At 39.6% G+C, this 144,179-nt stretch overlaps 2 protein-coding genes and 1 pseudogene across 5 annotated transcripts in view; 1 reads left to right on the plus strand and 2 right to left on the minus strand.

Annotated features, from left to right (window-relative positions):
• Window positions 1-11,899: 11,899 nt before the first annotated feature.
• On the minus strand, window positions 11,900-73,075 carry OTC (ornithine transcarbamylase). Its single transcript, XM_045775731.2, has 10 exons — window positions 72,849-73,075; window positions 60,228-60,366; window positions 58,691-58,772; window positions 49,658-49,745; window positions 30,748-30,901; window positions 28,710-28,832; window positions 22,879-22,932; window positions 22,649-22,798; window positions 19,776-19,913; window positions 11,900-13,227 (listed from the first exon to the last, which is right to left on the minus strand). Exons 1-10 carry the CDS (start codon window positions 72,923-72,925, stop codon window positions 13,168-13,170), a joined length of 1,065 nt encoding a protein of 354 aa, XP_045631687.1. The 5' UTR covers window positions 72,926-73,075; the 3' UTR covers window positions 11,900-13,167.
• LOC123778419 (thymosin beta-4-like) lies at window positions 45,439-45,892 on the minus strand (annotated as a pseudogene).
• Window positions 73,076-94,155: 21,080 nt separating the features above from the next.
• RPGR (retinitis pigmentosa GTPase regulator) overlaps window positions 94,156-144,179 on the plus strand; it is a 55,866-nt gene continuing 5,842 nt past the window's right edge. Inside the window, exons 1-17 of one of the 4 annotated variants that reach the window (XM_045775703.2) lie at window positions 97,334-97,581; window positions 99,584-99,709; window positions 100,192-100,284; window positions 101,591-101,653; window positions 103,830-103,988; window positions 105,411-105,560; window positions 108,687-108,845; window positions 113,173-113,328; window positions 116,583-116,707; window positions 117,717-117,902; window positions 118,877-119,048; window positions 124,240-124,337; window positions 124,670-124,735; window positions 127,031-127,981; window positions 137,909-138,025; window positions 139,460-139,517; window positions 140,808-140,899. In XM_045775703.2, the coding sequence (XP_045631659.2) occupies window positions 97,419-97,581; window positions 99,584-99,709; window positions 100,192-100,284; window positions 101,591-101,653; window positions 103,830-103,988; window positions 105,411-105,560; window positions 108,687-108,845; window positions 113,173-113,328; window positions 116,583-116,707; window positions 117,717-117,902; window positions 118,877-119,048; window positions 124,240-124,337; window positions 124,670-124,735; window positions 127,031-127,981; window positions 137,909-138,025; window positions 139,460-139,517; window positions 140,808-140,899 (2,934 nt within the window). In that variant the 5' untranslated portion in view covers window positions 97,334-97,418. Of the gene's footprint in view, window positions 94,313-97,327; window positions 97,582-99,583; window positions 99,710-100,191; window positions 100,285-101,590; window positions 101,654-103,829; window positions 103,989-105,410; window positions 105,561-108,686; window positions 108,846-113,172; window positions 113,329-116,582; window positions 116,708-117,716; window positions 117,903-118,876; window positions 119,049-124,239; window positions 124,338-124,669; window positions 124,736-127,030; window positions 138,026-139,459; window positions 139,518-140,807; window positions 140,900-144,179 lie in introns of those variants that run through there. The other 3 variants (XM_045775694.2, XR_015723405.1, XR_015723404.1) reach the window with 3 other exon arrangements.

Consider the following 144,179-nt stretch of genomic DNA (forward strand, 5'->3'; position numbering starts at 1 on the left):
ACTAATTACAGATAAAATCAGAGTACAGTCAGCTGCTGTGATTTAATCAGGAATGAGTGTTCCAGAGTTCTTCCCACGTGGCCTCTCTTGGATCCCTGAAGGCAGTATGGGACCTTGCTTCACAATGGTTGGTCTCTGGACCAGCACCATTAATGGATGGTACAAAAGGAATGGTGGGTAAAACTGCTGACACCTTAGCACAAATCAAAGCAGTAGAATCAAAAGTCATTTTATGCTTCACTAGCACATTCAGGCAGTGTTCTTAAAAGCCAGATTCACTTATGAATATCCTTGATGAAGCAGTAAATATCATTAATATTAAATTTCAACCCTTGAATACATGTCTCTTTAATATTCTGTGTAATGACATGAGATATAAGCATTACAAAATATTGTAATTGTCTTGAAGAAAAGCACCTGTGCAATTCTTTGAGTCGTGTGTTCAACTAGCTGCCTTTTGTATGGTACACCAGTTTTAATTGGGAAAAAAAAAAAAAACAACTGACAAACTATGGTCATTAGGTCTTGGGTATTTGGCAGATATCTTGAAAATGAACGAGATAGACCTGTCACTTCAAGGAAACTAACTGACAGTATTTATTGCCAAAGATAAAATTTGAGCTTCCAAGAGAAAATTAGGTTTGTGTAAAACTTGTATCTGCTTTGCAATACTTAAAGATTTTTCTAATGAGAGAGGTGATTATCTTAGTCCATTTGGGTTCTGTAACAAACCACTACGCACTGGGTAGCTTATAAACAGCAGGCATTTACTTCTCACAGTCCTGAAAGTACAAGATTAAGGTGCTGGCAGATTCAATGTCTGGTGAGGGCCCACTTCCCAATTCATAGACAGCTGGCTTTTAGCTGTGCCCTAATGGTAGAAAAGGCTAGGGAGCTCTGTGGGGTCTCTTTATAAGATACTAATTCCATTCATGAATGGAGAACCCTCATGACTTAAACACCTCCCAAAGGCCCCACCTCCCAATATCATAATCTTTGGGGGTTAGGATTTCAATATATGAAATTTGGGAAGACACATTCAGACCATAGCAGTGGTGATATTAACAAATGTGATTTTTAAAATTTTATGTAATGTAATACACCATCATTTGGGAAGATCTGCATAATTCAGTGAACTAATATTTTCCAAATGACCAATGTGGAATCTGACGTGGATAAAAATCTATTCAAAGTGCAAGACAGGCATGAAACTTAATGTAACAGTATAGAAAAAAGTTCATTGATGTGGTTTCAGATTCCAAATTGCAATTAATCTTCAAGGAGTTCAGTATATCATCAAAGAATATCCATGATTATTTGAAAATGCTATTAAAATAGCCCTCCCTTTTCAACTACTTATCTGTGTGAGGCTGGATGTTCTTCCTATACTTCAAACCAACATAGCACCACAGATGGAATGCAGAAGCAGATATGAGAATTCAGCTGACTTCTATTAAGGCAGGCATCAGAGACATGTGCAGAAGTATAACACAGTGTCAGCCATTCTATTTGTTAACTTTGTTTTGGAAAATACAGTTATTTTTTATAAAAATATATTATTTATGTTAACTTGTAATGGGTTTACTATTGCTATTTTTAAATGAACCAATAAATAATTATTTCTAAACTTTCTGTTTTAATTTCTACTGTATGTGAGCTACATATTATCCCACACAAACAAAAGCTCTTGAGAGCTTCATAATTTATGAGAGTATAAAGAGGTCCTAGACCAAAATGTTCAAGAACTGCTGCCTTAACAGTTTGAAAACTTCTTTCTTTGAGGAGTTCTAGCCTCAAAGATAGATAAATCCTGATGAGTTCTTTCTAATCCCTTTCTCCTTTTATCAACTAGACCCCAAGTCTGACAATTGCCACATGCCTCTAGTTTATTTCACATAAATGTACATTCCCATCGTGCTTTCCTAAGCAAAGAGTCTAGTCACTTTTATTAGAGTTTTGAACTTGTTGGCATCAATGATTTGACTTGGCAAAGAGCCAGGTTGCTCACCTGGGTAACATATTCACAAACCAGCTCCTAGAGAGACATAGCTCAACTGAAGCATCATCTGGGTTCTGCCAACTTCAGAACAAGCTCATTCCTTGCATTTTGGGGGGACACCAACTATTCTACGCAATATATTTCTGATGATGGAATATAATTTTGTGATGAAGGGCCAAAGAAAAATATTATTAGAAATAATAGATCAAATAAAAAGGGGCTAATATTTATTTAGCACTTGCTCTAAGCCAAATAGTCTTTTATATGTTACTTCATTTAATCCTCCCAACATACTATGAGATGGGCATTGTTATTCCCATTTTACAGATAAGAAGAGCAGGTAGATAGCTATTATATAGCAGAGGAGATATGAAATCCAGGCCTCAGTAGCTCCAAAGACAGATTAATAGAGGATCTGGGTTGTGTCAAATGCTTTTTGGTGGGACTTTATGGATGTGGGGATAAAAATACTTCAACTAAGTCTTTAGAATTGCCTCAGACCAATGATTCTCAAAGTGTGGTCCCTGGAGCAGCAGCAGCAGCATTTCTGGGAACTTGTTAAAAACACAGATTCTCAGGCCCCCATCCAGACCAGCTAAATAAGAAGCTTTGGGGGAAGTCAAGAAGCAAACACAAAGGGCAGGCCAACTAAACAAAGACTATAAAGATACTAAAATATTACAGAAATAAACCAGAAATATTGTGTCAGTTAATTCAGCTCTCCTCTTCTGTGGGGAAAGCAAATTGGTCTCCTATTCCAGGCAGCTAATAAATTCCTTATTAGGAATTTGTACATGTAGTAGGAAAATAATATTTGCTAAGTATAATGTTCTGCTTCCTTCTAAGAAAGGCTGATCCTAGTAACCAGAAAAGTTTTTGCTTGCTGACCCCGGGCTCTTCACCTAATGGCTTCTTAACTCCCTACTCCTCCCTTGATGCCTGAAGGATGAGCAGTACAGGCCTCTAAAAAATCTTATTTGGGGATATCTTAGATCAGATTCCCTACAAGCAGAGCCTGAGATGGGGATTCTTGTGCAAGTAATCTATTGAGAAAGCATTCTCAGGAGAAGGGACATAGGTTAAGCAGCAGGGGAAGCTAACCGAGGATGTGTTCTTAAACAGATACTCGCTTCAGCCTGATCCATGGGGAGCTCTGGGCATGAATTTTACCAGAGTTGGTCCTACCTGGAGGGAAGGGAGCCAAGTCTTTGTATACCCCTCTCTCGGTCACTTACTGACTGTGGGTTGTGGTGGGATGAGGGTGAGAGTCTAATCTCCTAGGCTAAGTGGTTCCTGGTAGCTGAGAGTAGCACTTCAGGGCAGCTGTGAGCCATTAACAGACAACCCTGACAGCAGTTGGGGGAGGGGCAAACCTAGATAAAAGGGATCTGGATGGGGGACCAACAGTATCTACCACGTCAATATTTGTTTGGATCTCTGTTCAAATCCTTGGGTATCTATATCCATGCCTGCCTCAGGTATGAACTCTCCTCTCTATCCGTTGGCCTCACAGAACCATAATCTTGGACCAGCCAGCTTTCTGTTCTCCACTCAGCCTATAAGGTAAATCAGGTCAAGTGGCTACATTTGTAGGATTCCAGCTAGTTAGCAGAGGGTGTTAAACATATGCATTATCCCTCCCTATAGAATATATTTCTATCCTAGGAACATTTTGTTCTTATTTCCTATTTTCTACTTCTGCAAAATGAAAGGACAGTCTGGCTTATTTCTAAACTTCGTTCCAATTTAAAAATTCATTTGCCTAATGATTTTGCTCCAGAAGGCACTTGTTATGCTTGCATTCTTCGGGAACCAGTTTTACAAAAGCATTGATTAGAAATTAAGTCTGGTGTCATTGATAGAACTCAGGCACTATTGAAACTGAAAAGATTTCATCCATATCAGGAATTCACTTCCATTTGCTCTGATCAAGATTCTTTTTTTAAAAAAAGATTTTATTTATTTATTTATTTATTTATTTATTTATTTATTTGATAGAGAGAGAGGAGGGGGGGGGTGGGCAGAGGGAAAGGGAGAAGCACTTTCCCTCCTAAGCAGGACCCTGGGGTCATGACCTGAGCTGAAAGCAGATGCTTAACCAACTGAGGTACCCAGGTGCCCCCCCCTTTTTAAATTTCAGTTAACATACAGTGCAATATTGGTTTCTGGCATAGAATTCAGTGATTCATCACTTAATACAATACCCAGTGCTCATCATAGCAAGTGCCCTCTTTAATACCCATCACCCATCTAGCTCATCCCCCACCCACCTCCCTCCATCAACCCTCAGTTTGTTCTCTATTGTGAAGAGTCTCTTCTGCGGACGCCTGGGTGGCTCAGTCAGTTGAGTGTCTGCCTTCGGCTCGAGTCATGATCTTGGGGTCCTGGGATCGAGTCCCACATCGGGCTCCTTGCTCGGGGAGCCTGCTTCTCTCTCTGCCTGCTGCTCCCCCTGCTTGTGCTCTCTCCCTCTCTCTCTGTCTCCCCCTTTCTCTGATAAATAAATAAATAAATCTTTTTAAAAAAAGAGTCTCTTATAGTTTGTTTCCCTCTCCCCTTTTTTCTTTTCCCACTTCCTATATATTCATCTGTTTTCTTTCTTAAATTCCACATATGAGTGAGATCATATGGTATTTGTCTTTCCCCGACTTATTTCACTTAGCATAATACACTCTATTTCCATCCATGTCATTGCAAATGGCAAGATTTCATTCTTTCTTGATAGTTGAGTAATGTTGCATTATATATATATGTATATATGCACACACACCACATTTTCTTTATCCATTCATCAGTCGGTGGACATTTGGGCTCTCTCCATGGTTTGGCTATTGTTGATAATGCTGCTCTAAACATCAGGGTGCATGTACCCACTTTGAATCTGTATTTTTGTATCCTTTGGGTAAATACCTAGTAGTAAAATTGCTGGATCATAACTTTTTGAGGAACTTCCAAACTGTGTTCCAGAGTGGCTACAGCGTTTTGCATTCCCAACAGTGCAAGAGGGTTCTGCTTTCTCTGCATCCTTGCCAACACATGTTGTTTCTTGTGTTGTTAATTTTAGCCATTCTGACAGGTGTGAGGTGGTACCTCATTGTGGTTTTGATTTGTATTTCCCTGAGGATGAGTGATGTCGAGCATCTTTTCATGTGTCTATTGGCCATCTGGATGTCTTCCTTGGAAATATATTTATCCATGTCTTCTACCCGTTTCCTAACGGGGTTGTTTGTTTTTTGGGTGTTGTTTGATAAGTTCTTTATAGATTTTGAATACTAACCCTTTATCAGATATGTCATTTGCAAATATCTTCTCACATTCCATAGGCTACCTTTTGGTTTTGTTGGTTGTTTCCTTCACTGTGCAAAAGCTTTTTATCTTGATGAAGTCCCAGTAGTTCATTTTTGTTTTTGTTTCTCTTGCCTCCAGTGACATGTCTAGTAAGAAGTTGCTATGGCTGAGGTCAAAGAGGTTACTGCCTGCGTTTTCCTCTAGGATTTTGATAGTTTCCTATCTCATGTGTAGGTCTTTCATTCATTTTGAATTTATTTTTGTGCTTGATATAAGAAAGTGGTCCCGTTTCATTCTTCATGTTGCTGTCCTGTTTTTGCAACGTCATTTGTTGAAGAGACTTAACTTTTTTCCATTGGATATTCTTTCCTGCCTTGTCAAAGATTATTTGACCATAAAGTTGTGGGTCCGTTTCTGGGTTCTTTATTCTGTTCCATTGATCTATGTGTCTGTTTTTGTGCTAGTACCATGCTGTCTTGATGACTACGGCTTTGTAATATACCTTGAAATCCGGAATCGTGGTGCCTCCAGTTTTGCTTCTCTTTTTCAGAATTGCTTTGGTGATTCAGGGTCTTTTGTGGTTCCATACAAATTTTAGGAATGTTTGTTCTAGCTCTGTGGAAAATGCTGATGGTATTTTCATCGGGATTACATTAAATGTGTAGATTGCTTTGGGTAGTATAGACATTATAACCATGTTTGTTCTTCCAATCCATGGGCATGGAATGCTTTTCTGTTTCTTTGTGTCCTCTTCAATTTCTTTCATAAGTGTTCTATAGTTTTCAGAGTACAAATATTTTACTTCTTTAGTTAGGTTTATTCCTAGGTAATCTTACTGTTTTTGGTGCAGTTGCAAATGGGATCAATTCCTTGATTTCTTATTCTGCTGCCTTGTTACTGGTGTATAGAAATGCAACAGATTTCTGCACATTGATTTTATATCCTGCAACTTTGCCAAATTCATGTATGAATTCTAGAAAATTTTTGGTGGAGTCTTTTGGGTTTTCTACATAGAGTATTATGTCATCTACAAATGGTAAAAATTTGACTTCTTCCTTGCCAATTTGGATGCTTTTTATTTCTTTTGCTGTCTGATTGCTGAGGCTAAGACTTCCAGTTCTATGTTAAGTAGTAATGGTGAGAGTGGATATCCTTGTCTTGTTCCTGACCCTAGGGGAAATGTTCTCAGTTTCTCTCTTTTGTGAATGATACTAGCTCTGGCCTTTCGTATATGGCCTTTATGATGTTGACGTATGTTCCATCTATCCGTACTTTGTTGAGGGTTTTATCAGGAAAGGACGCTGTATTTTGTCAAATGCTTTTTCTGCTTCTATTGACATGATCTTATGGTTCTTATCCTTTCTTTTATCAATATGGTGTATCACATTGATTTGCAAATACTGAACCACCCCTGCAGCCCAGGAATAAATCCCACTTGATTGTGGAGAACAATTCTTTTAATGTACTATTGAATTTGATTTGCTAGGGTTTTATTGAGAATTTTTGCATACATGTTCATCAGGGATATTGGCCTGTAATTCTCCTTTTTAGTGGGGTCTTTGTCTGGTTTTGGAATCAAGGCGATGTTGGCTTTGTAGAATGAGTTTGGAAGTTTTCCTTCAATTTCTATTTCTTGGAACAGTTTGAGAAGAATAGGTATTAACTCTTCTTTAAATGTCTGGTAGAATTCCCCTGGGAAGCCATCTGGCACAGGACTCTTCTTTGTTGGGAGATTTTTGATTACTGATTCAATGTCTTTGCTGGTGATGGGCCTGTTGAAGTTTTCTATTTCTTCCTGTTTCAGTTTTTGTAGTTTGCAAGTTTCTAGGAATTCGTCCATTTCTTTCTGATGGCCCAGTTTGTTGGCATATAATTTTCTTTTTTTCCCTTGTTTTATAGTATTTATTTGATTCACTAAATAAACTCTTTTCATTTGATGACTCTATGACTTCTCTCTTATTTATGGAAATTGACTTCTTGATTTTTACATTTGTTTTTTTTTTAGCCAACATACAGTACATCATTAGTTTAATGTAGTGTTCAATGATTCATTAGTTGCATATCATTTTTCATAGTATTCTCTAATAATTGTTTGTATTTCTGTGGTGTTGGTTGTGATCTCTCCTCTTTCATTTGTGATTTTATTTATTTGAGTCCTTTCTCTTTTCTTTTTGATAAGTCTGGCTAGGGGTTTATCAATTTTATTAATTCTTTCAAAGAACCAGCTCTTAGTTTCATTAATCTGTTCTACTGTGGGGTTTTTTTTTTGTTTCTATATCATTTATTTCTGCTCTAATCTTTATTATTTCCCTTCATCTGCTGGCTTTAGGCTTTATTTGCTGTTCATTTTCTAGCTCCTTTAGGTATAAGGTTAGGTTGTGTATTTGAGACTCTTCTTGCTTTTTGAGGAAGGCCCTTACTGCAATATACATCCCTCTTAGGACTGCCTTTACTGCAACCCCAAGGTTTTGGACTGTTTTGTTTTCATTTTCATTTGCTTCCATGGATTTTTAAACTTCTTCTTTAATTTCCTGGTTTACCCATTCATTCTTTAGCAGGATGTTCTTTAACCTCCATGTATTTGAGGTCTTTCCAATTTTTTTCTTGTGGTTGACTTCAAGTTTCATAGCGTTGTGGTCTAAAAATAGGCATGGTGTGATATCGATCTTTTTGTACTTGTTGAAGGCTGATTTGTGACCCAGTTTGTGATTTCTTCTGGAGAATCTTCCATGTGCACTTGAAAAGAATGTGTATTTTGCTGCTTTAGGATTAAATGTTCTGAATATCTCTGTTAAGTCCATCCAGTCCAGTGTGTCATTCAAAGCCATTGTTTCCTTGTTGATGTGCTTAGATGATCTGTCCTTTGCTGTAAGTGAGTTGTTAAAGTCCCCTACTATTATTGTATTATTATCAATGAATTTCTTTATGTTTGTTATTAATTGATTTATATTTTTGGGTCCTCCCAAGTTGGGGGCATAAATATTTACAATTGTTAGATCTTCTTGATGGATAGAACCCTTAATTATGATATAATGCCCTTCTTCATCTTTTGTTACAGCCCTTGTTTTAAAGTCTAATTTGGGGACACCTGGGTGGCTCAGTCAGTTAGGCACCTGACTCATAGTTTTGGCTCAGGTCATGATCTCAAGGTTGTGGGATGGAGCCCCATGTTGGACTCTGCTCTCAGCATGAAGTCTGCTGATTACCTCCTTCTCCCTCTCCCTCTGCTCCTCCCCCTGTTTGCTCTCTCTCTCTCTCTCAAATAAATAAAATCTTTTAAAAAATAAATAAAATCTAGTTTGTCTGATACAAGCATGGCTACTCTGGCTTTCTTTTGACATCCATTAGCCTGATAGATGGTTCTCCATCCCCTTACTTTCAGTCTGCAGGTGTTGTTGGGTCTAAAATGAGTCTCTTATAGGCAGCATATAGATGGATCTTGTTTTTTTTATACATTCTGATACCCTGTGTCTTTTGATTGGAGCATTTAGTCCATTTACATTCATAGTGATTAGTGAAAGATATGAATTTAGTGTCATTATGTTACCTGTAGAGTTGGTGTTTCTGGTGATGTTTTCTTGTCCTTTCTCATCTTTGTTGCTTTTGGTCTTTGTTTTCCTCCACTCAGAGAGTCCCCCTTAAAATTTCTTGCTGTGCTGGTTTAGTGGTCACAAACTCCTTTAGTTTTTGTTTGTCTGGGAAACTCTTTATTTCTGCTTCTATTCTGAATGACAGCCTTGCTGGATAAAGAATTCTTGGCTGCAGGGGTGCCTGAGTGGTGCAGTTGGTTAAGTGTCTGACTCTTTCAAGAAGAACGATTTCTCAACATTTGCTGCAACATGGACAGCACTGGAGGAGATAATGCTAAGTGAAATAAGTCAAGCAGAGAAAGACAAGTATCATATGGTTTCTCTCATCTATGGAACATAAGAACTAGGAAGATCGGTAGGAGAAGAAAGGGATAAAGAAAGGGGGGGTAATCAGAGGGGGAGTGAAGCATGGGAGACTATGGACTCTGAGAAACAAACTGAGGGCTTCAGAGGGGAGGGGGTGGGGGAATGGGATAGGCTGGTGATGGGTAGTAAGGAGGGCACGTATTGCATATAACACTGGGTGTTATATGCAAATAATGAATCATGGAACTTTACATCAAAAACCAGGGATGTACTGTATGGTGACTAACATAATATAATAAAAAAAATTATTGTAATTTTAAAAAAAGTGTCTGGCTCTTGGTTTTGGCTCAGGATGTGATCTCATGGTTGTCAGATCGAGCCCTGCATCAGGCTCTGTGCTCAGCGTGGAGTCTGCTTGGGGTTCTTTCTCCCTCTCCCTTTGCCCCTCCTGCTTATGCTCTCTCTCTCTCTCAAATAAATAAATAAATCTTAAAAAAATGAATTCTTGCCTGCATATTTTTCCCATTCAGCACCTTGAATATATCCTGCCACTTTTTTCTGGCCTGCAAAGTTTTTGTGGACAGATCTGCTGCGAACCTGATCAGTCTTCCCTTGTAGGTTAAGGGCTTTTTTTTCCCTTGCTGCTTTCAGGATTCTTTCTTTGTCTGTGTATTTTGTGAATTTGACTATGATATGCCTTGGCAATGGCCAACTTTTGTTGAATTTAATGTGTTATCTGTGCTTCTTGGATTTTGACATCTGTGTCCTTCCCCAGATTAGGGAAGTTTTCATCTATAATTTGTTCAAATAAACCTTTTGCCCCTTTTTCTCTCTCTTCATCTTCTGGGACTCCTATGATACAAATTCTTACATTTTAGTAAGTCACTGAGTTCCCTAAGTCTACCTTTGTGATCCATTACCTTTCATTCCCTCTTCTTTTCAGTTTCATTATTGATGAAGATTCTTTTACCATTAATTGATATTAAATTTTCTGGACAAGGGATGAATTTCTTCAAAAGATTAAAGAGTTGCAGAGTTGATTTCAAAGTCCTGCTTCAATGATCTGTGTCATGCATTTGCCACACAAAGATAAACAGACACTTTCACTTGCGTTGTGAAGTCTTTATGAAACTGTGGCAGAACCTGAGGCAAGACACTGAAGTGTCCCTACGTGTCTTATTTCAATCAAGTACAAGTTGGTACTGAAAAAAAATTCTTAATGTAAATAGTTGATGGTAAGACCACCCCTACCAGATACTGGCCCCTTGTGTGACTTAAAATAAAACACCTCTTCAGGCTTATGAAATGCTGAAAAGTGTCCCCCCCTGGGTGGACAGCTTACAAAAAAGTCACTCCTTCCTCCTGGCTATAAGGCCTGTAAGGAAGCACAAGACTCCGTAACTGATGTGCAAACCAGGTTTCAGCATTACTCACACCTTTTCATCTGAGACCTTTGCACAAAGCACAACTTTCACATCAGTATATGGTGTTCCCAGTTCTAGAAGTCTGATCATTGTGACTGAACTGGTTTTCCATTCCTTGATATGACCTTTTATATCTGTAAAAAGACATCAATCCTACAAAACTGCTGAGTGGTGCCATGTCTGAAGATGTACCTCAACCATCTCCATAATCTAGAGTTGGTGAGAGCTTCTAAAACAGAAAGGCACCCCCCCCAAAATATATTCTAGATATACCTTCTCTGTATGTATTCTTTGTTCATTTTTATCACATGAGATTTGCCTTGAAACTTTGGCGTTGGGCCAAGGGGCCCCTGCCATTTTAACTGAGGTTCTAGGGTCACTTGCTTGTGTAGGAGGTCTAATGTGGCGTTGCCATGCTAATCTGTGCAGATATGCCTGAGAATTCTACTATAGTCAAATCATTAATGCAATATCCATTAGAAATATCTGACAATGAATTACTTTCCTAAAGTTCCTAGAAACTTATAATTGGAGAAAAAAACCCTGTTGATTCTTCTCGAACACTGAAATCATTGCAGCATAATTACTTGATGTTTTACTTCCAATATTGCGGTGAAGAAAGCCTAGAAGAAAGCGGATAGGATCTATTATGTATACCTGAGACCCAAGGGTCATTGCTGGAGTTTTTGTTAATCTTTGTTGATGCATTAGATACATAGGAAAGGTGATGAGGGAAGAAAGCATGAAAAGAAAAGGGGATTAAAAATAGCTCTGGAAAAATTAAAGCTAAATCTTCCTTCCCCTTTTTCTTTATTCCTAATATTATAAATAATGTCTTCTTAAGATGAAGAGTTAAGAAAGCAAATCAATTCCTCTAGTTTGGGGTTGAGAAAGATATTAACTTGTATGTATACAAAAAAAGAAAACTTTGGGGCTTTTTTGAGGTAAAGTGACTACATTATGACAAGAAAATGATTAGATGTTCTTTCTGATTGAGTGAAGAAGATTATATCTTCCATTTGGTTCAGAGAGTAACCTGTAAAGAGATATGTTTTTAATTGTGTTCTGTTTTTTGTAGTTTTTAAGTGCCGTGCCATGTGCAACCATTTAGAAAGTGGAAGGATACTCAGGATTATGTCCTTTGTATGTAGGTAGTTTGAGGGAGAGCCTCCGCAGTCTACATGGCACCTTCTGGTTAAGTCATTCTGTACTCTCTACTGAAAGAAGATAGTCTGTTAAACTCTACTCTTTCTTTCTTAAGTGGTCTCAAGAAATTACCATAGACAAGAAAGTCAACTTTGATATTTACTAGAAAAATTGATTTTTCTCTTGTAACATTATCAGCCCCTTTTCCCCCTAAAAATATGTTTTATTGCACGTTCGTTGCAAATCTAGTTTGTAATTCATCTCTTACTCATTGAAGTCATAGTTATCTGCTAAAGAATATCTGTCAACCAGCCTGGAAACATTCTTCTAATAGTAGAGGTAGAATGTAAGGATGGTTACTTTTTTGTCCTCTGCAAAATACATTATTTTCTTAAAGTTCCACTTATGTTATTTAATATTTTAACTAAAATGTTTAATTTGTATCATAATAATTCAACAATACAAATTTTGGTCACCCACAAAAGCATGTAGCTTTAATTACATTATAATAATCCAGTGATGCAAATTTTTATTATCCTGAACAAAAATTATAGAGAAAAGAATGGACTAAAATGGGGCAAGCAGTGGATTTATAGACACATGCAGCGTGTGGTGTGAGTAGATGCATGATAAGCACAAACATGAAAAAATTAAATCAGTCCTGCTAGAGAATTTGAACCTACGAAAATATCACTCTGCCATGGAGCTTATGTTCCCAGCTAGGTTTCCATGGTTTTACCACTTGTTCACAAAGGCTTCTTCAGGCTTTTGACATCAAGTGTTCATTACGGAGAAGAGATGTGTGCTCTTGAAAAATCCTTTCCCACATATGACTGGAAAAAAACTCAAGTTTGGGCATGGTTATAGCTGTTTTCTGAGAATTTCATAATTTGCCTCCATAAGTGAATGTCTGTCCGCCTCATTTGCCTGAAAACTGTACTACATCAGCAAGATGGATCATTTGGCTTCCTTGTTGGTCCTGGGGGATATGAACACAGCTCACAGATCTACCAGCAGCTGACTGCCTGGTAAATGTTTACTTATAAATTAGCATGGGTGATAATTTATTAAGGTAATAAACATAGATTACATTTAATGGCTTAGACATTATGTGTTATGAACGCAGTATTTTATGTTTAGTTGAAGCAAATGTATATGACTATTAATATGATACCCAAGTGTAACTCAGAAATTGTGCATTAGAGAGTTTAAACCAAGTCAAGCCATATATTGTAGTACATGTAGCACTTAAATTAAGGCCTTCAGGAAGGTTTCACAATGGCAAAGCAGTATCATATCATTCACCTATACTACGTATCAGGATTTATTTCTTAGATTCTCTTCTCCTTCCTCCATAAATTGACTCATTCAGTTACTGAAGAACGTTGTTTCTCTCTTGACAAACATCACTGCATCAAAACTTTGGTTTCTGAAGCTGAGGTGAATAATCTGTCAGCAGGGACACCATGACAGCCTGGGATGGCACAACAAAGAAAGAGAAAGAAAGAAATGGGTAAACATTAGCAAGAGTTTGCTTAGGGACCTAAGGAAGAGGAACTGGATTGCCGCTTTGAAGGCCTGTGGTTAAAATGTGTTTTCCCAAGGAAATGATAAGGGGACAGTTTGAATTAATATTTATTTTTATTTGGATAGAGGAAGGTCAGGAAGGATCAGCCTGACCCAAATAAATGCAGAAACACCGTGCTTACTTAGGCCTCATTCCAGGACTAGCAGGTGAGAGAGTTGAAATGAGATACCATGGTGGTAGCCATGATTGGATTTCCCAGTCATAAGTGAAACCTAGGTATTGGCTGGTTTTAGAGAAATATAATCCCTCTCATCCTGATGTTTATGCTGTGGTTTGGTCACTTGTAACCTAGAGAAGTTTAAAATCAATCAGATGTAGATTAAGAAAAGTAGGGGCGCCTGGGTGGCACAGCGGTTAAGCGTCTGCCTTCGGCTCAGGGAGTGATCCCGGCGTTATGGGATCGAGCCCCACATCAGGCTCCTCCGCTATGAGCCTGCTTCTTCCTCTCCCACTCCCCCTGCTTGTGTTCCCTCTCTCGCTGACTGTCTCTATCTCTGTCGAATAAATAAAAATAAAAAAATTTTAAAAATCTTTAAAAAAAAAGTAAATCATTTGGGCTAACAAATAATGTCTATCTGAATCTGGGTCCTCATGATGGAATATTTATAACCAAGAGTATAGCTTCCCATTAGGCTGTCACCCACAAATGGTAATTTGCACTTTTACTCTCCCCAACTTCCACAATGACAGTAGTAATAATATCAGAAACAACCATGACAAATGCTTACTGAATGTTTACTATGTACCAGACTAACTGCCTTATCATATGTTGGTCACTTAAGAAATATTTGCCAGGCACTGTGCTAGGTGCTGCTAGGTAAGTTAGAAATGTCTATGTATTATCTCATTTCATGCAATAAGCATCTAAGGTAACTTATGTTATTATCATTTATAGATAGGAAAATCCTGGAAACAACAGATAGTACACAACTGGGTTGGGACTTAGGTTTCTCTGACTTCCCCCTAGGAGGTAGTTTTACTGCCTTATAGGTACTTACTGTTTCCTTTTGACCATAGTGTACATGTGTCCCTACCCTTCATCAGAAATGCAGGTCTTATATTTTATAGGATTCATTGAATGTATTTATTGAACCGTTACCATGTGTTGGGCCCTGTACTGAGTGCTTTATATGCATCATACCACTTAATATCCTTCCCTACTTGTGTGAAGTGTAAGACAGAGAAAATCCAGAGGAGGAAGGTATAGGTATTTTCCTGAATGGTAGTGGTAGGCGATGGATCTGCATCTGCCTATCCCTAAGACCTTATCCACTATGCTCAGATGACTCTTACCTCATTTAATCCTCATAAACTCATGAAGTTGTTCCTATTTTTATCTCCACTATCATATGAGTACACTGGACTTATGCTTGCTCAAGATCACACAGAGAGCCAGAACTTTAACTTGATTTCCAAAGTCTGTGTTCTAGAACCAATACCCTAGATCGCCCTTAGGCCCCAAAAATGTTTTGAGCCCATATTTAGGGTGTCAGGCACCATTCCAGGTATAATGAAAAACATTATAGACAAGGTCGATGCTCTTATAAAGGAGTTTTCATTATAGTAGGGGGACAGGCAACAAACAAGAAAATATTAAGGAGTAATAAATGCTATTAGAAAACAAAATAAAAAGTGGAGGGGCACCTGGGTGGCTCAGTTGATTGGGCATCTGCTTTTGGCTCAGGTCATGATCCTGGGGTTCTGGGATCGAGCCCTATGTTGGGTACCCTGCTCAGCAGGGAGTCTGCTTCTCCCTCTCTGACCTTCCCCCCTGCTCATGCTCTCTCTCTGTCAAATGAATAAATAAAAAACCTTTAAATAAAATAAAATAAAATAAAATAAAATAAATAAAATAAAATAATGGGATAAAGGAGGCTGGAGATCCTCTTAAGAGTGGGTGGTGAGGGAAGGCCTTGTTAAAGGAATGGCATTTGAGATCTGAATGACAAGAAGAAACTAGGAAGGCCAAACTCTGGGATAAGAACATCTTCCAGGTAGAATATTTTAAGCTTGTTTATGGGTTTCTAGGATCACATCTCAGGTTTTGTTTTATTGTTAATTGTCATTGCATGTGTCAAATTTATTTTCAAATGTTAAATCTTAGAAAGTCAATTTGGAGTAGATTTGCCAGATTTGGTTAAATAAACAAACAATTACATACAGACAGTTAAATTGGCATTTCAGAAAGCAACATTTTTTTAAAGATTTTATTTATTTATTTATTTGACAGAGAGAGACATAGCCAGTGAGAGAGGGAACACAAGCAGGGGGAGTGGGAGAGGAAAAAGCAGGCTCCCAGTGGAGCAGGGAGCCCAATGCGGGGCTTGATCCCAGGACCCTGGGATCACGCCCTGGGCCAAAGGCAGACACTCAACGACTGAGCCAACCAGGTGCCCCAGAAAGCAACATTTTTTAAAACTATAAGTATGTTCCAAATATTGCATGGGACATAGCTATACTAAAAAATTATTTGTTGTTTATCTAAAATTCCAATTTAACTGGGTGTCCTGGATTTGGTCTGGCACCCCTAAGTTGGAGAGAAATAAAGGACTAAAATACTGTGAATTAGATTTGCAGCGGTCTCGTATATCTAAGGATCATCCTGATAGCAGTGCTTTGAAGTATCAGCTCTTTTGCAGAGAAAGAAAGGTACCTGACATTTTATGAGTCCTACAGCCTTACTAATCATTGAAAAATACAAAAGCAACCTTTGTGGGGAGGAGAGGGTATATTTAAAAAACAAAAGAAAACAAAACAAAGGGATCCAAAAGCCTGTGCACTATGGAGAGAATGATGTGAATACTAGAATGTTCTGAACAGCACAGCTAGAATTCACCCAACATGGAGGCCTTGCAAAGCTCCTCTAAGTACTGAAAGTGTATGCATTTGCTTTTCAAATATTATATGCTTTTAGAACGAGCCTCACCCTATTTAGTTATATACTTGCCATCAGTCATTATGGATGTTAGAACTTGAGGCTAGATGGTATTTTTCCTTTTTTCTTCTATCCTGATTTTAAATGAAATTATGTGTGGAAATCATTCTCTAGACAGTAGTCCTGTCCAGTAGAACATTCTGCAATTATCAAAATGTTCTATGCGCTGTCAAATACAAATAATGTAGGCACCAGCCAAGTGTGGCTATTGAGCACTTAAAATGTGCTCAGTATGTCTGAGGAATTCACTCATACATTGTATTATATTTTAATTAGTTTAAATTTAAATAGAAATAGCCACATGTGCCTAGTAGCTATTGCATTGGATAGGGAAGTTCTAGAGGAAAACAAGTGTTGTGCCTTGAGAACATCCCAGAGAAATCTATCTCAGTAGTGTTGAGCCTAAATGCCATTCTAAGTAAACTATTTAAGAATCATTTCTCTGCATGTAAAATAAGAATTTAGACTACACAATTTCTAGGGTCTCATCTCTCTTGAAGATGAATTGTACATGCTGAGTGGGGACTGCATACTATTTGTTTTTTTTTTTTTAATCTCCAATGCCTGGCAGAAGGACTGGCACCCAGTAGATGCATAGTATATGATTGCCGACATGAACTTCATTCAATGGGACCTCCAATCGTCTAGCTCAGTGACTTGAAGAGTGTAGCATGTGTGTCACCACCTTTCTTCCAGAATCCATGTCAGGTATCACTAGTCAGTTATGCCACCTTCTGAGACCACAGGCAGGCTTAGAACCTTCTGAACATGGAACTTCAAGTAGCTTGTTGGTGAGATTGAGGACCTATGGTTAAAAATTATTTGCCATCTATATAGATTGATCTATTTATCTTATTTGTGAGGAAACCAGGACCCAGAGAGGTAATACTTATCCAAGATGGCACAGCTGACTAGCATTAAAGACTATATAAAGTATATAAAGTATGTAGCATATAAAGAACGCAGTTAGGGTGCAAGTCTCCTCACTCCCAGGCAAGTATCCTTTCTATATTAGATACTCTACCTTCATTTTAACATGGCTATGCCTCTTGTTTGCTTTAAAATATATTTTCCCCTAATAATAGTGGACACTTCAGGAAGGTGGGGTATGGAGAGATGGTGGTAGGGCTTAGACAGATGGAAAATAGGTGGGCATAAAATTTCCCTTTTGTATGTATGTGTGTGTGTATCTATCTATCTATGTATATGCATATGTATATATATATATATATATATATATCCTTGTAAGCATATCAACAATGTGAATACATGATGTATTTAATTTTTTAAAGTAAATTCAATTTAAAGATGTTGTTTAATAAGCTCTTCAAGAATTCAGAAGTGCAGAGCATCTCCCTAAATGATATTTTAGCAACATTTCTTTAAATTTTCCCCCACTGAATTTCTACAAAGGTCATATTTTAACAGATTTAGGTTGATTTATCTTTGTAACTTCAATCATCTTCTGAGAAAGAATAGAGCTTGAGGAAAATTTTTTGCCATGTCTCTTCCTGAGGTACATGGTTGGAGAGCTCACATTTTCTCTTTTGCCGTCTAGATCTTTGCTACTCAAAATGTGGTCTGCAGGACAGCAACATCTGCATTCCCTAGGTGCTTGTTAGAAATGCTGGATCTCGGGCTCCATCTCGGGCCTACTGAATCTGTAGCTGCACTTTAACAAGATCCTTAGGTGATTCAAATAGACATTAAAGCTTTAGAAGCGCTGGTCTGGATAACGTGGGAGTTGCCATTTTGGTCAAAGCTAGTGACAGAGGTGGCAAGCGGGAAGGCACAGTAAAAAAAAAAAAAATCTTCCCTCTTATTAGATATGACAAATTAGGCCTGACATATAACTTTCCATTGGAAAGGGAATCATGATTGGCTTTCAAGCAGCCATAGTGGAGCTTGAACCCCTGCTGGTCACTGTATTAGGTCAACAATGAAGATGATGTCAGTGATAATAATTATAATAACATTTACAGTGTATTAGATACCATATTAAATGCTCTACGTGTATTATTTTAATGCTCACAATAACCCTATCTATTCCCATTTAGATAAAATGTATTCCTATTAGATAAAAAAAAAAATTACCAGAGTCTTTTCCCTCTTGTTTTTTGTACTCCAGAAGTTGAAAGCTATAAACTACATTTCCCAGAAGCTAAGGGGCAGACTTGCCACTCAACTATATCTACTCAAGTCTTAAGAGCTATAAGTGAACAGTATGCAGTGGAAGCCATCCTCTGGGAGATTAGATCTTCTGGTCTATATGCAGGTGGGGGTATCTGGTTCAGCTGGGGCAGCGATAATAGAGTATCTGGCATTTAGTTTCAGGGGCCTTAGGTACCAGGCTTTGGGTAGCTGTGTCAGTGGTGTTTGGCTACTAAAAAACCACAGTGTTGCTGGGCGATTTTCCTGCCTATGTTGTTTCTGAATATGTGGTATCCAAGAATGATTTGCTGCACCTTTTTTCCCTGGAGATTCTGGGTACTGCTTAATGTCTTTTAATAAATTCCTATATTATCGTTTTATCTTGCCCAGAGTGGACCCTGTTTGCCAGTAAGACCCCAGCTGGTACAATAATTGAGATCAGTTAAATCACTAAAAACTAAAAAACAGTGGTACTAAATTATGGCACTTGAATATTAGTTTTCCAGAGAAGAAGATGATGTTTGAAATATTGTAACACACAGATGTGAGGTTAATATTTCCTAGAATAGCAATGATGAAGATAAAACTTATGTTAAGGGGACCGGTATTTTTTAAGATTAGTTTTGTTGCAGTTCCAGAAATGTTCAGTATCTTAAACAGATATATCTATAGGGCCAAAGTCAAGTAGAGAACCAAAACAATGATCTAGGTAAGTCATGAAATGAAGAAAGAGAAGAGAGGGGAAATAAGATTTCTTTGAATACTCATTTTGTGCCAGGCACTGAATTAGGGGCCTCTATAAACATTAACAAGGGGATTGTAAAATGAGAATTATACAATATAACGGTTGGCAGGCAATGGTGGTTGGTGTTCAGGCTAATCAAGAGCAGTTAGAATTTTTATTAAAATAGATATATTTGGGGGCACCTGGGTGGCTCACTCAGTTGAGTACCCAACTCTTGATTTCAGCTCAGGTCATGATCTCAGGGTCATGAGATTGAGCCCCATGTGGGACTCTGTGCTAGGCATGGGGCAAGCTTGTGATTTTCTCTCTCCCCCTCCCTCTGCCCCTCCCCCCACTCGCTCTCGCTCTGTCTTAAAAATAATAATAAAATAAAATAGATATATTTGGAAGGAGATCAATTTTACACCATTAAAAGTACAATATAAATCCTAAGAAGCAATAATAATCTATTACAGACTTTCTGGGGAAAAAATAGATGCCATATGAGCATGTCATGTAGGTGGATAATCTGGGTTGCTTATTATTTACCAAAAGCCATGAATGACCAAGTTAGAGCCACACAGAGAACCCCTTCTTAGCTTCCATTCCCCATTTCTTGCTTACCATGATTGTCCACTTCCTGTTTTCAGCCTCTGGGAATACTAGTGATCGTGGAGAATAAAACACTTCATCATCCACTTCTTCTGGCTTTCTGGGCAAGCAGTGTAAAAATGTCCAGTCAGAGGCAGCAACTTTAGCAGTCTAAAGAAGAGATGGGATGAGACTGTGTTTTGACTAGTATATGTGGCTATCACATTTCTCTTCTTCAATATTTATTTATTTATTTTATTTTTTTATACATTTTTATTGTATTATGTTAGACACCATACAGTACATCCCTAGTTTTTGATGTAAAGTTCCATGATTCATTAGTTGCATGTAACACTCAGTGCACCATGCAATACGTGCCCTCCTTACTACCCATCACCAGTCCATCCCATTCCCCCACCCCCTCCCCTCTGAAGCCCTCAATTTGTTTCGCAGAGTCCACAGTCTCTCATGCTTCATTCCCCCTTCTGATTACCCCCCTTCTTTATCCCTTTCTTCTCCTATGGTGCGGAGTCAGAGACCAAATGCAAAGGGAGAGACAACGAGGCAGAGCAGCGGTTTAAATTCAAAGCGCCAAAGGGAAACTTTCAACTTATGGAATTTTATGGTCATTTTTTTGGATTTGGGAGATCATTACTCCAAATTAAACCACTAACTCAGTTTTCTGGTTCTCGTCTAGAGGGATTGTGGACATTTCAATAAAGAGCTCTATCGGTACAATATGAGGCTGACAGCAAAAGTCACCCATTATGCCCCAGTATATTTTAAAAGTTGCTTTTATGGGATTATGTTATATTTTGAGCTTATCTCCAAGTTACGGTTTTTAGTGGTTGAAGCATACTTCATCACTAATTAAAACACTTTTGAAAGAGAGCATGCTGAGATAGGAGTGCATTAAACAGGATTATGGGCACTATGCACCAGAGGTTTCCTTCTTAATGCAAAAGTCCTAACACTTTAATTTTCTCCAGCCATTAAGTTCTGAAAGGTACATTTTTCCATCCATTTCCATTGTTCACTTACAGATTCAGAACTGCATTCCCTCATAATTTCTTACCTCAAAATTACTGCCTTTGTACTAAAATTTTGTTTTACTTCCCATACTCGTTCAAGGTTCAGAACCTTCTGAATTTTTAAAATAATGGCAAAGTAACATGGGAAAGGAATAACATTTGAGTCAGTCATACATCAGTAAGATGAATGTTCTTCAAGCCTATAGTCCAAGCACCACAAAAAGTCCTCAGGTTTGTCAAGGCAAGTACAAGGTAAACCACAAGGAATTTAGAATTTCTCCACAAACGTATTTGCCACATATATGACGAGGGATTAGCCATAATGTATAAATAATTCCTATAACCAATAATAGCCAAAAAATAGAAAATGGGCTAAGGATATGATAGCATTTTATAGAAAATCACATGGAAATGGCCAGTAAACATGAAAAGATATTTAGCTTCATTAGTACTCAAGGAAATGCAAAATTTAAAAAACATGAGATACGGATTTTAAAAATTAAAAGTGTAAATAACAACTAAGAATGGAAAGAGTGTGGAGAGAGTATGAATTATCAATTCTTTTTGGGTGGCTATTTAGCAGCATTTATCTATCTTTAAAAGTATATACCACTTTACCCAGAAATTCTTTTTCCAGGGATCTATTTTCCAATAATACTTGCACAGAGAAATATGTATAAGGATATTCACTGTGGCATTGTTTGTAATTGGGATCATTGGAAATAGCCTAATTTATCAACATAAATCATAGTCCACCCAGACTTTGGAATTTTATGCAACCATTTAAAAGACTGAAAAATATCTAAATAAATGGACAAGAAAATCTAAGTTTTGTTAAGTGGGAAAAGTAAATCAGAACAGTATGTCTAATATGCCATTTATGAGAAGTCAATAATTGTGTGTGTATGTGAAGGCATCTATAAATACACAGAAAAGGTCTGCAAAGAGACACGTCAAATTGTTGAACAGTGGCTCCCTCTGGGAATAGTCACTGTTGAAGGGATGAAGGAAAGACACTTTCATTTTTTATTTTCTAAACTTCATTCTATTGACATGGATAAATAAGGAACTTGTATTTATATATTGCTTTATCAATGAAATATCTATTGTGTTTGCTCAATCCCTTTCTCCACCCAAACAGACTAGCTTCTCTGCTGACAAAATCCCAAGGTACACTTGCCTGGTAGAGTATTCCTGCAGAACAGCAGTTCTCAAAGTGTCGCCCTGGAGCATGAGCTTTGCATCATCTGGGAACTTGGTACAAATGCCACTTCTCGGGTCCCACCTCTGACCTACTAATTCAGAACCCCAGGGGAGTGGGGTCCTGCCAGCTGTGTATTAACAGCTCCAGGCAATCCGGAGGCATGTTCAACACTGAGAAGCATTGCTTCAGATCTTAATGAAAGGCGTCAGAGTAGATACTATTCTCCTGGGAATGCCCTGGAAACAGTAAGCAAAGCTAAACTGGACTCGAGAGTCCTTAACGACCAGAGGCAAGGACTAGCCTGAAGAACACAATTATGCAGCTTTTCTTAGAGGAGAAATCAGAAGAAACCACATGCAACAGAAGTAACAGTGTCTCTAGACACATACGGAGCTAGGCATTCCGATGCCTGCATGCCTCCATTGCTGTGAGAGGGAGAAGCTTGCTTCTCTCTTCTGCCCGGCTTGCAAATTCCTGCATCCAGTACCAAAGTGTCTTTCCAAAGGACATAGCTAAGCTTCAGGAAGAGAGAAATCCCCAGAGGATGCAGTCAGCAAGTCCTTTATAGGGAAGGAAAGGACAGTCTGCTGTCCCTAAAGTGAACGAGTGATTAGATGGTTCAGCCCTTTATGAATGGAATTAATGAACCTTCAGAGAGCATCAATTTGTACCTTCATTGTAACCTGGTAACCTTGGAAAGCCTGGAGCCGCTTTTTCTTCTCCTCTTCTTGTCCCATGCTTATCCACGTGTCTGTAATTAATACATTGCCTCCACGAGCCGCTTCCAAGGGATCATTTGTCAGCGACAGCTTGGTGCCGTTCTAGCATACACAAGCATGCCAGTTAAACAACTTCATGGGACAGAGAAAGGCCATTCTAAGTTTACATATAAGGAGCATACCTCCTTGGCATACTGCTCTGCCAACTTGGTCACACTGGGATCTGGCTCATAACCCTGCAGGGGGAAGAATTCAACTGTTAATTAGGCAATTGTTTTGTATGAGGCTGTCATATATGCATTATTTGCCTCTCAGCAGTATTCTCCCTGTCCTTCCCTTTGCTCCTTCAAGTTGTAGCTCAGCCGCCTTCAGTGGAATACGATGTTTACATCGAGAATTCCAAACCTTCATGGTGCTTTGGGGAATTTAACAAGGTAACCAGCTGCCCCATCTTTCTCTTATTATCCTTGAGCTCCTTAATTATCAAGATAAACAGGGCGTGGTGCTTTCCAGCTCTTGGTAGCGCCTCTTCTCGTTCCTCTAGTAGCATAGAGGATTATATACATAATTCTACAAGCTGATGCCATTTTGTCTCCATCTTTCCACAAGCTGTGTGGGTTTTTTTTTTTTTAATGCTTTTTTGTCTGGAATGCTTATCTCCACTTATTTCATGTGGATAACGCTTTCAGGTCTCAGCTCAAATGTCTCCTCCTCAAAAGAACCTTCCCTAAGCACCCCAGCTAAATACTCACAGGCCATGTGCAAGACTTCTGAGTGCAGGGCACGTGCTTTGAAGTGGCATTTTACACCACATGTATGCCGGTTTGGCTCAAATATATTTGTTTGGGATGGTTTGGCAAGAGCAGGGTCGGGGCTTGGGTGAAGCAAGAGAGGTGCCTGGGCCACAGAGTTTAAGCAGGACTGTCAGTCTTTGCGAGTACAAATGGCTCACCCGAGGAGCCTCGCTTGCTGGGCCTAGTCTCAACTCTAGGTGAGGGGACATTATGGGGGCACTAAAGTGCCCCCCCCGAGCTATTCCAGATCCCCCAGGTAGCCCCACTGCCTCCATCCTCACCCTCCAATCTGTTCCGTACACAGCAGCAAGGATTGTTTTCTCTGAAGCCTGCAATGTTTACCACTTGTTCCTTAAGTCGAAGCTGATTAAGAGTATCAAGACTCCCCTCCCCACATTCCCTGTTTCTGTCTCTTTTAATTCTTCTCAACATCTTGCTTCAGGAAAGCCAATCTTATTGTTATCCCAGTACATGTCTTGCCCTTTTCTGCCATCTCAGCCTTTCACCTTTGAACACCTCCCCCTGTCCCCTCCTGGGTGTCTTTGTTGGAACATGTCAGCTCTTCTTTTGTCAAACCTCTAGCCCAGCCTCACCTCTGGACCTTCCATATGGAGATATTGTCAGTCCAAACACCGCAATTATTCTCACCTTTCTCCATCCTTCTCATTTTCCTGAATTCTTAGCATTTATTATAAGTTGGTTTTTATAAATTCTCAGTGGAGCATTATGGTGCACACTGTGATATGCCACTCAGATCCCCCCTTCATGAATAAAGGACTTATTTCCCCAGCTGCTGGGCCTGCTGCCAGAGGATGGCTTTCAGCCGCCAGCCCTCTTTGGGCACTGCCTCAGCTGCAGAGAGCTGACTCATCCAAGGTCACATACCCTTCTGGGGCGACCTACATTCAATGACTGACAGGAGGGAATGGAAACTTGACACCCTCCTCCCAACTTGGAACAGCTCTAAATGGCCATCTCAGATCTAGAAGTCTGTAAGGTCAGACGAGGCTGTTGTTGGGCCTGCATTGCGGCTCGGCTTCTTCCTCTGCCCGCTCCTGCTTCCTTCCCTTCCCTTCCACAGGTGTTGCTCTCAAGCGCATGCCCTAATAAACATCCTGCACACCAAACTCTGTTTCAGAGTCTACTCCCAGGAATCTCAACCTGCAAAAGGCATGTTCAGGTTCGTTCATTTGAAACCGCATCTATTTGCACGTGTCTACCGTAGTTGCTTCTCATTAAAAAATTCTTGAAAGAAACTACACATGATGCTGATGATGATGGCTGCAGACATTTTAGCAGCTTTACCACCCTCAAATAGCCATAAGTTCTGGAGCTTTTTTATTGGGATTCAGAGAGGGTAATTGATAAAGCTTTGCTTATTTAGTAACTAATGTTGTGACCATTCATACTGGTAAACATAAATGAAGAGACTTGGCCATTACCCTGTTTGCCTCCTGCCCTGAAAATTTAGCCTTCCCTCTAGAGAGCAGGTTTTATACTCCCTACATATAATCATTCTTACAGAAGGAATCAATAAGTACTTAGAGAACCAACAGAGAGGTTTGGAAATTAGAAAATCACCCAACCTTGCATGCACTGGGCCATGACTGAGAATACAAAGAGGAATTCCTTACTCACGGCTCAGCTTCCAATACTAAATCACTCATTGGCTTTTACATAAATCTTAAAACCAGAGGAAGAAGGTGATTAACAAACCCAGTTCAGTCTAAATATTCACTTAGAACAATGTTAAAATCATTACCATCAATAGTTTATGGAGCAATTTTACAATCAAGGACAAAATTATGTTTTCTTGAACATGCAAGTTATTCTCAGTTGAAGAATGGGGAAATAGATTAATTATGGCCTTGGAAACTTCAGGGCTTCTTAAATTTACAATAAATCTCCTGGCTTTATCTTGAAAGGAAATAGGCCTACTTATAAATTAACTGAACAACTTCTGCACTATCACACTTTCCCAAAGACTTTTTTTTTCCCAAAGACTTTTTAAAACTCTTACTCCCACCAAGATTTAACAAAGTTTTAGCGCTCTCTGTCATTTAAATAAGTTTCTGCATAAGAACAATACTGAAATTACTTTGTAAGATTCAAATTTCTCCCTTCGGTGTTAATAAAACATCTCTGACACACCATAAAATTTTTAAATCCTATATTTTTCGAACAGAATAAAGCCTGTCCAGAAACACCTTCTATCAGGGAACAGTTATTGTTAATATATGTTTTCACCATGAAAACTAAATGCAATCATAGTTTGCATTAATAAAAAGCCTTTCTTCAAACTAGATTTATAGTGCCGGTGTGCTAACCCTTCCCGAAAGTGAAGAAGAACTGCCTTAAGCCCATGTCGGATCTGACCCTTCATTTCCATTTATGCTGAATGAAAGAGAATTATCTGCTGTTAAGAGTTCTCGCTCTGAGTCCCCATAGTTTACTATAATAGGGTGACTTCTAATTCATGCTATCATCCGTGCCCACCGTTTCTTCTATGGCAAGTGTATTAGGTAGAATAATATCCTCCAAAAATTCATTCTCAGCCAGAACCTCAGAATGTAACCGTATTTACCAGGGTCTTCACACACGTAATGAGTTAAGATTAGGTCATACTGGATTAGGGTGGGCCTACATTTAACATGACTGATGTCCTCCTGTGAAGAGGGGCATTTGTACAGAGAAACCCAGGCATAAAGGCAAGAACATGGAAGCAGAGACTGGAGGGACACAGCTGCAAGCCCAGGAATCCTGGGGCTGCAGGGAGAGATGAAGATCCTTTCCTAGAGGCTTCAGAGAGAGCGTGGCCCTGCCACCATCTTGATTTTGGACTTCTAGTCTCCAGAACTGTAAACAATAAATTTCTGTTGTTTGAAGCCACCCAGTTTGTGGTACTTTGTCATGGAAGCCCTTGCAAACTAAGGCAGCAGGGTGCATTGACTCAAACTGGTTCTGCAAAAGCACTAGGGAAAAGCGTTTTGCTTTCTTTTTCTTTGGCAGGATGCAGCGGACAATGCCGGTGCTCTACCCAGATGCCATCCTAGGATTTCTTTTTGCAGCTTTCGCTCCCTCTCTCCATTTCCATGGGCTTTTAACAGCACTTGCAGCTCTTCCTCAGAAGACAGCCCTCTGGCTACCCAGCTGCTTTTCCTGCCAAAAGTGCCAGGGGATTTACTACCCTTTCTCCCCTTGCTGCCCTTGACCAACGACTGGTTCAAAGGATAAAAGCCCACCTTCCGGGGTGCCTGGGTGGATCAGCTGACTAAGCATCTGACTCTTGATTTTGGCTCAGGTCATGATCTCGGGGTCCTGGGATTGAGCCCCGAGACGGGCTTGGGCTTGGCGCTCAGTGCAGAGCCCGCTCGGGATTTTCTCTCTGCCCCTCCCCTCACTCTTGCTCTCTCTCTCTCTCTTTAAAATAAATAAACAAAAGCTTTAAAAAAAAAAAGAAAAGAAAAGAAAGCCCATCTTCCTTGCCTCAGATTGAGACAACTCTGGGGCATAAGTTACACTCCTGAGCTCACCTGTGGGGTCAGACTGAAGCTTCCTTCTGTAGGATGGTGACTGACATGGCACTAGAGTGACCAAATCATGCCAGTTTGCCTGGGACTCTCCCAGTTTTAGCACCGATTGTCCGATGTCCCTGGAAATTCCTCAGTCTTAGGCAAACCGGGATGATTGGTCACTATAAATGGCCCTCTTGCTTAGATTCTTTCCTTTCTCTGTCCTTTTCCTATTCTCCTACAGGTCTTCCTCCGGAGTACTTCTTTAATAAATCACCTGTACACAAATCCTCATCACATCCCTTGTGGGGAACCCAGCCCAAAACACTGGTGCAGGGAGGGGTGAAGAGCGCACGAAAGCCTTGGGGATTTGGGGAATTCTTATTAGAGAAATTCAGCCATTAATCCACATTGTGTAATTCATGTTCCTGGTGATCGGCAAATAAACATCTCAAACTCAAGAAGCAGAAGCAGGGAGTAATTTTTAGTCCTGACATATTTACCTCTGGATGTCTTAGTTTATCAGAGTGAACCCTCACGCTCAGTACTGAGATAACGGCAAACACCTGCCTGGTCAGAAACACACTAGTGCACGGTAATTGTGAATAGTCGTCTCGTAATGAGAGGGCCAATTCTCTTCACTTTGTTTCCCAGATGGTCTCTGTTTAGGGGAGTTTTCCCTTCAGAAACTCCTGATTGGATATTAGTAGCCAATTAGAAACATAATGGGGAAAATACTCAGTAGTGATGCGGTATTTAAAATGTTCTGTGGGGATCCTTCAGGACTGGTTTGTGTGAGTCTCTTGGAGGGTTAATTTTTGTCCTCTAAAAGGCCTAGTCATTTAGTACGAGGCTGGGGCGCATCTTAACACAGGGCTTCTCTTAGGGGCATCTACACTTTTTTATTTAGGTGTGTTTATTTATGGATTTATGTTACTATGTAGGTAAAACATGAACATATTAAGAGATTCAAACCACATAAAAGGATATACCATGAAAATAAATTCTCCCTCCTATCTCTGTCCTTGAACCTCCTGGTTCCCCTTCTCAGAGGCAGCAAATATTACCAGCTTCTTACATATCAAAAGTGTTACTATGGACCTATGAAAGAAGTCATGCCTCCTGTACATTCTGAGTGAGATTAGCAGCAGAGCAGGAAGTATATGGGGGGCATTTTCACAGCCACGTGGGACTCAGATTTAAAAAGCTGCAGGGCCCCTGGAGTTGACTTTGAAATATTAAGCTGGTGTAGTTGCCATCACTGTGACCTTCACATTATATTGACATTTTTCTAGTAAATTGCAGTATTAGAAAAATGACAACATTCTCTCCATGCCTTGGGACTTCTATGCTGTCTGGATTTCATTGTTTTCTTCAGCATTTGTGGTAGCAGCGCACGAGGATGCCAGTCATCATAATGGCTGGTTTCAGGGCAGTCAGAGGGACAATTCAGAGAGACTTTTAAGAAAGACTCACGGATGAAAGGCATCAGCCAAGATGGGAAGTGGGTACTTGAGCGAAATGGGCACTTGAGGGAAATGGGCACTCAAGAGGCCACATGGCTGTAATAGTAAGGCTGGTAACATAGCCTACAATTTGGGCCTCACCTGTGCTTTCCTTGAACGGAAGAGAGGTTTGTTTTCACGGGGTAGTTGCATCTGGGATGATTTAAGAGGGGCTTAGTCTCAAGGCAGAAAGTTCCCCTACCTTTGGAGTAGCTGCCTGAAGGTGCATCCCGAATTTTGCAGCACTCATCATGATGGAATGCAGAATGTTGTTCCCATCCCCAATCCAGCTGAGGGTAAGACCTTTCAGAGAGCCGTAGTGTTCCTAAGAGGCAAGGGAGGAGGAGATTACATCCAGGAGGAAATCCACCTATGTGAAACACTTATTAGGGCCAAAATAAAGAAACAGTCAGTCTTTGCCTCATTTCTAAAGCTTTGTTGGAATGAATAAACTACTAGGGGTTTTTTTGCATTATACAGAGCAATTCAATAACATGAATATACAATCACAACAAATAGCAAAATGACTTAATATCTTAAAAGATGACATCATATGAACTCATACAGAGACTCATGATTTCATGCATTTCAAATCTGAATCTTTGTTATATTTGTTCATTCATTCCTTCATTCATTCACTCATTCAACAAATTGAGTGCCATCAATGTCCAGAGGCTTTTCTTGGCCCTGGAGATGGAACAATGAAGAAAGGAGACAAAAAAAAAATCACTACCTTTATGGAGCTTGCATTCTGTGGTATTAGAATGGGGAAACACAATGCATCTGTAACAGTGGAACATGGTGTCTGTGTTCTCATTTATATAAAGTTAAAAAACATGCCCATTAATCTTGATTGTTTACAGATATAGACATGTGTAGTTAAAGTATAAACACATGCCTGGGAATTATAAACACAAACATCAGGATAATAATTTCTTTGTGGGGTGAAAGGAAATGGAATCAGGGAGAGTTACACAGTAAGCTTCAACTCTGTTTATAATATTTTATTTAAAAACAAAAAAATCCTAAAATAAGATTTGACAAAACTAATGGGCGCAGAGGTGCTTGTTTTATTTTTCTTGAAATGTCTGTAGGTTTCACCGATTTTATGTATTCATAAAAATAATATTTTAAAAAGAGAAACGCTAAGCAACTTCAAGATCACAGAACTATTACATGGCGAACCTAGGATTTAAATCCACGGCCATCTCATTTAGATGCCATGTTCTTAATAAGCTGCTATTTATTCATTCAGCTCCTGCTTTGAATATCTTCTATATGAAGGCATTGTACCAGGTCCTGCAGGGGACAATATGATGAATAGGACATTTTATTGTCCTTCAACGAATTTGTAATCTAGTAATGACAATGCCCAGGGGGAAGCATTAAATTACCTGGCATATATGTAAAGCCACACCTGCAAGCAGCCACTTGGTATCTAACATTGCTGTAACATCTTCTCTGCATGAATCTTATCCTCATCACCAAAGAGTTCCATTTCATTTTGAATTTAACTTCACATTCATATGTGCGTGGCTTATTCAAATAAGGGGGGATATGGACCTATCCAGTTTTCCCTATCTTCCCAGAACAGTCTATCCACACAGAAACCATGGTTGTCAGGATTCCCCGTGGCAAGACCATGTAGATTGGCTGTGGCAAGCCAAATGAGATGAATATTTTCCAAATTATTCGAGTTTCTAATTTAAGGAGACACAGCTAAATTTGCCTCAATTCTATAAATTCTACATGTTCTTAACTCCAGTCTCAAACGATCAGTTTATTAAAATGATAGAAAACGGCTTCCTTCTCAAAAAGTGACGTGGTAGTTGACCATTTTGAATATTCAAAGTATACTCTACCAGTCTTCACTTACAAGCCACAGAGTTGGCTGTATGTAGGATTACATAAAGCTTTTCCATTCTGTATGCTCCAGCATTCTCTATTCATCTATTATGTTAAATATGTCACCAAAAAGCAAAGTGAGTGAGAGAAGAGGGGATGGGGGGGGGGCTAAAAGAGGTTGGGAATTGAGATGAGAACAGAAGGATCTGATGATCTGTTTTTAACAATGCCCTGTCTCCCTTGGAGATCTAGTATTCACACATATGCTATAATTCTTTGCCAAGATGATATTTGAAAACGAAGCACCAATATCATGACTTAAATGGTTCTATTTAGAACTAGTTGGGAGTAATTTATTTATTTTGCTCTTGTGTAAGGCAAAGAAATAAGCCAACCTGGAGCGTGAGGTAATCAGCCAGGATCTGGATAGGATGGTACAAATCTGACAGCCCATTGATGATTGGGATGGATGCTTCTTTAGCCAGGATATCTAGATCTGATTGTTTATACACTCGAGCCAGCACTGCATCTGTCATGCTAGACAACACACTGCAGGAAACCAAGAAAAGATAATCTAAGTTAATCATGCTTAATAATTCCTTCTTTAAACATGATCTTAAACAGGAATAAGAAATGCTAATAAATTAGAATTTTTACTAAGTTACAGCTACCTATCAACCTGACAGATTTAGAAGCTAATATTAGGGCGCCTGGGTGGCTCTATCTGTTAAGTGTCTGCCTTCTGCTCAGGTCATGATCCCAGGGTCCTGGGATCCAGCCCCACCTCAGATTCCCTGCTCAGCAGAAGTCTGCTTCTTCCTCTCCCTCTGCCCCTCCCCCCGACTCGTGCTCCTCTCTCACACTCTCTCTCTCTCAAATAAATAAATAAAGTCTAAAAAAAGCAATATTAAACATGTAGTCATTCTAGAAGCCAGATGTTGTTCCACTGATCTCATCCAGTGACCACTGATTTTACTATTTTTTACAGAGATAAGAAATCAATTGTGGGCCCAGCAAGTTATGATGATGAATTATAATTGATAAGGGACTGTTGATAAAAGTTAAAAGGGACAAGACCAAAAACAAGGTAAACAGAGAAACATTAATGACCTGGCATGTGGCTCATTTTCTTTGACATCATCCCACAGACATATATACATTTTCACTGTAAAACTGAAAGTACTCATGTGGCAGGCATGAAGGTGTACACACAGACTGACGCACGAGAGAGAACTTTCTGGGAGGAGTCCCAGCTGCTGCACTTTTGGGATACACTGTAGTGTTTCCACTAAGGCCACACTGCCCCCCACGCTATCCCCAGCCAATGGCTGAGCCCAGTGAGGGCACCAGAGCTGAGCTAGTCTGCCTGACATGGGACTGCTCCAATGGGCAGTCTTTGCACTGAGGTTCCCCATTGGCCTGGCTGAGACTTTCTCAGAGCTGTGCTATAGTCTCAGGTTCTTTTTACCCTACTCCTTCCTCCCTCTTCTCCCTTCACTGGGGTCAGACCTGCATTGTGGTCTGAAGGCTTTCCCTGCCTACTCCTGCTTCCTCCTTCCTTCATCCTTCACAGTTGTTTCCCCCTTAAATCTCTTGCATGTCTAATTCCATTTTGGAATCTGCTTCTCTGTGAACTTGAATGACACAACCCACAATAAACTCCTGTAGGGGCCGAGCCTGAGAAGGCATTCAGCCCTTGTCCCTGCACCCTGCACAGCTATCAGCATCCCTGAAAAAGACAGAAAGTGTTCAACATCATAAACACAAAAATCCACCAAAAAAGCAAGACAAACCAAATCATGGCTATGAATTCAAACAACACACAGAAAGATGGATATTATTATTCTCATTTTATGACTGGAGGACGTGAGACACAAAGAGGTTAAGTAACTTGCCCCAGATCACACAGCTAATTAAGTTGGAGATGCTCATATTCAAACCAAAGTCAATTTAAGTCAAAAGTCCATGTTCTTGGGGCCCCTAGGTGGTTCAGTCGGTTGAGTGTCTGACTCTTGGTTTCCACTCAGGTCATGATCTCAGGGTCCTGAGATCGAGCCCTGCATCAGGCTCTGTGCTCCACAGGGAGTCTGTTTAAAGATTTTCTCCCTCTGCCCTTTTCCCCACTTGTTTCTCTCTCTCTAATAAATAAATCAATCTACCAACAGTATAAGAGGGTTCCCCTTTCTCCGCATCTTTGCCAACATTTGTTGTTCCTAGGGAGGGAAAACAGAATGGGAAGAAATCAGAGAGGGAGACAAACCATGAGAGACTCTGGACTCCGGGGAAACAAACTGAGGGTTGCAGAAGGGACGGGCGTAAGGGGATGGGGTAACCAGGTGATGGGTATTAAGGAGGGCACATGATGTGAAGAGCCCTGGGTGCTATACACAACTGATGAATCACTGAACACTAATTGAACTTAATAAAAATGTAAAAAAAGTCCATGTTCTTTCCGTTACAACACATTGCCTCAACTTTGCACATGAAAATATCTGGAAGGAAAGCTTGGGATCCGGATTTTAATTGTTTCCCATGCATCAGAGTGATGGTGGTTCCTCAGCTAAAGCTTCAGCCTTATACAACTAGCAAGGATGGCCTTTGGTTTAAAATCTTGGTTTCTTACTATTTAAAGGAAAACCTCTACAACAGAGGCTTCTAACCATTTCAGTTTTAAATAATTTTTTTTTAATGACAAAAAAATTTGGAAAGCCTCTCATGATAATAGTTAGAGTAAATATAGTCATGATTATAAAGTATCCAGTTGGGGTTCTTATTCTGGTTCTGTAACTTACTAGCTGTGTGACCTTGGAAATGTTATTTAATTCCTCTGTGGCTTAGTTTCTTTATCTCTAAAACAATAATAATAATAATATCTATCCTATTGAGTTGTGAGGATTAATGAGATTACCTATTTAAAGTGTATAGTATGATGCCTTATTCATAGTAAGAGAGCAAAAAGTAGTAGATATTATTACCGTGTCAAAAGAAATTGCAACTCAACACCAAAAAACCCAAATAATCCAATTAAAAAATGGGCCGAGGACCTGAATAGACATTTTTCTAAAGAAGACATCCAGATGGCCAACAGACACATGAAAAGATGCTCAATATCACTCATCATCAGGGAAATGCAAATCAAAACCATAATGAGGTCTCATTTTACACCTGTCCAAATGGCTAAAATCAAAAACAAAAACATGAGAAATAACAAGTGCTGGCAAGGATATAGAAAAAATAGGACACTCATGCACTGTTCATAAGATTGCAAATTGGTGCAACTACTGTGGAAAAGAGTATGGATGTTCCTCAAAAAGTTAAAAATAGAATTACTATATGATCCAGTAATTCTATTATTGGGTACTCATCCATAGAAAGTAAAAACATTAATTCAAAAAGATATATGCACCCTTATGTTTACTGCAGCATTATTTATAATAGCCAAATTATGGAAGCAGCCCAAGTGTCCACCAATACATGAATGGCTAAAGAAGATGTGATACACACACACACACACACACACACACACACACACACACCATGGAATATTACTCAGCCATAGAAGGAATGAAATCTTGCCTTTTGCAACAACATGGATGGAGCTAGAGAGTATGATGCTAAGTGAAATAAGTCAGTCAGAGAAAGACAAATACCATATGATTTCACTCTTATGTGGAATTTAAGAAACAAAACAAATGAACAAAGAAGAAAGAGACAAACAATAAAAGACTCTTAAATATAGAAAACAAACTGGTGGCTGCCAGAAGGGGAAGGTTGGTGGATGTATGGGTGAAATAGATAAAGGGGATAAGAGTACACTTATCTTGGTGAGCACTGAGAAATAGAATTGTTGAACCATTATATTGTACACCTGAAAGTAATATAGTAACACTGTATGTTAATTATGCTTGAATAAAAAGATTTAAAATTTTTTAAATGCATAAAAACTAAAGCTAATATACATTCAGTAAGGTCTTCATAAATTTGTATTTTAATCATCATATATTTGGAAAACGAGTCCCTCTTACAAATCTGAGATATATTATTTACCTCAATCTCTAGAAAACTGTTGGTGCTTATAGAATTCAAGAACCACTAAAAAAGCTCCTTGCCCCCAGGGATTAGAGAATCAAACACTGAAAACCATATCCCTGTAACAGTATCTTCTAGACTCAGATTTTTTTTTCAAATTTTCATAGATTTCTCATACCCATAGTTCCCAGATTTTCAGATTTCATGGATCAGCACAATTTCCAAAAACACAGGGAGATCATAAGGTTGCCAACTTCTTGTTTAGCAAATTAGGGGCATAAAACAACAAGCAATTATACACATACAATATGTTAATATCTTCATTTAATAGAAGAAAGGGCATTTTAACACGAAAAGAGGTGTGAATGACCTAATCTCAGAGAATGATCCTTGAAATTGAATTAATTTAGGTTATGAAATTCACTATATTGTCTTTATGTTTTTTATTTGACCACTTCTGACGAAAACTTCCCGTGGCAGGGCATCAGTGTAGGGGTCAAGATTTGGAAACCAGTGCTGTTAACTATCTAAGCACATTGTATATTGTAGCATGAAAGAACCACTTTAGAGTTTCTCTTGCAAAACAGATGATGTTAAAAAAAAAAAAAAACAGATGATGTTTGATGGTTGTCTGAGACCGGGGTTTTCAAATATTTGCTACATATAAAAGTCACCTAGAGAGTTTTTAAAATTCTTGGTGCCCAGACCATAATTTCTATCAATTATTGTCAGAAAAATAGAATCTCTAGGGATAGGACCTAAGGATCAGTGTTTTTAAAAACTTCCCAGGAGATTCCAATGTGTATCCAAGGTTGACAACCAAAGCTAGCACCTCACTCCTCAGATCAACAGCATCACCATTACCTGAGAACTTGTTAGAACTGCAGAATCAAAAAGGAAGGAAGGAAGGAAGGAAGGAAGGAAGGAAGGAAGGAAGGAAGGAAGGAAGAAAGAACTGCAGAATCATAGGCCCCACCCAGATTTACTGAATCAGAAGCTGCATTTTAACAAGGTTTCCAGGTGACTAATTTGCATTTTAAGTTTGAGATGCCTAATAAAGACGGAATTGAGGCCACCATATTTTTAAAAGTACCATCCATTCTTTTCTTAGAACCCTAACCAGGCCAAAAAAAAAAAAAAAAAACCTATCAAGAGATAGCAGCCCACAAAAACAGGATTTTGTCCGTAATCTCTGTCAGGGAATGCTTTCTAGTTCAACTGAAGGAAAAAGACATCTTAAATCCTAAGAAATTAATAATCCACTCCATTAAGACCTCCCTAATTTGAATAACCAGATGGCCCTGAGCCATCTGATGCTCTAAGGCAATGGTTCCCAAACTTTGGTGTGTATCAGGACTAAATAAAGAACTAATAAACTACAGAGGCCCAAGCTCCTGACAAAGGGGAGAAATCTGGGTCTTTTACTATTACCAAGTTTCTCAGGTAACTCAGATAACCTTACAAATGTTGAGAATCTGTCCTAAGGCATAAGCTTTATGTTAAAAGAATTTTAAATCTTCTTCCTTTTCTTCAAGATCTTAATAAAAACTCCCTATCCAGTACAGATACACTGATGCTTCATAGTATAGAATGCAGGCTTTTAATTCTATCATGACGAAGTCACTTAGATGGAGGTGGATATCCCACTAAGGTTTATAACTATAATCACTTATCATTTCCCTATTTCAGAAGAATTGGTTAATTTTATGATAGCTAAAATCCTATGAGAGAGAGCAGTAAAGAAGTGTTTGACTGGAAAGGACTTCTTTAAATATGCATCACTTCCTAAAGTGTGTACAAACAGGATAAAAACAATCTGGATTAACCATTGCAATTGACCTTCTAGAATCTCATAGAAGGAAAATCAGATTTTACTCCTATTGTAGCTTCTCAAATAATTTTATGGAGCTAGAACCATGGGCCGCCAACCTCTTACGGTTTCAAGAACTTTACAGTGTATTGTTGAGTTTTGCTAGATGTAGTGTGTATTACATTGTAAATGTTATCTTAACCTCACATATAAGGAAACCAAGGCCTTGGAAACCTTGAATTAGAGCAAGGTTAGGAAAGAATGAAGAAAGATGAGGCTGACAGAGGGAGACATGAGGGGAGTAGTTGGAGAAGTCAACGCCCTGTAGACATGAATTTTTCTGGATGATTGGAAAAGGGAAATTGTGGTTCCCTCCACTGAAAAATCCCAAGAGCTCTTGAAGCCAAGCAGCCAAAAGTCAAGCATGCATTTACTTGCCCTATTTATAATGTGGAGTTAGTATCCCAGGAACCTGTATGGTAGAATCTTATGGGAGAGTGCCTGGTCTGCTTTAATGAGGTTGCCCAACAGAGGTTCTAGAACAGAGGTGTTTGACCTTGGCTACCCATTAGGATCACCTATGGAGCTATAAAAATCCTGATCCCATATTCTGCCCTTTGGAAATAGATAGAAACAGAAGATATGGTGGAGGATTCACATTGATATTTTTAAAGCTTACCAAGTTACTCCAATATGAAGACAAGACTGAGAACCATTGTCCTCAAAAATAGAGAGAGGAGGTGGGAGGAAAGTGGGATATTCTGCTGTGGAATGGAACAATGGAGAGGTGGAAAGTCTTAGTAGTCACTGAAATCCTATAGTATAAGAAAAGTGAGAGCTAACAACATGATATGCTATACTGGAAAGAACAAGATTTTTTTTTAATGATTTTTTATTATATTATGTTAGTCACCATATAGTACATCCCCGGTTTCTGATGTAAGGCTCGATGATTCATTAGTTGCGTATAACACCCAGTGCACCATGCAATACGTGCCCTCCTTACTACCCATCACCGGTCTATCCCATTCCCCCACCCCCTCCCCTCTGAGGCCCTCAGTTTGTTTCTCATAGTCCATAGTCTCTCATGTTTCATTCCCCCTTCTGATTACCCCCCCTTTCTTTATCCCTTTCTTCTCCTACCGATCTTCCTAGTTCTTATGTTCCATAGATGAGAGAAATCATATGATAGTTGTCTGGAAAGAACAAGATCTTATACACTTATTAAAGAAGTATTTTCAGGGCACCTGGGTGACTCAGTTGGTTGAGTGGCCAACTGTTAATTTCAGCTCAGGTCATGATCTCAGGGTTGTGAGATTGAACCCTGCCTCAGGCTCCACACATAGCATGGAATCTACTTGAGATTCTCTCTCTCCCTCTCCCCCTCTGCCCACTTGCGCGCGCTCTCTCTCTAAACAAATAAATAAAATCTTTTTTAAAAAAAGGTATTTTCTTTTCAGCTCAGTCACTACCAGGAATAGTCCCATGGCAGCAGCAATAGCTATAATCTTTTCCCCTTCAACACTTATAAGAGTCCCTAGTGCCCAGAAATTGGTCTTAATATCATTCTATTTAAAAAAAAAAAAAAGGAACCAGAAACTATTACAGGATAGTCAATTCCATGTCCTTGGACTGGACAAAATCAGTATAGGTCTATAACACCCTGATGTTTCCAGGAAGCAAAAAGCGATTTAAAAGTGGCAGAGGCAGTGCTAAAAGGAAAAAAAATCAACTTAAAGAAGCTCCCGTTTGTCAAGTTGTGACCACTTATAGTAATAAAAATCATCAAATAAAACAAGTTGTGCTTGTAAAAGTTCATCATGCTAATAAGGAAAGAGTTAATACAAAGAAAATGTACAAAAATATAATTGTAGTATCAGTGAAGAATGACTATTTCTATGTACATTTGAATTTATTTATTAAGAAAGTGTTTATATATAACTATACAGATAGATCTTTTGTGGGGTATTGTTAAGTATATTTCTGTTTATAAAGCATAGGTACATACCATTTCTAATGTGTGTAAATCACAAAGAATTAACTTATAAGCCAAATTCCTAGAAATGGTAGAAAGTGTAACATAAATGGATGGATGCCATCAGCATTTGTGGTTTTATATAAAGTGAAGTAGAAGAAGAGTCTAGCAGTTAACTAGAACCAGTTGCCATATACAATTTCCAATTAGAAAGACAATATGACAGTTTATTCCAAAATAACTTAGTTAACTGTCCTGAAGAAGAATTTAAATTTTCAGACTCACCTTCCTGCCTCCCTGGGAATAAAACTTGATGACCCAACTAATTATAAAACAATGTCATTATGAAAGGCATATATTTTAAAATATCCAAACCAGACCAGGTTAATATATCATGAAAACATTACAGTGGGTCTGCCAGAGATGAAAAGCAAAGAAAATAAAACTTAAAGAATACCTTATCTTTTAATTTCTGTGAAAAGTCAGAATCTATATGAAAAACTAAAATCAGGATCCTATGGTAAACAGAGTAATGCCCCCCCCCCCATGTCCTCATACCCGGAACCTGTGATTAGGTTACCTTAGATGGCAAAAGAAATTTTGTAGATATGATTAAATTAAGGATCTTGAGACAGAGAGATTATCCTGGGGTGGGCCCAAATAATGACAAAGGCCCTCATAAGAGAGAGGCAAGAGGTCAGAAAAGAGAGAAGATGCTAGCTAGCTGTGCTGCTGGCTTTGAAGATGGAGCAAGGCTGGAAAGGGTAAGGACTTGGATTCTCCCCTGGAGCCTCCAGAAGGTACACAACCCTATGGACTCGTTTTAGACATCTGACCTCCAGAAGTGTAAGATAGTAAATTTATGTTGTTTGAAGTCACTCAGTGTATGGTAATTTGTTAAGGCACCAATAGGAAACCAATATAGATCCATGATAAAAAGTGAAAGCGATGTGCTAAAAATATATTCAGCCTAGTGGCCAGCCATGTGAGTTTAGTTCATCTTGAACTAAGCAACCAGTTCCTACAACCCAACCAAAATCAAGTTCAGCAATCCACTTAACCTGCATTCCTAGCCCCCAAGATGCTTTTTTTTTTCTTTCCAATCTGGTAAAATTACAGACATAAGGCCTGAAAATGTATCAGAGTAGTCTTTTGTAGAATTCCTGACAAACCAGCAATGTAGAGAAGTTTCAATTACAGGGCCATGTAAGGATAAGAACAAAAGTAGGGATAAGAATTAATATCATAGATATTGTTAGCGTGGTGCCCAGTTTTGTTGTTAAAATATTAATCTGCTCTGCAATCAATGTGCTATTTTATGTGTCATCTTTTCCTTTTTAAAATGTTTAGAGCTTCTGATGAAGTTAAATGTTTAAAAGCATTTGATTAAGTTTGCAATCAGTGTGTAAACAGTTGAGGAAACTTGTTTTGTTCATTTAATATGTATTTGATTTACTGGTTAAGTAGTATGTGACTGTTTAAAGCAGTTGTTCTGAAACATGAACATGCATCAAAATCATCGGGTGGGCTTGTTGGAACACAGTCAGTTGGGTTTCTGATTCAGTAGGTGTGGGTTGGGGCCCCAAAGAACTTGCATTTCTAACAAACTCCCAGGTATGGCTTAAGCCGCTGGTTTGGGGACCACGCTTTGAGAACCACCAAGGAATGTTAGCTATTTTATGTTTAAAGGAATGCCAAATGCCTGATAAATTCATAAGATTAATATTTTGGACTGTCAACAAAGTACAAAAAGTAGGGTCCGTGACTTTGGGCACAGAAAGCCCCTTGGACATTAAAACATCTATGGGCCAAAGGGAGTACAACGAAGCTTGATAGAAAATGCCATTTCGATCCTTCCACCACAGAAGCTGAAGGTGAAGTAGAAATAATGATACAAGGGGAAAACTAACAGCTCCCAGGTTGTTTTCACACTGGGATCATGTATGGAAACAAAGATATTAGAAACCTTTAGTTACTTAGTTCTATTATTTTGTCAATGACGCTGCTTTCTACTTAATGTTTAAAGTTGCTATAAATCATAAAGAAATTACCACTCTTACTTTTCTTCTTCCAGGTTACTAAAGACCTTTTTTTATAAAAAAAGAAAAACCTTTTCACTGGAAACAATGACAAAGCTGTAACTAGAGCTGGACTTAGAGAGCCATTAACAGTAATCTGGGCTTTCTATGGCTGTCTATCAATTTAAAACCCCAGCTTTAAGCATTGTAAGAGCTGAGTTATATGTGCTACAGATGAAAGGCTGACAAGTTAAAATACTCTCTCTAGCTCTATAATGACTTGCTTTTTGTCTCTTTTCATTTCCATTGAATATATAGAGTTCTGTTTGCCATCTGTGGATTCCTGCAGCTTTGTAGACAATCTTGGGCCTCTGTCAACGATGGTAGCAAAACAGCTCTTGCAAAATCCAAATTACCCAAAGTTAAAGTTTCTAACACATTTCAGTTTCCTCTGGATGTTTGATGGCCAATATTAAGGTTTAGAAAAACAATCCACAAGTTAAAACATTTATTCAACTTGATCTTACTTAAATGTTTAAAATGTGGTCTATTTCCCCTACCCCCACCCCCATCTACTATGTAGGAATAGAGGCATAGGACTTTAAATGGAAAGATGGTTCAGGAGATAAAATGTTAACCTTGATTATTTCAGGATGATGGCAGTATTGCTGGTTCTATCTATATTTTTTTATCTCTTTTTAGTATTTTTTTTTACCAAAAGGATGATTACTGTAATAACCAGAAAAAAACCCCTCTTATCATTCAAGAAAGAACATTTCTTCCAAACTTGATTTTGAAAGTAAATGAGAATGAATTAAGGCTTCTTAGAGCAACGGCTAATTCTTGGCCTTAGTAAAGAAATGTACAAGATGAGCCTGGAACATTTTGCCATATCAAAAAGCAAGGGAGTTATCAAAGCCTAATAGACATGTCAAAATGACCCAGTAGCCAACTTGAGGACAGATCACATTGGCCAAGTATGGGGTAATTTGAGTAACAATAAGAATAATAACTGCAATGAATTGAAGTCTTTGAATATATTAAAATACATGAGTTTTTAAGAGATGAAAGAACAGAAGAATGTTGACAAGAGTCATAACAAGACCAATTTCAAGTTAATGTAGAAGAGAACTCTCAGGCAGTTTGTATAAACTCCCATCAGAACAGTCAGACTGCATAAAAATGAAACAAGATCACACGGTATGTAGAGTGCCCTGATAGCAGATATTTTCATGCAAACCAAGGACAATTTTGAAGAAATGGTATGGAGGAGGCACGAAAAGGATGGCTGATCTAAAGAACCCATAAAGACCTTTCTGACCTCGAATTTCTATTATTCTTTGATATTCTTTCCTTCGGTATAAGATCAAAACTTTTTTAGGGATTAATTAAAACCCCCTAGAAGGCCAAAACAAAACAAAGCAAAACAAAGCAAAAGATACCGTAAGCAAAGTCCCCCATGGACCCAGGAAGGCCTGATGCAGAGTCTATGTGGTTGGGTGAACAGATACTAAAACAAAACAAAACACCCCAAAAATAAAACAAGCAACAAAACAGAAAAGAAAACACCAATAGTGTCCTGGGCCAGATCTTAAGAGCAAACATGGATATTGGTGAGATGGACAATCATACAACAATCCTGATGCTGGTAGATGTTGAGTTGTTCCTAAACTTACTGGAACGTGGTGAATGTGTTGCAAAAACCAAAGGCAAACAGTACTTGTATTTTCATGGGGTCCTGCCACACATTCTTCCTTTTGTCCTTATCCTGCATTGAATCAGACTGTGTACCCCCTAAATTCCAGTTTGTTATCAGTGACACCTCCAGTCAGTTGAATAGCTGACTGACAAGCAGTGGGAGGAATATTTGGCTGTGCATATACCACTGAGAAATCTATAATTGTTAAAAAATGGATAGTTCCTATTTTTATTTTTTATTGAAGCAGGCCAAGGCCTTAGAGGAGGCATAGACTTTATCCCCAATGTAAATTGGTCAAGGAATAAACTGGTTAACTGAGTCTCCCTCCAGGAGGGAGACTATTCCAGTGCTCTGATATCTCTACCAAGGTTATAATTTTAGTTATATCAATATAAGAATAATGAGGACAAAAAACGATACCTTTAGCAAACCCAGATGGGCTCCTCTCAAATGGGCTGGTGTTGGAAGAAATCCAGGGATGTTGAATAATTGCCACATGCAATTTATTCATGAAAGCTTCTATAATGGCCAGATTATTTTGACTTAGGTATTAGTGCCTAGTTTTGAGGACCTCAGGGATAAATGGGTACGGCATAATGGCATTGAGAATGACCTCCTCAAAATGTGCTAGAGGAATTTCAGTGTTGGGTCACTGTAAGCTGACTAGGAGCCCACAGCGATGCCTCAAATTAAATGAGAGCTTTCCTGAGATTGAATCAGGCCATAACTTGGTTCAATCAATATTACTTGAATTTATTCTGTGTGCCTGTCCTTTATAAGCATTATCTCATTCATCCTCACGTAACTCATTAAGTATTTGTATCTCCATTTTATGGCTGAGGAACCTAAGATTCAGAAGCAACTAGTCCAGTGTTGTATGAGTTGTGACTTAAACAGAAGCCCAACCCTGTTTCTAAGCCCCTGAAGTTTATACTATGGCAAATTGCCTCTATACTATGAAGAGTCATAACTCATGTTGTGAAGGACTGAATTTTGTCTACCATCTACCTATCATCTTTTCAATTTATAGATATATCAATTTATTAGTACCTAATTAGGTACAATATTTTAAAACATTTTAGTAAGAAATCTAAGAAAGATTGCCTTTTTCGGTCTTAATATCACTGGTATAAATACCTTCAATAATAGTATTCCAGCTTTTTAAAAACATTCCTTTCATGATGACAGTGAATCACTCCTTCTCTCGAGGACTGTGTCTCATCCACAAATCCCTATATGACTTCCATTATTTGAGCCGTCAGAATGACAATGATTTGAAATGTTTCTATGCTTTTGCAGGGGCCTGTGGATGTGTGATTGTGTAGTGGGTTGAATGGTGTCCCCTAAATTCATATCCACCTGTAAACTCAAAATGTGACCTTGTTTGGAAATAGGATCTTCACAGAGATAATGAGTTAAGGTGAGGTCATACTGGAGTAGAGTGGGCCCTACATCCTATAACCAATGTCCTCAAAAGAAGAGGAGGGGATACACAGAGACATACAGAGAAGATACCCAGGTGAACATGGAGGCAGAGTTTGGTAGTATGCAGCTACAAGCCAAGGAACACCAAGGATTGCTGAAAGCCATCAGAAGCTAGGCAGGGCAAGGAAGGATTCTACCCAGAGTCTTCAGAGACAGCATGCCTTTGCTGACACATTGATTTTGAACTTCTAGCCTCCAGAACTGTGGGCGAATAAATAATCTCTGTTGTTTTAAGCCACCAAGTTCGTGGTCATTTGTATGCATGAAGTTCCATCCAGTTTTAGACTTCCAAGGAATCCATGATCTCAGTCATGCTAAGGTGTCACCTCTGGTGTCACATCTAAAAGGACAAGCCCAGAGTGAAGGCAAAAATAGACCGTCCAACTCTTAACCCCAGCAGAGCACCAGAGAATTGACAAAATCTGAAAATGCCCTCAAATCTGAAGCAAATTTAAATGAAAAAATATGTATTTTTTGTGTCTTATGATATGTTAGGGGGTGGAAAGAGTTGCCAAGAGAGACTTTTCAAAAGAGGGAAGTGAACAATGATTGATTCTGTTGGGAGCTTGGCCCTACAGGGATCCACACTGAACTGAGGAAACAGTTCAAATATTGAGGCTGTCCTTCCGTGGGTGCAATATATACTCCTTAACAGTTAGAGTGTATCTAGGTAAAGGACATTTAGCAAAATCCAGAAGAGATGAGAGCCTCGTGGTGCAAAAAATGAGTTAACATAGCAGTCCTGAGATGGCTGCCTTTGAAAGGCCTACTTACAGGGTTGGCCCTTGGCTGGCATCTGGGAACTTAGACTTCTGGAGTGTTTCCACCATTCCTGGAAATAGTAAGGATGGCTCACTGCCTAAATTGTATAAACACTATGGATTATACCGAACATTTGCCTTCCTTCTGGGAGCCTAGAATTTGGGTTTATGCTGGGCTGAGGGTGCCTATGTCACCAGCCCTCAATAAAAATCTTGAGCGCTATGTGTCTAACAAGTTTCCCTGATAACAACATTTCACATGTGTTGACACAACTCATCGCTGGGGGGAATTAAGCATGTCCTGTGTGGCTCCACAGGGAGAGGACCCTTTGAAGTTTTTGCCTGGTCTCCCCTGGGCTTGGCCCCACGCACCTTTTCCCTTTGCTGATTTTACTTTATATGCTTTTGTTTGTTTGGTTTGGTTTGGTTTGGTTTGATTTGATTTGGTAATGGATCTTAGCCATTAGTATGACCATATGCTGTGTCCTATGAGTGAGCCCTACTAATGAATTCTTGAACCTGGGGGTGATCTTGAGGACCCCAACACACCAGCTCTTCCACAATATCAGCCAACAGCTCCATCTCAGTGCTCCCCTTATTCCCCATTAGCACCCTCATATTACACAATACTGAACTCAGGCTTAGCTAAGGAGAATTTGCCTACAATATTTTGAAGAGTGGACAGGTTTTATTCTTATAATCAAGAAAGTAAAGAGCAATATGTTTTATTTTGAATGTGTATTTAGGTACTTTTGGTTTGATCTATCTTTCCTTTGGTGGCTGAAACAGGACCAACTTGTAAGGGTAGTTTTTTAATTATTTGAAGATCTAAAATATGTTTACTTGCATATTTTAAAACATTGCTTGCTGTCCTTCTCTTCCTGAATACATTCAACTTGTTCTTGCCTTAAGCTTTTGTACCAGCAGTTTGTTCTGCCAGCGAGGCTTTTCCCGCAGGTTTGCATACCTGCCTCTGCCTTTTCAGTCAGTTCTCAACTGTCACCTCCTCAGAGAGAGGCCTTTCCTCACCACCCTATCTAAAGTCAGCCCCACCCCACCCACAGATCACCCTGCATTTGCGTCATCATAGCACGTATCCCAACCTGCTATTCTATTCATGCTTTATTTATTTGTTTAGTGAAAGCCTCCTCTCCCTGAAATATAATTTCCACTCAAACAAGGATTTTGTTTGACTTGATCAGCATTTTATTCTCAGTGCTTAAACAATTCCTAGAAGAAAAACTAGGCATTCAATAAATTTTTTGAATAAACAAATAATTAAATCATTTGACTAAATAACACTTTGGAAATTGCACTTAACAGCTTTTAGGAGACTAGCCCAGTTTTGTCTTTTTTTTTTTTCTGTTGCCACATTCACTGTATTCCCCCTTAGGTTCTCCTTTCACCAATGGGCAGTCACTTTTTTCATTCCACCGGGCCCCCAAAGTAGCCAGACAGGCAGATGGAGAAGCAACACCATCAGTCAGTGTCAGGTGTGCACTATTCTCTTGATTTGAAAAGGCCAGCACTGTCATTTAAACCTCATCCAAACTCTTTGCATCTTACAAAGTTGAACTTCCACAAAAAGCAAGGAGGCAATTACTATGGATTGCACGATGCATATTGGCAGGGTAGATGTCATTAAGATTCACTTCCTTGCTTCTCCAGTTCAATTGCTTCTGTGAAAGGCAGTGGATTTCTCTTGTCTTCTTCAATTTAGATTTATTGAATTTCTGAATCTCAGCCATACCTTGTTTGTCAGATATTTTGGCAGATTAAGCAGTAATGGGGTACACCGAAGAAAGTCAGATTCCACAGTAGCTACTGTGCCACCCTTTCTGACATCCCCATTGCCCAGTTCAGGCTCTTCTGTTATTGCACTATCCTATTCTCCTTGTACCCTAACTATTTCCTCCTGCCCTTCCCTAACTGCACCTGTCCTCAAGGTTCAGCCTTCTACAATCCTCCCACGAGGAGATTCTGGAGCTAATTTTCTACCAGTGAGCTTACAGTTCTATTTATCTAGCTTTCAGCTTCACCCAATGCCTATCTCCAGTGGCTTGTGGACATTTGCATTGGAGGTTCAGCCTTTAATGCAATATGTCTAATACCTCATCTAGCACCTGCTCTCCAAAGCAGAAACTCCTTTTATTTTTCTGCTTCTCCTAATGTATCCACATATATTTTAAGAATAACCAATGTGAAATCATTTTGCCTTCACTATCAATGTACCCTTCACAATCAGTTATCATGAAACCATACACATGTTTTATTAGCTGTCCCTTCTTTACCATTCCCTTCACTCACACACTAGCATAGATTGACAGCACAACAGCCCAGGATTACTACACAGCCTTCCAATTCAGGAATTCGCAAAGTGTGGTCCAGCCACCCAGGCAACAGTATCATTTGAGGAGCTTGTTAAAGTATAGATTCCTCAAAACTATCTGAGCTCTCGCTACAGAATTAGAATTTCTGAGTGTGGGGCCCAGAATTCTGCATTTTTTCTGCATTGGGTTTCACCTCTGTGTAAGGACAATCACTTGATATCTAATCCATTCACATGCACCGGATAGTGTAAATTGGACCTTAAAGATCAGAATGCCCTGATTTTATAGAAAAGGAAACTAAAATCCAGGGAAGTTTTCACCAATGAGTCACAGTAGGTAAGTGGCAAAGCTTAGACTAGATCTCAAGCCTTGTGATTTTCAAGCCATGTCTGACAGATAGATAGCCTTTTAAAGGCCTACATGGGGGTGTCTGGGTGGCTCAGTTGGTTAAGCGTCTGATTCTTGACTTTGGCTCAGGTTATGATCTCAGGGTTGTGAGATTGAGCCCCAAGTCAGGCTCAGTGCTGAGCGCGAAGTGGAGTCCGCTTGAGATTCTCTGCATCTGCCCGTGCCCCTACTCTCTCTCTCTCCAATAAATAAAATAAACCTTTTTTTTTCTTTTGTTAAGAAGGGTGCAAAGTTGGCCTTTGGATAGCATCTGGGAACTTTGATTTGGGGAGGGTTTCTAGGACTGATTAAGAGTGGCTCACTGTGCCTAATTTCTTTTTTTTCTTACAAACAATATGGTTTAAAGTGAACACCAGCTTTCCTTCTGAGAGTCTGGATTTGGGTACATGTCAAACTGAGGATGCTATGTGACCAGCCCCCAATAAAAACGCTGGGTATTGAGTCTCTAAGGATCTTCCCTGGTTGGCAACATTTCATAGGTGTTGTCACAACTCATTACTAAGGGAATTAAATGTGTCCTGAGTGACTTCACTGGGAAAGGATTCTTGGAATCTTCCACCTGGTTTCCCTTGGACTTTGCTACATGTGCCTTTTCCCTTCACTGATTGTGCTGCGTATACTTCCACTGTAATAAATCATAGCTGTGAGTATTAGGACTATATGCTGAGTCTGTGAATCCTCCTAGTGAATCATCAAACATGGGGGTAGTCTTGGGGACCTCATGACACACAAGCCAATGCTTCCTATAATGTATTTCACTGCCCCTCTCATGGGCTATATGTAAAAGGTGGTAGGGGTAGTCAAAACATCATCGCCTTAAAAAAAAAAAAAGCATGATCTGAATGCTGACTTAGCTGCTAAGCTCCATTACTTTTCTGAGTCATGGTTTTGTCATCTATAAAACTGGGCCAATAATATGTAATTTTTCAGGTTTTTACAAAGATATAGAGATAATAGCACAAGAAATCCACTCTTCAGGGAGGAGCTATTATTTTTATTCAGAGTCTTTGGGATAAGATGGAACGATCAGAATGAATTCTATGGACCCACTTTTATGTATCCATATATCCATGTAGCAGTGGAACTAAGTATATAGACTAAAAGGTTCCAATTATGTTGGAACTTGTGAGCAGATTGTTTTCCTCAGGGTCTGTGTAGAGCTCCTCTAAGGACTTGCAGTGGGAATTGTTGTGTGGAGAGCAAGTGCAGCAAAGAACATGTTTATATTCATTCTCGGCTTTCAAGCTATGCTTGGTTATTTGTTTCTTGCTTTGGGGGGGGGGGTCCTGCCCACTCCACTGATTTCTGGGTCCCGACCTCTTTCTGGCTGCCAGTCTGCACTCCTTAACTCTTTATTGGATGCTCAGCTATTCCTCCAACTTTGTCCTTTTCCAATCACTACTTTACACAGGACTTACTTACCATTGTTCTCTTGGTTCTATATGGAGGATCCCCACTGAAACTTCTCTCCTGGATGTGCCCCTGGCATCATCCCTTAACCAGATTGTAATATTTGCTTTTGAATAAAGTACAGTTTCTTTTTGTGGAAGCAGAATTATTAGGCAAATGTAATCCCAATCAGTGGCAGCATAGTTGGAAGAAAAACTCATTTATGTTTATTTATTCTTTTAGTTCCATGCATCCAGAAGATGAACACAACACTTCTTAATATTAACATCGTTCCATCTGAAATAATGTCACTAAAAGGCTTAAAGATGAGTTATTTCAAATTTTGTTAGCAATTCAAATGGGGTAGATAGATTCTTTAGTATACACCAAAGCAACTGCCGTAAAAAGTAGTATTGCAAGGAGTTACTTATGGCATATCATTTTCAGGAAAAAAAGTCATTAGTCTTTGATATCAAGGGTGAAATATTTAAACAAAGACATTTGCTTTGTATTTCTCAACTAAACATGATATAATGGTGACAGCATTGCATGGGGAATCAGGGGTCCTATGTTTCAGTCTTTGTAATATCATCGTTAAGAGGCTTTTCTTACCTCTATTTTTATCTGAGTAGGGATGAGCTACTAGTACTTGCCAACAGAATGGGAGTAGAATTGATTGTGTCGCTTCTCTGCCAAGATGAGTTTGAAGCAAGTATCCCATCTCCATACTCTCTTCCCTTAGGTCCTGACTAGACGTGAACAACCAGGACAACCTTGGATGCTACTCGTTGAAAATGGCAAAAGCCATTCTCATTCAGAGTCCCTGAAGGGCCACATAAATAATTAATCCTTCCCTCTTACCAATCAGGAATATCCACACCATGTTAGCCACTGACATTTTGATATTTAATGTTATATTAGCTAGTACATTCCTAATTAAGTTGTTTCACCTCTTTATACCAATCTATTTGGGTTGTTGTAGGATTAAATGAGTTAAGATCATGCCTAACACATAATAAATGCTCAATAAATGTTAGCTGTTAATAGTATTACCTGCTCTGATGCTAACTAGTTATGAGTCATTGACCATGTCAGTTTCCCTGGACATCTATTTCTTCAACTGTCAAATATGAGTTACATAACACTTTCTAAGGTTCCCTAAGTTTGAAATTTTATAATCAGAAACCTCTTCAAATTGCTAAGAAAAAAATTATCTTAACCCACAGAAAGTGACCAGAGGATGAGGGGAGAAGCATTCAGATCATCAGGTAAAGAGAGAAAGGAGGAAACAGAATAGTACAAAGGATGCTGGGGGGGGGGGAAACCTTATTTAAAGAGAAGCATATTTCTTTTTGAAATTCATCACTTCTGAAATAAGCTTTGAAGAGAAGATTTACAAACCGGGCTGTGTCCGTGAGACTTTCATTCACACCCAAATGAATATCTTGTGTGGTAAGAAAACAAGGGTGTCCTCCCAGGAGTGCAAAGCCTACAATAAAAGAAAAAGGAAAAAATAGCATTTTGAAAAAAAAAAGAACTAAAGTAGAAAACAAAATTATGAGGAGTTGGCACCATCTCAATTGAAAAGTCAAACTCTTTAAAGCTCTCTAACATCTCTGCTAGGGAATTCCCAGGCAAAGCAAACCGAGGAACTGAGAGAGGTAGATGAAATTTTCTGTACACTCAACTCTCCTTCAGATGTGTGCCCATTTCTCCACCCTATTGTTCAGAACCTGGCAATAATGGGGCATTGTTCCCTTTTGGAGGCCATGCCTGGTTTTGGTTCTTTAAAATATATGATGATATTAATCCCAGAAAAATGGAAAAATAAACTGTAGTGTGGGATATCATGGATTGCAATGGAATACTAGTCAGTAATGACAAGGAATGAGTTACTAATGCATACAACATAGATGGATCTCACAAACATTAGGCTAAATGAAAGAAGCGACATACAAAAGAGTAGATCATGTATACTTCCATTTATATGAAGTTCTGGAACAGGCAAAACCACCAGAGAGTGGCAGAAATTAAAAGAGCAGTTGCTTCTGGAGACGGTGAGTAGCTGGGAAAGAGCATTGGCAAACATTCTAGGGTAATGGGAATGTTTTATACCTTGATACAGTTTGCAGGTAAAAAAAAAAAAAGGAAAATAAAGTAAGTAGTTCCTTCTGAAATGGAATGAAATAATTATATTCTACCTATCTTAGACTGTTTCAGAGTGTTCTCTTAAACATGCCCAGACCAAATGGTTTTTAGCTAGAGGGTACTAATTTCTGACTCTAGCAATGACTATTCACAGAGCACTACCATGTGCTGGCACTTTATAAGCACTCTTCCATTGAAACCTTCACTCTAACAAAAGCACAGTAGATATTACTATAAGAATTTTATAGACAAGGGTTCTGAGAGTCAAGAGTTTAAAACCTTGTTCGAGATTGTTTTTAAGAACTTATAGCCCTAGGGCTTGCCATAGGGGAGCCAGCCCCTGAGGCAATTTACATTGGAATTTGCAAAGACAAGACAATATAGTGGAACAGGACTCAGTCTTCTTCATCTGGAAAATCAGGCAATTTGCCTAGAGCCCTGAGATCCCTTGGAGATGTGATGTGCTACGTCCCAGGTAGAATCAGAGAACATGAAACACACTAACGATCCTACTTGCAATGGGTCCTGTAATAAAGAGTCTGACTCCGTTTATTTTGTTTAACTGCTACCAGTTTTCAAGCCAACCATCACACTCCCTTCTCCTTCTGCCCTATATCTGGGCAAGCTGGTAAGAAAGTGCACATGCTCTTTCCTTTGGCACAAGCAGGAGGTTCAAACTAAACAAGGCCTGCCCTGTGCATGGGAATCTTCACCCCAGCCTCACCTCCTACCCACAATAAAAGCCCAGGCCAGTATCATTTCTCCGCTCTCTAATGCCACTTTGAGACCAGTGTGGGAGACAGTCCTACCCTACCCAGGAAGCCATATTATGTGAGTAACAAACCTTTTCATACCCTCCTGGTGCACATGTGGCATCCTCATCGTCAACAGTCAAACAAAACTTTGGTTAAAGGCGCATTTTGTCTCTGCGGAGTGATCACAGTAGACCCTAGCATCGCAGCATAGTTCTGAAATTTATTTGTTCATTCTAAAAGTATGTGCCTGGTGGTATTCTAGGCACTGGGGAAAGCATTAGAAACAACAGGGTACAACTCCCTCCTTACACAGAACTTACATTCCAATAGGAATAATAAACTAAATATGTTGTATGTTAGATGTTGATAAGTGCCATAAGGAAAATAGGGCAGGGAGGGCAGATAGGGAATGTAAGGAATATGAGTTGTGGTCGAGGAAGCCACACTGAAACATACTAGAAAATGGAAAGAGCATGTCCTGAGGTTCTTAGAAAGGAGCATGACTGGTGGGTTTAAGGCACAGCAAGAAGATTGGTAGAAAGGTACACAGTGTGTGAGAAGGAGAGTAGTAAGAGGTGAGGTTGCAGAAGGAAGGTAGGGAGGAAGCAACAACTTTGACTTTTGTCTGAGTAAGATAGAAAGCCTTTGGAGGATTAGAGCAGAAGAGTCACATGATGCACTTATGTTTCAATATAACATCTGTAGTGGGGGAAGGGTGGAAGCAGGGAGACTAGTCCCTAGACCCATTTGCAAAACTCTGGGTGAGCATTGATAGCTTGGACCGAGATGGTAGCAGCTGAAATGATGAGAAAGTGATTGGATTCTTGATGTATTTTGAAAGTAGAGCCAGCACTCAGCAGATGGCCCTGCTCCATGCATCACTAAAAAAATGGTAGCAACCAGAGAACTTCCAGATTTCACCACCCATTTCCCCACCTGCCAGCATCTGTACCCATATATTCTGCTTTCCTTCCTATTAAGCATAGATGATCTCTTTATGCCCTATGGGTGTACTAGAAACCATGCCTCCTTGCATACTCAAGAACATTGCTCTAGAAATTCTTTCCTTTCTCTCTTACATTACCTTCATCATGAATATGCTATTCTCATTTTTTCACTCATTAATAAAAAAACAAATGCAAATTTTCTCTTGTCCCTATTTCCCCTGCTAAGTATCCCTTTAACTCCTTGCTCCCTTTGCACTAAAACTGTTTTTTCTTTCTCTCTTCAGTTCCTCTTTTCTCATTTCCCTCAAACCTATCCCCATAAGGCTTTGCATGACACCCCCCCCCCCCGCCTTGCAACACTGCACCAAAACTACTCCTCTCACTGAAGTTACCAATGATACATCTAATGGCCATTTCAGTTCTCAGTTTTCTTGAATTAGCAGCATTTAACAAAGTTGTTTACCACCTTCTCCTTGATAAACTTTCTTCATACACTGCCCAGGACACCACACCTTCTTGCTATTACATCTACCTTAGTAGTTGTTCCTTCTCAATCCCCATTGCTGGTTTCTTCTCTTTTCCTTGACCTCTTAATGTTGATGTCCCCCAGGGCCAGTCCTTGGTCTTCTTCTCTCCATCTATACTCATTCCCTCTCTAATCATACCCAGTCTCATGGCCTGAAATACCATCTATATGCTGATGACTCCCAAATATCTCTAGGGTAAATTTCACTCCCATATTCCAAACTAATAGCCAACTGCCTTCTCAACATCTTTGCTTGTGTATCTAACAGACATCTTAAACTCAGTACCTTCCAAACTGAACTCTTGATCTTCCCCTTTATCCTGCTCTACCTGGCCCATCCTGCTCACAGTTGCTCAGGCAGAAACCTTGAAGTCATCCTTAACGTCTCTTCTCTTACCCAATACATCGGAAATCTTGTTGGCTTTTCCTTCAAAACATATTCAGAATCTGTCCCTCTTACCCCTTCCACTGCTACCACTCTGGGCCTTGCCTCCATGTACTATAGCTACCTACGGATGGATTTCATTGCTTCTATCTTGTCTCCACCCCCAACCCCTGCAGTTTATTTTCAACAGAGCTGTCCAAGAGAGTCTTTTAAAATGCAAGTTAGGGATGCCTGGGTGGCTCAGTCGGTTAAGCATCTGCCTTCGGCTCAAGTCATGATCCCAGGGTTCTAGGATATAGCCCTGCGTTGGGCTCCCTGCTCAGTGGAGACCCTGCATCTCCCTCTCCCTCTGTGCCCCCCCCCACTTGTGGTCTCTCTATCTCTCTCTCTCACTTGCTCTCACTCTCTATCTCAAATAAATAAATAAAAATCTTTAAAAAAATAAAAAAATAAAATGCAAGTTAGATCATGTCCCTCTGTTCAAAACCCTCCAAAGATTCTTCATTTCACTCAAAGTAAAAGCCAAGTCCAAATAATGGAGTACATGTTTTGCCCTCAGTTCCAGGAACATTCTTCTCCTTGTTTCCAGCATACTATATCATCCACTTATTTATTATGTCTATTGTTTATTGTTTGTGTACCCATCAGAACATAAGCTCAACAAAGGCAGGAATTTTCCTCTGTTTTGTTCACTGATTTATCACTCTCAAGAACCTAGAATAAATACCGCTACATAGTAAGGACTCAACAAATACTTACTGAATGGATGTAGAAAGGATTTTGACTCTGGGGAGGGGACCTATTCCTTTCACTTGCAATCATCACCTAATATTGTTAACAGAAAGAACAGAATTTTCTATTATGTGTGAAGTGAGCTGATGGACTTTAGTGATGATTATAATCACAAATCACTGTTGAGTATTTAATCTGTTTCTAAACAGGGAACATCACCTAAACAAATGTGAATACTGCACATTCACCAAGAAAGTATTTATTGTACACCTACTGTGTGCCTAGCACAGAAATGAATGTCACTGAGGGTTGGAAACTACAGAGGAAGGTTTCATTCAGACAGTTTAAGACCTCCTGGCAGGTCTGCTCCAAGTCATACTCTTACTTTGACTAGAAGTCATTTTGCTGTAATGATGCAGGATTAGGTTGCTGCCTTTTCATTTTCCTCTTTGTGCTATAAAGAAGATTCACATCAAGCCTGGACTTACGAGGCAGGAGTAGGGAGAGGGGTTATAGAAAATGTTAAGAAGTAGGAGTCCACCAGGAAACAAACTGAGCGTTTTAGAGGGGAGGGGGGGGGTGGGCTAGCCTGGTGAAGGGTATTAAGGAGGGCATGTATTGCATGGAGCACTGGGTGTTATACGCAAACAATGAATCGTGGAACACTACATCAAAAACTAATGATGTACTGTATGGTCACTAACATATCATAATAAAAAGAAAAGAAATTGGAGTCCAAGCCTTTAGCAGTTCTAGAAGGAGATAAGATGGGGAGACATTACCTCTGGTCAGAAAGGAGCCTCAGACCCCAGTTTAAAAGCACAGATCAAGCATTTGCCAGCTTATCAGACCTGGCTGGTGATAAGTACTGCAGGCGAGTGTCAGGGGTCCGGAGCAGCTTCCAGGAGCCACTCTTGCTGAGAAGAGGAGGGCGGAGGGACAGGGCTCGCCTCTCTCTTCTCCCTTCAGCCAGAGCAGCCTGCTTTTATCTGTCATTTGTTTATGCATTCATGTTGGATATTTTTGAACAAAGGGCTTCTTCTGTTAATACCTTAGTTTCTGCCTGGGAAAATAAGCGTCCATCTGATTTTGCTCTTTTCCTCACAGATCCGTGCAAGCTTTGGAAGGAGGGGTATAAATAGAATTCAGGCACTGGAAATGTGAGGGCTCTGAGGACTCTTGCTGGTAGAACTAAGACAGTCATGAGCCTCTCTGTGCTTCACTTTCATACCTGGAGAATAGCATCACAATTTTTTATATTGTCACCTTTGTAAAGATGTACATTTGAAATAGCTTGGAAAGCACCAGCTTCTCTGTCACCTTGAAAGTGAAATACAAAGTTCAATAATGAAAAGAACCATCTCTTAGGATGCCTTGTGCATCTTTTCTATCAGCTACTGCACTTACCAAGATTAATAAATGTATCTGTCTATCTGCTCAATTAATTTGCGATAAAAGAATATAATCATCGGTAGACACACAGGAGATGCACAGTTTGCCTGGCAAGCATACACACAGAGCAGGGGAGGAGTAACTCATCTACAACTACACACAGCGACGTCAGTACATCTCACAAACATAAAGCTGAGCAAAAGAAACCGTACACAAAAGACCATATGCTGAATGATTCCATCCCAGGCAAAACTAATCTGTGATGCTAGAAACCAGGATCACGGTTACCCTTGGGTAGAGGGAGTCGCAACTAGAAGGAGATACAAGGGAGAGCTTCTGGGCGCTCTTAATGTCCTGTTTCTCTATCTGGGTATTAATTACTAGGATGTGTTTACTCTAAGAATTCGTTGAGCTATATATGCTTCAGGATTTGAGCCCTTTTCTGTAGGCATGTTACACTTTAATAAAAATATTACATGAGCAATTCATATGGCTTAAGTTGAGTGGCGAATTTTACTCTGACCTCTGAGATAAGTAGAAATACGGTTGTAACTCTGCAACTCAGGCTGGGGGTGGAATCCTCAAGGACTTTCCTATGAGGAGGCTGGCACAAATCTGAGGCAATGATAGACAGCTTTAATTACATCCTATTTTCATTCTAAATACCAGAGTAACAGGTTTTGATGGAAAATTGTGCCAAAGGATGATGAATAAGATGCACACGAACATTATAGAAATGCTCTACTATGGGTTTGGTTGAGGTTCAGTGTTTCCGTAAGCATTTAAAGCAACTACTTACTCTGACAGAGTCTCCTCCTGTTGAGTTTGGCACAATGCCATGTGCAATTAGACTCATGGATATTTATTGAAGATAATGGTGAATATTCTGTGAACCATAACTTTTTACGGTCAGATGTTGCTTTTCTCATGTATTTGTTGTTATATTGTGCCGGTTTCAGAGCACTTCTATATAGAAAACCATTGCATGGTGCACTGGGTGTTATATGCAAATAATAAATCATGGAACATTGCATCAAAAACTAAGGCTATACTGTATGGTGACTAACATAACATAATAAAAAATTATTATAAAAAAAGAAAACCATCATATAACAAAATGCTTAATGCCATTTGTAGAAACAATTTTACTAGAATAAAACATGACTATTACCTGTTCAAATTAAATTAGATACTTAAAAAACACATGTGATCATAGCTTCCAATCCTAGGTCTGCCATTTTTTCGCTATGCGTCTGTGAGCCATTTGCTGAACCCGTTTCAGCCTGTTTTCCTCAATGGTCTTGTCCTTATGGAATTATCATAAGGATTAAGTGAGATAATCCCTATAATTAATGTGGAGCACTTGGTATGGGGTCTGCACCCGAAGGCTTATTAAGTCTTCACTCTTGGTTTTATTAATAGCTTAACTACCACATTTTATGTGAATGGTAAAACTGATCACTTATTCAGGGATATTTGACATAAAAAATAGCATAACATCTGAACAGAAAAAAGTTGTAGAAAACCCCAACAACTTCAAAAAATTAATTTAAAAAACCTTAAAGTTGAGAAATGTCTATGTACTAATCCATTTTTTTGATGACTTCAAAACAGAACACCTCTCTTAAGTACTAATGATAAAATAAAATTCTGCCCAACTCATAGAAGGTCAGTGCTGAAAAGGAGCAGAATTTGAGAATTACTGACCGGTTTATGCAATATTCATTTTTCTTCAAATGTCAACATGATTTCTTAAAGGAGCCATCTTTAAAGAGAAAAATGTTCTCATCTGTTTTCTTCCTGGGACTTAACAACTAGGTGACACCTTATATGGTTCCCCTCACCCTCCTTTCTTCTCTCCAGGGGCAAGGGGTGTGCCTTAGTAAGAACAGTGAACTTGAGATCTGAATCCTCGTGCTATTTGTATTACCAAGTCACTTAATCCCTCTGAACTTTATTTTGTTATATATTTGATAAGCCTCATTACTGATTATTACAAGGCAAGAACTACATGAAGTAGTTGTTTGCTTCTAAATCCTAGAAAGCTCTTAAGGGGCGCCTGGGTGGCTCAGTCAGTTAAGCATCTGACTCTTGATCTCCGCTCAGGTCATGATCTCAGGGTTGTGAGATCCAGCCCCACATTGGGCTCTGCCCTGGATGTGGAGCCTGCTTAAGATTCTCTCTCTGCCCCTCCTCTCTCTCTCTCTCCCTCTCTAAAATTAATTAATTAATTAATTAACCCTAGAAAGCTCTGATGCTTGTAGACAGAATGAAATATTTGGAGAATCAACCAATGTGTTTTTGTTTATGGTACCTCCACCTTGATCCTATCCATTTGTCCATTTGGGCAGTCATGTTATTGATTCAAGGGAGATCTGACAGAGCAGAAATGCAGAGAGAAAGGAAAGAGGTGGTATGTGGCTTCTGAGTTTCAAAATGGACTTTTTAAAACATAACAGAGATAATAGTTGAGAAAAAAGGAATTCTGAGTCTCAATAGCTTACGATTACAGGCACAAACTGTAGATTTGAAAGAAATCTTGGATAGTCAGAGCCAGTTTTTTCTTCCTGCTTTATCACCTAGCCTCCAATACTGGGAACTGAGGGTGGAAAAAGAGGAGCAAGAGAGAAGCAGCAACAGAAATAGAAATGGATGGACCTTTGACACCATACCCTGCTGTCTGTCCCCTAGGCCAAGTCCTGAAGCATGATGGAAATTTCAGGTAAGTTTGGGGAACCCCAGAGCTGATAACACCTCTGTCTTGCTTTTAAGACAGAGCAACACATGTTATAGAACTCCCTGGCACCCAGCCTGAAGAAGGAAGGAGAGAGAAAGCCTTGCAGTATCTCTGTACCCAGTATGACATGGAGAGCTGCCAAGGGGTTGAGAGAGTCAAACCAAGAAATATTTCAGGTCTCGTAATCCGAGGGAAGCAAACTCCAGTGAATGGGAGACAGCCAAGGTCCAATGGGGATGTAGAAGTCCCGGTGGACTCCAGTGTAGATATCTGATGATGTCCTGATTACCAATGCCCAGATCCCCATAGCCCTAGACGTCTTCTTCACATACTCTCCAGGGCTTAACCATGGCTATGGGGAAAGGGAGAGGAGAGCTTACATTGACAAAATAAACCCCGAAATGGCTGAGGATTGCCTAACATTGTGGAGATTTGGTTTCCTCCATCCTGCAAAACTGGAACAAGCAAGAAAAAATTCTTTACCTGTTAGGAAAATACACATTTTTTGCCCACATGAATTTGAGAGCTGAGAATTTGTGTCCACTCACATTTTGTACTGAACGTGAAAAGCTCTTTGGAACTTGTAATCAATTCTTCATGGAATTCCTACAGATGACGCTAATCTTTCTGCTTACAGCTTCTTTGAGAATTGGAAAGAATGCTCAGAGGCTTGCACTGCTACTCCCAGTGACAGTGTTTTCCCTTTGTGCTTGCTAACAAGACAGACAAATTCCCCTACTGGGCGACTCCTCCCAGATCCTAACCCTCTGGCCCCCTCTTCAGCACAAGTGGGAGTTTGTCTGCGGACTCACCTGTTTCTGTGGACAGTCTTGTTCGAGTACTTCTTTTTTCAAAAATCATGCCTAAGGACTTCCCTTGTAATAAGGGCAAATACTGAAAATTAAGGACAAGAATACAATTAAAGTGAAACATATTTTATATCCAATATCAGAGATTATGTTTCAAAAGTTATTCTTTACATTATCGTAAAATGTGGAATAATTAATCACTGCTTCCAAATAAGCATTCAAAATATTACCTAAAAAGTGAATTTAAAGTGGGTTTTTTTTTCATGTTCTATACAAAGGGAGGAAGGGAACAGGAACTCCTACAGCTTATTGACATGTAATTAGAAAATATTAGTTGCTCTGGGTTCAACCTGAACACTTGTTCCAAAGTATGTTAATATTCCCGACTGAAACCATCTTTTTACCTAAATCCATGGAAATTCGCATCAATGTTCAATGACCTAGAAGATGCTTGGTTCAGAGGTGTTTTCTCAGCTAGAAGCAATGCTACTCTGTCACAACATGGGGCATTAAGACTCCTAAAGAAGCCCCAGCGACACTTTCATCATGCATCCCTGTGGGAGTGCAAAGGCTTTGTTTCTGGAAGTCATTTGGAAACAATCTGGAGAGTTTGGGTGTGGGGTGGGGCTTTTCCTCCTTCCTCTTCTCTTTGATAGACTTCCTGATAGGATGAGTTCTGGAACAAATAGATTCCTGCCAGCTAACTTTCCTTACACACAAAGTATGAAGACTAGGCCTGGGGTCTTGGGGGACCTTTTCTCCTTATTTCAGAAGTCTTATATGGGAATGTCAACTCATAGCATTTGGAGACACTCCTGTTTTCTGACGTTGGAGAGCTAGTGAACTAGATAAGAAAACCAACGTTGTGTAACCAACTTCCTCAACCTGAAACCAGCTCTTTAAAGTGCTTTTGAACCAGCTTGGAACATGAAAATGCTTTCACAATTAAGCAGCCTAAATGAAGCTGCTGCATTAATTAAGTGTTTCAAACATAAATTGCTCAAAATGCAGAATAATGCTCACAGCTAAGCACCATATCCCATCTCTTCTCCTACTTGGTTACCACTTAATTGTTTCTTTGCTAATCTAAATTATTTTTAATACTGTCACATGGTTGTGAATTTCTGGACATTATCCTAATGATCATATAGCTGATAGTCATCCACAACTGAAATTTGTTGCCAGAAAAAAAAAGTATTGTCCTTATTTTTAACTTGATAGAAAACACACAGAGAAAAGAATGAAAGTATAAAAATAAAATCTTTCCAGAGAAATGATTCCTTAGGTTCTGATCCAATTAATAATGAATTTCAACATTCCACATGAAAGAGGTGCAATGACTTGTCATTGAATAACTGATTTTTATGCTTTTTATATGTCTGTACACTCAGTGATAATCAATTACCTTGACTGTGTGGTTTCATTACTTACCTACTGTTTAGGAATTTTAATATATTTTCTTTCCCCTCTTTCTTTGGAAAAGCTGTCTTTAAAAAGGCTGGCTGGTAGTATCAGAAAATAAGATGAAAATGCTACATACCTCTCCTTTCTGTTTTATCCTAAATTTTAGATCTGCTGATAGCCATAACATATACTTAATATCTTCTCCTGTGAAGTCCTTTAGGGTGAGGAGGTCACGACCCTTCAGCTGTACTTTATTTTGTAGTGGTTGTCCACATCTACAAAAAAGAAAAAAGAAAAATAAGGAGAAATATATATGTAAGAAGAAAAAAAAAACTCCATGACCTATGGTGGTTCGTTGTTTTATTCTTGAAACAAAACATAGCAAATCACATGGAGTCTCATGTGTCTCTGCAAAGTGCTAATGCATTAAAATTGATATGGCTTTGGTTTACATTTTAGATGTCCAGTATTTTGGATGTTGAGAGAAAAGAAACATTTGAGTTGAACTCTTATTTGCTGGGAATAGCCATTATCAGTGGTTTTGCCACTTACTAACTGTGCAACTTCAGGCAAGTTACCTAATCTCTCTCTGCACCTAAATTTATCTCTGACCTAGAAAATGAGTATAATAATCTTATAAGTGAGGATGAAATTATCTAATACCTGGAAATCAGACAGTGTCTGGCATATACTAAGCATTTGATAAATTTTAGCTATTATTATTGATTGATTATATGATTGATTATACAAACAGAATTTACAGTGTCCATACAATAGAAAACATTTTCATTCTTTTTCCCCTACCGCCCTTCAAATCTATTCTTGGAAATTTGTTCTTTACTTGTCCCTGGTCAAATACAATGGGCCTTGTGGCTTTTCTAGTAACTTTCAGAAAATAAAATTTAAACAATCCTCTGTGCTTACTTTCTTCCCCCCTGAGTCTCAGTAAAACAATGTGTAATAATAATAATGATTTTTTTAACTTTAAAAAATGTACTGCAAGTTAACACCTTTTTTTTTTCTTCCAGCTCATGCCTAATTCAAGCTGGCCCCCTCTAGAGGGAAGAGGGACCATGAGCTGCTTCCTCTATTTCCCTGCCTTTAGTCCCTCCAAGTAAAGCCTAGGGAAGGTGAGGAGTTAAGGGTCAGGCAAAGTCTGTTTCTGTTCAAGCAATCTAGCCTTGGTATAGGTGCTTGAGGCTGTGTCTTTCTCTTCTGGGGTGCTTTTGCGGGTCCTTCAGAGAACTCTTGATCGTTGTGAATTTCTCACAGTAGTCCTTGGTGGTGGACAATTACATTTCTCGTGCCATCCAGGGGAATGCATCCAGACTCCTTTTGCAGAGATCTCCCCATCCTACAGGAGGTCTCTTGGCCATCATGTGAAACAATACCGTGCTAGGTCCCTTTCTCCGTCTGTGTTGGCTCATGGGAAGCTCTTCATGTTCTTTGCTCTGACAAGAGTCAGTTTCATTCCAGTATAGACTTCCCTCTTGTTCTGCCATCAAAACAGCTAGGCGGCCTCTCCCCCTTACTCTAGATGTCCCAGGTATAGGCCTGGATTTGGTGTATGGTGTCCTCAAGCTCTCCTATTAAAGATATCGATGCCCTGGGAGCCTAGGCTCCCTAGGCTTGAGGTGAGGGGAGAGTACCTCTCCCTGTTATACACAGTGGCAACACTTTAAAGATCCTCTTCTAGGGACGCCTGGGTGGCTCAGTCGTTAAGCGTCTGCCTTCAGCTCAGGGTGTGATCCTGGCGTTATGGGATTGAGCCCCACATCAGGCTTCTCTGCTGGGAGCCTGCTTCTCCCTCTCCCACTCCTCCTGCTTGTGTTCCCTCTCTCGCTGGCTGTCTCTCTCTCTGTCAAATAAATAAATAAAATATTTTTAAAAAATAAAGATCCTCTTCTAATCTACAACCTATCTCTTGGTTTCTGCAGTCCATTTTAGAAGCTGGCAGGGGTCACCAGTGGGTTGCAAGACTAATTCTTGTATATCTCCTTAGTTCCAGTTTTAGTGGCACAGCATCTCACTTTGGAATGAGGGAAGAGTAACACCTATTGGGCCCGAGCAGAAACTGAAATAGAAAGAGTCCCATTTTAACATTTGGTTACATTGTGATGACAATAATTATTATTTGGGGTAATCAGTATCCAAAAGTGAAAACGTTTATTCTTTCACTTTCCCAGTGTTATCTCTATTTAACAATAATTCTATTGTATACAATTAGAAATTATGAATAACAAAGGGCAAATTGTGGTTCACCACAGGTACTAAACATTAATCTTACTAGAAGTAAAATTGTCACAAAATGATCATGCTTCAGTTTCAGCCTAACGAAAGAGCTTGGACTACTTGAGATGAAGAGTAAATTCTTTGGTGGGATTTATGTATGTCTTGCAATGATGACAGGAGGATAGATAGGAAAATCACCAATTCACTCAATTTGTTGTTTCCACTGCATGATGTCAAATAACTTAGACAAAGGAATATTTCAATAAACATCCAACTTTCTGGCGAAGTTGAGTGGTTCACTTAGTCTTTGATAGATGAGTAGATTTTTTTCAGTTAACTTTTTGTGCTGTTAAGCCCTTCAGAGATTCTAGGTAGTAAGGAAAGGAACTTGCATGAAGACCAAGGGTTTATGAGTTAGTTGGCTAATGGTTGATTGATTGATTGATTGATTGAATATAAGATACTAATGACAGGGGTGCCTGGGTGGCTCGGTCGATGAAGCGTCTGCCTTCGGCTCAGGTCATGATCTTGGGGTCCTGGGATCAAGCCCTGTGTCAGGCACCCTGCTCAGTGGGGAGTCTGCTTCTCCCTCTCCCTTTGCCCCTCCCCCCTGCTTGCACTCTTGCCTCCTCTCTCCCTCCCAAATGAATAAATTAAAAATCTTTTAAAAAAAAGATACTAATGACATTCAATTCCAATAGAAATTAGTGTTTTCAGCTTATACATGGATCAAAGTTTTGGTCAACATACTTGTTTCAAAGATGTACCATAGTCTTCAACTTTTATTTTATTTTTTAATTATTTTTTAAATTTTTATTTAAATTTTAGTTGGCAAACAGGGCAATATTGGTTTTAGAAATAGATTTCAGTGATTCGTCACTTACAACTTTTAAAAATATGTCGCTCATCTACTCTCTAAATGGAAATTTCTTTAAAGCAGTGGCCCACAACTTATTTTTATTACAGACCCCTAACATTAATAAATTTTGGACATGGATCTACAATGTATGTTTACTTATTTATATAATGTATGTGTTACTACCCTAATAGACTATGTACAGAGCAAGACATTTAAAAAATGTAAAAGTTTAGACTGAGAAGAACCAAATATTTTAAAAATAAATTTGTAAATATACAAAAATATTTTGCTGGCTAAACAAGTTTCTAGAATAGGCCTTCAGGGGAATGAAACATGAGAGACTATGGACTATGAGAAACAAACTGAGGACTTCAGAGGGGAGGGGGGTGGGGGAATGGGATAGACCGGTGATGGGTAGTAAGGAGGGCACGTATTGCATGGTGCACTGGGTGTTATACACAACTAATGAATCATCGAGCCTTACATCGGAAACCGGGGATGTACTGTATGGTGACTAACATAATATAATAAAAAATCATTTAAAAAAAAAAAAAAAAGAATAGGCCTTCATTTTCTTCCTTCCACTGGAACCCTAGTAAAAATCTTACAGAACTGTGTCCAAGACTTGGATAATACCAGTCAGAAATTTGATAATTTAAAGACATGGATTTTAGGCAGAAAATGTATTTTTACATATGTATTTTGGTTATGTGTTTGGTTCTGATAATGTTAATTAGTGATAATATTAAGCAACACTTGGAATATACAAGTACTGATATTGTTGAGAGGTAAACCCTTAGACTGATATTCTTGCATTTTTTAGAGTCAGCTGGATCTGGGGATCTGTAAACAGGTTTAATATGTCTGACCTGAAGTGGAGGCATAAAGCTTAAACTTTCCCAATTCATATTTAGGGCATCTTTGCAAATAATTCTTTTTCTGGAATGAGGTCCAAGTAAGATAAAATCACAGGGGATAAACTCTCTTGACCCTGTGTCTCAAATAAGACATTAATATTCCATGGCTTAAGACTTCCTCCAATATTATTTTTAAAAGGGAAAAAAGCATTGCTGGAAAACCCTGCTTCCCAGGATTTAAGAATTTTTTAAAATTATGTTCAATTAACCAACATATAATATTTGTGAAACATCACTATGGTTGTTGAACTCCCATCAACAATTGGAGAAACCACTCATATGCCAATTTTGAGGACTTATTTTTTGCTGAGAGCTCAAGCTCATTCTCCTGGCAATTTTGGAGCCCACAAAAGCTTAGTCATCAGAGCAACACTTAAGGGATTCAATACCCTCCCACACTCTCAGCCCTTGCAGGGTTGTGTTCTATCTACTTCCTTCTAAACACTCACAGGACTACAAGTTTCACTGAAGAGAATAGCATGGATCTTGGCATTGTGGTGGTAGTGGTGATGGTGTTGAATCTCAGAGAAAAAGAATTGAAAAAGAAAGGAAAGGATGCATGGAACTTAATTTTTCTCCCCCCTTCCCATGAAAGAAATAATGGTGAAAGAGACCCAACACCACCTTCAGCTACTTCAAAAAAGCTCCAATTTCCAGCTCTTATAAGCAGGAGACAGATTAGAAGTAAAAGGTCTCCGGATCTTTCTCGGGTTTCTCCTTATACTCCAAGAAGTTGGGATTAGGGTTGGGTTTAGGGTTGGGTTAATGTGCTGTTGGGATTGCATTGTGAGATGCTGCTCTTGTTATTTCTCCACTGACAGATTCAAGTTTAAAGATAAAAAGAAGATACAAACATCCTGCTTGTATCTTCCCATTTTGTCCAGACCTTTCATTTTAAAATTTATATAGCAACAGAAACCTTATTTCAAATTATTTCTTTTAGACAACAAGTAATCAGAAGAATACCTCTTTGTGACTCCAATCTCCATAGAGCAGTTACTGATAATATAGCCTTCACTCTTGCCCTGGGATTGTGCCTCCAGTAAGTATTAGCAGATAAGCTTTTTTTTTTTTTTAAATACAGGTCGTTCTGGCTTTGTATGGTAGTGTGGGACTGTAAATGACCGTTAAATCTGCAACCATGCAGAGCAACCTTAATAAGTTGGAAAAAAATCACAATTGTTCTGTGACTTAATTTTTTGTCAAAACATTAAACATTCTCATATTATCAGTTATAAATGTGTAGGGAAATGAAAAAAATAGTGAAACAAATACACTTATTACACTACAATTTAAAACATTAGAAATATTGAGAATTACAGTGTTTTATTTTTTGTGAAAACTGTCAAGAGTAGTTTGAGCTATCATGCTGTCTTCTTATTATATAGCGTACGTTACAGAGCAAGCATCTTGTCTGTGCTTTGGTGAATTGCCATACATTCTAAGTTTGGGTCAACTTCCAAAATTTTATCCTTTGCACTTTCAATATGTAAAATATCTCTAATAATTCCTTGAATGTATGTTTTGCTGGTGTCACTTCCTCTGGAACACATCCTTATACTTTGTGTCACAACCACTTTGCTCATTTAAGTCGGTAAGTTTGTCTTCACTGAATTCCTCTGACTACATAGCTAGAGCCTCTCTAACGGTAGCAGGGTCAACAGTCCCACCATCAGCTATTTCTTCTATAAATGCATTCCCATTTGATTCAAATGTAGCTGGCAGTGTTATTTTTTATTTCTCTGCTGCACTTTGGTCTCTGTCAGACAATTCCTCCTTTCCGTTATTCATTTTTATAAAATGGCACATCAGTTTGTCATTGGGAAAAAAGCAGTGCAACTATAGTCTTTGCTGTTTGTATGTAAACTGAATAACAGATGCACAGTGAGCAATCACCAAAACTTGATGCGATTGGTCACTGATCATGATGTGCAGCTGTTATTTACATAGTGATTTGTGTACAAAAGCGCCAGCAATGAGGTTTTTACTTTATGCAACTACTCACAATTAATATACTATGGCAGCTGAAACTTGTACTGTATACTTGAAAGACGGTTGTTATTTGACTCAACTGCACTAATTGAAATTCCTGCATATTGGGACCTTGCAAAGGAAGGACTGCCTGTGCTCCAAATGCTTTCTCATCATAGGACTCTTCCACATACCATTCTTTCTGTCCAGAACACTATTCCCTCAGCTCTCAATGCTGGCTCCTTCTCATCCTTAGGCTTAAATACCACCTCCTGGGAGATTCCTTCCCTGACTGTACTAAGTAGTTTCTATTTTTTTTTTAAAGATTTTATTTTTATTTGACAGACAGAGAGACAGCCAGCGAGAGAGGGAACACAGGCAGGGGGAGTGTGAGAGGAAGAAGCAGGCTCCCAGCAGAGGAGCCTAATGTGGGGCTCAATCCCAGGACTCCAGGATCACGCCCTGAGCCGAAGGCAGACGCTTAATGACTGAGCCACCCAGGCGCCCCAAGTCGTTTCTGTTTTGCCTTCATTTGTTCATGATACTTACCACAGTTTTTAAATATTTATTTACATGCCCGTTTATATTACTTACTTTTTACCTTCCCGTTGAACTATATGATCCATGATGGCAGGGATCCTGCCTATTTTATTTATTAATATGTACCCAGTACTTATTGCAATGTCTGGGATATAGTAGGTATTCAATAAATACTTCTTAGGTAAAAGGATGAATGAATGATATTATGTCTCTGGGCAGAAGTAGAACAATTTATATAAGAATGAATTCAGCAGATTTCTGAGAATGAATTTAAAGAAAATTGCCATGGTGGATTTTCAATATACTGATCAAACTCTGATTACAAAAGAAAGATACCAAGAGCCCCCATAAGACAATTAATGTTGAGGGAAAAGCAAGTATGGGCTGTGGCCCAGGCTGAACACAAGGTTTGAGTGTCATGGAGGAAAACTGATTGTGGCCTAGCGTGTTGCTAAAGCTGAAATTCCCCAGGGCTCAACTACTCTTGTAGAGTATTTACACTCTTGGGAACAACAGTTGGACATATGCACATGAAACAAGAGCGTTGGGGTGCCTGGGTGGCATAGCGGTTAAAGCGTCTGCCTTCGGCTCAGGGCGTGATCCCGGCGTTATGGGATTGAGCCCCACATCAGGCTCCTCTGCTATGAGCCTGTTTCTTCCTCTCCCACTCCCCCTGCTTGTGTTCCCTCTCTCGCTGGCTGTCTCTATCTCTGTCAAATAAATAAATAAAATCTTAAAAAAAAAAAAAAGAAAGAAACAAGAGCGTTATAACCTGGGATCTCAGGCACAGCAGTCTGAGTCAAGTGCAAAAACCTGAAAAACTGAAGAGAGGACCTGGTGGGACAAACTTTTGCCCATAGCACCATGAGAGCCAAATCCAAAGTACAGTAACAGTAAACTATAGCAATATTTTGGTTCCCTCTGTCCATGAGCCCCTCTTGTACAGAATAAGTTCCCAGTGTTCTTGGGGACAAAATGGGCAGAGAGGTAGATCCTGGAAATTTTTAAAATTGTATCTCAACCAGTGAAAGGGAGTCGTACTGTTCACCATTGGAAAATCATTACAGTAGTCACCACCTTTCTCGATTCTATTCAGGGGGTGGGGCAGGAAATGTTTGCATAGGAAAAATAGCTGTTTTTCATAGATATCGAGAACTAACCAGGAAAATTTATCAGTGGAAGGAAAGCAAACACAATGGTTCAAGTTTAAGTTCCTATCCTGTTTACTGTCTCCTCATAGACCTCCCCTTGGCTCTGAAATTGAGCTGCCACACCTGTTTCCTAAGCTATTTAAAAATTCGAGAAAAGTAGAAAAGTTCCACAATTGTACCATGTTGAAATGCCTCTGCCACAGGCCCCCTTTTTTTCTGGTCTGTATCAAGCATTTCTTGCTTTCTGGTGATAAATCCATACTCAAATTAGCCAGCTCAAAGCACTGGCACAAATGGCTTCTAAGTTCTTATAGAGACCCTATGCCTCAGTTGGAGGCAGCCTACTCTGGTTCTGGAGCACCTGAACCAGGGCCAGAATCACTATTTTAGTGTTTCCATAAAATACGTGGTTTCCTTATACTTCAGTGTGTCTCCTTGGTAAACCAGACCTAAACCACATTATCATTCTTCAGCCAACACACAATAGGGAGGATACAATATTGGAGAAAACAATGGGAACCATGTACAGATTTTCTGTCAAAACTGTCATTGCAGTCTGGTTAAAGCCAGAGCTTTTGAAAAAGACAAGACTAGTTCCTTACATTTATTTTATCCCTTGAAAAAATAATTACAGAGATTTCTCAACCTCAGATCACCAAATGCTAAGAAGTTAAGCCAAGGTAATAGTAGACCTTTGTGTTAGCTTTACCCAAATATCTTTCTAGCTAGAGAATGGAAGCATATTCTGTATTGGCAGAATAAAACCTTTCATTGCAAGAGTCTGCGTTTTCCAACTCTGGTAAATTATTTGGAGCACGGGAGGAGATCTGGATGTGTTCCCTTGTATAATTGTATTTTGTTGGAAGAGAAAGTGCTTGATTCGAGTAAAATGTGATCAGTCAGAAACAGACTTTGCCAGAATAGGAAAAAATTCAGTGTTAAATGGTATTTTAATCCCTGTGGAAAATTTGTGATGAAGACTTTATCTTCTGGAGGCATAAGAGGGAGTCAGTGGGCCTTATGGCTGATATTTTTGTGTTTCTTTAACGTTGCAGATTGGGGCAACCTTTAAGGAATATTTTGTTGGTGTTTTTATTTTCTTTACTGAGATATTTTGGCTGTATTTTTAAAAAGGAGATTGTGCAAGGGTAGAATGGCCATCTTGATCAGTTTGAAAGGATCAAAGTAATCAAAGCAGCAGAATAAAAAGGACAGTGGTTTTAATTATTCCAATTCTAGTTCTAGTTCAACTGTAACCTTGGGAAGATCATTTTCCATCACTGGCCTCAATTCTTCATCTGAAAAATTAAGAAAATCAACTCAAAATCAGTGATCCATTTTGTCTTTGTCTTCCACAATACTCGCGAAGTTTATAAACGCAAGATTTCTCATGGGCAATACTGGAGCCATCTGAATTCCCAGTGACCCGCCTTTAATTTCATCCCTTTCTTGCCATCTCAAGAAGTCATACTGCAATGCCCGCAAGGGAGAGTGACTTTATGTTCACAAAACCCTTGAATCTCATCCTACTGATTTGGGGGAAAAAAAGCACTAATTATTCCAAATTTCTTTACTTCATTAACAACAATAATAATAGTCTCTTACTAAAAATTGACCTGCAACCTTTCTCACTGTTGCCACATGCTCATAGGTGGTTTAAGTCACTGTTGTAACTGGGTGACTAGGTGGTTTCTAAGAAATCTGAGATTGTCAAGCTAAAATGGTGTGACTTCCTGTCATCTGAAAATTGAAGAGGGTTAGCTTTGTGCAGATGCTATTAAAGGGCTGGAACCCTGAAACTGTATCTGCCTCTACTTCTTCTCAATTAAATCACTAAATTACTAAAAATAACAAACTAGAAATAGACCCAAATTTTACTGCTGGCCAAGGGACACATCATGACCTGGTTCCATGCCTGATCTCAGACCTTGTATAGTTTGCTGAAGTTATGAAATATGTTTTTAAAAAGGCCATTTCCAGCTATGACGGAAGATGTGAATAATCAAAGAGGACTGTTTTCTCTCCTCTAGGCAAGATCATGGATGGCCTATAATTGCTTCATCTGTGTGTCCATGCGTGTAGAGATAGTATGTGTGTGGGACGAAGGGAGCATAATGAGTTATGTAAGCCCTTAAGAGAGGTCTGGAATGAAATACCTGAAAACCAGTCACCTCCACCCCAATCCATAACCTCCACAAAATTGGGTGGCTTAGCTCAATATTCTCTGAAGAAATTTCTATTTGTGAGATGAAATTGAACTGCAATTACAAATTGGTCTTCTCTGATAGAAAAAGAGATTTTTTTAGTGGTTTCTTTAAAAGCTATAAGTGGTTTCCCTAATAGGCAACAAATCATGGGACACTGTCTATTATCCAAACACTGCCAGGCTCTAGAGCCTTGTTTGTGAGATGAAAAGCCTATGGATTGGGTGTTTTCGGCAGTCTTGGTGTCTGATCCTATTGATTTTGGAGAAAAAAAGAAATGATAATTGACTAAAAATGATTGATTCGGGAGCCTGCATGAATGGCTTCAGCCTCACTTAAGCTGTTATTTTTATCCTGTCCATGGTGATACGGCTGCTCACTTCAAAACTGTGCAGTCCCTGTTTCGTGGCATTGCCACACCCTAACCACACATTTCTTATTAGGCTCTAGTGTTAAGATCACGCGGTATGTTCTGTAGCGTGGTCTCTCCACCTTTCCCAAGAGAGATGGGGGAAATAAAGAGCTCGAATCTCAGTGGAAGGCTGAAAATCAAAGTAAAAGTACAATACAGGCAGAGTTGACAGGGAGCTTTTCTCTGTTGTTGAGAGGTCATGAAAAGCCAGAGGTCTTAGTGGAGATCAGCAATTCTGAGTTCATCTCACTGGCAGGTAGCATAGCTAACTAAAAGAGTTGGAAAAAAAAATACCCATGCCACATGAGATAACACCATTTCAACATTATCCCATTTTCACGAGAGGCTTATGCTCTTAAGTTTCTAATGACATGGGTGATTCGAGGCTTTCATATTTTCAAATAGCAGGTATAGATTTGGGCTGATTTAGCCGTGCTTTTGCCTCAGCCCCCATTCACTCTGAGAGATGGCTAACCAAGACTCTGTGAATTACAGTCTGGCTATTGGGTATAGACAATAGAATATTAGTAAATACCAAAGAAGCCCAAATATTTGGAAGGGGCTTTGCTTGCAAAAATTGAACTTGTTATCATTATTTTAAAAATCAGTCATCACTGTAATTTTCAAAGAAGAGTATAAGTTTAAGCTCCAAGCTTTGGTTACTCGTTCAGTTGATTATTTTCAGCTCAGTGATGATTCTTTGTTAAAAACTATGGAATAAAATTTCATCATAGTTTTATCTGATGTAACTCAGTGGGATGGAATAATAAAATAATGAACATTTGTCTGTCACTTTACAGTTTTCACACACATTATCTCACTGATTATCACTAGACTGTGACTTCATGTGTCTGGTATGAAAGACCTTCTTTACCTTCTTTGCCACTGTATCTCCAACACCATGCATAGAGTGTGGCACAAAGTAGGTGCTCAATGAGTATTTATTAAATGAATCGTTGAACCATCTTGTGATGTAAACCCAGCAGATATTACTTTTTTCCCTTTTTATAGGTGAAGCAACATTACAGAGAAGTTTAGTGACTTGCTCAAGGTCAATATAGCCAGCAAGTGGTGGTGCCAGGACTTGAATCTAGTTTAGACTCCAAAACCTGAGCTTTCCTCCACATTCTTGGGTTATGTTGTCTACCTCTAGTACTAATTGGTAAACACCATAATCTGTCTGGGCTTCATTGACCTTATCTGTAAAATAAGAGAAGGCTAGTATTCTGTGGCTCTGTAGTCCCATCTAGGTCTAATACTACAGGCTTAATTTACAGTGTAATTTACAATGTCATCTGGCCTCCAAGAGTCTTCTCTTCACCAAAGAAATGGTGCTCATGGTAGAGTCCAGAGAGTCCAGAGCTGCCAGGTGGCCCCAGAGAAGGGCCACTGTCACAGGTCTGCTTCCTAACTGTGGGATAAAACTTCAGACTAGAAGCTTCTCCCTTTAGGAAGTCAGTGAGGTTGTTTGGAGGTTGGCTGTAAAGAGTCTCTGGGAAAATTCTATGTGATTGTTAACATGCAATTACCAGAAGCCTTCTGGCAACGATGTGCACATTTTACGGCCTTCCTTCCCTGGTTAACTTATTATCTCCATCCCCTTCCCCACAGACACTCCAAGCCACCTTCCACTGCACGTTCACTAGCTGTAAGCAGGGTGTCGCTTTTATAATGAATTCATTGGAAACAGCCTCCTTTCACATGCTACCAATATTTTCGGGATAGATTTCAAATGTGGATTTTACTTTAAAAAAGATCGTTATTGGGGCGCCTGGGTGGCACAGCGGTTAAGCGTCTGCCTTCGGCTCAGGGCGTGATCCCAGCATTCTGGGATCGAGCCCCACATCAGGCTCCTCCGCTATGAGCCTGCTTCTTCCTCTCCCACTCCCCCTGCTTGTGTTCCCTCTCTCGCTGGCTGTCTCTATCTCTGTCGAATAAATAAATAAAATCTTTAAAAAAATAAAAAAAAATAAAAAAAAATAAAAAAAAATAAAAAAGATCGTTATCCTCATCATACCTATGGCTCCTTTGCAGCAGCTTTGTCAATATTTATCCAGTTGTTATTTGGGGTCTGTTTTTTTTTTTATAGAGAACTGATTAATCCCCACTCCCTAGAATGATAGATTATTTTCCAGCAAACCAAATACAAGCTGAAGGCCCTGTGTAAATTAGTTCTAATTTTCTTCAGCCAGTAGCCCGTTTAAAATGTACACAAACGGAAGATGTCAAGAATACTTAGTCTGTTTTACTTGCCCAAGTTAGCGCCCCCCCAACCTGCTATGAAATCTGATTACAGATGACTGAGAAATAGAAGCCCAGCTGGAATTAGAGACCGCTGTCTCAAATAAGGGCAGAACCCGGCACTACACCCTGAAGAAAGAGGCCTTTTCAGGCTGCACTCCTCTGCAGAATAGAACTTCAGTCATCACCATGGTTTCCAAGTCAGACTCAAATCTCTGGCCATCACTTACCGAAAATTTCGAACCACGAGACTGTGACCGTATCTAAGAGCTGCATTGTTCAACAGGATCCTCAAGTTAAACAGCATCTTCTTTTGATAATGAAAAAGATGATTCTAATGCTCTTGAAAACGCCTCACCAACGTAGACAATGAGGTGCACCTAAAAGCTAAGAACGATTTCGGTTGCAGTGAGAGAGCAAAGGTAAGATCACCCTTCAACTACCTTATCAAATTCCCCTGGTGAGAGATACTGCAGGGCAGGGTACAGAACACCTGAACTTTAAGCCAAGCTCCACCACTGTGTGTGTGTGTGTGTGTGTGTGTGTGTGTGTGTGTGTGTATGTTTAGAATGAATCCAGATTCTTTTGGTGCCCAGACTCCTCATTTTTCATAATATATTTACGCTGTCACATACTTGTATGAAATCAATTGACAAGTATTCATTGAGCGTATAATATATGCAAGGCATTGCAGTACCGGCTGCTGTGAAGATACATAGAAATAACCCTTTCAGAAAATGTGAATCATCAGTGCAGAACCCAGACATAGACATGACATCCCTGAGCATTTCCAGTAATATTACTTTTGTAACTCTAAGTCTCAGCTTTCCCACAAAAACAAATAGAAAGAAGTGCCCTAGAGCTACTTTTTGGTGGCAAGAAGCTGGAGTGGGGATAGTGGTCTAGTAAAAAGGTCTCAGTCCCGTAGCTCCCATTGTGCCTCGCATATAGTAGATCTTCAGTAAACTAGAGGTTGCCTATTCTAGCAGGAACCCACAATCATTAGAAGTGGGGACGGAGTACCATATGCTCCCCCTCCCCGGTAGCCTCTCCAGGTCACTAAGGGGTCATCCAACACTTCACATTCATTCATTCATCCACAGTTATACATCAGATATTTTCAAAATCTGTCCTGTGTCAGATATTGGACTAGGCTGGAATTTCAGTGAAGGAAGCTGATCTTACTCTCACAGAGTTCACACTTCAGTAAGGGTGATAAGGTTTGTAAATAATTATCCATAATACAGACCCATAGGACAGGTCCAGATAAAGCGCTGCCATATCATAATGAAGAGAAAGTATCTAATCTGGGAAGGGTGGGAGGCAGGGAAGGAAGGAAAGGGGTGGGGGGCTGCCTCTTCTGATCAATTTATACAACTTTAGCAAACCCAGGTAAGCACTTGCTAGAAGTTTATGCAATGCAAAAAAAAAAAAGGTGTTATTTAAAAATCAATGATGGAGGGCGCGTATTGCATGGAGCACTGGATGTTATACGCAAACAATGAATCATGGAACATTACATCAAAAGCTAATGATGTACTGTACAGTGACTAACATAACATAATAATAAAAAAAGAAAATCTAAAAAAATGAAATTAAAAAAAATCAATGATGGCCACCGCAAGGGCAGGGATGGTTGTGATGTCATAATTAATATCAGCAAGGAAATAAATCTTGATGCTATTCCCTTCTACTTACAAAGAATGATGTGAAACAGAGAGGGAAAGACCGAAATGTCCAAACCTTTACTAAATCTTCTGTTCTGGAAAGAATATTCCAAGTGGGGGCAAGTGTTTGCAAGGGTACAAAGGTAAGAAGGTATAGAGTGAATGTTCTAAGTGGGAGAAGAGATGGCTGCTTTGTGGGAAAAGACTGTAAAGCATTTTTGAAGAGGCAAAAGAAGCCAGTTGTTGGATACGTTTCAGAGAGTGAAAATTGTTGCAGCGAGACTGAGAGAAAAGAGTTCAAACGGCATGCTAATGTAGAGCCCGTATCTTAGTTAAGTGTGCTACCTACACAAACAACTCGTGTTAGCAGTGCTGGGGGAGAAATCAAGTGTCCGCCGTGCTGTGGTTCAGAAAGGGGGCAGCACTTCTGAGATGCCAAAGCAACTGAGAAACCCTTGTAATTCTATGGAGGAAGGAGCTCAGTCCCCCAGAGGGGACTAAGAAAACGAAACTACTCATAACCCTTAGCGAGATTGGAAGAGAGAAGCTGCACCACAAGTGGGAGGAGGTTAGAGGTAACTTCATTGAATCTCACAAGACAAGATATCCGGGTAACAAGTGGGAAAGCACCTTACACGATTTGACATTAGTCCTCAGAATTCATCCAGAGGCTTTTACCGACCCAACACCGTGACTCCTCTGATTCCACGTCAACTGCCTCGTTTGGCTCCCTACCTGGTTCCTTTTGCTTACCCAGCCCTCCATTCACTCATTTTTCTCTTCCACCAACAACAGCTGTGCAGCTGCTGCAGGCTGGGTCTCTGGGCTCTGTGGGATTGAGTGATAGACAGGAGTGATGCGTACTTTCCCATATGGAAATGGAGTCAACCATTTGGAATGACTCCAGAGGACAGATTTGTCTCTGTTCCCTGACCCCAGGCATTCTAACCAAGGGGGAGGGGTTTGTTCTCTGCTTCCTTGCATCAGGCACCATGGGACCTCCAGCTTGGCTTGCTATTCATCCATCATTGGGGGCTGGGGTAGGGATTAGGTGAGGTTCCTGGAGGAGGTGGCAATGATCTCTGATGACTTGGGAAGAATTATGGAGTTGTCAAAACTGGAGGAAGCTACAAAGGATATTACAGCAAAGGAAGGAATCTGTGAGTAGACCCAGAGGAAGGACTAAATAGGGTGTGTGGGGTAACAACAACTTTCACAGTGATGAATCCACCTCATCATTGACCATTTAAATAAGGCCCCACTACCACCCAGGAAATAATGAAAAACATAAACCCATGTCCTGTTTGTATCCCCTTTGCATTCAGTCTCCCCCCTTGTAACTGCCACTTCTTAATGAGAGCACCCACAGCTGTCTGCCTGAAGACACTCCCTCACCCCTGTGTGGCAACCGTGAGGCATATTTTACACAATCCCCTAAAGGGCCCTGGTGGGACTGAGCATTGATTATCCACAGGAGTAACCTACTCATCGGTGTACCCTGTATTGGCTGCCATCCCTTCCTTGTCTCCCTTCCCTTGTTCCCCTACCAGTGCTTCCTAGGATCGTCTTCCGAATAAATCACTTGACCTCAAATTCCTTTCTCAATATCTGCTTCTATAGGAACCCAGTATTTGCCCAGATCTACCTTCTCAACAATTTTTCAATGCTGTTTTGTGTTCTCTTCCTGCAGACCCTCTTATCTCTTATTTGGTACCTGGGCTTTCAGTGTTAACATCCTTGTTCCCCACACCATATGGAACCCTCACTCTCAGATCGAGCCCTGGTTACCTTGAAACTGGTAGTGTGCTAGTAAATGTTTAATAACCAGCTCTCAAAAAAAGAAGAAGAAAAGAAAAGAAAAAAAGCTTTGATCTGTGGCATTGACTGATTTGTGTGGTGTAAATGCTCCCACCATGGCCAGATTCAGGCTACCAAAGTGACATCACTGAACATGGAGTTGGGAAGAGAGGTGTAAGATTGGCTCTTGCAAGCCATTGTGAGCACACCACTGCCTGTGACTCCCACCCAGAAAGGAGAATCCTCTCTAGGTTTGGAAAGGAATATTGGAGCCAGATTGTTGAGGGCCTTGAAAGCCGGATTTTGAGGTTAAGAAATTAATCTGTAGTCAAAGGAAGATTGCTAAAGTTTTAGAGCTGGGGCAGACAGGTGGACATATGTTATTATCTGCATTGTATTTTGAAAATATCAATCCAACAGCATTGTGTAAGAAGTATCGTGGACAGAAAATTGAGGCAAAGAGACAAAGGTTATTGTGCTATAACAAGGACATGAGCACATACTGGGGATGTGGAAATAGAAAACAGGATGGATGCAAGAGAGATTTAGCGACTAGATCCACCTATCAGAACAATTGATAGGATATTGACAGAAGGGAAATGATAAAGTTAATGAGACTCCAGGATTTCAAGTTTATCCTGTCACTTGACATTTGAGTCTAAAATTCCAAATGGCCAAATGTTACCATTGGGGATATAAAGAATGTTAGTTTCTTGACATTTAAAGCTTATAAGCATCATGTGTGAACTTGCAATATTCCTTTGAAATTGCTTACTGTTTCCCTTGTGAAGTCCAGGCATTGAAGGGGGAATCAATGTGATGTAAAGAATTGTGGGAAGGATGCTTGAAGATCAAACGTGACCTCTGGCTGGGTTGCTAACAGATAGTGAATTTGGCCAAATCACTTGATTCCCTTAAGACCCTCAAAGTCCTCACCTATCTAAATAAAGATTTACAAAATGAGCTATTACACTACTTGAGAAACTTTAACATGCAACCAAACACGAGGTACAGTGTCTAAGAGCCTTGGCATAGCTATTGCCAAAGATCCATTGCAAATTTCAGCTCTGCACAAATAAGACATATGGCTGTTACCGCAGTGAGAAACTCTGTTTATTTCAGTGCTACTAATTACATAAATACTTTTTATAGCTGGTTGTCTGAAATCTTTAGGATCCTAAGAAACATAAAGCATTTGCATGCAGTACACACTTTAGTTACAAGCTCTATGGGATTGTTTCTGGTACTCTAATTTATGCTAGATAAGAACAAAAAAATCATGTATCCCTATCTGAGACCAGAGGCCATCCCATGACCATGAGGAGAAGCAAGACCAAAAGCCATCCTGTGACCATAAGAAGAAGCAGCCTTAGAATGAAGTTGTGGTTTCCCAGGGGTCAGGAAGGAAGGAATCTTTATCATTTATGACATCATTGAGTTGCAAAATCAACCAACTGCATGACCCTCCCTACCACTAGACACCTTGTTATATAAAATAATAAATGTCCTTTTTGTTGAAGTCACTTTGGATTGAGGTTTTTGTCATAACCAAATGCATGCTAACTAATACATGATTTGACTTAGGTTTTTGAAGGTTTATTTCTCATATAACAACAAGGAAATAATAATGTCCCTCAAAGGTGTGGGTTCTAGTTCAGAACCTATCGTTTATATATTGAATGACCTCGGGCAAGTCAGTTTCCTTATCAGCAAACAAAAACAATACTCTTTTTCTCTTCTTTTTTGAAAAAGATTTATTTATTTTAGAGAGAGAGAGCATGAGAGAACATGAACAGGAGGGCAGAGGGAGAGGGAGAGAGAATCTCAAGCAGACTCTGCTCTGAGCGGGAAGCCCCGTGTAGAGCTCAATCTCATGACCCTGAGTTCACCAAGGTGCTGCACCCTGAGCAGAAACCAAGAGTCCGATGTTTAACCAACTGTGCCACCCAGGCGCCCCATCTTCATTTTTTAAATTTTGATTAAATGAATATACTTAATATGTTGTGTAATTTAAAATTTTTAATTAGCATACAGTAAACTTAACTCTCTCTCTCTCTCTCTCTTTTTTTTTTTTTTGGTGCACAGAGCTATGAGTTGTAGCACATATATGGATTCGTATAACCATTACCACAATCAGACATGGAACAGTTCCATCTCCCCCCAGAGTTCCCTTTTCAATTCTTTTGTAGTCATGCCCTCCTCTCACACTGATCTTTTCTCTCTCTCCTATGCTTTTCCCATTTACAGAATGTAACATAAATGGAATCATACAGAATGTAATCTTCTGACATTAGCTTCTTCCACTCAGTGTGGTACCTTTGAGATTCATTGTATTACTGTGTTTATCACTAGTTTGTTCCTTTTTATTGCTGAATAGTATTCCTGTGTGTATCATAATTTGTTTATTCATTCCCTATTAAAGGACTTTGGGTTTTTTCCTGGTTTTAGAACTTATAAATAGAGCTGTCACAAACATTTGTATATAGGTTTTTGTGTGAATAAGTTTGATTTCTCTAGGGTAAATATTTAGGAGTAGAGTGGCTGGATTATGTGGTAGGTATACATTTAACTTTTGAAGAAACTGCCAAAATATTTTCCAGAGTGGCTATACCATTTTGCAGTTTCCCTAGTAATGCATGAGAGCTCCAATTGCTCTGTGTCCTTGCTAGCGCTGGTATTGTCAGTATTTTTCATTGTTGCCATCCAGATAGGTATGTAGTAGTTTCTAATTGAGGTTTTAGTCTGCATCTCCCTAAAAGCTAATGATGTTGAGCATCTTTCCATGTGCTTATTTGCCATCCATATATCTTCTTTGGTGAAGTGTCTCTCAAATCTTTTGCCTACTTTATTTTTTTCCAGTTTTATCGAGAAATAATTGACATACATCACTGCATATGTTTAAGGCATACAGCATGATGGTTTGATTCATGTATGTTGAGAAGTGATCATCACAATAGGTTCAGCTAACATCCATCTTCTCATATACACACAATAAAAAGAATAGAAAATGGGGGAAAATTTTTCTCTTTGTGATGAGAACAACTGCTTTCCTACATTTCATACAACATGCCTACTTAATTTTTTAATTGAGTCATTAGTTTTCTTACTGTTTAGTTTTGAGAGTTCTTTATATATTCTTGATACAAGATCTTTATTGGATATGTGATTTGCAAATATTTTCTTCCAGTCAGCAGTTTGTCTATTCATTCTCTTGATAGTGTCTTTTGCAGAACAAATTTTTAAATTTTGATCAAGTTCAACTTACCGTTTTTTCTTTTTATGGACTATGCTGTCAGTGCTGTATCCACGAGCTCTTTGCCTAAGCCAAGGTCACAAAGATTTTCTCCTATGTCTTCTGAAAGTTTTGTAACCTTACAAATTACATTTAGATATATGATCCATTCTGAGTTAAGTTTTGTCTGAGGTATGAAGTTTAGGTTGAGGGTTTGGAGGGGTGGGCATACAGGAATCCGTTTCCCTTTCCTTAAAAGCCTTCTATGTCCTAGGTCATATCCAATTTGCTGAAGAATCCAAAAAATCCTTTTATGTTAATGTCCCTGGAATGCTTTGTGAACTGTAAAGCTGTGTCCATTGTAAGAACGTATTTTTATGCGGCTTGGATATGCATGGGAATTGACAATAGAAAATAAATTAGAATTATGATGGTGAAATAAATCACCCATCAGCTGGCTACGGTTTTTCTTTCTCATTTATATATATATATATATATATATATATATATATATATATATATATATATATCACCCACAGAGCTCCTGCTTTACAGAGAATTTGAAAATTACTTTTTAATTAACAGATAGTAATAGGACTTTGTCAAAATATTGATTCAGGGGTGTTTTCTTGCTGCATCACTGCTAAGTATTTGTTCAAACATGCAGGCCCTAGGGGAAATTGTGAAATCAGTGAAGATTATCTCTGATCCCCTCTCCACCTCTTTTCCCACCATATCCTTTCAACTGATGCATGTGAAGAAGGTAGACAAGAGTCCTACATGAAAACCCAAATTCTGAACCAGAGCGTGAAAAGCTGATTATCAAATTCAAGTGTAATCTCCTTTTTCTCTCGTCATAAAATCACATTTCCATTGAAGTCACTCTTCTGTTAATCATTTACTCTGGCAGTTGGTGATTTTAAGCAGGACTTCAAATTTTTCAGAGCTTAGATAAGGAAAGAAATCTCAAGTTTTCCTACCTGGTGTTCCTTGTTTTGTGATCTGGTAAATTCTGTCCTTAGAGGGCAATATTAGGAAATGCACACACAATTTATGAGTTAGGAAAAGAGCAAATAAATATGGTTAATGATCCAACCTTAGTGTCAGAGGCAGATGAGATGCAAAAGGTGAGGTTATCTTTTATGGGTGCCCTTTTATTTGCTTAAGCTCTCACCCAGAATCCTAGAGCCTTCTCTTTCCCAATAGGCTGATTCCAATTCCTCCCCTCAGAAGCACAGAGGTCAATCTGTGCATAAAGGAGATTTATTAGCAGACCAAAGGCTATCAGGCATTAAGCAAACAGGGAAATCACAGAGATTCAAAGTCCACCAAGGGCCTGAACAATCATACCTGATGCTCTCTAGGACGGCCAGATACTTCTAGAGTTTGAGTGATGTGGGGGGCCTGTGAGGCTATTGGCATTGCTTCCTGTTGCCCAGCACTTGGTTTAGAAGCACTGTCCCAAGAGTAATTTCCATGGCAATATTCTCACCTTGAGCCCAGGACACATTTCCTGGATGTCCTCAAAAATCACTGTTTTGTGAATGCCTTCCCCACCCTCTTCTGGCTCTTGATGAAATCCTCTTTGTGGTTGGTGCCTCTCTCCAGATACTACCTGTGAAGTCCTCTTTATCTGCTCGTGACTGTTTTATTTGACCACATCTTCTAAGTAATTGTTTTATTTGACCGTATCTTCTAAGCTCTGCCCTCACCTTAAGTGACTAGCTAAACAATAGCCTTCTTTTTTTAAGGCTACACTACTGGTAACAATTTTGTGGTCTATAAAGATGGAACCTAACCAGGGTCCAGAAGATAAACTATGAGAATGTTGTCTCTAAAGTGACAAAGAAACAAGCCTTTTTCCTGGAGCTTTGTTGACTATTTGGAGTCTGGGACAGGGGATTAGGCACTCACCATGACCCATTCCACCCTCCAGGATTCTTCAACTGGAATTCAACATCCTTTCTTCCAAAGAACCAAGGAGTTCATGGATTCCCAGCTCATCCTCTATAGTTCCCCAGTGTATTACCATTAAAGAATAATCTTAATCATCTGGGAAGCCGTACAAAGAGAATTAATTCACAGATTTCAAAGTCAGTTACGGTTGAAGAGCTATTTATTGCGAGCAAATTCCTCAGCCTCTCTAAACCTGTTTTGTCCTCTGTTAACTGGTGGTACTGTCTCATGATTTTGTTGTGAAGACAAAATGTGATTGATGGCTATAGAGTACTATAGTAGTACTCTACACTGTATGCTACTCTGTATTGTACTGCAGTAGTCTACCCAGCTCAGTGTTCAACAAATGTTAGCTTTTAGTAGTTACTGGCATCAGAACATATGGTGAGAGCCCCCACACCCTACCCCAGTTGTTGGTTTATTATAGTCACTTTCCTAGAAATAAAAGAGAGGTGCACCTTGTTTTTTTTTTTCCACCATTGTCCTTTAAACTAATCAAAAATAAGAAAGAAATAAAACCAATGTTTTTCAGTGAGGACCTATGATGTGTGTTTTCTTCTCTCTTTTCCTTTTCTCCCTCAATGATGGGAAAACCAGGGACTTTGTTCTCCCTCAGTACTTCAACTAACTTTTCATGTTTCTAGTCTTTTACTGCCTCATGGTATTTTCCTTCTGTAACCCTGCCATGCTAATCAACGTATCCCATTTGAGATGGAAATACGATAAAGTAATTAATGATTAAGTGCTTTGAAAATACAAAGGACTCTGTAAATGCCAACAGCCAGCATTGCTTTCCTGTATAATGAAACAGTGTAATAAAAAAAAATCATAAAATCTTTTCGCTACCCCAGCCACTACTCTTTTTGCCAGTTAAAATGTATAATTATTGCCTGTTTGTTCAAAGCAAGGAGGGACATGAAAACAATCCAGTCGATTTTCTAAAGTAAGTGTCCCTAATCAATTGAACACAAAAAGTCTGGAGACATCAACAATACATTTTGCAAAGTTCATATGAGAATAACCCATCATAATCACCTTTAGTTTCCAACGATATGATTGACTCTTCCCCCACCCACAAGCTCTTTTTCTGCAATGAATGTGCCGTTCACATCTCATGTCTTATATGAGTTAGTTTATATCAATGCCAGGTGTTTTATTTTATTTTATTTGTTTATTTGAGAGAGAGAGAGAAAGAGAGAGAGAGAACAAGAAGGGTGGAGGGGGAGAGGGAGAGGGAGAAGCAGACTCCCCGTTGAGCAGGGAGCCTGATGTGGGGGCTCGATCCCAGGACCCTGGGATCATGACCTGAGCTGAAGGCAGACGCTTAACTGACTGAGCCACCCAGGCGCCCACTACCAGGTATTTTTGTGCACCATGCGTCATAACAGCAGGACACTGGACACAGAGGATAAATAATCCAGGTAACCTTAGGTTAGGTAGGGGGCAAAGATTAAATGCATTATTGAGTTTAGAAGAAACTGTTTGATCAACTTAAAGTGAAAGCTATTTGCTAGTTTTCCTATCGTAATTCCAAATGGGACAACATTTTGAAGTTGCTAGGTGTAACTGCCATACCTGGAAGGCCACCTATTTCTTTGTGTTTGGGGAAGCCTGGGAACTTCAGTATGATTCTACAAATGACTAAGACATAGTGAAGGATCCAAAGAATTGGGTTTCCACTAGAGGCTCTGGACATATTCCACCACCCAGGATTCAGGGTTGTTTTGGAACCCAACTCATATAAAAGTTTTTAACAATTTTGAAATTGATCATAATTTTCAGAACATTCTGTGCTATTTTTTTCTTTTTCATCCCAGTACTACCCTTTCACTTAACAAAGTAATATTGGCACCTGACACTCTTCCTTAACTCTATTAAGTAAGAATAATTAAAAGTTATTTACGTTCAATTATTTGCTTATCTGCTTCTTTGTGCTTTCTCTTTTCATCAATACCAATTTTAGCTTCATTTAATCAAAGTGGTAAAATAATTAGATAGATAAGAGATTTAAAGTAAAACTGATGTATGAACCTTGATAAGACCATAAGGTCTCCTGGAATATTAACTTCCTTTATCACTGTTCTCCCTAAGGTTCACCTTGATTTTTATACGCCTCTTAACTTGGATGGGGGATATGGGGAAGCTATTAAAATCAACATGAAATGTCAAAAGGCAAGTAAGGTTAGAATGCTTCAATATCTAATGTCATAGGAGGAATTCCAGAAATATTATGACTTGCTGATATATGTAGAAGTTTCATAGACAATGAGAAACTGGGTCAAACTGACCATTTAGAACTACTCATCAGAAAAAAGGAAAGATTTTAAGCTGCGCATTTATTAAACATTTAACATAAGCATAGTATCTTCCTTACTAGATTCTTGAGAGGTCTGAGATCATGGAATGTTAGACATAGATGGACCCCGAATATCTTAATCCAACTCTCCTCCAGAGGACCAGGGAAGTACAGTGACATTCTCAAAGTCAGGTAAAGGAGGGAGAAAGAGAGAAAAAGCAAGTGAGAGAGCAGGAAATAGAAAAACAGCTTCTCGACTGCTAAGGAAAGCTCTTTCCATTACTGACTGACAGAAAAGGAGGGGTCTTATCTGCCCAGCATGCGAAACCCCCTCTAGTTCTCATTGTGCGAATCTTAGTGTTGAGTCTTAGTGTAAAACTTCCCTCCCTCCCTCCACCCCCTGCAAAGCCAGGTCATGGACACATAACCCAGCAGACATTCTCACCTGGGGCTTTGAATCTTGAAGGACTAAAGGAAAAGAGCCAGGGAGATGAGATTTACAATGCTATAATCTACCAACAGTTCTGGCTGTGTCCTATGGCTAACACTCTCTTGCCACGGTGACTAGGCCCAGTGGTGGCTGTGAACTATAATGAAGTCATCAGCAACATCCTCCCCCAATCTCTGGCTGCCTCACCTCCCTAATTTCCCCCATTTGCCCAAGCATTCCTCTCCAGATCCTCTGTTAATTCTGTGGGTTCCCTGATGATTTCCTACTAATCCTCTTCTCCACTCCCCTGCAAGAACTCTGGCTGATTCAGGAATTGGTACCACAAAGTAAGCTGCAGGCAACTGCCCCTCAGGGAAAAGTGATAAAATCAGGGTTGGTTGACAGACATTAAAACCTCCCCTTAGAAATACAGCGGCAAAACATCCGATTAAACAATTGCTTATGGTCACTTGGAATGCTGGTTGAGAGTACAATTTAAGGAGAAGAGTGTGAAGGGTATGAAGAGTACAGTGACAGCCAATGAGGTAGCTGCTTCTTATAATGAGTAGCGTAATGGTGAAAAAAGTCATCTGCCTCAGCAGATCTGAGATGGTCAAAGATAAACTCAGACTTTGGTTTGATCCTGTATGCTGATGAGTTACAATATCAGGAGTATTCACAGCCCTGGTTTCAGAGGTGCATATCGTGGCATTATCTGGGTTAGACTGAAAACTGGAAAATTCACATGGAAATATATGAGAAGATTTAGAGAACCCTAAGCATGCTGAACCCATCATTCTCACTGACTCTCCCTTGCCAGCTCAAGAAATCTCTCCTGCCTTGTCTAATAACCCTGTTCTTCCCTTGATTGAAGATGCTTTCGTAAGATGAAGGCAGTTCTCCTCATCCTTCCCCACCAATTCCCAAGATTGTCAGATCTCACCATGATTCTGGGAGGGGGATGTCAATGATAAAGTCAGAAGCCAAGGAGGGCAAAGAACTCCTGGATTTCTAGTTTATATTGAAAAAAAACTCTGGAAAATGTGTATGAGAATAGAGTAAAAGGATGCTTGATCAAGGATGAGAGATGTAATTTTGGGTTGGTCTGGATTCAACAGTTCAAGATTCATTGTAGATTGGGTAGCTATATTGAGTCCAAGGAGTAAAGAAGGGAAATGCTCCCAGTAGACAAAACTTCAAGTAGAGTACCTTGACTGGCATTTAACTTGCAGGGAGAGAAGCCCTGAGGCATGGATCTATAGGAATTCATAAGCAGTTGTTAATGGTTTGGCCAGATGATTAGGGACATGGAAGGGGCAAGATTAAAGACTGGACACAAGTGTTCCCTATATGAATAGCAGCTGAAAAACACCAACATTGTATTGATAGAAATATACGTTCAATGAAGTTTAGGTATTAACAGCCCAAGAGGTTTAGGTGTTCTATCAGGAAAACACTGATTAGGGCATTTTATATACATTTTTATGGGTGGGCTAATATATACATTTTTCTGGCTGCATAGCATTTGAACCCCCAATTAGATTTAAAAATCTTATTCCTGCTCTCTTATGTAAAGATTGAGAGACATAAAGCGAACTTCCTAAGATTGGGAAATGGGGGAAGGAAGCAAATGAAAGAGAGAGAGAGAGAGAGTAAGCAAGCAGAGAACTGGAAATAAAAACCAATCTCTCTACTCTTGCTGATAGTCTTACTGTTGCAGATTAATAAAGGCTATCTAGGAGGTCATTTGTTAATGGAGATTTGTCTTTTTTTAAGATGAGACAGAATTGTCTTGTTTGTGAGCTCTTTCCATATTTCTAGAAATCCCCAAATGTGTGAGTTTTGAAAGAAGGCAGCAGCCCAGTTCCCATCAAGGAAGCCAAAGGAAACAATATTCCCTGTCTTCTCTGCCCTTGGCAAAGAGGGTGAACTAGTAGATGAACTAGCCCAGGCCAATTGGATGCTTCCACCCAGGACATTCTCAAGAATGTGACCAAAAGACAAAGGGACAATGAGATTAGAAGCGTGGTGGAAGCAGTGGCATTGTCTAGCAGTGGTGTCCTACAGATTGCTCCTGCTGGGTAGCTTTCCTTGATCTATGCCTTTTTCTTTTACTAGCCCCATTCCCCAATCTTCCCACTGATTCTCTGCATTAGTTGATAGCCTCGAGTGCTAGATATCTACCCAGGAAAGCTGATTTGCATGGGCTACATCAATGAGCTCCCGTGTCTTCTAGCTTCTGGTTGGATTTGGCCATTGGAACCTCAGCTGGAGAGTAGAGAGAGGGAGTAGAGTGACGTCAAAAGATATATCCTTCTGGTTTCTCAAGAGGTCACCTTGGGTTCCTCAACAGAAATTCACTGTTCCTCCCAAAGTGGCCTACTCTGCACATCTCTCTCTCCTTCCAAGTTCTAATAAGCTCACCATCTCTTCATCTTTTGGGGCGAAAGCAATCAGCCCTGGGTCCTTGCACCATGCCTTGTGGTGGCTCCAACCCACTTCCAACCCTTTGAAATTAGTTCCTTTGTAAATAAACCCTTCTCCAATTATCCTAATAAGAGGGTGTCATCTGTTTGTCAGAAACCTGACTGATATGCCTTCATTTCCTGGTTAACTTTGTGTCAAAGAAACCCAACAGACTTAGCATTCTGACAGGAGGATAAAGAAGGAGCAAAAGACCAGAGTTGGGGTCAAAGGTGAAATTTTCAGTGAATGGTAATAAATGAGACTGAATGTAGCCAAGGGACTCTGTTAGGAAAAAGCCACCCATGGAAAGGCATAGATAAAAATAGCTCAAAATCCACTCAGAGTCTTCAAACCTGACCCCCAATCAAAAAGGGCAATGGCTAACAGTTGATGTAAAAGGAAGCTTCTGTTCATAGACATACAATTGCTGAACAGTCAGGCCATTCATTTTTAAGTGTCTGGACAGTCATTAAGTCCTCCCTCCCTCTTGCCCAAGTCCTATGGTGTTTTACACAAAGGAAAATGCACATAGGTTTTTCCACATGTCTCCCCTACAGTTTTCTTCACTGTCAGAGAGACACAGCTGCACCATGTTTGGAACGATGCAGCATGAAAAAGCTGTTAATCTAGCTCCATCTAGATGCACCAAGCCTAACTGCAGGGCTGCCTCCGGCTTCATTCTAAGAGTATGTACAAAGTAATGAAATTCTAAAAACACAGACCATGAAACAAACACTGGGAATTAAAGTTATGGGAGAAAGTAAACAATATGTGAAGAGCTTACTGGAAGCCAGGCACCACAGATTTTGTACACAGAATCTCATTTAAACCATACAGTCTTGCCAATTAGTAGCTATTCTCCTGATTTAACAGGTGAAGAATCAGAGGCAAGGAGTCGGCAACTTTCCGAGATGACTCACTTAACAAGTGGTAAAGCCACAATTCAAAGCCATGCTATTCCAAGCTTATTTTTGAAATTGAGGCCCATGTCCCCCAGGAGATGCTCAAGACAATCCATTTTAGTGGAGCAAAGCAAATGTTAGAACTTTTAGTTATTTTAATTTTTATCAGATTATCTGAAATCTTTTCATGTATGTTTTATAATATATGTAACATAGTCTCACAGTAGTACATGCAGACAAGTATGTCAGCGCACGTGTATTGCTTCTACTGGGTAGTTTCCCTCGATCTTTGTCTTTATTTTTTTTGGAGATTCATCCCTCAAACTACTCACGGATTCTGCACACCAGCTGATAGCTTCAAGTACTAGGTATATACCCAGGAAAACTGATTTGTGTGGGCCACATTAAGGAGCTCTTATATCTTCTGACTTCTTGTTGGTTATAAGTGATGTGCGATCCAAAAAAGTGAAGACCACTGCTCTGCGCTCTTTTAAAAGGCGGTATAGTGTAGTTGTTAAGGAGTGTAGATTCTGGAACCAGGCTGCATGTGTTCAAATCTCAGCTACCGCATTTTAGCTGAGAGACGTTGGGTAACTTAACTTCTCTGTCCCCAGTTTTCTCTTCTATAATATGCAGATTTAAATAATTAATACATAGAGTGCTCAGACCAATATCTGGTAAAAATAAGAACATAATAATATAAGCCATTCTCATCACATTGCATGATCCTTCAAAGTCGTCACCCAGGAAGGTGCCTTGTCATACAACTCCTGCCGTATTTCCCTCACAGCTCTTCTTCAGGAACTGGCTCCTGGGTTAGCGTGTGAGCCACCTGAGATCATCAGATCCATTTCTTAATAGTCACACTTTATTTATCACCCCAAAGGATATTTTTCTTCTTGAAATTTTTTTATACTTTACATCAACTTAAGTTTCAAATTATTTTTCAAAACAAATCTATTTTCTAAAATCTAATACAAATGCAAAGGTTAAGGATTTACATTTCTGCAGCTTTTTACAGAAACATACCTCAAGCTCTGGAGTTTCTTCCAAGACGGTCAAAGCACATTCTCAGCAATTTCAGTGATGCTAGACTAAGTGACCTCCCAGAAGGGGAAATGTCTCATTTGGATGTCTGTTATGTCTAGCAAAAATAATGGTCATTTTACTGCAAAAAAATTAACCATTTTATTAGAGCATGGTGTAATATAGGGAGTCCAGTCATCAGTGTCAAATAAAACTAAGTTTGATTCCTGGTTCAATATTTGCTAAAAGAATCACTTATAGATCATTAACATCTGTAAAGCAATTTAAAAATTCCTTGCTGCAGGTTTGCGGTGGGAGATGAGCTCAGTGAGGTCATGAGCCAGATGACGTAGACTACTGTTAGGACTATGGCTTTTATTTTCAGTGAGCAGGGAAGCCATCAGAGGGTCTTGAGAAAGAGGAAGGCATGTCATGCTCTTAAAAGAATCTTTCTGACTCCCAGGTTGTGAAGTCTGTTAGGATGGAAGCAGGGACGCCAATTAAGAAGTGATGGCAATGGTCCAGGTGAGAGGGGATGGTGTTTTGGGACAGGGAGGTGATAGTGGAGGTGATGAGACATAATGAGTTTGCAGGTATTATATAAATATAAATTTATATACATAGTTGAAACACGTATTACATCAGTTTCAGGTAGATTTGATAAATTCATACATTATGCTATGTTCACCACAAAATATAGGCACCATCTGTCACCATAAAATGCTATTAAAGTATCACTGACTACATTCCTTATGCTCCTATGCTGTACCTTTTATTACCATGACTGATTCATTCCATGGCTGGAAGCCTGTACCTCCCACTCCCCTTCACCCATTTTGCCCATCCCCCTATCACCCGTCCCTCTGGCAACCATCAGTCTGTTCTCTGTATTTATAGGTCCGATTCTCCTTTTTTGTTTGTTTATTCATTTGTTTTGTTTTTTAGATTCCACATATGAGTGAAATCATATGGTATTTGTCTCTCTTACTACAAAAATTAAAAATAGAAATACCATATGATCCAATAATTTCACTACTGGGTATTTACCCAAAGAACATGAAAACACTAATTCAAAAAGATATATACACCCCTATGTTTATTGCAGCATTATTTACAATAGCCAAGATACGGAAACAACACACACACAGAGGAATATTATGCAGCCATAAAAAGGATAAGATGTTGCCATTTGTGACACATGGTGGACCTAGAGGGTATTATGCTAAGCTTGCAGATATATTTTGAAGCTAGATCTTTCTGAACATATGTTTAAAGGGATAATGTAGGTAAAAGGCCTCAATCAGGTATGTAGTATACAATAAAACCAATAAAGGGACACAATCATTACTACTTTATGCTCAAAACTTGTACAATAATCAGTGGATGGCCAGTTTGTTCAGGATTGGTATGAACTAAGATCTTATAATTTATTTTTTTCCTTCCAGACATATTTTAATTTTTCCGCAGTAGGCAGATAGCATGGTCCTGAGAGCTAGGGTTCCTTAGCCAAACAGATATGAGTTCAAATCTTGGCTCCACCTCTTACTAATTGTTTGACCTACAGCAAGTTACTTAACCTCTCTGTACCTCAGTGTCTTTATCTGTAAAATGAGGAGACTCAAGAAAATATACCCCAGAGAGTTTTGTGAGGATTCACTAAGTTAATGTATGTAAAGTACTTAGAACTGTGCCTCCCACATAGTAAATGTTCATGAAATGTTAGTTATTATGATTGACAACTTCTATTAGTTGTTTGATTTCTCATTTTTCAATTTGAACCCTTCTGTTTTGATTGAAAAAGCAAATTGTGTTAATTGTAAAAACAAATTAAACCCGTACAGGTATGTGTGACTTAGAAATTAGAAGGCCTCTCTAATTCCACACCCCAAAGGGAACTACTATTAAACAGTGTAGTAAATGTTGCTCCAGATTTTTACCTATGTGTTTATCACACCTATTCATATATGCATATATGTTAATTTACTTTTTATGAAATGGGATAGTACTCTGCATATTTTTTGCAACATGTTTTTATCGCTTAAAATTTGATCTTTGATATTTTTCCATTTAAGTACACATAAAACTATTATACTGATTTTTGTGATTGCGTAGTATCCCATTTTATGGTTGCCCAATAATATATTCATTCAGTAGCTTATTGAAGTCATTTAGTTGTCTTTATTTTTCCTTCTTACTGTAACAAATGATGCTACAGTAATATCCTTGCCCATATCTTGGTGCAAACTTCTATATTTCTGTAGGAAAAACTTCTGAAAAAACTTATCTATAGAAATGGTTAGGATGAGTAAGAACGATATACCTTTTTTTAAAAATTGTAATTTATATTGCCAAATGACCTTTTGAAACGATCATATATTTTTTTAATTCCCACAAACTGTGAATAAATGTGCTTATTCTCCTACTAACTATATCCTGGCAATCTTCTTAATCTTTGCCAGTTTAATAGGAAAAATAATAAGTTTTATGGTTTTATTTGCATTTTTAATAGTAGAGTTCATTGTCTTTTCAAATGTTTGAGTTTAATTTTTTTTGTACATACTCCTTTTTTTTGTCCATTGATTTTTTTGGGGTTGGGTTCTTTTTATTTATTTTTTCCTTTTCTCCTCTTTAAGATTTGGAAAAAGCAAGCCATAGTCTGGGAGAAAATACTCGCAATGTGTAAAACTGACAATAAGCACTAGGTATCTACCCAGAAGAAGTTTGAGCATTTGTACACACACACACACACACACACACACATGAATAGCCATAGCAACTCTATTTATGAGTGCCCTAAACTGGAAAGGATCCAAAGGTCCATCAAAAGGTAAATGGATAAATAAATTAAGGTATATCCATAAAAAAAGAACAAATTACCGATAAACACAACAACGTGAAACCATTTCAAAAACACTATGCTGAGTGAAAGAAACTAGACATGAAAGAAATTATACAAAAGACAATACTAATCTATGACTGATGCAAAATCAGAATGGGTTTTTTTTTTTTCTAGGAGATGGTAATGGAAGGGGAAAATCTTTACCTTGCTTAGGGTGGTGGTCACATGGTGTAATGGTAAAAACCTCTGCCAAAGCTCATCTGAGTATACACTTACATGGGTACTTTAATTTTATTTCGGTTATGTCCAATCAAGTTGAGTTAAAGAGAAAAAATTGTTTTCTTTCTTATTTTTTTAAGACTGTATTTATTTGAGAGAAAGAGTGTGTAAGAGAGGACAAGCAGGGGAAGAGGCAGAGGAAGAGGGAGAAACAGGCTCCCTGCTGAGCACACAAGAGCTTGATCCCAGGACCCTGGGATCATGCCCTGAGCCAAAGGCAGATGCTTAACCGACTGAGCCACCCAGGTGCCCCCAAAATATTCTATTTTTCATGTTTAAATTATTTTCAATAAAATAGCATCATATAGTGCATATCACTTTGTAATTTTATTTTTCTCAACATTACATTTTTTAGAATTCTTCATGTCCATACATGTAGAACTGGTTCATTTGTTACAACTACTATACAATATTCATTCCTGTGTGAACAGTCTTTCCATTCCTCTACTGATGGACATTTAGGTTATTTCCACTTTTTTCAAGGATAAACAGTGCTGCTGTGAACAACTTCATGTAAGACTCTTTGGGCACAGTTACCAGTTCAGCTTTATTTCATTTTGACAAATTATTTAAGTAATGGGATTATAATAATTTGCATTCTCACTAGCAAGCTTCCTGTATTCCTAAATACTCAAACACATTTAAAGTTAATAATGTTATTATTTTTGCCAATAATATGAGATAAAACGTTATCTCATGATTACTTATTTTACATTTTCATTATTTCCAGTGAGGTTAAATACCTTTTTATATGTTTATTGGCCATGTGGATTTTTATCTCTGTGGATGCAATATCCTTTGATTATTTTATATTTCTTATATTTTTGTCTTTTTCTTATTGACTCATTAGTGTTCTATATGTATTCTGAATACTAGATCCTTTATCCAACAAATTATCTATAGTCACATTTACCAGCCTGTTCATTTATTGCTTCTAGTAAGTACTTCTTAAGCTTTTCTGTGAGTTAAACTCTTGCTACATGGAGAAAGACAACTATCATATGATTTCTCTCATCTGTGGAACATAAGAACTAAGATGATCGGTAGGGGAAGAAAGGGATAAAGAAAGGGGGGTAATCAGAAGGGGGAATGAAACATGAGAGACTATGGACTATGAGAAACAAACTGAGGACTTCAGAGGGGAGGGGGGTGGGGGAAGGGGATAGACCGGTGATGGGTAGTAAGGAGGGCACGTATTGCATGGTGCACTGGGTGTTATACACAACTAATGAATCATCGAGCCTTACATCGGAAACCGGGGATGTACTGTATGGTGACTAACATAATATAATAAAAAATCATTAAAAAAAAAAAACTCTTGCTACATGAAGTGTGATCCATGGACCAGGAGCATTAGCATCAGCTGGGAATTTGTTAAAAATGCAGATTCCTAGGGCCCACCCGAGATCTGCTAAATCAGGATCTGATTTTTAACAAGACCACTAGATGATTTGTAGGTGCATTAAAGATTTTTAAATACTGGATTAAATGATTAAGAAACATGCAAATTTTCGGGGTGTCTGGGTGGCTCAGTTTTTGGGCGTCTGCCTTCGGCCCAGGGTGTGATCCCAGGGTCCTGGGATTGAGCCCCGCATCGGGCTCCCTGCTCACTGGGAGCCTGCTTCTACCTCTCCCACTCCCCCTGCTTGTGTTCCCTCTCTTGCTGGCTGTCTCTCTCTCTGTCAAATAAATAAATAAAATCTTAAAAAGAAAAAGAAAAGAACTGTGCAAATTTTCTTCCTTGGGGTAATAGTAATCCCCACCTGCCTTCTGCTGCTTTTTCATATGTGAAATTACCTGGCTTTGGTCCTATATGTCTGCAGTTCATATATCCTGGAGCTGCACCATAAAATTTCAGAAATCAAAGAAACTATTAGAATCTGATTTATTGATCTCGGGGTCATGAGACTGAGCCCTGCATCAGGCTCTGCACTCAGCACAGAGTCTGCTTAAGATTCTCTCTCCCTCTGCCTCCCCTCACCCCCCAGTGTGCACGTGCACTCTCTCTCTCTCTCTCTCAGATAAATACATCTTAAATACCAAAAAAAAAAAAAAGAATCTGATTTGTAAGTCTAGATGTTTTGGGGATTTCATAGTACGGTTTTCAAAGTGGAGATACACCTGTTTTTCTGATTCCCAAGAAAGAAACAGTATTGGCAGCTGCATTGTAATGCAATTCAAAATGCAAGGCTTGGAGGTTTTGTTGAATGCTGCCAAGAAAGGAACTAGTTCAGTGAGGAAGTGTAATCCATCAAATGTCTTCCTTGTTTGTACATGCCTCTATTTTTAAGTTGACACAGAATGCTCCAGAAAGGAATAACAACTAGAATTAATAGGGGAAATTGCCAAGAGTTGTGCATGTTGTCAGACATGGGACGACTTCTCTATATCAACATGATTTCCTGACGTTGGCCAGCTAGGAAGGGAGCGCTCATGGCAAGAGCACAGGACTGCAGCCGAGAGTCCTAATATTATACCTTAGAACTCCCTGCCTTCACCAACATGAGGGAAATGACTCCGTAGGTTGAAACCATCTGGCTATGGAGATACATACTACTTACTCAATGTCATGGATGTTCCCACCTTGCCCGCCTGCCTGTAGTGTGCAGGGGCACAGGGTACTGGATCTGGCCAGGGAGTGGTAAGAAGCAGAAACGTGTTACCTCTGGCCTGAAACATTTCATTTCCTGCTTCCTCTCTCTCTCTCTAGACCTGCCACGGTGACCAAAGAGGTCAGGAGTCACAAACGGTGCAGCTACAAGATCGCTGAACCTCCATCAGTCATCTGGCCCCTGAGTGATCAGGTAAAGCAGACCCTCCCACACCTGCTGACCCACAATGGACATGTAGCATGAGTGAGGGAAAAAACACTTTCGTTTGTGTTAAGCCACTGAGATTTGAGTGTTGCTTGCGATGCAGCATAGCCTGGGTTACATGGATACAGGGAACATAGCTGACTCTGCCTTATTAATGAGACCTAACACTGTTGAGTGCTTCTCTGTAGCCCAGGCACCATGCTCTAATTTCCACACGCATGATCTAGTACCTCACCTTCTGGGATAGACAATAGTATTATCGTATATTACATGACATATGGGATATGTATCTGTGTCGTATGTATCAATTTTATGAAGATACCATCGTGTGTGTGTGTGTGTGTGTGTGTGTGTGTGTGTGTGTGTGTGTGTATCTCAGTGGTATGTTGTGCAAGGAGGTTTTCTTCCTTTCCTCTTGTTAGGCTAAAGTAGTATCTCTCCTTCTAGCTAAGACTAGTCTCTCCACAGGAGATCTGGATGCCATCTCTTCCTCCCTTATATTATTGGTTATTCCTTCACGCTCCTGAATCTGTGTTTTCTCTCCTATTTGCTTTGCCCACCCCCCCCATTCTAAAGTCTCTCCAAACTTAACAGATGCCCTCCAACCACCTCCCTTCCCCCTCCAAATACTATCTCCTGTCCCCTCCTATCCCATTTCAGTCCCTGATGTCTTAAGTGTTCACCCTCACTTGTTTCTCTCAGCTCCCGTGTTGTTTCTTCCTCCATCACTCTACCAAACACCTCTTTTCAGCGCTAGTCGTGATGCCTGCATCGCGAACTTCAGGGAGCCGTTTTCGCCTTACTTCATTTCTCAGCATCACGTGACACAACTGACCACACCCTCCTGTCGAAGCCCTATTCTGTTGGCTCTCCCTCCGTGGCTCCTCCCTACTTCTCAGCTTCATCTTCTCTTGCTGGGCTGCTAAATGTTGGCCTTCAGCACCACTCATCCTAGCCTCTCTTTTCTTTTCATTCTATAGTCACTTTCCAGTCTTTCCCGAGGCTACCTAGACCCAGGCAACCCCAAATATGTGCCTCCATCTGGGGCTCCTATTTGCCAATTGGCTGCCTAGCTTAGCACCTCCTCTTTGATGCCTTAGTGCGCTCAAAGCTGAAGCACCCCGCCACCTAACTCCACCCCTCCTTCTCTTTCCTCAGTGTTACCCATTTTAATGAATGGCACCACCCTTCCCCTATTTGCTTATGTTGGAAACCCCGGAGTAGAGCTGCATTAATACCTTCTGGAATGCTCAACAGCAAAATGTGCTTTCTCTTTTTGAAATTAAAAAAAAAAAAAAACTTGGGGCGCTTGGGTGGCTCAGTCGGTTAAGTGTCTGCCTTCGACTCAGGTCATGATCCCGGGGTCCTGGGATCGAGTTCCACATCAGGCTCGCTGCTCGGAGTCTGCTTCTCCCTCTCCCTCTCCTCCCCTGTTCCTGCTCTCTAGCTCTCTCTCTACCTCAAATAAATAGACAAAATCTTTGAAAAAAACCAACTAAAGGAAGTCTTTAAAAATTCTTATTTTCCCATAGTGACTATTATGATGCTTTCATGAAGAATATCTCATTTTTCCCAAAATAATTTAGGGCTCTTCTTTGCCGTTGTTCTAAGAGCTATTTGGTAGTCCTGCACTGCCTAAGAGTCAATAGTCAGATACCATTTCCTGTTGATTCTACCTCCTAAGACATTTTGAGGTTGGCTTGCTCCAGATCAGCCAATACACCATGTTCTAAACCATAGTGACTGGTTATCGGTATATCTGCAATAGCCCTCGAGCCCTCCTCCTTGCTCCAATTTATTCCCCACAAATCAGCCAGGCAGAATGATTCCAGGAATACACATAGCTGATCCTTTCACTCCACCGCCTAAAACCCCTCAATGGCTTCCTGTTGTCCTTAGGATGAAATCTCAGATCCTTAACCGGCTCACGACCCTGCCACTTTACCATGAGCTAGTGTTACCTCTTTGAGCTCCTGGAAAGAGCTCTGTTTTTTATGAGCCTTTGCCCACGATTTACTTTCTGCCCAGAGCTCTCTCACCTCTCCCAGCTCCTCCTTCTTCAGTTCTTAGATTTGATGATGTTTCTTCAGATAAGCAATTCTTAACCTCTCACACCAGGACAGTGCTCCCCATTAAACACTTGCTTTGTAAGTAAATGATTATTTGTGTATTTCCTTGTTTAATCTCTCCTTCCGGTTTTAATGAAACTCCCTGAGGAAATCAATAACACGCTCTCATACGCACAAAGTCCTCGAATCCAGCTTTGATTCTAGAGCGTGTGCCCACAACTACATGTACATACATTTCCTCATCCTGGAAGATGGCTTTTTGCCTCTTTGTTTCATGGTGTATGGGAAACTGAAGTTTGACTATAGAAAAACGTCTCTGGAGGAATTCTAAAGCAATGGTGTTCTGCTATTGGTGAATCTCTTTGCGCATTTCCTGTCAGTAGTGGATGGCACACCTCAGCCTTCTGGGGGAGGACAGAGGGAGATGTTCAAAGGACAGGTTGGGCTGACTAAGCTAGACCCTAGCTCTCCTCCATTGTGTAATCAACACATCTATGAGGGAGTAACGTGAACCACCTTATAGGACTGCGGTAGGACTCATTCATTCGATAAAGATTTAATGAGCATCTAGTATAGGGAAGGTCTCAGGTTACATGCTGGAAATACAAATGCGTTTCGGATGTTTAGCAGAGTCCCTATTCCATTTAGTTAGAGTCGGTCAGTTATTGCTAGCATTATTACACTTATGTGTCGACGTTTGCCTGTGTCACACAGCCTGAGTGACAGACCATGTGATATTTGTGACGTTTGTCCCTATGCTTACGGGGCCTATATAAACCACCAACATCAGCGTGCGGGCTCAGAAGCATCTCTGCGCGGCGTGGCCGCCCCTCCCCTCCCGGCCACCAGAGGGCGCGCGGCCTCTACCGCCCCGCCCGCTGCGTCTGCGCCTGCGCCTGCGCCGCGCCGGCCGCCGGGCCCTCCGCTCCCCTCCCCCCGGCGCCGGCCCCGCCTCGCGCCCTAACGTTCCGCCTCCGTTGCCCCTAGCGGCTGTTTGTTGACTTCCGGGGACGCGATAGTAGCCGATGTCCGGGGTGTCGCTATGGGGGCCCGGGGGGCTTCCGCGGCCCGCTTCGGGACTGAGGCGCTGCCATAGGACCCACCGAATCGCCCCCGCCACCTTTCCGGCTCAGCCCCAGGTTCCCCGCACCACCGTCGGCATGGGGGAACCCGAGGAGGTGGTGCCCGGTGAGTCGCGTCCGCGGTCGTGGTGGCGGAGGGCCGGGAGGGAGGGTCCGCGGGCGGGCGGGCGGGCGGCCAGGTCCCGCCTCCGGGCCGCCCCGTCGGAGAAAAGGCCCAGGCGGCGGCGGCCGGACTGTGGAGCTCGGGCCGCGCCTCCGCGAAAGCCTGAGACGAGCGGAAAGGAAGGGTGGGGGGCGGGAAGCACGGGGAAGGGGGTGCTTGTGCTTGCTTCTCTTTCTTTTAAAATAAGCTTTCGATGAGTTTCTTGAACGCAGGGGCAATTTTTACCTGCCTATAAACTTCCCCAAAGTACCTCCTTCGAGGTCCCCAAGACCCAGTTATGTATCGAATGCACTAAAGAGTGGGTGATTAGGGGGCGTGGGGTAAAAGAGGAGGGGGAAAACGACTTAGAGAAAGAGGGTGCGGAGGGAGCCATTAACGAGTGCTCTTCTAAGACTTTTCCCCTGCGCTCCAGAAGTACATTTTTTTTTAAAGATTTTATTTATTCGACAGAGATAGAGACAGCCAGCGAGAGAGGGAACACAAGCAGGGGGAGTGGAGGAGGAAGAAGCAGGCTCACAGCGGAAGAGCCTGATGTGGGGCTCAATCCTGTAACGCCGGGGTCACGCCCTGAGCCAAAGGCAGACGCTTAACCGCTGTGCCACCCAGGCGCCCCCAGAAGTACATTTGACATTGTGACGTTGTACCACATGTATAGTGTAACAGAAGTAGACGTTTCATGAAGTGGTGCTTACTCTAACCACTTGGTATGCTCTCAGATCTTTACTATAAAGATCATTCCTTTAAAAATGATAATCGTGACCCACTAAATTTTTTTTCTGACCCACTAATGGATCAAGACGAACAGTTTGAAAAAAAAAAACAAAAACAAAACACTGGATTACAGCAGAATCAAGTGTGTGTGTGTGTATACACATACACACATGTATATAATGATATGTATAAAGAGAGAGCGCGCACGTTTTCTGCCATGCTCTTGGCTCTAACACGTTCACCACCTGGAGTTCACAGCCTAGTGAGAGATACTAGGAAGTAAACAAAATGACAGTACCACTTCACAATAGATACCAGGGGACAGAGCAGAGCCACCAAATCCTGGCTTGGGGTGAGGGTATCAGGGCAGGCTATCTGGGAAGCCAGAATAGGACAAAACAGAATTCTTCATTCTAGAAAAAGCCAGAGTGTGTTCTAGAACCTGGCCTCTCCAATCTCAATTATCAGTTTGAATTGACATGCCTCACAATTTTTCTCAGAGGGTTTTTCATAGTAGCTAGTCCCTTGTACATTATCATTTATTATTAATACTTATGTTCCCTATGTTTATGGTACCCATTAGTTTCTTTCTGTGTGATTATTCTCCTTGAGATTTCCTCAGAAGCTGGATCTGGCCGTGTGTGTGTGTGTGTGTGTGTGTGTGTGTGTGTGTGTGTGTTTAAATGGTTATTGAAAACTGGTAGGGATTTTTGGTCTCTCTCTAAAATGGTACTGGACCAAAGTAGTCTGTGAATACTACTTAGATCAGGTAGTATTTAATGACTTAATTTAAGAGTGTTAAATCTCAACATCCTCTATCTACATGATGCTAATGATGAAATTCAGTACTGTCCTATTCCCATGTGTGGAGAAAAGCCTTCAATCAGGGACTAGACCATGATGTGTTAACCCGTGTTAATAGGGCACAGGTTGTATCAATCAGCTCATTCCAGGGGACAACAAGACTTTTAGTAACGGAGGACTGCCTTACTTTTTTTTTTTTACTTTCCAGCAGTAAATGAATAATAGATATTTAGTAGATTTCATAAATAAAACCAGAATAAAGTCTGAGGAGTAAGACTGAATTAAGGTAGAAGGAGGATGTCAACAGTGCCAGAGTGGAAGCAGAGCTGCCATGAGACAAGGAATGTGTATAGATAAGTCACTGAAAAAATATTTTAGTAACAGGCAACATAGTAAAAGTTGTAAAATAGAAACTATCGTATCTTTGCAGGTTCGGGTGCTGTGTTTACATTTGGAAAAACTAAATTTGCTGAAAATATTCCCAGCAAATTTTGGTTTAAAAATGATATACCTACATTTCTTTCATGTGGAGATGAACATACTGCTATTGTTACAGGTTAGTATTGAAATCCTAAATGAGGATGGTAATCCTTAGAGAATCCTCAATATTATAGATGTGCCATGTTTCAGACATGTTGAATATATACTTTCCTTTACCAGAATAGTGTTTTTTCTTTCTTTTACCAGAGAATTCTTGACAATTTGATTCATCCAGAAAGTGTTTTAAATTTTAAATTCCCTTGGTATATTAAAATATGATTTTGTATACACACTACTTTCTTGGAATAAATTTAAATATATCTATATAATCAAAAATGATTACTGAATAATCTTAGAAACTTTTTACACCTAACAGAATCTGGTAACCTATAGATGGACAGTTAAATTCACTTTAACCTGGGCAAGGTAACCTGTTTCAACACACAAAAGCAATACAAGTTTTAAGTGTAGCTTTTTTATTGCTTTGTGATGAGTTCATCTCACATCACTTTATGTTGAAAATGTTTCAATTTCTTATGTCTTTTTCCTTCCCACCAGGAAATAATAAACTTTACATGTTTGGCAGTAACAACTGGGGCCAGTTAGGATTAGGATCAAAGTCAACTGTTAACAAGCCAACATGTGTCAAAGGTTTGGGGTCTTTTCTTCTTTATTGCTTTAAATATTTAAATTACATAAAGTACTTTTATATTGATTGTGATGTTCTTTAATATCATATTAGGAATAATAAAGCCTTAGTTCTTTATTTTCCATTATTTACTTGACTATTATTGGTGTTTAACTTCATTTTTATATGATAATCAGAACTATTTTATGTTAGGGTCTAAAAATCACATTGCTAAAAAAACTTTAAAAATAAATAAAAATCACATTGCTTTTAAACTCAGAGAACACAAAGGAAGTAATGATTCTTCTGTATTGCACTTGAATATCCTTTTATTTTGCCTGTTTGTTAACCTGCTTAAATATTACTGTTATTGTATATACAAAGAACATCAAACTGTGAACATAACTGTGAACATCAACTAAGCTTGAGTGGTGATGTGACAAGAGCGGTAATCTTAATCTTCTTAGCCAAATTTTTTTTTATAATGATTTTTTATTATATTATGTTAGTCACCATACAGTATATCCCCGGTTTCCGATCTTAGCCAAATTTTTAATTTCAGCTCAAAATGTCATTGTAATTTAGCATATCCATGTTATTTTTTATAGATAATGTTACGGAATTTTCAAAGTATTCCACTTGGTCAAAAAGTGTTTATTGAGCACAGTCTACTAAACCCTGGGTTGTTTGTTATTTTTTTTTAAACCCTGTGTTTATTCACAAGATCTTTACTCTCAAATATCTAATAGATGAAGTAACACGGGATTGTCTAGACGATGAGATCTTTGACACCGGAGACTCTGTCTTAGTGATCTTTGCAGCCTCTGTGCTAAGCATTTAGGAGATGTTCTGTAAATCTTTTTTGAACATGCAAGTGAATGACTCAGAGCTTTAACATAGGTTATGCCTGTGACCATTGGACTTGTAGTGTTTGTACCTCACTGTGTGAGGTAGAAGGTGAGCTTGACGATGGTGATAGCAGATGAGGGAATAGAGCAGATTGGTGAAGAGGCAACGTAACAGTGCCACGAATCTCAGCACATACTCATTACCTGTGGAGATTTAAAAAATGTATGGATGCCTAGGCCTTACCTCAGACCCACTGACTCGGATTCTCCAGGGCTGGGGCCGAGCTATCTATTTTTCTCGAAGCTCCGCTGGTTATTATAATGCCCGGCTAGTTCTGCAAACTTTTGGCTTATTAGTTAAGAACATCAACTTTGGAGACAGATGGGCCTGGGTTTAAATCTCATTTCTACTGCTTAGTTACGATTTGACCTGTGTTATTTGTCATTTTTATAACCATAAAATCTTTTGTCATTTTTTTAGCTTTAAAACCTGAAAAAGTGAAATTTGCTGCCTGTGGACGGAGCCACACCCTAGTTTCAACAGGTGTAGTATTCAATCTGTATGACTTCCTGCCCAATTTGAGGACCCAGTTCTTACTCCAGTAACATTTGTAGCTTTGTAAAATTAAGAGAAGTGGTACCTTGGCAATAGTAAGGTTAAGATTTTTTCAAATGTAAATGGTTAGCACACTTGTTTGCCTTTGAAAATACATAAATAAATCTTCTTTTCTTGGATTATGTCAAGGGGCAGCCCATCTTTACCTATGTGCACACCTCAGGAGCCACTTGCTCCTGATCTTGCTCTTTCCTCTTTTCTGAGCGTGAGTGGAAGCCACCCCAAAAGGCTATTGATATGAGCACAATTCCAATCAAAATCCAAATGGGTTGTGTATGTTTGTGTGTAGAAACTGACAAGGTGATTCTGAAGTTTATATGGAAAAGCACAGGACCTAGAATAGCCAAAACAGTTTTGAAAAGAACAAAATCGGAGGAGTAGCACTACTGATTTCACGACCTATAAAGCCACAGTAATCAAGACACTGGGCTATTTGCAAAAAGAGAGGCAAAGATTATCAGAACAAAACAGAATCCAAAAGTAGACCCACACGTATATGCCCAACTAACATTTGGCAAAAGTGCCAAGGCAATTCAATGGAGAAAAGGTAGTCTTTTCAACAAATGCTGCTGGAACAAATGGACATCCAGGCGCTGGTCACTGAACAGCCTTTCCTAACCGCCCCCCCACAGCCTCTTCTGTGTTCAGGTTATTCTCACCGCCTCCGGCTCCTCCTTAGCCCCTGCCCTCATTCATACTTTTTCCTTGCTAAAATGACTTTCTCTTATTCACATCCTTATCTTTTAAGATCCAGTATAAGTCTTCTTTCATGGAGCTTTCTGTGGCTCTTCAACTTTGACTCATGGTGCTTTGAACTGCTTTAGCATTGCACGAACTCTGGTTTATGCCATATATGTTAAATTGTGTGGCCTTGTTCCGTATGTTCCGTTGGAAAGCTAGTCTTGGTTCCTCAATTAGGTTTCATCTTTTTCTAAAATAATATCTAACTTTAAGTTTTTACTGATTGAGGCAGATTTTGCCCTCAGTTTCCCCTGTAATTTAATTTAACTTCATGTGCATTTGTATGACAGATATAACTAATTTTTAATATGTGTATGTTTCTAAAAATCTTCATTATTTTTTTTTTTTAAAGATTTTATTTATTTATACGACAGAGATAGAGACAGCCAGCGAGGAGGGAACACAAGCAGGGGGAGTGGGAGAGGAAGAAGCAGGCTCATAGCAGAGGAGCCTGATGTGGGGCTCAATCCCATAACGCCGGGATCACGCCCTGAGCCGAAGGCAGACGCTTAACCGCTGTGCCACCCAGGCGCCCCAAATCTTCATTATTTTTAAGCTTATGGGCAATTTTTATTATCTAGGCACGGTACACTTCATATTTAATTAATAAAGCAACTAACACATTTATATAGTGTGTACAAGCCAAACACCATTCTAAGAATTTTATAAATGTCAGCTGATTTGATATTTATAAATAACTCTGTGAAGTAGGCAGTATTTTTTTAAAGGGTATTCTTATCCCTGTTTTGCAGATGAGGCAAATGAGCCACTGAGAAGTTAAGTACAGCTTGCCCTAGGTCACACAGCTGATGAGTGGCAAGCCAGCATTTGCACCCAGGAAATCTGGCTCTCCAGTCCTTTCTCCTAAACACAATACTATACTGCATTTCTACTTAGCTAGAAAATTAAAATACACATAGAATTTTCATGTTTCTAATTATATTCTTTTTGGATTTGCCTCATTTTACTCATTACATATTATATCTTTAATGGGTATGGAAGTTAAAATTAATGAACCACATCTCTTTTAAAATAGTTCGATTTGGATTATAAGCTAATTTGGAAATTACTTTCCTCTTTTTGCTCTGATTTAATAAAGTGCTGCATTAGCAGGAAAATACATTCCACACATTCTGTGCATTTCAATTGCTACTTAAGCTCTAGACCGATTTAGAAAATTTCACAAAATATAACCCTGCTTGTTTTGCTTGATTTTTGACAACAGATTGAAGTTGTTCGCCAAATGGTAGGATAATGTCAGCTTTTAGCTTTCTTAACTGTTAATAGAGGAAATATCTGGTAACTGGCCTGTCTCGTAAAGATGGTGACTATAGCATATCAATGTTTCTTTTTCCATGTGCAGAAGAAGGCAAAGTATACGCAGCTGGAGGAAATAATGAAGGACAGCTGGGACTTGGTGACACTGACGAGAGAAACTCTTTTCATCTAATTAGTTTTTTTACTTGCCAGCGTAAGATTAAACAGCTCTCTGCTGGATCCAATACTTCAGCTGCACTAACTGGTGAGATTTTGTCCCACTTGAGGCTGGGATCCATCCCTTTCGTTTAGACCAGGATATACCGACTGAGTCATCTGACCCCAGCATTGCTGTTTCATTTTCTTTCATTAACTTTGTGTTTTCAGAAGACATAAAAATTGAACTTTGAATCATGACATATAGTCCAGTTTTGCGCTTATTTAGAGTTAGACGGAAACACACACATAGCTGCCATGCTTCCATCTACTCCTATAGAAATTAAATATTCATCATGTGTTTTGAGCATTATATTTGCAGCTATAATAAAGTTGCTATCAGAAACATAGAAATCTATTGGATATGTGTTAACAGAACACGGTCTGGGGGCGCCTGGCTGGCTCAGTCGGAAGAGCACGTGACTCTTGGGGTTGTGAGTTCGAGCCCCACCTTGGGTGTGGAGATTACTTAAATAAACTTTAAAAAATAAAATTAAATATGGTCTGTATTGGTCATTGTATCTCTCTGCCCTCCCTCTCAAAGCCCATGTGAAAAATGTCCTCAAGATGGAAGCCAAGATCCACGTGGTGTCTGTGAAGAAGCTGCCGGTGGGCTTCTCTGCTCCAGTGGGGGGGGGCTGTGTGGCCCACAGTGCTGCTCCAGCTGCCAGGAGGGCTGGAGTACCATCTGCAGCGCCGTGCCTGCAGTACCGTCCACCGTCCACTAGCTTCTCGGTGTCCTTGTGGTTCTTTCAGTTTCTCTTGATTTCCCTTATTATTAAACCACTTCAAATCAAAGATTTAAAAATTTTAAATTAATTAAAAGATGTAAGTCTTGATAGTTTCCTTTCTAAAGTATTTTGCCTAGCTTCACTTTTTCTTCCGTTGGAACCCTAATCAGAACACAAGCTAATGTGTTTTGGAGATGTTCTATCTGCTCACGTATTTCAATCTCTGAAGCTGTGGTATGTGTTTTCAAGTATAAATTGTAAAAAAAAAAATGAAATGCATTTCTTTTTCTTTTTTGTCTTTCCTTAAAACTTCGTTTTTACAGTGTTCTCAAGAGCAAGGTCCTCCAGGCCCTTTTGACCTGGGACTTGGTGACAGAACCCATGCTGTCGTTCAGTTCAGTTGCAGGCCGACTGCTTGAAAGGAAGAAACATTTGCTGTTCAGACAGTAGACTAAGAAAAGGTTGTTATAGGGAAGAACATTCTGTCTTTGCTGTTGAGATAAAAATATGGACACTATTTGCATCATGTTATTCTCTGTCCTTTATCATCATAGAAGCCTTTCATACTATAAATTGAACTCTTATGCAGCAAGCTGGTGTGAATGTCTTAGTAGCACTTTTCTATCAAGACACATAGTTTTTCTAAATTAAAAAAATAAATGCTGTGTTGGAAATATAATAACTTGATAGCCTTGCTACCTCTTAAAACCTTTTTTTTCCTCCTTGTGTTTTCTTTATAGAGGATGGAGAGCTTTTTATGTGGGGTGACAATTCTGAAGGGCAAATTGGTTTAAAAAATATAACTAATGTGTGTGTCCCTCAACAAGTGACCGTTGGGAAACCTATCTCCTGGATCTCTTGTGGATATTACCATTCAGCTTTTGTAACAAGTAAGACAGAACATTTTGGATTCATCATGTTACCTCTTATTTCTAACTATTTACTCAGTTAATGATAAAATCTAACATTCTATAGTTCTGTGGAAATAATGCGATGGCAGTCTGTATAATGAAATGATTGTAGTCTGTTTTGGGTCACAGTGTCTCTCCATTTTAATAATGAGAGTTTATAATTTCAAACTCACTCTGACCTGTTATCTTTTTTTAGTGAATATTAGAAAATATTAGAAAAACAGTGTGTATGTTAGAGACTTCTAAACATTGATTCTCAAACTTCTTGGATTCCTTGGCATTGGAAATGAGATCTATGGGCCACCTTCCCTTGGGTGCACTTGCCTCTCTACCTAGACCTACTCTACTCTTGTCCTGATAATTTGCTTTTATTGTTTAGTAATGGAGTCATAGACTTTCATTGTGAGAGCAGGGATGTAGAATAGATGGAAAAGGAAGATTGCTCAGTATGTGATAGGATTTCCTTTGCTGGAACTTTGCTTAGCATCCCCAATCTCTCCCTTTCTGGGGCTCCCTGGCAACCTTTTCTGCCTTAGTTAAATATTCAAAATGTTATAGTCTGTATCTACACAGGGAGTGATAGAAGTATGATCATTCCATCCTATTGGTGGTTTTTCTAACAGCAAAAACACCTAGAGGAAATAGTTCTGTGGCCCCTCTTAGATATCTCTAAGTCTTTGTTTTACATTTACTCCTTTTTCTATGCACCTCAGATTTAGAAAGTGCTGATTGACCCATTCCGGTGGCCCTCAGATTTACCAATGAATTGGTAGCACCATGGTACCAAGAGAGGGCAAACTCCAACTCAGCTGCCATTGTTCACCACTCTATCAGCTTGTATCTTGAACAAACTAATAGTAAATATCCTCAAATGAGGGAGTAAATGAATGAACAATTAACTGTGTACTTTGGGGCAATGCTACCTACCAACTTATCGGCAACTTTCCGGCTCCTGGGGTTGGTATAGTCTGTGCTCACTTTGTTTATAAGACAAACAAACAAAACACAAATGGAAAAACAAACAAAAATCCCAAGCAAAAGCATTGTCTTATACTTAGATTTTAATAAAACTGCCAAATCAATTTTATGACTAAACTCTACTTTAGCCAATAGGAAAACAAGGAATTGCTCATTGTAGCCAATAGGCATTACATTGAACTTTTTTGTTTTGTTTATATTTATGCCTTTTAAAAAAACAGTTTTATTGGGTGGAATTTAAGAAACAAGACAAATGAGCAAAGGGGGGAAAAGACAAATTAAGAAACAGACTCTTAGCTATAGAGAACAATCTGATGGTTGGGGGGGGAGGTAAGTGGGATGGATGAAATAGGTGAAGGATTAAGGAGGGCACTTGTGATGAGCACGAGGTGGTGTATGGTAGTGCACCTGAAACTAATATTAACACTGTGTCAACCAACTGGAATTAAAATTTTAAAAATTAAAAAAAAAGTCAAAGAACATACACAAAACCAGCTTTATTGACATATAGCTCACATACCATACAATTCACCCATGTTAAGGTGCAAGGAGCAGCAGGAATTTACACATAGAAGTGGAAAGAACCTCATTTGGACTTAGTAACTCCTTTCATATGAGAGGCGAGAGGCATGGGAAAAAGAGGACGGGAACCAACAGAGCAGTTCTGTGCCAGTGCTTGCTAAATACTTTATAGAAAGCTGTAGTTTAGAAAATTTCATTTTCTGTGCAGATCAACCCAGAAAATCAGTAGAGCTGGGTTTGTAGTATTTGACCAAGTTTTAAGTGGTGCATACTATGTGTGTTGGATGTCCCACAACTTCCCCAAGTTCTGTTTTGCTAGAAGGACTCTCAAGCCTCAGTAGCTTGAGAGTTATTCTCACAGCTAAGATTTATTACAGCAAAGGATACAGACAAAAACAGCTGGAAGGAGATATGTGTCCTCCAGAGAAATCTAGCATACACTTCCTAGTCCTTCCTCTTTGCTGCACAGGACATGCTTTCAACTACAGATGTGTGTGTGTAATGTCCCTGCCCAGAGAAGCCCACTCTATTCTCAGGGTCTTTGGCTTTTATGTGGGGGTGCTGATTGTCTGGGCATACCCTGCTAGCAAGTAGTCACAGCAACCGAAGCTCCGATCCCTCCACAATGAAACCAAGCATACCTCATCAATGTCGATGGTTGTGCAAATAACCCTAAGAACCCCAAGCTGGCATAATTCATTGTTCGGGTTACAAAACAAAATCATCAGTCACTAGCAGAAAGAACACTCCAAGGGCCACATTCCCAGGGGTTGGTCAGTGCTCAATCATGGTTCTCTTGGAGACATGCAAATAATAAACCAGATACACTGTGTTACCTCTCTCCTGACATGAATGGTGATATGTTCTGTGTCAAATTAGATTATGTATCTACAAAGGTTTTTAAATTCCTGTCTTATAGAACTCAGTTCAGTGCATAGAAATGAATTCTAAAAAGTTCTGCTTTCAAGAAACTCATAGTGTGATAACTATAATAAGAGAAGCAGGTTAGTAGTGTTAGTATGGACAAGACAGTGATTAAATGTCACAAGTTCCTTGATAAGAGAATCTTTCTGAAGGAAGTGCCATCTAACTGAGCAAAATCTGCTGTCTTAAGACTCACTCATCATATTTACTTCACACATAAGTGCATTTTATGAAACAAGTTTCATAAAAGCAATTATTCATTTGTTTAACAAGTATTCATTGAATATTTCATATACCAGACGCTGCTAGGTTCTTGGAATACCAAAGTGAACAAGACAAAATCCATGTCCTAATGGGGGCTTAATGTCTAGTCATTTTGCTTTACTATAAAAGGAAGTAGAAGAAATAAGATGGTCTCTATGTGAAACAGCTAAAATCGTTTTCTAGTTCACTAATAGTGATGTCATGAATTCATAAAGACTTTGGATTAGCATAATCAAGGAGAAAAGAAAATCTTAGCTTTATTTCCTTACCATACAGTAAAAATATCTCAAGAAAGGGTAAATTAATCAAGTTATCATTTTCTGAATTTTTTGTCGAACATGAGAATGTGTACCCTCAAAGACTATTATTTTGTCCGTAATTCTGTCATCTTTGATCGTTGTACTTTTCCTTCAATAGCGGAGGGAGAACTGTATACATTTGGAGAACCGGAGTGTGGAAAGTTAGGTCTTCCCAATCAGCTGCTGGTCAATCACAGAATGCCCCAGCCGGTGCCTGGAATTCCTGAGAAGGTGGTGCAAGTAGCTTGTGGTGGAGGGCACACTGTGGTTCTCACAGGTATGTGTGGAGCCCACCCTCTGTTCCCTGCTTTCTGAGATGGCTAATAATAATTTTTTAAAAATACACTCATTTTCTTCTATTGTGATAAAAACACTTAACATCTGATCCACTCTTTTCATAGATTTTCAAGTCTATAATACAGTAATTGTTATCTATGGGCACAGTGTTGCACAGCAGATCTCTAGACCTTACCTTGCATAGTTGAAACTTTATACCCATTAATTAGCTGCAGCCCTTTCCCCCTCCCAGCCCCTGGCAGCCATCATCCTAGTCTGTGCTTCTGTGAGCTTGACTTTATTAGACACCTCATACAAGCTGGCCTTGCATCTTTTTTCATTAAGACCCCCATCTTTGATTTCCATAGTTAATACATATTTTTGGCCTATGGAAGAAAATTGTAAGTAGAAAAAAATGAATCTTGTGGAATTGTTTTTGCTAACATAATGGACATTTTCATGATCTTAACACCTTTAATGGCAGCAGATAACATTGTTTTTAGCTTGCTTTCAACGACAAACTGTTTTCCTTGTGTGTGTGTGTATTCTATATTTATCTAAAATTGATATCATTTTTCCTGAAATACCTTCTTTTCCCTGTTCATGCTATTTTCTACATGTCATTAATAATTCTTTTCTTCGTAATATTCACAATGTAAAACTTGGTATTTTCTTTGTGATTTTTATGTTCTATTATAGTAATTCATCAAAAAGTGTTAAGATTCTAAATTACAGATAATAAAGTTAGAACCTTAATAGCAATGTCAATTTTGGCTTCTGAATTTTATATTTGGTATGACATGTCATTTTTCAGGATTCCAGTCAATACGGTACAATATACATACTACTTGATACTGTGCTTACTAAATTGCTGCCTCCAAATTTGTTCAGCATTAGATTTATTTGGGTAGTGTACAGGTAATACAGCTAGTGAAATATTACATTTTTTGGTCAAAAAGAAATTAACAGTTTCTGAAGTCACCGCCTAATCTTCAGTAACCCAAAGTTAGCAGTGTTGTAGGGAAATTTTGAATAATACCCCATTCTCAGATGATTTGCTTAATGTTGCAAGGTGATTGAGTGATATTTTATCTTTAGACTTTCCTCTCTTACATCACTTTTCCTTGACTTTTTGTTCTAGTCCAAGTCATGCTTATTAAGCGCTGGTTTCCCAGAATGGTAATTCCCAGATGGAATCTGTTTCCAAGTTAGAAATAATTTTTTTCAAGGCCTCCATTCTATATTTGGAAATAATAATAATAATAAAGAGGTGTAAGATTTCTTTGAATTTCTGCTAACAAAATGGATTTTCATATATTTTTAAGAATATTTATTTTAGGAATTAAACTTAGAAATTAATCTTTATAAATTATCTGAAAATGTATTCTATAGGTAGAAATTCAACTTATTCTTTATGTGTTCTGCAATTTCTCTAGTTTAAACAAACATTATAGAATTTATTAGGTGATTGAAGGTTATTCTAAAGGACACAAATGTTGATTATATAAAATAACATCATTCAACTATATATTATAAAATATCATTACATTAAATGAGCATCCAGATAATCCATGATACTTTTAATTATACTTAAAATTTAAAAATGCACCTAAGTGTGATATTTTCTTGCAATATTATAGACATTTAGCTTTCTGTGGACTTAATTTTGAGGTTAAAAACTATGTTGCCAGAAATTATTCTCTCTAGATTTTTGCAGACTTCGGGATCTCACACACCAGGAAAGTTTTTGTATTTTAAGTTTTTAATTTTGTGACAAGAATAGGAAGACCAACAGATGGTTGCGATCTTCTGATTTGCATTTGGCTAAATATGGGCATTGCAGAAAAAATGCAACCTTTTCACCACTGTATCATAAATAAGGGGGCATTTCAAAACCAAAATTAAAAAGCTCTCAATTTTATTGTAAAAGACACCCTCTTAAATTATATACACTTATCTGTATGGAAAATTTACTGCTTTGCCTATTTTTCACATTTCTCCACGGACCTGTGAGAACTTTATGATGAGCCAGCCCTGGTGAGAAACCTGTGTTTCAGAATACAGTGTGGACAGAAATAGTCCTAACTGATGAAGAAACGGACGTGAAGCCCATGTTGATTATCTTGACTAAGTACTAAATTGAATACCTAAGAGTTATAGAATACTTTGAAGACCTTAAAGGAAAGAATAGCTAACCATCTGTTCTAGATCATTCCCTTCACCAAAGGAAAGGAATTGGATTAGATGATTCTATGGGGGCCCTCCCTAGCATTGTTTTTCCTTTTGTCTGTAATTCTGATCTTAAAATCTGTTTGGGTACCTTTCATTAAAATACTTTAAAGATAATTTAAATTAATTCATTGCTGATGAATTTATTTAAAACGTAATACTCCACGTGACCTTAAGAGGTTAGAAAATACAACTACTGGTTGTGGCGATGGTATGATTAGTTTCTTCTTCGAATCAGGGAAACAGTGAACTGCTGAGAAAGTGTCAGCTTGGAACTTGGGATACACTAAGTGAGACAGAGTGATAGATGTAATCTGGTATGTCATCACCAGCATTAGCAAAAGCCAAGAAAGTCCTGGTTATAAAATGGGGTCCACAATAAAGTCTGGATTCCAAGGAAAAATAAGAACTTAACTTCTCTAGATTATATTTGGACAAACTCAGGATCTCTACAGGGCAACAAGTTACTAGTCATGAAATCAAATGTATTCTGGGAAATCAGAATAATATTCATATGAAGCCACCTAATAAAAACCGTTTTCCTAATAGGGTATCATTTGTCAGCATCGAATTACGTTGTTAAATGTTACAAAGGCGATAAGACCAAAAATTATATTCATTGTTATATGTAATGTCCTTAGGTTAAAATTATATTCATTGTTATATGTAATGTCCTTAGGTTAAAAAAAAAAGAAGAGTCTTAGGTCATTTTTTTTTTAAGTTGAAACTGTCATCACTGCTAATCAGCCAAGTACCTGAAAGTGAACCGAACAGGGTAAGGAGCAAAACTTTTGTCACGTAATTCAGGTGGCCTAAATGTCCTCATTTCACAGGCTCATCTCAGACAGCCCACATAATTTAACCCAACATTCAGAACTGGTGACATGCTCTGCGATTATTAATTAAACTAAGAGATGGTATTTTTTACGTTAAAATAAGGATGTTTTGCCATAGCCTCAGTGTGGCTTCATCTCGTTGACACAGCATATTTTCTTTAAGAGGTGTTATCCCTCTGTCTTATTTATGAAGAAAGCATTATTAGGAAAAATGTAAAACCATATGACACTAGATAGTTATGTGTTCATCAGGATCCTCCACTGTCAGAAATAAGATGAGTTGATTAGCTACTTTTTAGAAAAATGTTCTTAAAATGGAATGTCCTAGTGTGTCTTAAAATCTGTCTGAATGTTTTCTCATGCAAGCCTCACAGCAACTCTATTAGAGAGGAATTATAACATCAGAGAATTTGGATAACTGGCCTGCTTGCCACAGCTAGTAATAACGGAGGTTTGGACTCCTGCCCGAATCCAAAGCTCTTGCTCTTCCTCCTGTAACATGGAGAGGCAACGCGTGGGACTTTGGAGGAGACCATGCTTCCTGACTCAGGGCCAGCCAGAGTTGTGTGTCTAAAGGGACCCTTTTGTCACCACTCATTTATCCTGTTTTTGTGCTTTTCCATTTCTTGAGAACGTATGAGCTAATGTTTACTAAGTTACCGGAGGTCCTTTGGAGTTGCTTAAAAAATATTAATATAAAGGAAAAGCTTTTGTCCCTCCTTTCATTATTATTACACTTCCTAGGAAAGGAACTTTACCTGTGAGTAAATCAAGCATATCTACGGTGAGTTTCAATTCTCATGCAAATTGTCCTCTGAAATTGTTTTACAAAGTAGGTTATTCTGATAAACTATTTTTGAGAAGTAAGGAGTTTTTCTGTAGGAAACACTGCTCATTTTTTTTTAAGGCAACGAAAGGAATTAGCTTAATGACAATTGATGCCATTTTTAAAGAGCCGAGTGGTAATAATAGGTACATGTTAGGTAGTTCACTGACTGATGTGTCTTTAGCAATTCTTTTTATGGTTATATGTAAAAGGTAAAATCAGGCCCATGCCATAACTTTTACAATCGTCTGCCTTGTCATTTTTCCCCTCCTTCATCACTGAGAATGTATACCTAAGTATTAGGTATTCTTACATGTATATTTTAGGGGCATTTAACTTTCATCACAAAAGTTTGAATGTCACAGTTTTCTAGATATACTGGTGACAGTGTCTGCTTCCCTGCAATCTTTTTCTTGTATTTGTTCATTCCCTTTCAGAGAAAGCTGTGTATACCTTTGGGCTGGGACAGTTTGGTCAGCTGGGTCTTGGTACCTTTCTTTTTGAAACTTCAGTACCCAAAGTCATTGAGCATATTAAGGATCTGAAAATAAGTTCTATTTTCTGTGGAGAAAATCACACAGCTCTGATAACAGGTAAAGATGAGAATTTCTGCTACGTATTTCTAGAACGGGGTATGTTTTACAACAAAATACAAACTGTGTGAAATGAATGTATCTAAGCAAAGGAATCAATAACTGAGAAAACCAATAACTGAAAAATTTTAATCAAGAAAAGTTCTTGTTTAATATGCCAAAGTGTAAAGTTGTAAACTCTTTTTTAATATTTCAATTCAATTTCAAATCAGTGTAAATGATCCAAAGATTTAGAACCTCAAAACAAGTCAGTGGTGTCAGAGGTAATATCATAGTATTATACTTTGGCAGAAAGCTGGAATCCTTTTGAAATTACATTAGTTTGAAGGCTCTTAACTCTGCTCAGGCCAGAGGGAAAAGTCATAGAAGAAAGAACTTTAAAATGTTCTCCATGTTTAGTCTGACACAGCTACATACAGGCTGAATAAATGCCTTTGAAGCTTTTGCCGCTAGGAGGCGTTTTCAGGAGTGATTCTTTGCTACTTTCTCCACAGTGACAGAAAGGCACCTCAGAGGCCACTAGGCAGATACCAGGCTCCTCTAGACCCTTTGCTCTGTACTTTCTCCTTTATCCAGGGAGATACTGCTTTGGGTCTACTTCTCAACCTCAAAAACTAGGTGCTGCTAATATGGACTCAATAAAGATTCTCCCCTAGAAATAACTCATTTACCTGTAGGTAATTGATATACTCTACAATTGTAATTGCTTTGGAACAATACCCCTGTAATTTCACTATTTCTAGCCCACGTTTCTATCTAAAAATGAAGTAAAGCATTAAAAAGGCAGAAATCGTACAGTATTTTGAAATAAACCAGATACTGGTATTTCTACATTTGTTTCCTTCTTTCTAAAAAAGCTACTGCTAAATGGAGCTCATCTGATGGTATCTAGTTGGGGCAACTAGTAATCCACAAATACAACGTATACTACCATACACTGTTCCTTCTTCCCCAAAGAGCCTTTCAGAGAGAACTACCTGCCCATTTTCAAGTGTCAATGTCCTTGTTAATGTGGTGTGAAATAGAACTATATAAAATGTAAAGAATTATCATTCATTCATAGTCCCAGAACAGTTGTTGATATGTATCCCTTACTGCAGGGTCCTAGTGTCAATTTCACTGTCCTTACTGCTGTTTTTCATCAACCCTAAATTGCCATTGATGGGAAATGCATACTTTTTATGGATCATCTAACACACAATTAGATTATTTGGTTAAACTTTCATACTACCTTCCCCCTGATGAAAGAAGTTATAGCACAAATAATTGAACATTAACTTTGTTTGCTTTTTGCTCATCAAGCTTCCTCAGGGGACCGGTGTTATGAATTTTTTTTCTTCCAGGACTAACAAGAGGTGTGTAGTAAGTTATCTGTAAGTTCTTGCCAGTTCCCCATTATGTCAGCCGGTGGTTCATGGTTTAAAAAAGCTTTCAGGTTGGAAGTACAATCAGGTAGCTTGGATCAGAGTTTATCTTTTCTGGCTAAAGATAATCAAGTTAAAACACAAAGCCTAAAAAGCACTTTGGGTAAAGAAATCAAGGGTCAAAAGAAGAAGGAAGAAGAAGGGAAAAGGATGATAAAGAGAATAGGAGTATACGTAAAGAAAGGAAATAAGTGGCTAATAGTAAGAATTGTAAGCGTCTAAGTTTGGGGTTTAAATACTGGTTATTGCTTATTAATAGGGGATCTATTTTCTATTTGTTTAAAGATTTATTTGAGAAAGAATGAGTGAGGGAGAGAGCACAAGCACACAAGCAAGAGGCGCAGAGGGAGAGGGAGAAAAAATCTGAAGCAGACTCTGTGCTGAGCACAGAGCCGGACGCAGGGCATAATCTCATGACCCTGAGATCACGACCTGAACTTAAACCAAGAGTAAAACGCTTAACCGACTGCACCACACAGTTGCTCCTCTGTATTAATTTTTGAGCTTGACACTTCACTGAATTATGTTATTATTTCTCATCATTTTTCCTTAAGTTCTCTTGGATTTTCTTAGTATGAGATTACTTTGCCGTCTTAAACTAGAAATTCCCAGATGTGATCTTATCATTTCCTGACTTAAAACCATTCATTCAATTTATTGCCATTAAGGTAGAATTCAGAAATTCTTATTATGAACCGACAGGGTCCTCTGTGGTGTGGTTCCTTCCTACCTCTTCAGACTCATCTCATACCCCTGGCCCCTTTGTGCTCCAGGCACATTGGTTGCCTTTCAGTCTCTTGACTGTGTTATGTTTTCTCTTGATTCAAAGCCTTCATATGTGTTTTCTTGCAGTTGAAACCCTAATCATCCTTCAGGTCTGTTTAAAAGCCTTCTCTAATCCCCAGACTAGAAGGAAATCCCCCTCTTCTGCACCCGTCCTGGCCCCCTTGCCTTTCCTTCTGCTTCCATGGCACTTTCCACCCCCTGAGAGAGAGGGTGTGAAGGAGGGCTTGAGAAGAGGAGTGAAGGTTCAGAATAGCTGTTCTGGCAGTGGGCAGAAGGGTTAACTGGAGAGCAACAGCCAGACTACTTATCATTATCGTGGGCCACAGAGGGGCCCTCGCCATTGCTCTAGGGACTAGTCAGCATGGTTGGTTTATGACACTTCCCTCAGCGGCGTTCCACAACCCAGGAGCTGAATTAGTAAAAGAGACAGTTGGATTGATCTAAGCCGGTAGTTTTCCACCAGTGGCCATTTTGTTGCCCAGGGACACATGACAGTGTCTGCAGATGTTTTTGATTGTCCCAACTGTGGAGGCAGGGTGTTCTATGGACATTTAGTAGGTAGAAGCCAAGGATTCTGCCGAACATCCTACAGTGCACAGGACAGACCCACACAACCAAGAATTATCTGGCACCAAATGTCAGGAGTGCCAAGGTTGAGAAACTTGAGTGGGAAAAAAAAGTAGATCGTATTGGAGCATAGGGTGTCAGAATCCAAAAATCTCCTTCCCCTTGAGAGGATGGTGTGTATCAAGAGGCAGCTCACGCTGGGGTACTGCTGTTCCACACAGTGCCTCACACAGCTGGGCTTCAAAGTCACAAGCCACCAACAGCTTAGTGATTTATTCTCAGAGTACCTGCTGCCTAATGTTACGTGCAGGACCACAGAGACCGTAGAGAGCGTGGAAATATCAACGGATCAGAGTAAATTCATTGCAGCATTTGAGGGGGAAATTGTAATTGCAATGTAAGTAAATATGTTTGTCTATTTACAAATAGATCTATACAAGTAAGGATTTTGTAATTCTCTCTTTTTTTGCATTTTAGATTTAGGTCTCATGTATACTTTTGGAGATGGTCGACATGGAAAATTAGGACTTGGATTGGAGAATTTTACCAATCAGTTCACTCCCACTTTGTGCTCTAATTTTTTGAGGTTTATAGTTCAATTGGTAAGGACATCATATTTCCCTGTTCACATGTTCATATTCCTATATACGAGTCCTGCAGTATTTCATAGAAAATAGGTAATTTTATGTTTGTTTGAAAGACTATCATGGCTATATCAAATCAGTATACTCACTTCCGAAAAGCCAAATGTCAGACATCATGCCACTCAGAAAATCTGTCTGTTTCCTAATTCCTCTCCTTTGAGCGTCATCCTTTTAACCCTAGTCTTGACTCTCTTGCTTCGTTCTCCGGTGTCTCTTGAGAGCCAGAACCGTGCCATGCCTGGAAACTTGGATGTCTCCTCCAGCAGCCGGCAGGATGTCTGACGATCACCTATAAATATTTGTTGAATTAGATATTTCTGAGATTTATTTACATTATGAAGGAAAGGTTCAGAGTATGCTATTCTTAGAACCACCGTGTAGAACACTATAAAGTTGCTAAAAAATCTGTGTATTACAAATACCACACAGTGGTTTTTTAGGCATTTTAATGTGAAAATCAGTTATTTCTCAAAATCCTTTGAATGTTGGTTTCATTTTCACAGTTCCACCATTGTGCATGCTTACATTTTGCTCTAAGGACTTTTAAGCATTGAACTTCAAAAGTGTTCATGTAAAGAAAAAGTTTTGGAGACATAATTATCCGAAGAGCATGATTTCTTCTTGGATCACTTTTTTCCAAGTAGAACTTCTCTGGATAATTTTTTCAAGGTGTTTGTGTTACTCTCAGATTAAAATAACATTTTCTAACTTGTGAGGAGAAGCCTAATGTACCAGATAAATTGGAAGTAAAATGGTGTGTTAAACTTGTTCTAATTTTCAATTGTGGTGTTTAAAGAATACGTATTAAAATTCATATGTGTGTGTATTTGGGAGTGGGGGAGAGACAGACTGACTGACTACCTAGGAAGTCTACCATTAAGTAAATGTTTTGTAGCCAAAAACTGTTAAAAGCCCATTTGTGTTTGAAACCAATGTTGATTAATCAATCTGCGGTTTTCTGCTGCAGGTGGCTTGTGGTGGATGCCACACACTGGTTTTTGCCACTCCACGACTCGGTGGGACAGAAGGAACGGAGTTAGAAGAAATAAACAATTCCTACTACCCTGCAGTGCCTTCTCTGCCCATCAGCGATCTGAGCTCAGGAAATGTACTGCACAGAACTCTATCAGCACGTGTGCGGCGAAGAGAGAGGGTATGGAGTCGTGGCCAGTTCTATATCATGGCACTGCAAAGAAAATGGAAAAAAATTCATTTTCTTTTTAAATCAAAGAAGGGTCTTTTAAGATAGATATACTAAATAAAATGGTTAGAGTTGCAGGGTTATAAACTTAAAGCAAATTCAGAGTTAAGCTGTTAAACACACAAATGAGAAAATTCAAATAATCATGGATAACCTTGAGTTAATAGAGAGTGGATACAAAGCAAAGACACAAAGCGTCCTTGTAGAGGCCTATCTTCGTACTTCAGATTGAATGCTGAATGATTTTCTCAACTCTATATGGATTGACTTTTACTTTTCTTTTTATCTTTTAGTTACACATCATGAGCCGTGAAAGGTTATACACTATAAACAATGAAATGTAGGAAACAGAGAAATAAGGACTTCAGTTCGAGATAGGGAATGTTCTTTCTCATTTAAATTTAGAGGTTCTCATTGTGCTTTTAAATTATTACTTCAGTGACACTTAATGTTTAAAAAAACAAAAAGAAAATGCCAAGTAATGTTTAAAGGAGACCTTCCTTTTTTTTAATAAGTTACTTTAAGTTCCAAAACATATTCTCTCTGAAGTTAAAAGGTTAAGTTTGGCTTTTTGTTATGAAAAGTATATATGGAAAGACTGAGAAAAAGCAGCATTTTGTAGTTATTGTTTGTTTAGGTCTCCTGACTAATTTTTTGTTTCCTAAGGAAAGCAGAGAGAATACACATACACTTTCTCCTGTCATGTTAAAAACAGGCTTCTAAATTAACAATTTAGAGCAACTTAGATACAGAGATAACAGAACAAAACATCTTTGAGTCCTTGGGGGTAATTTAAAAATGAATGTGGGATGGTGGGCAACTTTGAAGTCTCTCTCTTAAATATTTTTAGCAACTGGGGGGTAGTTTCTATCAATACTAAACATATAACATCATGTAACAGTTTATTTAACCTGTTTATTTTAAAGGAGAAATCACCCGATTCTTTTCAAATGACACGAACACTACCTCCAATTGAAGGGACTTCTGTGCCACCTGTCTGCTTTTCCCCCAGCCCACTTCCTTTCTATATGTCTGCAAGTAATTGGCCAGGGAGAATGGTACTTGAAAAGGAGGACCCCGTGCAGCCAGCAGAACCAGGTAACAGTTGATACTCTGCCTGCTCATAGGAAAAGTGGACCCTTTATTCCTATTGGTGTCATGTTTATCTTAGGATGTTCTTGACAATTGAATTGTTTTCTTCCTAGTTGGAGGCTGACATCTCTCATTTGAGTTCCAGCCCAGGAATACTCTTACAACAAATACAAAGCATCATCAGTGACCCTAAAAATTCCATGTAACAATAGCAGCGTATTTTTATAGAGCAATGTATAACATATGTAATACCTTCTCTTACATTATCTCCTTTAACCCCTGAAGCAACTCCATGAAATAGGTGGGAATTCTAAACTCTTCATTTTGATAGATGAGAGAAGCAAGGCTTGAAGAGACTGACTTGGCCAAGGTTACTCAGCTTATAAATGAGGAAAGCCGGATTTGAATGCAGATCTTCTGGACCTATGTGAAGTCTTGCATTTAGACAGGATACAGTAGGGGTCAAGAACATGGGGTATGCGGGCACCTGGGTGGCTCAGTCAGTTAAGTGTCTAACTCTTGATTTTGGCTCAGGTCATGATCTCAGGGTTGTGGGATCTAGCACTGCCCAGTGTGGAGCCCTCTTAAGATTTTCTCTCTCCCTCTCCCTCTGCTCCTCACCCAATGCTCCCCCTCCCCCCACCACTCTCATGCATTCTCTCTCTCTCTCTCAAGAAAAAGAAAAGAAAAAAGAAAAAAAGAGCATGGGGTATGGAGTTAAGTTGATCTGGGGTCAGATGCCAGCTCTGACATTTATTAACTGTGTGACTGACTTTGGAAAAGTTACTTAATTTCTCTAACCCTCAGTTTTCCTATCTTTGAAATGAGTTTAATAATACTTCTTTAGAGTGACTGAGATTACATGAGATAGGGTATATAAAATACTTAGCATTGAGCGTAGCACCTCTAGGAACCTCTTTATAGTTACAGTCATGGTTATTAGTCACACTTCTACCTCAGCGCCTTTTAGATATGCATTATATTTTAAAATGTAATCCCAGCTCTTTGGTTATTATACACCTCTTGTAAATAATTTTATTTATAGGCATTTGTGTATCTTAGGAGTGTGTATATGTTACTGCAGGGCACATGCTTGAATAGTAGGGGTAGGACAAGAAGCCAGGATCAAGAGATCCGAGTAAACAGTAGGTTTAGAATTAAGATCATTTGGGTACCTGGGGTTAAGAATCATGGCACAGATAATTTTTAGTATCTTTGGGATCAAGAACCCAGGCAAGATTTGAGGTAGTAAAAGCAAGACTTGTGGGCCATGGTAATAGAATATTACCTATAACTAGGACCTTGATCATAAGCTGGTTTCTTAACTGTATTTTTTTCCCAAAGGTTTATTTTATTTATTTTAGAGAGAGAATGTGAGTGGGGGGGAGGGGCAGAGGGAGAGGATCTCAAGCACGCTTCATGCTGAATGCAGAGCCTCCTCTCAGGACCCCCAAATCATGACCTGAACCAAAATCAAGAGTCAGACATTTCACTGACTGAGGCACCCAGACGCCCCTGATCCCTGATAATGAGCCGGTTTCTTGCATCTCACACAGAACTTTTGTATGTTTCCTTTTGAGATAAGCATCACTAACACTCTTCAGGCCTGTACATGGAAAAAGTGGAGTCTGACAACTGTGTACAAGGAAAAGAGAGGTTTATGGTTTGGGGGAAGTTGTTTCCTACTTCAAGAGATTTGAATGTGATCATATACAGAGTTTTGTAGCTAGAGCCAAAGGAAAAGCTATTCCTTATCTTTTTGTGACTGTTTACTAAAACTGTCTTAAAAGTATTCTGAAAGTTATATCTAACATATAACATGACTTTTTCTAAATTATTTGCAGACTTTAGTGTTTATTGTGGAGGGAGGAAGGTCAGGGAAGACCTTGCTGAGAAGGTGATATTTAAGCTAAAACACAAAGGATAAGAAAGACAGCCACATGAAGAGAGAGGTTATATGCGTTCTAGGCAAAGAAAATAATACAGGCAAAGGTTTGGAGGCAGTTTGTAAGAAAAGGAAAGAAGACCATTGGAGCTAGAGAGTACGGGAAAAGGCTAGATAAGACGTTGGAGAAAAGAGTGAAAACATATTCATGATTTTATAGGCTGTGAGAAGCCTATTTGATTCGAGTGTTTTTCTTAAGTCATTAAAGGGTTTGAATCTGTGGAGTGATGTGCTCCAATCCAATTTACATTTTAAGATGCTTACTTTTGCCTCTGTGTGGACTGTAGGGAGGAAAGACTAAAGGTAGGAAGAATACTTAAGAGCCCTTTGCAAGAGATGATGGTGTGTAGTCCAGGGTGTTTGCTGTGGAGATGGAGAGAAGGGGGCAGATTGGAAGTGCATTTGAGACCTAGAACTAACTGAATTTACACATAGAGGTGAAGGAAAGGGAAGAATCAAGGATGATTCCTAGGCAAGAGGATGGTTGACAAGCTTGAGGAAGAAAAAAATCAAACTTGAGATACCTGCGAGACATCCAAGCAGAAATATGCAGCAGGCAGTTGAAGATGCAAGCTTGAAGTTTGGAAGAGAGGTCTGAGCTAGGGAGATACGTTTGGAACCTGACAACACAGAGTTGGTATTGACAATCCATGGGACTTGGTGAAATCACGTGTTAGAAAGCAGAGTAGCAAGAGAAAAGAGCCCAGGATTCAGCCCGAAGAACATCTAACGTTTAGAGGGTAAGGGAGGAAGAGCCAGCAAAGCAGCTTTCCTCAGCCCTGTCAGCTAGTAGGGCAAGAGGAGCGGTATCAGAAGAGTAATCATGAGTTCAAAGGACTGCTCAGAGGTCAAAGAGAAAGCCCAAAGAAGCAGCCCATGGATTTGGCATCGTGGGGTGTACCCGCGATCTTGACAAGAGTAGCTTCAGGAGAAGAAGAGAGCAGAAACCAGAGGGCTAAGAGTTGAGGCATGAATGGGAAATGAGGAAGTGAAGAGGACATAGGGTGTGTAGAGAATTCTTTTGCATATTTTGGTCATGAAGAGTGGAGAAAAGGGCTGGCAGCTAGAGGGAGATGCGGGATCAATGGGAAATAGTAGAGCATTTTTGTATGCTAACGGACATAAGCCTGTAGTCCCAGACAGACTGGTAGCACACGAGAGAGAGAGCATCACCAAAGGTGCAAAGCTCTGGAGAGGAGAGGCGAGGCTGGCATACAGAGCAGTCTTTGGTAAGAGGAAAGACAAATCCTATATTTCAACAGGAAAATGAAGGTAAATGTGTACATTTGTTGGGGGGAAGATAAGGCAGATCAGGTCTGATGACTTCTATTTTCTCAGTCAAGTATAAGGCAAGGCCATGAGCTTCCATGGTCTGCTATCTATTTTTCCAAACCTCCATTCTCTGCCCTCTTCTGTCTGTCCCCTTTAGCACTTTCTTCATTAATCTTCCTCAGGCACAGTTCTAGTTCCCATCTGCTCCAGTGGCTTCTGAGAATCCCTAATATTTGTGAAAGTAAGTGTAAGTTTCCCCATGTAACTCTCACCTGCTTTTGTAGCTTCATCTCTCAGTAATCTTTTTCTTATAACCTTAATGCAGGTCACAGGTCTGTAAAGTACGGCTCATGAGCCATATCTAGCCAGCCACTTGTTTTTGTAAATTAAGTTTTCTTGGAACCTAGTCATGCCATTCCTTTATGTATTGCCTATGGCTGCTTTTACACGATAGTGGCAGAGTTTGAGTCATTAGGGCGGAGACTATATATGGCCACAAAGCCTAAAATGTTTACTAGATGGCCTTTTACAGAGAAAGTTTCCCAACTCTTAATTCTGATCAAACTGAGCTCTTCACAGTCAGACTTCGTGGAAAAGGCTGTGAAGTCAAGACAAACCTGAGACCGACACTTGGCACTTCACTTATTCGTTTGTGAAGTGGGGTTACGCTGCTTACCTCTCTTGTTGTCATGGAGGTAACTCGACACATGTGAGAGGATGTGTTCCCTGCACATGGTCAGTCTTCAGTACAAGCCATTCTGCTGCTTCTGTTAGCACTGGGCTTCACTTTCTTCTCCATTCACCTCTACCTCTCAAAAATCTACTCACTCTTCCCCGTACCCCTTGAGTGAAACATTTCCTGATTTCCAACATTCGGGTGTGATTTCGCATGCCAATATATCCTATATTTTATATTCCCTTTAGATGATAAGTTCATTAAGAATGAGCCATTAATTAAGTTGATTATCTTGCACATAGCACCTCACATGAAATAAACACAAACTGATTACTTGCTCCTTTGAATTGAATGAATTTACAAGGGCAAGATCAGTGAGGCTGGCATTTTTAGCGAGGACTTCGTTGAGGATCTCCTCTCAAATAAACACGTGGGTACTAAATGAGGGTGTAGTAATTGAGAAAAATGTAAGGTCAAGTAGAGCTTGTAAGCTTTAGTTACCTGCTCGATGACATAATAACCTTGCAGTTTCCCATGAAAGTTTCTAGGTGCTTGTACTAGTTATCTGATTTTTCACATAAGTGGCCTTAAAACTCATCTCACAGAGTTTGTGAGGGTCAAGAACCCAGGAGCAGCCTAGCTGAGGGGTTCTGGCTCAGAGTGCCTCATGCAGTTGCAATCATGCTGTCAGATGGGACTGTAGTCACCTGAAGGCTCCACTGGGGCTGAAGGATGGATGCTCATCCACGCTCACTTGCGTGGCCATTGGCAGGACGTTTTACTTCCTCAGTGTGTGGACTTCTCCCTAGGAATGCTCCTAGCATGGCTTCCCCTGGAGAAAGTGATGCAAGAAAGACAGAGTAGGGGGACCGAGATATAAACTGCGGTAAGGTCACAATTATGGCTGCTTTGTTTTGTTGGCCATACAGAACAACCTGGTAAAATGTGGAAGGGAACGACACAAGGGGACCCATATCAGGAGGATGTGGGTCACCTGGGCCCTTTTTGGGGACGGACTGTTACAGTGCTTGACACCTGGGTAATATTTCTCCCAAAGGAATAGTGTTTGCCTGTTCGTATGAAGGAAGCAGGTGCTGTGTCATCAGGACTGAAGTCTTTAAACTTGCAGAAAGAGACTTTAAAACCTCTTATCACTATGAATGAATTCTGTTCAATTCCCTTAACATGAGGTTAAAGGACTTTAGTAAAATTATGCCTGCACTTTATATTACAGAATAATTTATTCTCTAGTTGTCTTTCAATTTTCCATTGAAAGCTGGTTTTCTCTTTTCCCTTTTACTCAGATTATTTTCAGGAAAAAATGGCCAAAGGGAAAGAGACAGACAATTCTTCAGCAGCAGATTCAGAAAGCCTTGGAGAAACTACTGATGTCTTAAATATGGTAATGGTTTTCTTATTTATCTATATAGATATGTTTGGATTTCAGTTCCTCATGTATTCATATATGTGTACATCCTGTGCTGTTACTTGCATTAAAAAAAGGTTTTGGTGTCATTATGTTTGTTATTTTTATATATTATATGTTTATTATTTTATTGAAGTATAGATTACATACAATTAATTTTGAGCCCCGTATCATTAGTGTGCAGTTGAGAGTAGATTATATACTGTCTGAACTATTTTGTGTTCATTTTATATATAAGAATGAATAAATATATAATCTGATATATAGTCTTTATTCTTTTTAGAGCATATATTTTTTATTTATTGCAGACACATATGATGAGCCTGAATTCCAATGAGAAGTCGTTAAAATTATCACCAATTCAAAAACAAAAGGTATAATATAGAGAGTTATTTTCATTATGGTAGGTAAGAATGGTTTATATTTTTTCTTGAAAGTTTTCTGGAAAGAATACATGAGAGAGAAGTATTCATTTTCTTTAGATTTTAAAGGAGGAATACATTGTAGATAGCCTCAGCTTGGGTCGGTTCTGTTGGTAGGTATCTCGGATATATAACGGGATTTCATTGCTGGAATTTGCTTTTTGACGTCACTAGCAAGTCATAGTAGCCGAATTTCTTACCATCAGAGCAAAGGACTATTATGGCAGTTTGTAAGTATTAGAAGAGGCTACTGTTTATCAGAATGGTTCTCAGACCTAGGTTGAGCATGACTTTGGTTGAGTTACCATGTTGTCCTCAAAGATGATATTAACATCTTTTTTAGCTCTATAATATGATGGTTTTAGTGAAAATATTTGATAATTGCTTTTCCAATGTGTGGAATGGGCTTTAATCTATCACAGAATCAGTAGCATAAAAACAAAATTAAGCATTTGGAAATTAATCAGAAACCAGGCATGGGTGATAAAGAGACACTTTTAATGAATAGCAAGAGGAAGGAATAGTTGGTGGTTTTCACAGCCCTAGAGAGATAAAGGCCTGCCCTGAAATCCTTTGCTTCTCCTGGCTTTAAGGACAAGTGGGGTGAAAGGAAGGAGGGGTTTGGGGATTAGAAAACTAACTTGGAGAAATATAAATTGAAGGAAGAAGGCTTATAGACAATATTTTATTTATACTTCCAGTGCCTTTGCCACGTTATTAAGCTAAAAATCCTTAAAGTCGAAGTCACTGAAATGCAAGAGAATCTTGCTGAATTATAAAAATTTAGTGCCAGTCTTTGTTAGTTTTATCTCTGTTTTACTGAGAGGCGTGGTGAGTTACAGCATTCCTTTTGAATATGGGAGAACTGTTGTCCTAACCCGTGTAGAAACTCAGCGAAGGTTGACTGACTTTATTGACTGACTACACTTCCAAGAAGACATCTTTCCTGTGTCTCTCCTTCCTCTTCTCTTAGACTCGGAGCTCTGCTGCTTCTGTGCTATTTGATTGTGCTAGGGAAATAAAGACACATACATTTAGAACTCATTTCTGGCAACTGGGCCTCTGCCTCACTTTAGCGCTCTTGAAAGAATTGTGACTTTTTAAAGAATAGGACCTAGAACAAATAGAAGGAAAGCACTTCCTTTTAAACAGATATATATTTTATACTTCACATAGTCCTCTTAATTAGAGGCCCAACCAGACTTGAATGAAAAAAAGATTTATTACAGTATTTCCATATATTAATGTTTAAATTATGCTGTTAAATTTTTTTTTTTGGCAAAAAATGACCTCTTCCTAGGCCTAGCACTCACGACAGTTTATAACACTTGATTTAGTGAGGTTTTACTCTCCACAGACCCAGATTCATCAAATATTTCAATTTATTAGCTTATAGAATTTAGGTCAACAATTTGATTTTTGCCTTATTTCGTCCAACAGGAAATGAATTGCATATTCTTAATGTATCATTCAAATCGCATTGTTTAATTTCATAGTTTTTATAAAAATCTTACATTTTACCCTAGGTATTTTTTCCACATGGTGGTTAGTTTCATGTGTGCAAGTTATTATAATTAAAGAATACAATAGATAAAAGGAAGAGGGTCAAAAATTTGAAAACTCAAAGATTTGTTTTGAAAAGAAACCTGTTAGTATGCCGATAAAAAGATTTCATGTGTAGTTTTCAGATTTTTCTTCTAGAAGTAAGCTATTCATTTTTTTCTAATATTTAACAATTTCATATTTTCATTTATTTTCTTTAATTCTGTGAATTTCACGGAATTAAAAGACCAATCAAAAGTTGACAATTAAAATAATAGGGAAGGTAGGAAAAAAAGAAACTGAACCTGACCGTATGCAAGAGAAGTGTACATTTTTTTACCAGTATTTTCCAGAATTAGTCTGGAAATGTATTCTATTTAAGACTCGATTCAGATTAAGAAAAGGGGTAGAGAAGACATACTGATGGTCCTGTGTGAGTGGTGGCAACATGAGAGCAGGTAGTGAGCATGTGTGTGTTAGATGCGGACACGTGTGCCACGTCAGAATCCGATGCACTACAGATGTAGAGAGTGGCCTCAGTTATCTCCAGCCAAAGCCAAATCTGAGCAAACTGTCTGGTAAAACTGGACATTTTTATTCTGCTAGCGAAACTTAGAGTAATGCAAAATCTTGGCAGTGTTTTGTAGTAGATAAGTTACCTTTGTCCACTAATAGTAGTATGACGATTACTTCAAAAATTTACAGAAACAAGAAACAATTGAGAAACTGAAGCAGCGTACAGCTCACTCTGAAAATGATGATAGTAAAGGATTTGCAAGTGAAGAGATGTCCAAAACAGTGAAAGAGGGGAAAGCCTATAAACAACTTTTGGCAAAAGGAATGTACGCGATGCAAGCAGCTCTGACTATGGAAGCATTTTCAGATGAGGACGTAGGTAATGACTCAGGCCAGCCTGGGCCTCGGCCTGACACCCGTGCAGAGCGCATGCAAAGAGAGCTATTTAGACGTGAAAGTAAGCATAGTATTTATCCACCTGACAGTAAGGCGATAGCAAAGGCATGTGACGGAGGCCAAAGGCAGAACGATCCAGACACAGAAGAAACAATCTCTGAGAAGGAAACTGAGCTGGCGGAAGTGGCAGGTCTGAAGGCTAGGAGACAAAGTGAAGAGAATTTAAGAAATATTAATATGTTCTTTGACAGCTTACCAAATAGAGACGTGAATATTGAGGATGAAGACAGTAAAGATTTTGTTAAGGACAGTAAGAGGAACAAGCAAGATATGATCTTTGACAGTGAAAGAGATTCTATAGAGGAGCCAGACTTGGAAGGCGAAAGTGCAAGTCAGCAAGGTACCATTGATGGCTTCGAGCAGCCCGAGTCAGTAGAATTTAGTAGTGGTGAGAAAGAGGATGACGAAGTGGAAACCGAGCAAAACTTGTGGTATAGCAGAAAATTTTTCGAACAAGGACATGTGGAAGAGATGGAACACAAAATGTCCAAATTCATGGCAAAATATGATTTTAAGTGTGACCACTTGTCAGAGATCCCCGAAGAGCAGGAAGGAGAGGAGGATTCAGAAGGAAGTGGCATAGACGAGCAAGAGGTAGAGGCAAGTGAGGAAAATGTGAAGGTGCCTGCAGGAAAACAGGAAGAAGTAGAGGTCCTGTCAGCGGACCTGACAGACAGAGCAGAGGTGAGTGAAGGCAAGGGAAAGGCAGGAGGTGGAGGTGAGGGAATCCAGCGGGAGGGTAATTCAGGAGTGGAACAGAGACAAAGTGAGGAGGGGGAAGAGGAGGGAGAAAAGGGAGGAGGAGAAATGGGGGGCCTGGGTAAGGGAGAGAAGGACCTAGAAGAGGAGGAAGGCCAGGTGCAAGAGGAGGGGGAAGGAGGCCATCAGGAAGAAAGAAACAAAGGGATGGAGGAAGGGGAAGGGGAGGAGCAAAGAGATGACAATGAGAAGGAAGGGGATGGGGGGAGAGGAGGGGAAGAAGACAGGGAAGAGGAAGAGGAGGAGGAAGAAGGCAAGGAGGAGGGAGAAAGGAAAGAGGAAGAAGGACAAGAGGAAGGACAGGGAGAGAGGGAAGAAGAAGGAGAGGAGGAGGAAGGAGAGGGGGAAGGAAAGGAAGAAGAGGGGGAAGCAGAGGAGGAAGAAGAAGGAGAGGGGGGAGTGGAGGAAGAAGGAGAGGAAGAAGGGAAGAAAAGAGAAGGTGAAGGGGAGGGGGAAAGAGAGGGAGAAGCAGAGAAAGAGGAGGAAGCAGAAGAGGAAGGAGAGGGAGAAGGGGAGGAAGGAGAGGGGGAAGGGGTGGAGGAAGGAGAGTGGGAAATGGAGGAGGAAAGAGAGGGGGAAGGGAAGAAAAGAGAAGGTGAAGGGGAGGAGGAGGAAGAGGGAGAAGCAGAGAAAGGAGAGGAGGAAGCACAGGAGGAAGAGTGGGAAGGGAAGGAAGGAGAAAGTGAAGGAGAGGAAGAAGGAGAGGGGGAAGAAGAAGGAGAAGCAGTAGAAGGGGAGGAAGAAGAGGGGGAAGGAGGGGAGGAAGGAGAGGGGGAGGGAGAAGAGGAAGGAGAGGGGGAGGAAGGAGAAGGGGCGGGAGAAGAGGAAGGAGAGGGGGAGGGAGAAGAGGAAGGAGAGGGGGAGGGAGAAGAGGAAGGAGAGGGGGAGGGAGAAGAGGAAGGAGAGGGAGAAGAGGAGTTAGGGGAAGAAGAGGAAGAATGGGAGGGGAAGGGGGAAGGAGAGGGGGAAGAGGAAGGAGAGGGACAGGGGGAGGAGGAAGGAGAAGGGGAAGAAGAAGGAGAAGCAGGGGAAGGGGAAAAGGAAGAAGAGGGGGAAGCAGGAGAGGAAGGAGAGGGGGAGGGAGAAGAGGAAGGAGAGGGAGAAGATGAGGTGGTGGAGGAAGAGGAAGAATGGGAGGGTGAGGAGGAAGGAGAGGGGGAAGAGGAGGAAGGAGAGGAGGAGGAGGAAAGAGAGGAGGAGGAGAAAGAAGGGGAGGGGGAAGAGGAGGGGGAGGGGGAAGAAGCAGAGTGGGGAGTGAGGGAGAGGGAAGAGGAGGACATGGAGGAAGAAGAGGGGAAATACGAGGAGACAGGAGATGGAGAGAGTGAAAAGCAGGGAAGACCGGGTGAAGGAAAAGAGTCCAACAAAGCAAGCAAAATGAGAGGATCTGTGAAATATGACAGAGATAAGGCATATCCCCAAAAGTTGGTTACTAACACAGAGGGAAAGGGGAACGAGCGTGAGGTTCAGAGGTTCAAAATGCCAGTGCAGTCAAAACAACTTTTAGAAAATGGGCCGCTGGGTTCCAAAAAATTCTGGAATAATGTATTACCACATTATTTAGAATTGAAGTAACAGACTTTAAATTTCAAAGTTTGTCAACCTTTTTAAATTTTTAAAAATTTCAGTTTTAAATTTAACAAACGTTAAAGCTGTTGGCCGGCCCACAGTCTGAGCATCTTACATGTAATAGGCATGTAATTGCTTGTTTGCCGCAGTTACTTTATGTGTGGTACAGTACGACTGATAAAGGCGACAGAAAGCACTGGTAAATTTGGCTCCTCTTAAACTAATATTTTGTTATATTCCCCCCCAAATTTATAAATCTGTCACTAGAAAATATCAAAAGGTCATAGCAGATAATTAACATTCTATATTCCTCATTAAAGTCAGATTTAGGAAATAAGGAGTGTACTGTAAGAATGTTGCTTTTGTATATACAAACTGGTCCCTTTAAAGATGGCACAAATCCTTCAGGGCTGTAAAAACATTTCTTATGAATTCCTTTGGTCTCTGATTATAATTTGCCTACTACATAGAATAGTTTTATAAGATGGATGGTATTGTAAAGCTAAATTGAAGAATTCACATTTTAAAGAAGTAGTGCTCTTTTTTCACCTTTTATGTGTCCTTTTTGCAACCAAGTGACAGCCGGATTCAGAGCTTAGATCTTAATGTGACGTCTTTTAGTTACTGTCTGCACAAATGGCATTATATCTCATGAAATGGAGGTGAACCTAAACATACATTCGGGAAGTGTGTAAAACTTGTAAGTATTTATTGGCCAGGCAGAGCTCCTCGTGGACTGTTTCCTCACATATAAAATGGAGCGGATTGATGCCAGAACTATAGTCCCTCCCGACTCTCGGATTCTTTCCTGCGAACAGGCTGATTTACTCCCATCGTGTTTGTTATTTGCATAAAAGTTTTTTAAGGAAGAAAAATTGCACTTTAAAATTAGTTGAGTTTTCTCTAAATTATATATTGTTCTTTACTCTTAAAAACTTAGGAAGAGCTTTAATGTCTCTTGTCTTCTATCATTCTGTATTTCTAAACTATAACTTCTGAGCTTTAACTGTACTATCAGAATCCTCATTCCCAGCGTCTATTATGTACCCTCTGCGTGTTCTTCATTGACTATTCTGTAATTCTGTTTGTTGCTTGTCAGAATGTTTCAAGTAAAATAAAATGTAAACGTCTGCAGTAATCGTTTGTGGAAAGAGAAACTAACATTAGGTATTGAATTTTCGAGAGGCTAGATTTCTATTAGCGTAAATTCGATCTTCCCTTAAAATTTTCAGTATTTAACATACAGCTAGATCGTTTGATTGCTCTTTATTCACAGCTTCCTTTTCAACTGATTTCTCACCCCAGTCCCTTCCATATCTTGGGCATGAGGGATTTCTTATACTTTTAGCAAGGAGGATCTCCATGGTAAGCGTCCTGTGAATTTCGTGTAGTCGGATCCTTTGCACATTTGATTCTCTGTGAGAAAGAATATGAGGGGAGACACTAGAGGAAACTCTAGGAGCAACCGTAGATTTTGTTTTAGCTGCAGGGATCTCGGGTCGCTTCCCCTAACTAACCAAGCACGCTAATTTGGCATTGCAGGGTTCTACCAAATTCTACCACATTCAGTGAGTGTCAGTGAAATGGAATTGGTACTTTGATAAAGTGTGGGCACTGTGTTGTTAATGCTAGGGCCCAACATGGTTATTTTAAAAATTGACTTAAAATGATTAACTGAGATGAATGATAGAATGGAGTTCATAAAGAAAAAGCCTTCAGGGAGAAAAGAAACAATAACCCTCAAGTTGTTAATGTCAAAGGTGAGACCTCCCCAGCCAGAAGTACTGAAATGGTGTTCTGAACATGTGCCCGCCTCAGTATTTGAACTGGTGTAGAGAGCCACTTTTAAACAGCATTTCCTACCCATTTCTTCACATTTCCCTGGCCAAAAAAAGTGTTGTGTGCTCTTTTCGAGGCGGTAGCTCGGGCAGGCATAGTGTTCTGGTCAGGAGCACCAGGCCTCGTCATTTTGAGATGTGAATTAGTACTTGGGTCAACAGATTGGAATAACTGGTTCCCTTTTTATTGTCCCCATCTGCCAGTTGGTTAAGCTTTTATTGTAGTTTCTCACTGGTTATTACTGAGGCCGGTGTGAGGTGTGTGTAGAATCCGTTGAGTTACAGTTTCAAATGAGGACTCTGGCAGAAAAATATTTTCCGGTGAGCTACAAAGGAGTGTCACAGAGACATTGGCTGCTGCCGAAAGCCGCCCTTGAGGTGAGTGCAATGAAATGTTTTCTGTAATTTCATCATAGAGGTAAACTTGCGCTACACATAGATAAAATGCTACCATAGAGGAGGGTGCTGTAATTCCTTCTTCCTTCATTCCTTCCGTTGTACCTGACCTGTCACTTAATATTTCGTACATACCATTCATTCAACAAATAGGCGGGTACCAAGCACCCAAAAGGGAATGTAAGCTTTCCCAAATCAGGGAGAGCTCAAGAAATGAGGGCTGCGTACAGTCAGACATTAGGTAGGTACAGATGTCTTGAAAGAACAGCAGGTAAAAGGAGTTCCCGTGGCCCCGACTTGAACTATGGCTTAACAATGCCCTTTCGTTACCTGACCTTCCTCCCCGCCGCCTTCCGTGTTCTTTTTAGCCAGGGCTACCCGAAGATAAAAATACGATCTGAAAACAAATCTATGGCTTTCCTTCATGAAGTCCCTTAATTAAGAAGACGACAGTGGTTTTATGCCTTGAGTATGCCGAGAGTAAGATACAGTTCCTGATCTCAGGGAACTCTCGGCTGTTTCTATCAGCTGACCAGAAACCTTACCCATATAATAGAGCATTTCAGGAGTGGTACTACAGCAGCCACAGAGACAGGCTAGGAAAGGGCTTCCGGGGAACACTGGGGAAATGTCAACTGAGTCGTGAGAAGTAAAAGCTAACCATGCAAGCAGCAGAGGCAGGGCTTTCCCGGTTGATGGGAGTCATGAGAGTATTTCAGTGTGACTGCAACTTAGAGTACCTTTTGGTTCGGGATAGAGAGGCAAAGCACCGTATGTGTTTGTGAAAGAAATTAAACAGCAAGAGTAAGGTGATCACACTTGGGCTTTTGTAACGGTCTGGCAGCAATATGGAGAGTGGGTTGGAGAGCAACAAGACCAGAGCCAGAGGTGCCAGTTAGAAGGCAGCTCGAGGAGAGCAGGCAGAGACAGAAGAAGGGACTAGGACAGTGTGGACAGAGAGTTGGGGACATGTGTTCTCGAGAGCTTTAGGGATAGAATTGGAGGGCTTAGTAAAGAGATGTAACCTGGGGGGAGGGAAAAGACCAAGCTTTTCTTGCGTCTGTGTGAAGAACCTGGTGGAGAGGGTTCCAGTGGCCAAGGCTGAGAACAGAGGAGTAGGCGCGGGTTTAGGAGCCTGCTTGGGGCTTGTGGATCCAGATGTTCAGGGGACAGGTACATATCTGGGCCTGGAGCTCCGGGGAGATTGCTGGGTATCGCCAGCTTTTCTGGGTTGTTAAAACCGTGGAGTTGAGTGAGAGGCAGCTCTCACAGTATGAGAAGAGGAGAACTGAAGACAGAGTTTGAGGAAACCTCAGTAGGTAATGGGAAGGTTGAGAAAGGGAAGTCTGAGAAGGAGGTGGGGTAGGGACACTTTCTAGGCAAGAGAGGTGCCGCCCAAGCCAAGGAAGGCGTGGTGACGGGCTACAGAGAGGTCTGGAGAGGCCCGGCAGAAGGCTGGCCAGAGCCCACATGGCCAGCAAAGGGTGCTGCAGGAAGCCCACCTTAGAGTCAGGGCCTCTGGTGCCCTGGGATAAAAACACCTGAGACTTGCCCTTGCTATGACTATATACAAGGATACGTACACACAGGGTGTTGTCGAAGTGAGCTTATCAACAGTGCTCTCAGTTTCAGCATGTAGGGGGGACAACTCTGAGGGCAGCTGTTCTGGTCTTCACATATTTGAGCAGAGCTGGGCACTGGCGCCCAGGAGGCCTGGATTCAAACCCCAGCCTTTCACGGATTAGCTGTGTGGACACCTGGAAAAGCTTTTCTTTTTTTTTTTTAACCTGACTCTTACTTATTTGTTTTTTATAAAGGGAGGGGTCTTTGGATAGTTTAGTTAACACACGAAACATGTTAGGGGTACTCAGCAAATGTAACCTGTGTCCCTCTAATTATCCCCTCTGACCACATCAAGTCAGATGCGAAACTACCCTCCGGAATCCCCAGGTCACTGACATGTGCGTGAGTCTAGCCTGTGAACCTGATGTTTAACTACAACATAGCTACTCCCCCTCAAATTGGTAGATGTGTGGGAACGAAGTAAGTAACCATAATGATAACCCCCTTAAATACGGGGTGGAGCGAAAGTGCACGCCATATGTGGGTCCAGTACTGCCTCTCAACGTTTGAAGCATATTGAAAGGCTGATGGTATGGGACAACAAATTTCCCCGTGTCCTAATGTTTTTATCAAAATAGATTAAAAAATAACTCACACATAAAGAGTAAAACTGCCTATCAGCAAGAAGTTCTGTTTCTCAGCATCATAGCCACTTTTGCAGGCCTGCTTGGTCAGAGTCAAACTGGAATGGATTTGGTGGCAAAAATACCAGATTAGGAGGGACTGGTGCATAGAAAGGAGAAGAAGATTAGAGGTTACAAGTGACATTAAGTTATAAGTTCGAGGTGACATTAGAAGGCAATTATTTGGAGGTCAAACTGGGAGCCCTTAGTTGCAACCTGGCTTGCAGACTCACTTTGGTATACACAGTGATTTTTGCAACATTTGAATCCGTTGCCAACATTGAAATACCGGGAAACTTTATACTGTAACAGTGTTTTCCAGGCTGGACTTGGCCCTGAGGCAGCACTGGCCCCCAGTGCAGCCAAGGCGCCCCTCCACTTCGCTGTCGTCCTAGGCTGCTCCTGACGGCCCTGCCTTCTTCCCATGCTTGCTCTAGCTGCTGGGCTCCTGGCAGAGAGTAAAGGGCGCTGTGCAAGAGGGGAGAACAAATAAGCAAACACTTTAAATCAACTGTTTTCTAGTGATAAGATCTGGGACATTACAGCCAAAAGGTGTCCGAGCATCTTGTTTTTTGATGGTCCTCAGTGTATACTAGGGAGTCTTAAAGTCACTTATATTTGAATACAGATGCGCATTGTTTGCTTGCATTGTTTTCTCTGTAAATAATCTTTTTAATTTTGATACAAACCCTCCAAGGTAGGTATTGCTGTTGTCGTTTTCCCATTTTACAGAGAGACTGTAAAGTAATATTATGAGGCACCTTGCTCAGGCTGTGACTGATGGTGCAAAGCTTGGAAAGCAGTACTTCGGTCTCTGTATTCAATGTCCTTCCCACTCTCTCCTGCCTCAGTGAGTTCTAGGATAGTATAAACATGAACTTCCCTGTTAACCCTTCTTACCCTAAAAAACCTTGAAATTGAGATTTTAAACGTTGAGGTATCTCAAATTGAGAATTGTAGCACAAAATTTTACACTTCATAGTCCCTTTTAAAAACTTGTTTACAACTATTGAAATATAATACATCTAGAAAAGAGTGTATCTTGTGCGTGTATAGCTCAGTGGATTTTCCACAAAGTGAACACGCCCACGCAGTCAACACCCAGGTCAAGGTAGGGCACTCCCCAGGGGCTTCCCTTCAAACCCTCTTCCAGGTATTTCCCGTCCACCCCCCCCCCCGGGTGACCGCGATGCCAATTTCTGAGAGCAACCTCTCGTTTTTCAAGTATGCAATGTAGTCGTATTCTCAAGCAAACTGAAACCTCAAGAATGTTTGGTCTCTTGATATTTCCCATAAGAAACGTGGCCCTGGGCCAGACCCAAGACTGCAGCTCCCTGTGCTATGCTTGACCGGTGAGACAACGGTCCCTTTGTGAGAGCCAGGCTCATTCACTTCGTTCTGTGGTTCCAACACAAGATGTGTTTCCATTGACCATTCTAGACTACTTAACGTCTTATGTGGTTCTGGTGCCAAGAATGTATTTAAACTTTGCCCTTTCTCTTTGTAAAATGACAGTATTCTGCCAATCTCTCCTAAATTGTTTCGGTTTGAAGGTAAGTACTGTGATTTAAAGTAGTTGTCCAGATGTGACTAGATTAATTCTAAATGTGCTTATGTGCAAAGTTCTACAATTGATGTGATTTCTAGTGAAAATGTTTTCTAAGAGCTTTCTCAAATTTAGAAAATGATACCATTCCAGCAGTTATTCATTGTTACTGATTTTCGTAAAGTTTTAAGTAAATTTATAGGTCATTATAAAAAGAGATGGGTGTTTTGGTTATTCCTAAAATAAGATAAAATGTCATGTTCCTTTTTATCATAGCACGATATTGTCCTATGATTACATTAATATCTTAGTTAACTAGCACGATTGGAGTTGACCCAGGTGGTAAACTAGCAGAATTCTCCAAGAGAAGAGGATTTTGCTGGAACACAGCTCACTGACCCCTCCCTATGGGAGACAGACTGACAGAGTCTGAAATTCTCTGTTTTGGGAACACTGTTCTTTCCAATTGGCCTTCGTTTATATACATTCATGAATACATCTATCTATCGGCCATAAATCTTAAATCTAGTAATCTTGCTTCCCATTCCCCTCCAGAGTAGTCTCTGATCATTTTACTTTCTCATATATGCCTCTGGCTAGGTATAATATACAATATAAGTCACTTAGAGGGGAAATTATGCAGAAAAAAAAGAAAGCTTTAGAAATTATTGGTAAATGGTAACTACCTCATAGTTAACCCTACCCAACCTAAACGTGCAGCTATCTACCCTGGTACCCTGATTTCCTCTCTTGCATTCCCTTCCTGCATGCACTGCCTCATGACCTTTGCTTAACCTAAGTCAAGCCCTCCCAGCGTAACTGCCGAAACTCTTAAATCTCCAGGCTTCACTTCTGGATTGCTTGTCCTTAGTGAAAATGCTATTAAGGCACACCCTTGGTGCTATTGGCCTGAGGATGCCACTTACATCTGTTACAAAGGTGTGAAATATAAACGTATCCTCTCCCTAGCCTGAACTCTTTTGCCAGAAGAAGGGTGAGTTAATTATGAGAGGTATTATTGTCAAACCACCCACTAAAGATTCTTTTGGGTGTCCAGCTCATCCTTAGCCAAACAGCAACTAGGAAGGTGACCATGAGAAGCTAGTTACTGTGTTGAAGGGATATAAAGGGTGTATATCGTGTGAAGCAAGTACGGCCGAGGTGAACTTTGTAAAAACATTCTTCAGGGGAGTAAAGGACACTAATTACTTACTTTCTCACCTATTTTAGGGGCCACTAGTGAAGAGCAAAAATGAAAAGCATAGGAAAAAAAGTCCAATAAGGAGCCTGATCTCTTAATGACAAAAAATAAGCAGTATTCCACCCAAAACATGAAACTGCAAAAAAAAAAAAAATCTCAGGATAGAATAAAGACCATAACTGGGGCGCCTGGGTGGCGCAGTCATTAAGCGTCTGCCTTCGGCTCAGGGCGTGATCCCGGCGTTCTGGGATCGACCCCACATCAGGCTCCTCTGCTGGGAGCCTGCTTCTTCCTCTCCCACTCTCCCTGCTTGTGTTCCCTCTCTCGCTGGCTGTCTCTCTCTGTCAGATAAATAAATAAAATCTTTAAAAAAAAGAATAAAGACTATAACTAATATTTTCTGCCTATACTTAGTAGTACATGATTTACTCTATCAAATCCATAGACAGGCCGTCTTCTAATTTGGATTAGTTGGGCAGGAGCCAGATAGACTTAAGTTCTGCCTCTGGTTTTCCCTCTGCTTTAAATAACCAAGAGCAAACCATTTAAACTGCCTGTGTCCCTTTATCTTCTTCCTAGAATGTAAGTAATTATACTTAGTTCTTTCTCATGAGTATCAGTGAATTGTACTTCTGAAGTGATTTTAAATCCCTATGTTTTGGAAAATGAACATAATATATAGATATGATTATGTTATAATGCTACAGTAGAAAGCTTTTTAACTTCTCTAAAGTTAAAAGCATTCTTTTGAGACAGCTCAGAAAGCATATTTAATTTTTTTCCATTTTAACCTTGCAGTAGACACTAATAGAATTTTGGGAATCCTAGTCATTGAAAATGTTGAAATAGATCAATGTGCAGAAAAGCCTTGGTAATATAGTAACTCGATATGCACGATAGGTTATGCAGCATTTTATTTCTTTGCCTTCAGTATTTGAATTCATATTCTATGTGTTCTTTGAGATGGTATAAATTATTTATGACCGCAATATCAAATCTGTTTTTTTTTACAAAAAGAAAATCTTATCTCTTCCCTGATTATCAATTTCGACACAGGATCACGAATTTTCGGAAGATGAAGAACTAGAGGACCTGGATGAGGAAATTGATGAATATCCGGAAGGCAAGAAGAACATACCAGTGGATGAAGCCAATGACAACTCAGTTGAAAAGGTATTGATTGACACCACCAAAAAGGTATGATGATATGTGCTTAAATCCTGAGATCCTGTCTAAGAGCGGTCATATGGGTTCCGTGGTTCCTGCAGAGGGCAGACTCCACCTTCCTTTGGGAGCAGAAATACTCTGAATAATATGGCTCGTGTGCTGTAGGAAAAGCTTTGGCAGATTTATGAATCAGGCACACTTTGTTTCTAACATCCTTTCCACACTTCTTGGTAGCGTTCTGTTTCCCACTTGAGTGGAAATGAACTGATACGGGCCAGTACAATATACTGTTGAGAAATTAACTGAGAAGTTCAGCACTGGGTCCTTGAAATGATGAAATTAGAAAGTTAGGAGCCCTATACTGTGGCAGAAATGGGGCGAGTGTGTGCACATAAATACATGTGTATATGTACATGTATGTGGACACATGAAAGCTGTTCACAGCAGTGTTTGAGGCTGGGATCAGTTCTGTGTAGATGTGGTGAGGAAGAAAGGAATTAAAGGAGGAAAAGGAGGAGCTATTACTGAGGAAGAGGAAGTCATCCTAAAAGTGGAGCTAGGAATTCCAGAAACATCTCTTCCATTTGGCAGTTTTGTCCAAGAGGGACACTGCTAGAAGACAGTTGGTGGGTTTGAAATCATTCATTTGCTAGCGCTGCTCTGGGTTAATTTCACAGCTGTGGAATTCAGAAACCCAAACTGAATGACACTATGTCAATTCATTTTCATTTTCAGTTTTTGTACCTCTTGCACAGAGCACTGAGTTAATCATACCTTCTTGTCGATAAATCACTTGCATCTTTGGTCTATGCAAGGCTCCTCTTTATTTAAATTGATTCCCTTTTAGTTCTCCTTTTCCATAACACAGCCAACCACTGAAACATGTTTGTCCTTTTATTTGAATGTGTACTTGTAAACCTGTGTTGTTTCATGTGCATGTATTTTTAATTTACAAAATGGGGATGTGCTATCAAGATCATTTTCTTCCTTAATTTCTTTCTGAAGACTCTTTCCTCTCACTGAGAAGAAAAAAAAAGTTTCTAGCAGTTAGTGTTTTCTTTCAGAAGGAGGGAAAGATTTATAAGGAATATTTATGAGTTCCAGTTTGGGTGGTCCCTGAAATTCTTTAATATAGAATTCTTAAAACTTCAGTTTGACAGTGTAAAATGTTGAGCCAATTCATATACCAGCTAACGTTCCTGAATCTTCTTTGAGTCGAATTCTTAAATCATACAACTTTTTGGAATGAAAAAACTTGAAGCTAGAAGGGACATTAGCAGTCACTCAGCATCTGAGGCAAAAGCCCAGCACGAAGCAGTAGTCACGTGTTTATGTTGTTGGCTAGAGGCTGACTCCAGAGCCCTTGCCTAAAACCTAGATGACATTTTCCGGCCCATCACAATTATGTTTTTTATTATATTGTTTCTTTATCGTTTATAGGACAAGAAAACCAACCAAGAGGAACGGGCTATTTGTGAATACAATGAAAATCCAAAAGGTGTGAACACATTTGACTTCAAAAGGCCAGATACCTTCACATACACACATGCGTGCATGCATACGTCCGCACGCGTGTGCTACACTTGAAGCATTAGAGCTTGCACACATGTATTCTATTTCCTACTCTGTACTGTCACGTGAGCCTCACAACAAGCGATGAAATACGTGACACAGGCATACTTGTTCTCATTAATCACCACCACAGCTTCATATAAAATATTCACATCGCTCACGGCCACTCACGTATCAGTGTTAAGTGGTTCAGGACAGCCTTTTCTCTGCCTTTTTTTTTCTTTTCAACCAGTGGTATTCAGTTGGGCTTTTGTCCCACATCTCAATTTACATCTCTGGTGGGCATTGCAAGACCCCATTGCTAAAGACCAGGCCGGCCTGGAGCCAAGGCTGGACATCCCATTATTTCCCCCAGGGCTCAGACCTGTGTCTTTGATCTTATCGTGGACATTTAAGACAGGTCCTTTCCCAGGCCTAGCTGTTGGTGTCAGAGAACAGGTGCCACAGAATAGAGGGGACTATGATTACCCTTGAGACCTACATTTTCTACAGCCAAATCATCTGGGGTTTTTTTGCTGTACAACCCTCATATTATGTTTCCATACCATCACATCAAAGTGTGCTTTTTGCTGTGTTCTCATTAAAAATAACCATTCATAGTAGTAGATATCTGAACTTAGGCAGGAGGAGGAATAGTTCCCTTCATACTTTTTTCCTTCTAACTTCAACAGACAGAGTAGTAAGTTTTAGAATATTTTAAGCAAAATGTTAATTATTTATTATCTGTAAGTATTCTTAACAACTAATTAAAAGTAAGATGTAAGTTGATAATATAAAATTATAAGAATGCATATGCTTCATGAGTATACTTTAAAGATTATTATTCAGTTATATAACATGTGGATCCGTTCAAAACATCAAAAAGTAACATGTCCATTTGAGTACAAAGAATTTAATTATAACTAAGTTAATTCAAAAGGGTAATTTATATTTTACGGAAGTCTTTCCCAACACTTACTGTTACCTTTGTAGCTGCGTTTGGGTACTGGTCATGCAAACATCTCCAGCATTGGTCAGGTCATTCTGGGCTTTTTGTCTTAACTCAGCCTTCTAGGAACTATGCAGTGTAGACCTTGTCTACTGCTCCAGTGGTGGTAGTACGCTCTCTTTAGTATGACCCCATAAGTCAGGCTTGATAGAGTTGCACTGAGGGCATCAGGACTTCTCTTTTTCTCATTACTTAGAAAAACATATTTCTAAATATATTCTGTTGTAGGAAACATGCATGACCGTGCAAGGAGCAGTGCTTCAGAAGTCCTGGAAGGTAGTGAATCAACATCAAGTAAAGACATCAAAAAATCAAAGAAGGTAAGTGAAATTTATTTTTCATTTTAGTGTTAAGACCAAAGTATCGAATTGCTACTTTTACTTTTCGTATAGTGATGCACATAATTTACCTCCCTAATATGAGCTTTTATGGTCCCAAAACATGTGAAGAATCTCAAGTGATGTTTCACATTTTAACATAACTATTTATTTACTGGACTTTAGATGGAGTCAGGTTGCCCTGCCAGAACTTAATAGCATGTTCCTTTCAATAATCCCATTTACGCTGCTTCAACTTACAGGAGAAGGTACACAAAAGAACTTTCTGCTTAAATTATAAGAGTATAATCATCATAAGAGTCTAGAAGAAAGTAAGGCAAAACCAAGAAACAAGATGAATGCAAAAATAGGGATGTCCATGCTTAGGAAGAGAGACCACGCGCTACGTCAGCCTTTCCTGCCGAATACCTGTTTCGGAGTTGTTAATAGTCTGAGAGATACGTTTCTTCTTCTTGGAAGTTACTCTTTCCATTTCCAGGAGAACTTTCTGTAATCATGAGAGGACATTTCCAGGTAGAAGTGTTAGGAGGAAATGTGGAGGAAAAGATCAATGAAAGGCCTTGTTAATTCCTATTCAGCCTTCAGGTTTTGGCTTAAAGTAGTTATTTCTACCTAGAGGCCTTTTGTGACCAGCTGCACTTAGATAAATTATGTCCCATTACTATTCTGTCATGTAACACCCTTTTCTCATCCTTCTTTGTATTTATTGTAATTGGCAATTTCATAGCGAAGTGTACATTTATTTGCTTTATGACTCTCTCTCTCCACTGGCTTTTAGCTCTATGGGACAGAAACTATTTTCTGTTTTGCTTTCCAATGGATCCTTAGCAGGTAGCACAGCCCCTGGTACATGGGCCATGGTAAATGCTTAGTAAATATTTCTGGTTGATGATGAGCTATAAAACATAAGGAGGTAAGAAAGAGGACAGGAGAGGGTAAAACCAGGACCAGCCTTTAGAGTAGTAAACAGCCTGTCTTCAGTGACTCTGAAATTCCTTTTAGAATTACTTCAGAAATTTCAAGCTAAAATTTTGGCACAGGTCCCCCGTTGTTATCTTTCACTAAAAATTACTTCGTGAGTATTCTTATCTTTATTAAAAAATGCCTTTATGTTTAGAGATATCTGTGACCTGGCTCGAAAGGTACTCTCAGAATTACTCTCCTTAGAATTATAACATGTATCATTAAGTGTTAGGAACAGATTCTCTGTCTAGTAGAAAAGAACTTTTAACAGATACTCTACTATGCTTCATAGCGATCCTACGAAGACTTTCTTCCAATTATAAGAGCTTAGGGAAAGACTCTGGAAAACAAAGTCATATATGAGGGAGGGAGATGAAAAGTAAAGGAGTCAGGAGACAGAATAACCTAAGAGGAAAAAATGAAGGGAAGCAGAAGAAGAAAAAATTCAAAACATAACTCAGAGCGAAGGAAAACGCGTGTTCTAGAACACATGATCAAGTTTCGGGGCTTTTTCAGGCTGTCCAGTTTTTAGCATAGTGTTGCCCATCAGTGAGAGGACTTGGATCCACAGGACTAGGAGAGAGGGCTGAGCCAGGGGAGAAATGCCATGTGGGAAGCAGAGTGGCATGCTCCAGTAAGAGCAGGCCAGGCAGGGGCCCAAGCACTGGCCCAGTGGACAGGACAAAGGTGAGGTCAGGCCAGGATACAGCAGGCTGCAGGTGCCAGGCTGAAGAATGTGGTCTTAAACTGGGATTCTGCTCAAATTCCCAATTATATCTAATGGGAAAATGTACTTCAGTAAATGTACATGTCCTTGTGTTATTCTACATATTTTAAAAAGGAAATAGATGATTTAGGTGAGATTTTCTTTTAGTCAATCCCACACGACCTTTTTTAATCTCGAGTGTTTCTTTTTTTTTTTTTTTTTTTTAAAGATTTTATTTATTTATTTGACAGAGATAGATAGCCAGCGAGAGAGGGAACACAAGCAGGGGGAGTGGGAGAGGAAGAAGCAGGCTCATAGGGGAGGAGCCTGATGTGGGGCTCGATCCCATAACACCAGGATCACGCCCTGAGTCGAAGGCAAACGCTTAACCGCTGTGCCACCCAGGCACCCCTAATCTCGAGTGTTTCTAAACTATTTATACCATCCAAGCCAAACAAATCAAACTGTTTTTAAGGCTTGGAAAGTAAATGATGCATTAACTCATATCAAAAGAAACGTGTTTGAGATTTTTCATTCTCATCCCCCCACCCCCTGGGTATTTAGACAGACACTGCAAAGATAATCCCCCCCCAAAAAAGAAAAGAAAGAGTTGTACTCTTGGCATCTGCAAAACAGAATTCACCACTGAATTTTGTTTTGGTGATTTTAAATGTTTCAGATAGACAGATTAGGACCTATGCTTTTAACTGGCGGCGGCCATCTTTTTGGTAGGTGATTATTATATCTAGAAATTACCAAATACTACTTTTCCAAACAGTAGCCACTGCCGATTATTTGGACCCACAGTTAGCCACTGGGAAGAATGTGGCATTGGCTTCATTTCTACCTAAGGTAGCTAATGAAAAAAGTAATAAACTTTTTAGCTATTAAAAATAATTTCTATACATTATAGAGTTAGTTTATTCATGTATTTATTTAGCATATACTAATCAGTTATCTCTTAATGTGCCAGGCACAAGGCCAGAGACTGCAGATACAGAGGTTAAAGATCCAGTGCCTTCCCTCAGAAACTAGCTGCAACATGGCAGACTCCCTGGATAGTTCCCCATGCCAGTTCACAGTCAATAGATTTTTTATTCACTGTCACTACCATAAATAAAAGACGCTGAGATGAGCATGTCTCCACCAAAAAAGTATGCTTGTGAATTCTTGCCTTTCCTAGTTTCTACCTTTTCTCTGACGGTGTGCTTTGTCCCCACTGCAAGCTACAGATGAGCGCGCTCGCCTCAAGTACGCTGTTAGCTAGGCTCTCGTGTGAGGACAGTTTGAGGTAGATGATGCCTACGGTCTTCTGTCATTCGCTGTGTTTTTCCCAAGCTTAAAACCTCAGACAGTCTCTCTCAGGTCACCCAATAATGACTCCCCTGCTTTTTAAAAAGAGCTTTATTGAGGTATAATTGACATATAATAAATGACACATATTGAAAGTCTGTAGTTTGATTACTTGTGACATATGCATACACCTGTGAAACCATAATCACCCGAGAGTAAACAGTGCCATGATTGGCAGAGGTTTCTTTGTGCCTGTTTGTGATCCCTGTCGTTTCCCCCTGCCCCCCTGCTATCCTCAGC

This window comes from Ursus americanus, chromosome X (assembly GCF_024610735.1).
Source record: "Ursus americanus isolate L20-20 chromosome X, mUrsAme1.1.p, whole genome shotgun sequence".
Taxonomy (NCBI): Eukaryota; Metazoa; Chordata; class Mammalia; order Carnivora; family Ursidae; genus Ursus; species Ursus americanus.

What these genes read in the sequence shown, in the direction of transcription:
- OTC (XM_045775731.2), bottom strand. Translation starts at nt 72,925, where the DNA reads ATGCTGTTTAACTTGAGGATCCTGTTGAACAATGCAGCTCTTAGATAC. An exon ending in CTCGTGGTTCGAAATTTTCG is followed by an intron (nt 60,367 to 72,848) that starts GTAAGTGATGGC and finishes TCTTTTTTGTAG; the next exon opens with ATGTGGACAACCACTACAAA. An exon ending in GTTACCAGGTTACAATGAAG is followed by an intron (nt 19,914 to 22,648) that starts GTACAAATTGAT and finishes TCTCTTCTTTAG; the next exon opens with ACTGCTAAAGTTGCTGCCTC.